The sequence below is a fragment of the Phyllobates terribilis genome, unplaced genomic scaffold (genome assembly GCF_046119375.1).
Source record: "Phyllobates terribilis strain yellow unplaced genomic scaffold, ASM4611937v1 Scaffold_11__3_contigs__length_659146591, whole genome shotgun sequence".
NCBI lineage: Eukaryota > Metazoa > Chordata > Amphibia > Anura > Dendrobatidae > Phyllobates > Phyllobates terribilis.
This window is the reverse complement of record NW_027362771.1, coordinates 337371754-337515932: the sequence shown is the minus strand read 5'-3', so window position 1 is coordinate 337515932 and position 144179 is coordinate 337371754. Positions and strand designations below refer to the sequence as shown.

At 44.5% G+C, this 144179-nt stretch overlaps 1 protein-coding gene and 1 long non-coding RNA gene across 2 annotated transcripts; one reads left to right on the top strand and one right to left on the bottom strand.

Moving 5' to 3' along the window:
* The first annotated feature begins 34077 nt into the window (after positions 1-34077).
* LOC141165142 (uncharacterized) lies at positions 34078-67494 on the top strand. The gene is made up of 3 exons (XR_012251065.1): positions 34078-34236; positions 66235-66405; positions 66769-67494. It is a non-coding gene; the product is annotated as an uncharacterized lncRNA (long non-coding RNA).
* A 23041-nt stretch (positions 67495-90535) lies between these two features.
* Positions 90536-108008, bottom strand: LOXL1 (lysyl oxidase like 1). The gene is made up of 7 exons (XM_073652765.1): positions 106422-108008; positions 105776-105884; positions 95640-95777; positions 95147-95303; positions 94904-94999; positions 94714-94829; positions 90536-90739 (listed from the first exon to the last, which is right to left on the bottom strand). The coding sequence occupies exons 1-7, from the start codon at positions 107377-107379 to the stop codon at positions 90733-90735; spliced, it is 1581 nt and encodes a 526-aa protein (XP_073508866.1). The 5' UTR covers positions 107380-108008; the 3' UTR covers positions 90536-90732.
* Positions 108009-144179: the final 36171 nt, after the last annotated feature.

The following is a 144179-nucleotide window of genomic DNA, read 5'->3' as shown; positions in this document are numbered from 1 at the left end:
GTGGATCTTAGTGTGTGGAAAATGACATAAAAATCCAGCTCCCAAGATCCAAATAAAATAATTGATGGCTTTAATGAATTATCCACAAAAAATCTGAACCAGACACCGAGTATAGATATGCAACGCATTTCAGATCAATTATGATCCTTCTTCATGCCGTGTCTTGTTCATATTTTTTGTGGATTATCCAATAAACCCATCCATTATTATATTTGGATCATGGGAGCTGGATTTTTCTTAGTTTTCCTAATATTATACACAGACCTGTGATCCATGCACCAGGTGGTGAGTTAGCTGGACTTTTCTTTTTCTGGGTGTTAGTGTGCGCACCATCATACATTAAACCTTTTACCAAACCTTCTTATTCCATATCAACCAGTTAGACACAAATTCAATAGCTCTAGTGCATTCATAATGGGCAATGTAATAGTCGTTATTGCCAAATGAACAATGAGAATAAGTGGCAAGCATTGCATTGCACAGTTCCCAACAATGATGATGCCATTTGATAACGCCAGTGAATGCTCCAATACATTGCAAATATGGTGCTCAGATAGCAACAGATATGATACATATCATATCATACACTATGAAAGCCATATAATCCATATTAACAATACAGAGCTTCCACCACACAGCTTATGTTTAACAGCATATGTTTCTACAATAACTTGTGCTCTGATACTGCAAAGTAAAGCATAAAAAGGCAATGCAATACGAACCAGATCTAAGAACAATGAGTAGTGTTGAGCGAGCATGCTCGACACTGCTCGGTACTCGCCCGAGCATCACGGGATGTTCGGCGAGCACCAAGCATTTCCGGGTTACTCGGACGGGAGCTCGGGTCTCCGCCCTGCATGTTTGGCGCTCTTTACAGAGCCAATGAACATGCAGGGATTGCCAGCCAGTCACTGTAATGCCGCAGTCATGTTGTTTGTGGGCATTACAGTGATTGGCTGGCCGCACAGCGTCACCTCGAGTATTTAAAACCGGGCGCCGCCATCTTGGACACAGACACTCCGGATCAGACAGTGTAGGGACAGCGCTGCTGAGCTAGGGAGAGATTTTTCCTGCGAAATAGTGTAGGGTCTGTAAAGGCTGTCAGAACAAACAAACAGTCCTTCTCAGGACTAATATCCATCCCAGATATCAGGCAGGCAGGCAGGTTGTATAGGAGACGCAGTGGTTATACCAGCAAACGCTGCATTACAGTCCTGTGTGCTCCTGTTTCTGAAATTGCTGGACTTAGCTGCAGGTCTCGGGGGCCAGCAAAAATCCTTTTTTTTTATCTAAATCCTCTTTTTTTTTTCCTCCTACACACTGTACAAATACCCGTCTTATTAACCTATTGGTGTCCGTCCCCCCCCCCCCCAAAAAAAAGTGTGTCTCTGATTTTTCAGACACAAATATATCTGTTGAAAAGAGTCTGGTATAGGCCACAGAAACAGAAGTGTGGTTTTGCAGATCCACGGGTAAAGTCTCTGTATTATCCAGTTTTGGGCCTTGGGTATCTAAAAAAAAACAGTTTGAGTGTGTCGCTCACTGTTCAGCCGCAAATCTATATATTTTAAAAAGTGTGATATACACCAGTAAATTAAAACTGTGGTTTTGCTGTGCCACGGTAAAAAAATCTCTATTATCCTGCTTTTCGCATTTTTTGCAGTAAAAAAAAACAATAGTGTCTCCTGAGTGTTCTGACACAAAAATATATCTGTTGAAAATAGTCTGGTGTACGCCTGACAAATTCCAGCGTGGTTTTGCAGTTCTACGGGTAAAATCTCTGTAGTATCCAGTTTTGGGCCTTTGGTATCTAAAAAAACAGTTTGAGTGTGTCGCTCACTGTTCAGCCGCAAATCTGTATATTTTAAAAAGTGTGGTATACACCAGTAAATTAAAACTGTGGTTTTGCTGTTCCACGGTAAAAAATCTCTATTATCCTGCTTTTCGCATTTTTTGCAGTAATAAAAACCAGCAGTGTCTCCGGAGTGTCCTCACACAAAAATATATCTGTTGAAAATAGTTTGGGGTACGCCTGACAAATCCCAGTGTGGTTTTGCAGTTCTAAGGGTAAAATCTCCATAGTATCCAGTTTTGGGTCTTTGGTATCTAAAAAAAAAACAGTTTGAGTGTGTCGCTTACTGTTCAACCGCAAATCTATATATTTTAAAAAGTGTGGTATACACCAGTAAATTAAAACTGTGGTTTTGCTGTTCGACGGTAAAAAATCTCTCTTATCCTGTTTTTTGCTTTTTTTGCCTTAAAAAAACAGTAGTGTCTCCGGAGTGTTCTGACACAAAAATATATCTGTTGAAAATAGTCTGGTGTACGCCTGTCAAATCCCAGTGTGGTTTTGCAGTTATACGGGTAAAATCTCTGTAGTATCCAGTTTTGGGCCTTTGGTATCTAAATAAAAAACAGTTTGAGTGTGTCGCTCACTGTTCAGCCGCAAATCTATATATTTTAAAAAGTGTGGTATACACCAGTAAACAATAACTGTGGTTTTGCCATTCCATGGTAAAAAATCTCTATTATCCTGCTTTTTGCATTTTTTGCAGTAAAAAAAACAGTAGTGTCTCCTGAGTGTTCTGACACAAAAATATATCTGTTGAAAATGGTCTGGTGTATGCCTGACAAATCCCAGTGTGGTTTTGCAGTTCTACGGGTAAAATCTCTGTAGTATCCAGTTTTGGGCCTTTGGTATCTAAAAAAAAAAAACAGTTTGAGTGTGTCGCTCACTGTTTAGCCGCAAATCTATATATTTTAAAAAGTGTGGTATACACCAGTAAATTAAAACTGTGGTTTTGCTGTTCCACTGTAAAAAATCTCTATTATCCTGCTTTTTGCATTTTTTGCAGTAAAAAAAAACAGTAGTGTCTCCGGAGTGTTCTGACACAAAAATATATCTGTTGAAAATAGTCGAGTGTACGCCTCACAAATCCCAGTGTGGTTTTGCAGTTCTACGGGTAAAATCTCTGTAGTATCCAGTTTTGAGCCTTTGGTATCTTAAAAAAAAACAGTTTGAGTGTGTCGCTCACTGTTCAGCCGCAAATCTATATAATTTAAAAAGTGTGGTATACACCAGTAAATTAAAACTGTGGTTTTGCTGTTCCACGGTAAAAAATCTCTCTTATCCTGTTTTTCGCTTTTTTTGCCTTAAAAAAAAACAGTAGTGTCTCCGGAGTGTTCTGACACCAAAATATATCTGTTGAAAATAGTCTGGTGTACGCCTGTCAAATCCCAGTGTGGTTTTGCAGTTCTACGGGTAAAATCTCTGTAGTATCCAGTTTTGGGCCTTTGGTATCTAAAAAAAAAAACAATTTGAGTGTGTCGCTCACTGTTTAGCCGCAAATCTATATATTTTAAAAAGTGTGGTATACACCAGTAAATTAAAACTGTGGTTTTGCTGTTCCACTGTAAAAAATCTCTATTATCCTGCTTTTTGCATTTTTTGCAGTAAAAAAAACCAGTAGTGTCTCCGGAGTGTTCTGACACAAAAATATATCTGTTGAAAATAGTCGAGTGTACGCCTGACAAATCCCAGTGTGGTTTTGCAGTTCTACGGGTAAAATCTCTGTAGTATCCAGTTTTGGGCCTTTGGTATCTAAAAAAAAAACAGTTTGAGTGTGTCGCTCACTGTTCAGCCACAAATCTATATATTTTAAAAAGTGTGGTATACACCAGTAAACAATAACTGTGGTTTTGCCATTCCATGGTAAAAAATCTCTATAATCCTGCTTTTCGCATTTTTTGCAGTAAAAAAAAACAGTAGTGTCTCCGGAGTGTTCTGACGCAAAAATATATCTGTTGAAAATAGTCTGGTGTACGCCTGACAAATCCCTGTGTGGTTTTGCAGTTCTACGGGTAAAATCTCCGTAGTATCCAGTTTTGAGCCTTTTGTATCTAAAAAAAAAAACAGTTTGAGTGTGTCGCTCACTGTTCAGCCGCAAATCTATATATTTTAAAAAGTGTGGTATACACCAGTAAATTAAAACTGTGGTTTTGCTGTTCCACTGTAAAAAATCTCTATTATCCTGCTTTTCGCATTTTTTGCAGTAAAAAAAAACAGTAGTGTATCCGGAGTGTTCTGACACAAAAATATATCTGTTGAAAATAGTCTGGTGTACGCCTGACAAATCCCAGTGTGGTTTTGCAGTTATACGGGTAAAATCTCTGTAGTATCCAGTGTTGGGCCTTTGGTATCTAAAAAAAAACCAGTTTGAGTCGTTCACTGTTCAGCCGCAAATCTATATATTTTAAAAAGTGTGGTATACACCAGTAAACAATAACCGTGGTTTTGCCATTCCACGGTAAAAAATCTCTATTATTCAGGTTTTGGTATTTTTTCCGTAAGGAAAAACAGTAATAGTTTCTCCCTGATTGTTCAGATTGTTTAAAAGAGTCGGGTGTATGCCAGAGAAATAGAACTGTGGTTTTCCTCTTCCACAGTTCTTATCTACTTTTTATTACCCTTTTTCCATTGATAGTGCGAGTGTAAGCTATTTTACTTCCTTTACAATGGGCAAGGCACGTGGCAAGGGACGTGGAACTGGACGTTCTGGTGATGGTGCGTGCAGAGGACGGGGCCATGGCCAAGGTGAAAATGTGCCACAACAAACAGCCACATCTTCTCGCTCCCACTTCTTGACTGAGTTACTAGGGAAGCACAGAACAACACCAGTATTGCGAACTGATCAATGTGAACAGGTTATTAATTGGATAGCAGATAATACTTCCAGTTACCTGGGCACCACCACCTCCGGTCTGTCTTCCATACGGTCAAATCTTAGTAGCCGTGAGTCTCCACCGCATACTCCTCCTCACCCTGATGCTCCTTCCTCCCACCATGCCGAGTGTCGTCAGACAGCAACTGATCCCACACTTGGACACTCTGAAGAGCTGTTCACTTGTCCATTTCCAGATTTGTGCCCCTCGCCTGCTCCGCTTGAAGTGGTGGAAGAGGAGATCCCATGTAGCGATGCCCAAATATTTGAACAGCCACGGCCACAGGAAGTCGACGCTGGCAATTTTTCACAAGAGGTGGACGATGACGAGATACAATTGCCAGGAAGTGAGGAGGAGGATCGTGGTGCGCAAGTGAAAGAGGAGGAGGTGGTGGATGATCTAGTAACTAACCCAATGTGGTAGGAGGACATGCAGAGCGAGGCCAGCAGCACACAGGGTGAGGGAGGCAGAGTACCCCAACAGGCAGGAAGAAGCAGTGTGGTGGCCGCACACAGAAGGCGGGCAACAGTTCCCCGTAACACCAACACGAGGGATGTTGCCAGTACAACCTGTAGGTCTTCCAGAGTCTGAAATTTTTTTAAAGACTCTGCTGATAACCCCAAAAAGGCCATTTGTACCACCTGCTATGCCAGCATCAGCAGGGGTGACAAAACTACCAGCCTGACCACCACCAGCATGATCAGGCACATGGCAGCAAAGCACCCAACTTTGTGGGGCGAACCCCAGGGTCCACGACCAGTGTCAGCGGGTGTCACCACTGCTTCTTCCGTTGCTGTGCGTGCAATAGAACCCCCTGTTGTGTGTGCAAGGCAATCCCCTGTCCATACTGCATGCAAAGATGCCCCCTCCTCTCAGTCTTCACTTGTTATGGCAGTTTCTCAAGAAACAGCATCAACGTCCACGTCCACGTCCCACCGCAGCGTTCAATTGTCCATATCCCTGACCTTTGAATGAAAGCGGAAATTCGCAGCTAACGCCCCACAGGCCACAGTCCTAAATTCGTACATTTCACAACTGCTTGCGTTGGAAATGTTGCCTTTTAGGCTGGTGGAGACGGAATCCTTCCGCAACCTTATGGCGGTGGCCGTCCCTCGGTACTCGGTCCCCACCCGACACTATTTTGCCCAGTGTGCCATCCCCGCACTACACAAGCACGTGTCCCAAAACATCTGCCATGCCCTCAACAACGCAGTTACTGGACAAGTGCTTGTGGCCAGGGATGGTACACCTCCCTGACGGCACACTGGGTAAACATAGTGGAAGCCGGGACCCAGTCGGACCTTGGGACGGAACACATCCTCCCCACACCGAGGATTGCAGGCCCTATGTCAATCAGAGTTGCCCCCACAGTGTACAGCTCCTGCGCATCATCCTCCTCCTCATGTTCAGCCTCCATCTCAGATATCACCACATCAGTTACAAGCTGGAAGCACTGCAGTACTGCCTCCGCCAAGCGGCAACAGGCTGTACTGAAACTCATAAGCTTAGGTGAGAAACCTCACACTGCTTGTGAGTTGTGGACAGCTGTGAAAGAGCAGGCAGACCTGTGGCTGAGACTGCTGAACCTACATCCAGGCATGGTCGTGTGTGACAATGGCCGTAACCTGGTGGCGGCTCTGAGGCGAGGCGAGATCACACACGTACCATGCCTGGCTCATGTGCTTAACCTCGTGGTTCAGCGGTTTCTTAAATCGTACCCGAGTTCCCAGATCTGCTCGTCAAAATACGCCACCTGTCAGCTCATTTTCGCAAGTCGGCTACAGCTTCCGCCGCCCTTGCTGTGTTGCAGCAGCGTTTGCAACTTCCGTCACACCAACTGGTGTGTGATGTCCCACACGTTGGAATTCTACCCTCCACATGTTGCAAAGGATTTGTGAGCAGAAGAGAGCAGTTGTGGAGTACCAGCTGCTACAAGGCCGTCGATATTCAGGTCAGACTCCACACATAAGACCTCAGGAGTGGACCTGGATGTCTGACATATGTACCATCTTGACAAACTTTGAGGAGTCCACCAAGATGGTGAGTGGCGATGACGCCATCATTAGCGTCAGCATTCCACTTGTCTGTCTTTTGCAACGCTCTCTGCAGAGAATTAAAGAGGAGCCATTGCAGCCAGAGTATGATGAGATGGATCAAGAAGCCGTAGCGGTCGATTACACACAGCCCAGCCTCATCTCATCCCAACGTGCATTGGGGGACAATGAGGGAGAGGAGGAGGAGGAGGAGGAGGAGGAACAGGAGCTTGAATCATGAGCTGTAGACGGTAGTACCTGTACAACTGTCATACCATCGGTTCAGCGTGGGTGGCCTGAGGACAGGGGGGAGGAGGAGGAGGAGAGCATGGTCAGTCGTCATCTTGGTGAGGACACGAAAGTCTTGCCCGTTACCAGTCTGGCACGCATGGCTGACTTTATGTTACGCTGCCTTAACCGTGACCCTCGCATTGTCAAAATGTTGGGTGACAGTCATTACTGGTTGGTGACACTTTTAGACCCCCGCTGCAAGGAGAACTTTCACTCTCTTATTCCTGAGGTGGAGAGGTCTACAAAAATGGGGCAGTACCAGAAGGCCCTTGCTGCAGAACTGTTAAAAAAACTTCCATCTGAACACGCTAGCGGCAGAGGTCACAGTTCGTTGACCAACCAAGGCGTACAAGCGAGAGAGAGGTAACTCCAATCCAGCAGAGGCAGGGGAACACTGTCAACGTTCTGGGACAGTTTTCAGAGACCCGCCCAGCTTACAGGCCCTGAGGCGCGGGGTACTCTCACAAGGAGTGGAATGTTTCAAAAGATGGTGAGGGAGTACCTTGCTGACCGTACCAGCATCCTCCGTGATTCCTCTGTGCCTTTTAATTATTGGGTATCCAAGCTGGACACTTGGAATGAACTTGCTTTGTACGCCTTGGAGGTCCTGGCCTGCCCTGCCGCAAGCATGTTATCGGAGCGTGTTTTTAGTGCCGCTGGGGGAATTATAACTGATAAGCGAACTTGCCTGTCAACTGACAATGCTGACAAGCTGACCCTTATCAAAATGAACAAGGGCTGGATTGGGCCAGACTTCTCATCACCACCAAATGACAGCAGAGTAACATAAAGTCAAATCCACTGTGTTATTTCGGGAGGTGTATTCACATGCACCGCTTCACACCCACACATGGGTACACGCTTCCTCATTTCGGCTGTTTTATGTTCTTCTCCTTATCCTCTGCCTCCACCACCACTATACCATCAGGGTGACCGTGGTCGGTGTTGCCATTATTGAAAGTTCCTCCGTCCTTATTTTTGTCAGCTTTTGCTTGGAAGGCATAAGCAAAGACTGTGGGAGGCCCACTCCCCAATAATGGGAATAATATTTTTAAGATGCTGTACTGTATGGCTCTTGTAAGGGGCATTAAAACCGTCTTGTTAAGCTACTGCGACCTCCACCACTTTTCCGAGGGGCATTAAAAGCGTCTTGTTAAGCTACTGTGATCTCCACCACTTTTCCGAGGGGCATTAAAAGCGTCTTATTAAGCTACTGGGACCTCTACCACTTTTCTGAGGGGCATTAAAACTGTCTTGTTAAGCTACTGGGACCTCCACGTCTCTTCTGAGGGGCATTAAAAGCGTCTTGTTAAGCTACTGTGACCTCCACCACTTTTCCAAGGGGCATTAAAAGCGTCTTTTTAAGCTACTGGGACCTCCACCACTTTTCCGAGGGGCATTAAAAGCGTCTTGTTAAGCTACTGTGACCTCCATCACTTTTCCGAGGGGCATTAAAAGCATCTTGTTAAGCTATTAGGACCTCCACCACTTTTCCGAGGGGCATTAAAACCGTCTTGTTAAGCTACTGGGACCTCCACCACTTTTCCAAGGGGCATTAAAACCGTCTTGTTAAGCTAATGCGACCTCCACGTCTCTTCTGAGGGGCATTAAAAGCGTCTTGTTAAGCTACTGTGACCTCGACCACTTTTCCGAGGGGCATTAAAAGCGTCTTGTTAAACCACTCTGAACTCCACAGCTCTTCCAAGGGGCATTGAAATGTTGTTTTTATTTAACTCTAACCTCCACGACTCTTCGAACGGGCATTGCATTTCCTCCTAATTTTTGGCAGCTTTTGCTTGGAAGGCATAAGCGAAGACTATGGGAGACACACTCCCCAATTATGGGAATAAGGTTTGTAATATGCTGTACTGCATGGCTCTTGTAAGGGGCATTGCAAGTTCCTCCGTCCTAATTTTTGGCAGCTTTTGCTTGGAAGGCATAAGCAAAGACTATGGGAGACACACTCCCCAATAATGGGAATAATGTTTGTAATATGCTGTACTGCATGGCTCTTGTAAGGGGCATTGCAAGTTCCTCCGTCCTAATTTTTGGCAGCTTTTGCTTGGACGGCATAAGCAAATACTATGGGAGACCCACTCCCCAATAATGGGAATGATGTTTATAATATGCTGTATTGCATGGCTCTTGTAAGGGGCATTGCAAGTTCCTCCGTCCTAATTTTTGGCAGCTTTTGCTTGGAAGGCATAAGCAAAGACTATGGGAGACACACTCCCCAATAATGGGAATAATGTTTGCAATATGCTGTACTGCATGGCTCTTGTAAGGGGCATTGCAAGTTCCTCCGTCCTAATTTTTGGCAGCTTTTGCTTGAAAGGCATAAGCAAAGACTATGGGAGACACACTCCCCAATAATGGGAATAATGTTTGTAATATGCTGTACTGCATGGCTCTTGTAAGGGGCATTGCAAGTTCCTCCGTCCTAATTTTTGGCAGCTTTTGCTTGGAAGGCATAAGCAAAGACTAGGGGAGACACACTCCCCAATAATGGGAATAATGTTTGTAATATGCTGTACTGCATGGCTCTTGTAAGGGGCATTACAAGTTCCTCTGTCCTAATTTTTGGCAGCTTTTGCTTGGAAGGCATAAGCAAAGACGATGGGAGACACACTCCCCAATAATGGGAATAATGTTTGTAATATGCTGTACTGCATGGCTCTTGTAAGGGGCATTGCAAGTTCCTCCGTCCTAATTTTTGGCAGCTTTTGTTTGGAAGGTATAAGCAAATTTTATGGGAAACCCACTCCCCAATAATGGGAATAATGTTTGCAATATGCTGTACTGCATAGCTCTTGTAAGGGGCATTGCAAGTTCCTCTGTCCTAATTTTTGGCAGCTTTTGCTTGGAAGGCATAAGCAAATACTATGGGAGACCCACTCCCCAATAATGGGAATGATGTTTATAATATGCTGTATTGCATGGCTCTTGTAAGGGGCATTGCAAGTTCCTCCGTCCTAATTTTTGGCAGCTTTTGCTTGGAAGGCATAAGCAAAGACTATGGGAGACACACTCCCCAATAATGGGAATAATGTTTGCAATATGCTGTACTGCATGGCTCTTGTAAGGGGCATTGCAAGTTCCTCCGTCCTAATTTTTGGCAGCTTTTGCTTGAAAGGCATAAGCAAAGACTATGGGAGACACACTCCCCAATAATGGGAATAATGTTTGTAATAGGCTGTACTGCATGGCTCTTGTAAGGGGCATTGCAAGTTCCTCCGTCCTAATTTTTGGCAGCTTTTGCTTGGAAGGCATAAGCAAAGACTAGGGGAGACACACTCCCCAATAATGGGAATAATGTTTGTAATATGCTGTACTGCATGGCTCTTGTAAGGGGCATTACAAGTTCCTCCGTCCTAATTTTTGGCAGCTTTTGCTTGGAAGGCATAAGCAAAGACGATGGGAGACACACTCCCCAATAATGGGAATAATGTTTGTAATATGCTGTACTGCATGGCTCTTGTAAGGGGCATTGCAAGTTCCTCCGTCCTAATTTTTGGCAGCTTTTGTTTGGAAGGTATAAGCAAATTTTATGGGAAACCCACTCCCCAATAATGGGAATAATGTTTGCAATATGCTGTACTGCATAGCTCTTGTAAGGGGCATTGCAAGTTCCTCCGTCCTAATTTTTGGCAGCTTTTGCTTGGAAGGCATAAGCAAATACTATGGGAGACCCACTCCCCAATAATGGGAATGATGTTTATAATATGCTGTACTGCATGGCTCTTGTAAGGGGCATTGCAAGTTCCTCCGTCCTAATTTTTGGCAGCTTTTGCTTGGAAGGCATAAGCAAGGACTATGGGAGACACACTCCCCAATAATGGGAATAATGTTTGCAATATGCTGTACTGCATGGCTCTTGTAAGGGGCATTGCAAGTTCCTCCGTCCTAATTTTTGGCGGCTTTTGCTTGAAAGGCATAAGCAAAGACTATGGGAGACACACTCCCCAATAATGGGAATAATGTTTGTAATATGCTGTACTGCATGGCTCTTGTAAGGGGCATTGCAAGTTCCTCCGCCCTAATTTTTGGCAGCTTTTGCTTGGAAGGCATAAGCAAAGACTATGGGAGACACACTCCCCAATAATGGGAATAATGTTTGCAATATGCTGTACTGCATGGCTCTTGTAAGGGGCATTGCAAGTTCCTCCGTCCTAATTTTTGGCAGCTTTTGCTTGAAAGGCATAAGCAAAGACTATGGGAGACACACTCCCCAATAATGGGAATAATGTTTGTAATATGCTGTACTGCATGGCTCTTGTAAGGGGCATTGCAAGTTCCTCCGTCCTAATTTTTGGCAGCTTTTGCTTGGAAGGCATAAGCAAAGATTATGGGAGACACACTCCCCAATAATGGGAATAATGTTTGTAATATGCTGTACTGCATGGCTCTTGTAAGGGGCATTACAAGTAGAGATGAGCGTTGTTCTACTCGAACTGTTCGCCAATCTCAAGTTCGAGCTGTTTTGGGCGGTGTTCGAGCCGGTCGGCGAACACGAACAATTTGAGAAAAATTCGGCTGTTCGAGGTTATGTTCGATAACTGTTCGAGCACCAAAATCATAACTGGATTTTTTCTCAGTAATGATGAAAATTAATGTTAATACGCAGTTTGAGTGTACAGCGGGGCGGGGGGAGGGGCAGGGGATGGATCTCTGCAGGAACAATGAAGATCTCCATTTTTTTTTCTCTTTCCCGCATTTGCAGTGGGGAGGTGCAATCTGTCAGCCTATCAGCAGCGCACACACGGAGCGAAGTGCTTTTTTTCACACAAGCAAGGGCATGTGTGATTGGCAGTGTATGTCACATGTCCTTGCCCTATAAGACCAAGCCATTTTCCCCGTCGCCACCATTTTCTCACTGCTGCAGCTGCGTGTTAGACGGCACCGCTGTTGCTGTGTGCGCTATACCTTGTTAATTTCAAGCCAATTTTCGCACAAATATACAGATAGCTTGGGAGTAGGGAATAGTTGTGATTGCAGTCCTTTTAAGGACTAGGTTACAGCATTTCCTACGACTTTTATCAGGCAGGTCTGTGCTCTTAAATAGATAGATTGTGGGAGTAAAGACTAATTGTAATTGGAGTCCTTTTCAGGACTAGGTTACATCAGTTCCTATCAGTTTTTGCCAGGCAGGTCTGTGCCAGTGCTGTGCAAGTTTTTTTCACAGCATTTGGCTGAATCTAGCAAAGCTAATCCTTTTTGGCCTATTGCAGAGTGTGTTAGTCAGTGGAGTAGCCTATCTGTGTTGCAAGATATACCACCTGTGTATAGAATACCAATTTTTTTACTGCACCTAGTGAAGTAAAATCTTTTGGGCATAGCATCATTCTATTAGTCCATCTATACTGACCTCCATCAGGTTGCAAACTGAATATAATTTTTTTCTGCATCTAGCTCTGAAAAAATATTTGGGCTTCTAGCGGTGTGTGGGACTTGGTCTATTAGTCCATCTATACTGACCTCCATCAGGTTGCAAATTAAAAATAATTTTTTTCTGCATCTAGCTCTGAAAAAATATTTGGGCTTCTAGCAGTGTGTGGGACTTGGTCTATTAGTCCATCTATACTGACCTCCATCAGGTTGCAAATTAAAAATAATTTTTTTCTTCATTTATCTCTGAAAAAATATTTGGGCTTCTAGCAGCGTGTGGGACTTGGTCTATTAGTCCATCTATACTGACCTCCATCAGGTTGCAAATTAAAAATATTTTTTTCTGCATCTAGCTCTGAAAAAATATTTGGGCTTCTAGCAGTGTGTGGGACTTGGTCTATTAGTCCATCTATACTGACCTCCATCAGGTTGCAAATTGAATAAAAAAATTTTCTGCATCTAGCTCTGAAAAAATATTTGGGCTTCTAGCGGTGTGTGGGACTTGGTCTATTAGTCCATCTATACTGACCTCCATCAGGTTGCAAATTAAAAATAATTTTTTTCTGCATCTAGCTCTGAAAAAATATTTGGGCTTCTAGCAGTGTGTGGGACTTGGTCTATTAGTCCATCTATACTGACCTCCATCAGGTTGCAAATTGAATAAAAAAATTTTCTTCTTCATTTAGCTCTGAAAAAATATTTGGGCTTCTAGCAGTGTGTGGGACTTGTTCTATTAGTCCTTCTATACTGACGTCCAGCAGGTTGCAAATTGAATATAATTTTTTTCTGCATCTAGCTCTGAAAAAATATTTGGGCTTCTAGCGGTGTGTGGGACTTGGTCTATTAGTCCATCTATACTGACCTCCATCAGGTTGCAAATTAAAAATAATTTTTTTCTGCATCTAGCTCTGAAAAAATATTTGGGCTTCTAGCAGTGTGTGGGACTTGGTCTATTAGTCCATCTATACTGACCTCCATCAGGTTGTAAATTAAAAATAATTTTTTTCTGCATCTAGCTCTGAAAAAATATTTGGGCTTCTAGCAGTGTGTGGGACTTGGTCTATTAGTCCATCTATACTGACCTCCATCAGGTTGCAAATTGAATAAAAAAAATTTCTGCATCTAGCTCTGAAAAAATATTTGGGCTTCTAGCGGTGTGTGGGACTTGGTCTATTAGTCCATCTATACTGACCTCCATCAGGTTGCAAATTAAAAATAATTTTTTTCTGCATCTAGCTCTGAAAAAATATTTGGGCTTCTAGCAGTGTGTGGGACTTGGTCTATTAGTCCATCTATACTGACCTCCATCAGGTTGCAAATTGAATAAAAAAAATTTCTGCATCTAGCTCTGAAAAAATATTTGGGCTTCTAGCGGTGTGTGGGACTTGGTCTTTTAGTCCATCTATACTGACCTCCATCAGGTTGCAAATTAAAAATAATTTTTTTCTGCATCTAACCCAGCCAATAGTTTTGGCCTAATACCACAGTTTGGCCACTCAGCTCTGCTCGGTTACCATCCATTGTTTTTTTGTGCAAACAACTCCAGAGTTGTGAATTAGTTAACCACCAAAATGAGTGGAAAAAGGCCTGCTGCTGGTGGAAAGGGGAATAGGCGTGTTGGGAAGGGGAAAAAAGGTTGTGTCCGTGGGGTAGGTGCAGAAGAAAGACCATCTTCCAGCCAAACTAAAATGTCTACTTCTTTTAGCGGACAATGTGATAAGATCCCTTTCTTACGGCCACGCCAATCGCTACAAATTCCAGATGAGGCACAAAAACAGCAGGTGCTTCAACGGATATCAAGTGCTCCTTTAAGTGGGCTCTCCTCCACATCAACTTCAACATCACAAATACTCCAGTCCTCAAAGGTGTCACCCAAATCGCACTTGCTTCCTCACAGCTCCCAAATCTCCAGCTGCCCGTCTGAGTATGAGGTAGAACAGATGGTTGAGTCTGCAGAGCTGTTTACTTATACTATAGCCTGGGAATCAGAGGTCGACTCCAGCGCTTCTGTGAATCCAGACGAGGAAATGATCTGCACTGATGCCCAGAATCTTTATGAGTCGGATCCAGGACCAGACGCAGAAGGTTCTGACCATAATGTAGACCCTCATTCCCAAACTGTAACTCCTGTTGGTGGAGACAATGAGGAAGACGATGATAAGACTCAAATACCTGATTGGAGCGACAACTTTAGTTTTTTGTCAGGGCAGGAACAGGTTGGCTCTGAGGACGACGGGTGTGATAACGCACAGGGTGATGATGATGAGGTCGGAGATCCCACTTACTGTCAACCCACAGTCAGCCAAGAGATGAGGTCAGCAGAGGAGGTGGAGGAAGATGCTAGTGACGACGAGGTCAGGTTGCGCCTTCCTGGACAGAGACGTAGTACTGGAAGCACGTCAACAACTGCATCCTCAAACACAACTCTGCCTCTCACCACAAGTCGTGGTGGCTCTTCAGGTCGCATGGGTGCTAAGCCTTGCATAGCCTGGGCATTTTTTCAGATCGATAAAGATGACCCAACTCGTGTTATCTGTAACATTTGTCAGCAAAAGCTAAGTAGAGGCCAAAAAATACATAGTTTGAGTACTTCATGCATGAACCGGCACATGGACATGAAGCATAAGTTGCAGTGGGAAGCTCAGTGTGCTACAATGCGGTCTAGCCGGCCGGGCCAACCACCGTCTGCCATATCTTGTGCATCCGCGGCCTCTTCATCCTCTGTGACTGGGGGGACAGCAGTCACACCTGTTTTGGGGCGCAGACCTGCCACCTCTTTACCCGCAACAGCCAGCGTGATTGGCAGGTCATCATTTTCTTTGGAGGTGGTAACACCAGCTGGTCTTGAGCGCTGTCCGACATCGATAGCACCACCTTTGGATCAAGGCAACCTAACATGTCCGCCTGCATCTTCCTCACAGACCGGCAGTTTGCCGGGGACACCCTTATCAACCCCGTCTAAGCACAATAGCCAGCCCTCGGTCCCTCAGATGTGGACAAGTAAAAGACCATTTCCTCCTAGCCATGAGAAAGCTAAGAGGTTGAATTTCACCATCTGCAAGCTCTTGGCTACAGAAATGCTGCCTTTCCGCCAGGTGGACACAGAGGATTTTCGAGACCTTATGTCCGTCGCAGTGCCCCAGTACCAGATGCCCAGTCGGCACTACTTCTCAAAGAAAGGTGTGATTGCGCTCCACCAGCATGTCGCACACAACATCACCGCTTCTTTGAGAAACTCTGTGTGTGACAGGGTGCATTTCACCACAGACACTTGGACGAGTAGGCATGGACAGGGGCGTTACATGTCGCTGACTGTGCACTGGGTAACTATGGTGACAGCAGGACAAGGGGCTGCTGTCCAAGTCTTGCCGTCCCCACGAGTTGTGCGTCAATCCTCTTTATGTCATTTTTCCTCCACTGCTTCTGCCTCCTCAACCTCCTCTCGGTCTTCCACCTGCACCCAAAGCCTGTCTGGTCATGCCACAAGCTTTCTAACTGCGCAGAAGGGATCCTGCACACCTCCTTACTATGCTGGCAGTAGGGCTCAACGTCATCAGGCGGTTTTTACATTGAAATGTCTGGGAAATGTGAGTCACACAGCTGAGGAGTTGTGGTCAGCTCTGGAGAACCAATTTCATGAATGGTTGTCTCCACTGGACCTGAAACCAGGGAAGGCCGTGTGCGACAATGCTGCAAACCTGGGTGCGGCCCTTCGCCGGGGCAATGTCACACACGTGCCTTGTATGGCTCACGTGTTGAACCTGGTTGTCCAGCAATTTTTAGCCCACTATCCCAGACTAGATGGCCTTCTGCAGAGGGCACGGTCGCTGTGTGCTCACTTCCGCCGTTCGCATCCCGCAGCTCAGCGACTTACATCTCTACAGAAGTCGTTGGGCCTGCCACTTCACCGGCTAAAATGCGATGTGCCTACCCGGTGGAATTCAACTCTGCACATGTTGCAGCGACTGTGGCAGCACCGACAAGCCCTGGTGCAATACGTTCTGACGTATAGCCTGGGCCAACGAGATTCAGAGGTGGGGCAAATCACGCTGGAGGAGTGGTCTCAGATCAGGGACCTATGCACCCTTCTGCACAGTTTTGAAATGGCGACGAAGATGTTTAGTGCTGACGATGCCATTATCAGCATGACTATTCCGGTGATTTACATGCTGGAGCACATGTTAAACAGAATTCGGAGTCAGGTGGTGGCACAAGAGGAGGTGGAGGAAGTAGAGGAGGAGGAGTTGTATGCGGAAGGGCTAACATCTGCAAGGTCCAGACGGTCGGCAGCACCAAGGCGGCAGGCATGTGAGGGTGGGGGAGATGGTTTAACCAGGGCGCATGGTAGCAGCCAAACTAGTGAGGAAGGTGCAGGAGCCCAGGAAGAAGTGGAGGACGAACTGATGGAAGACTCATCAGATGAGGGAGACCTTGATCACATTTCTGTTGTGCGAGGTTGGGGGGAGAGGACAGAGGAAGGAAGCATGATTGTTACCTCGCCACCAACACAACAGGGACTTGGTGCTCCTGGATGCGCAACACACATGAGTGCCTTCTTGCTGCACTACCTGCAACATGACCCTCGAATTGTGAGAATTAGAAATAATCCTGACTACTGGGTTGCCACACTGTTAGATCCCCGGTACAAAAGTAAATTTGCAGAAATTATTCCTGCCATAGAAAGGGATGCACGCATGCAGGAGTATCAGCAGAGACTGTTGCAGAATCTTACATGTGCTTTTCCACAAAATACCAGTGGTGCACGTAGTGAATCTCACAGTTCCAACTTGCCAACCGTGGGACCGTCAAGTGTTCAGCACTCAAACCGTAACAGAACCACAGTATCTGCTGGTAACATCAATTTTGCGGAATCATTTCACCACTTTTTTAGCCCATCCTTTGCAAGGCCACAGGAGACAAGAAGTCTGACACATAGTCAACGCCTAGAGACGATGGTACAGGAGTATCTCCAAGTAAACATTGAAGCCACGACTGTGTCACTGGACCCTTGCTCTTTTTGGGCTTCCAATCTGGATAAATGGCCGGAGCTAGCCACTTACGCCTTGGAGATCTTGTCATGCCCCGCAGCCAGCGTTCTGTCTGAACGTGTGTTCAGCGCTGCTGGTGGTGTGCTGACAGATAAGCGCACGCGGCTCTCCACTGATAATGTAGACAGACTCACGTTCATAAAGATGAACAAATCATGGATCCGAAACGACTTTTCTACCCCTGTGTCATCCTGGGGAGAGTAAAAGCTTGATGATTGGTTAAAATCACCCTACCAACCGTTTTAAGCTTTCAAATTACTAATCATGTTTATCTGTATCTTGACTGGAAAATAATTTGGGCTTTGTAGCAGTGTGCAGCACTGATCCTATTAGGCCATCTATAATAAGCTTCACCAGATTTAAAATTAAAAATAATTTTTAGCTGCATCTAGCCCGGAAAATAATTTTGGGGCTCCGAGATGCGCAAGACACATAAGTGCCTTCTTGCTGCACTACCTGCAGCATGACCCTCATATTGTCAGAATTCGAAGTAATCATGACTACTGGGTTGCCACACTCTTAGATCCCCCAAACTTTTCGATCAACCTTTTCATTTTAATAAAGACCAAAAAAATGGTCATTTTTGAAATTATAAGCATTAGCAGGTTGTTAGAAACTGAAATCAAACAGTTTTCAACTCAAAACTTTATTCTAGGTGATGTTACATTTTCACATAGGACCCCTTGTTCGAAAGGAGCTTCTGAACTCTCTCGTCCATTGAATTTGTCAGGTTTTGGATGGTTTCTGCTTCAATTGTTTTGCATGAGGACAGAATACCCTCCCAGAGCTGTTGCTTAGATGTGAACTGCCTCCCGCCATCATAGACACTCCTTTTAATGATGCTCCAAAGGTTCTGAATGGGGTAGAGGTCAGGGGAGCATGGGGGTCACACCATAAGTTTGTCCCCTTTTATGCCCATATCAGCCAGAGATGCAGATGTTTTATGTGCAGCATGAGATGGTGCATTATCATGCAGAAAAATGATCTTGCTGTGAAATACACGGTTCTTCTTCTTGAACCATGGCAGGAAGTGCTGTTTGAGAAAATCCACATACATTATGGAGTTCATCTTTAGCGCCTTCAGGGATCCTAAAGGGGCCGACAATCTCTCTCCCCATGATTCCAGCCCAAAACATTACTCCACCTCCTCCTTGTTGGCGCTGTAGCCGTGTTTGCGTGGGGTGTCCATCAACCAGCCATCCTCCACTCCATTCATCTGGACCATCGAGCGCTGCACGGCACTCATCCGTGAACAAAACAGTTTTGAAATCAGTCTTCATGTAATGTTTGGCCCACTGGAGCCGTTTCTGCTTGTGTGAAGTGGATAGAGGAGGTCGACAGGATGGCGTATGCACAGCTGCAAACCTCTGAAGGACCCTGCATCTTGTTGTTCGGGGGACGTTGGAGGCACAAGCAGCTTCAAAAACTTGTCTGCTGCTATGACAAGGCTTTTTTGCCGCTGCTCTTTCAACCTGACGTAATTGCCTGTAGGAAAGAGTCCTCAATTTGCCCTTATCAGCACGCACACGTGTGTACTGTGAATCAGCTACATACTTCTTGATTGCCAAGACACTTCATCCTGATCATCGCACAATGTTGATTGTAGTCATGCCTTGACCTAAACACACCACAATTTGTTGCTTCTCAGCAGCCGACACATCCTTTTTCTTTCCCATTTTGGCAGAAAATGTAGGCTGCTTAATAATGTGAGAGAGCCTTCTTAAGTAGTCTTGCCTTTCATTGGACACACCTGCCAAACTAATTAGCACAGGTGTCTGCAATTGCTTACAGTGATATAAAGAGCCCTGACACACATCACCATCAATGAGTTTAACTGACAAACAAACAAATTCTTCCCTTATCACTCCTAAACACTTTTTGCATAATAATTTGGAACGCAGTGTACATGTGCTTTTCCACAAAACACCAGTGGTTCACGTAGTGAATCTTACAGTTCTAACTTGCCAACCGTGGTCTGTATGGAATTGTTCAATAAAGGGCCCAAAATTAAGATAACATAGATGGGAGAGGTCTCTATGAATAGGAATTCCTAAGTATTTGATACCCTGTGAGGGCCAGGCAAAGGGAAAGTTGGACTGGATGGAATCCTATATGGATTTAGGGAGGGAGACATCGAGGGCCTCAGACTTCGCTGCATTGATTTTAAAATTTTACCATGTAACAAAGTGATGTATTTCAGCCATAACAGCAGGGATGGATATATGTGATTGAGTGATATATACTAGGACATCATCAGCAAATAGAGAGCACTTGTACTCGGTGCCTCCCACCTCAATCCACCTAATATTGGGGTTATGGCGAATTGATGAGAGCAGGTGCTCCGTCACTAGGATGTATAAGAGAGGGGACAGAGGACATCCCTGCCTTGTCCCATTGGTGATTGTGAAAGGTGATGAAAATGTTCTGACGCACCCCCTGGGCCTTGGGACACCCGGAGCCGGACCCTTTTTGGTGGATGCTGGTGGTTGTAGTCTTCGTGGCGGCGATCCGGTTCCGTGGCTCAGGGCGGTCAAACCAGTGGCGGAACTATTTATGTGGTTTTGATGTTTAAATGTCCGACTACGCCACCCGTGGATTGCGGTCAGAGTGAACCGCCGCTACAGGGCAGACCGCTAAGGCTGGTGTTGTGGGTGCAGCAGAGCGTAGCATAACTCCCCACGGGAGGAGTATAGCCTCAGGGCAGTGTATGCGGAGGATGGGGGTGATGGTGCAGGGCAGCAGCAGTAACGACACGGAGTCAGTGATGCAGTTCAGGGCCTTTACTCACAGTTCTTATTATCCAGACCACGTCTGCAGGTAACGGCTGCCCACGTCGTACTGTGCTCACCAGGTGAGGGGCTCAGACAACTCCCAGATAACTTTGGAGCGCTTCACAGGACCCCCTTTGTGTGTCCTTTGTCTGGCCTTTCTTACCAACACTTCTGTCCGGCTGCCTCGGGCCTCCTCTTGGTAAACTTGGCGCCAGTTTCCCTGACCCTATGTGGTGCCTTCCTAGCGGGTGGAGCAAGGGGCTGCGCCACATAAAATGTCAGAGCCTCCGGTTTCTAGCTGAGGGTCGTTTCCTGCCTCCACTAGTTCGGGGACCGGTCTCCCCCTTTGGCCTGACCCCTCCACGCAGGTGGATTCGGGCGTGCGGTGGCGAGTCGCCCGTCCGCACCCCTGGGATCCCTTCATTCCTCGTTCCTGGAGCCTTCTCCGCTCCTCTTCCTTCCTTCTCCCTCTTGCAGGCCTGGGCCTCTGTTACTAGGCCCGCCTCCGGAGCAGAGCTCATGCAGAGCCCCTGCTCCCTGCCACTTCTGCTCAGACTTCTCTGCACTGAACTAAGATGGTGCCCACCTTTTATACTCCCTTCTCAATGCACCCAGGAACTGCTTCCTCCCTGCTCCTGCACTGCAGGGTTCCCCTTCCTCAGTGTTCCCTCCCCCCACTCCAGCCAGGGACAGGGACTGTCGTGCCCATCTCAGGGGCATATTGGTCGCCCTGCCCCACGGCAATGTGGTGTAATGCATGCAGGTGTCGGGTCCTGATCCACACTCCATCCTTATCTGAGAGTGAGATATCACACCTCTGGGTGAGGTGCAATACGTCTGTAGCAACCGAGCCCTCGGTGCTACAGTTCCATTTATCTTCAGCCTAGGTGACGTATTGTGATACAGGGCCGTGATTTTGGCTATAAAAGGGTCCCCTAGACCCCTACCCCAAGCTTTTTAAGAGAATCATATATGGCGTGCCAGGAGACTCTATGGAATGCTTTCTCAGCATCCAACGAGAGTATCTACTTACAAATTTTTAACTGCATCTAGCCCAGGAAATACTTTGTGCCTAGTAGCAGTGTCTGCTAGTCAGCGGATTATCCCGGCTGTTAAGCAAGCTACACCACCTGTAGTTTGGACACTTAATTTTTTCAAAGGAAATGCTTCGGGACCACGGGATACTTAGTGAAGAGCATCAGGAGGCACCCCAAGGCATAGGGGCTGGGACTGGCACTAGGATGCCTTGCGGTGGACAGCCAAGCTCGATCCTTATAAAAGCTTTTTAACTGCAGCAGCTTTAGTGGACGCTACTGGAGCTGGAATTACGCGGCTGCTGGCATGAGACTTGCCCTCCAATAGATCCTTGTAAATGGATTTAAAGTGTATTCATTCAAATTAGAGGGACAATTTAAATTAAAAAGCTTAGAGCAGCCTCCACCACAGGGGGGCTCTCTCGACCCACCAGCGGACAGGCACCAGTATTGGGAGAGGGGGGCTGGCCGTCAGGGTTCACCGCGGCTCTGGCACAAACCCGGCGACACGGAGGTGGCACGGGCAGGAGCGGACTGGCCGTCTCGGCTTCTCACTTTTTGGATTTTAGAAGGGCATGACATGCCTATATCTGTGTCTCCCCCTCCTTTTACTCCTCCACCTCTTTTCTTTTCGCATGACTATATGTACTTGTCACTTTTCCATGTGTTAGTTGTGTCTTCTGAGCAGTTTGTCAGCTTTTGGACACCTTTGAAGGTGTTTTCTATGTGTTTCTATGTGTTTTTGTTTGCCTGCCATTGGTTTTAACGGTGTTCGAAGGTGTTCGACGAACAGTTCGACGAACAGTTCGGCGAACACACGGGTGTTCGACGAACTGAACCGAACTCGAACACTACGGGGGTGGCTCAACACTAATTACAAGTTCCTCCGTCCTAATTTTTGGCAGCTTTTGCTTGGAAGGCATAAGCAAAGACGATGGGAGACACACTCCCAAATAATGGGAATAATGTTTGTAATATGCTGTACTGCATGGCTCTTGTAAGGGGCATTGCAAGTTCCTCCGTCCTAATTTTTGGCAGCTTTTGTTTGGAAGGCATAAGCAAATTTTATGGGAAACCCACTCCCCAATAATGGGAATAATGTTTGCAATATGCTGTACTGCATAGCTCTTGTAAGGGGCATTGCAAGTTCCTCCGTCCTAATTTTTGGCAGCTTTTGCTTGGAAGGCATAAGCAAATACTATGGGAGACCCACTCCCCAATAATGGGAATGATGTTTATAATATGCTGTACGGCATGGCTCTTGTGAGGGGCATTGCAAGTTCCTCCGTCCTAATTTTTGGCAGCTTTTGCTTGGAAGGCATAAGCAAAGACTATGGGAGACACACTCCCCAATAATGGGAATAATGTTTGCAATATGCTGTACTGCATGGCTCTTGTAAGGGGCATTGCAAATTCCTCCGTCCTAATTTTTGGCAGCTTTTGCTTGAAAGGCATAAGCAAAGACTATGGGAGACACACTCCCCAATAATGGGAATAATGTTTGTAATATGCTGTACTGCATGGCTCTTGTAAGGGGCATTGCAAGTTCCTCCGTCCTAATTTTTGGCAGCTTTTGCTTGAAAGGCATAAGCAAAGACTATGGGAGACACACTCCCAAATAATGGGAATAATGTTTTTAAGATGCTGTACTGTATGGCTCTTGTAAGGGGCATTAAAACCGTCTTGTTAAGCTACTGCGACCTCCACCACTTTTCCGAGGGGCATTAAAAGCGTCTTGTTAAGCTACTGTGACCTCCACGTCTCTTCAAAGGAGCATTAAAAGCGTCTTCTTAAGCCACTCTGAACTCCACAGCTCTTCCAAGGGGCATTGAAATGTTGTTTTTAATTACCTCTAACCTCCACGACTCTTCCAACGGGCATTGCATTTCCTCCTAATTTTAGTCAGCTTTTGCTTTTCAATGCAAAGGCGAAAACTAAGGGAGACCCACTCCCCAATAATGTGTAGAAGGTTTTTAGTGCGCTGTAATCCACATCTGTTTCAAAGGGCTTTGCAGTTCCTCATACTTTTTGGAAAGCCTTCCATTCACTGCTTAGGCCAACAGTGTACAGGAGACCCAGTTGCTATAAATGGAAAAAACGGTTTAGTTAAGGCCCTCTGACCTCCATGTCATTTCCAAGGGGCATTGGAGTGCCTCAAAATTTTAGGTAGGCATTGCACTCACTGTATGCCCTATAACTGTGTAGCTAAACCGCTCCTTTTGTTACAGAAACATATCCTACAAGACATATGTGGTTGACTGGCCTGATATTGATGTGAATGGTCCCTGTTCCTCCTGCTCTTTCTCCTTTGCCACTGCCTCATCCATCATTTATCACCTGAAGCTTTGTTTTAACGGGAGTCATAGAACTGGGATAGTAGCAGGAAAACATCCAGCAATCCTCGGAGGAGGTAGGATATGCGCCAAAACGCTGACCACCTCAGGCCTAGCCGCTACTACATACATGCGCTTGCATTCCAAGAAAACAAAGCAGATGCTAACTTGTATCATCATCATCATGGTCCTCACCTTGGCACTCTCAACTCCCCTGATGGAGAAGCCAGGGCCCACCGACGGAGTCTGGTTCTCTGGTGGGCTCGTCCAATGCAGCCCTAAAGCAGGACGGGCTAAGAAAAGTGTGTGGGGGGATGTTCCAAGGAGAAATAGGGGCGGCTGGGGACCGTTTATGGATACCCGGCTGTCCCCAGGCGGCTGGGGACTGTGTGTGGACACCTGGCCGCGGGGCGGCTGGGGACTGAGTATGGATTCCAGGCCGCCAACGCAGCCATGACGTGGTGGCCAGATTCCGCCTCCACATGCCTAAAAGGCCCAATTTCAAGTGCAAGCAAGCAGTATGGTATTGCAGCCTGGGGGTGGGTGAGTGGTTGGCTGCATATTTGCGCTTGCATTGCAAGGAATGGGGGAGGTACAATTGAACACTGCCCTGGGACAAGAACTTGCACGGGGATAGTTGCAAGTCTGCATCTTCTGATGCGGCAAGGATGACTTCTGATGGGCACACTTTTTGGCAGTGACCTGGGTGTCAGAGATGCTTCCAGGGATCTTCCCCATGCTGATCCCATGTCTTTTCAGCACTGTATGCATGTGTCACAAAGCACATGGCCAGATAAGGTTGTAAAATGTTAAAATGACATTTCCCGGTGAATTCATTTGTCACAGTTGAAAGCAATACAAAAGTACAAAAACGCATAAAAAATGCTACTTGTGTGGGTGTGGAGGTGGAGGTGTGGAGGAGTATTTTTTTGGGGTTATTTATTTTACCTTATACACAAGTCTTTACCCTGGAAAGGAACTTCCTTAACGTATTTCACAGGAAAGCAGTTTCAGCTTCGTTTTTGAACGTTTTATTGTGAGCCCTTAATAGTGGCTTAATACCTCTGACCACATTGTTGACAGCAGTGACCTGGGTGTCAGAAATGCTTCCTGGGGCGATCCCCATGCTGTCCCCATGTCATTTGAGCACTGTCACTATCGTTTTGGGCACTTGTTAGGCTTTTAAAAGACTGCCGGGGGTGCCGCCGCATAATTGCTCGGGTCTCCCATAGACTAACATTGGGCTTTTTGCTTGGGTCGAGTACCCGAGAATCACGGCGAGCTCGGCCCGAGCTTCGAGCACCCGAGCATTTTAGTGCTCGCTCAACACTAATAATGATCCTAAAGACACATCAAAATCCACAATAGACAACCTCAAAAGGCGCAAGCTGAAGGTTTTACAATTGCATTTACAGTCCCCAGATCTGAACATGATTGAAAATCTGTGGCTAGACCTCAAAATAGCAGTGCATGCAAGACAACCCAGGAATCTCACAGAACTGGAAGAATTTTCAAAAGAAGAATGGATGAAAATCCTGGCTATAAAAAACGTTTACAAACTGTGATACTACAAAAGGGGGTGCTAGGCACTAATCATACAGGGTGCCCAAATGTTTGCATTGGACCATTTTTGAAATTTTTAAAATTTAAAAAATTACTATATTTATTTTTTTGTTCTTGTAGTTGCCTAAAATACAAAGGAAATGTGTCATCTTTAACTTTAGCCCTCTTAAAGATCATTTCATCTTCAACTTGCTTAACTGTTTACAATAACACTAATTTTGACCAGGGGTGCCTACTAGTGATGAGCGAACGTGCACGCCACTGCTCGGTACTCGCCCGAGCATCACGGTGCTCAACAAGCTCGGCGCGTATTTCCGGGTTGCTCGGGAGGGAATTAGGGGCACAGCCCTGCATGTTTGGCGCTTTTTAGAGAGCCAATAAACATGCAGGGATTGCTTGCCACGCACTGTATTGCTGTAGCCATGTTGGTTGTGGGCAGTACAGTGATTGGCTGGCCGCACAGCGTCATCAGATCTATATAAGACCTGGCGCCGCTATGCTCATCACAGTCTACCCCGGAAACAGGCAGAGTAGGGAGAGATTTGCTTGTTTATAGTTAGTATAGGTATTCACAACATATATATATATATATATATATATATTCATCTGAACTAACAGTCCTTCTGAGGACTAATCCAGCTGCATATATTCAGTGGTGATAGCAGGAGTTAGGCCAGCAGGCAGTGTATGTGGCAGACTGCAGTGCATATAGTGCAAGAGGGTCCATAGCACGTTCCTGCTGCTGCTGTTCTTACATATATTTGTAGGCATAGCCCCATATACAGGGGCCAGAGCAAATTTTTTTTTTATCTTAATCCTGGTTATTTGCTTAAAAAGCAATACAGAGTACACCATTTTTCTGCTCCATTTGCTTGTTAGCACTGCAGAATACAGCCAGATCTCTTCCATATTTCAGCGATAAAAATCCAGAAATTTGAACTGAACCTGCAAAATATTGGCCTTCTTTTCCATTCAGTTGCATTGTGTCAGTCAAGCTATTCACACTAGGTCTCTGTGTAGAATAATATTAGTAAATTACCGAACTGCTATTTAAAACCGTGGTTCTCTGTCAGACATATCACATATAACAGCGTTCCAAAATCAACCATTTCTCGTGAACGTGGAAAATATTGCTCTCCATTTAAAATGGGCAAGGTGCATGGCCAGGGACGGGAAGTGGACATGATGGTGATGGTGCATTGAGAGGCCGAGGACGTGGCCGTGGGCAAGCTGAAATTGTGCCACAACAAACACCCACATCTTGTCGCTCGACCTTCCTGTCCCAATTACTAGGGGACCACAGTACACCACTATTGAGCCTAAAGCAGTGTCAAAAGGTTGTTGATTGGATAGTAGATAATGCTTCCAGTCACTTTCCCACCACCACCACCCTGTCTTCCACATGATCAAGTCTCAGTAGCCGTGAGTCTTGACCACATATCCTCACCCTGATCCTCATTCCTCCCACCATGCCGAGTGCCCGGAGACAACTGATCCCACACTTGGACACTTAGAAGAGCTGTTCACTTTTCCATTTGTAGATTCGGGCCTCTCGCCCGGCCAGCTTCAAGCAAGTCAAGAGGAGAACGCGTCTAGCAATGGTGGAAAAGTGCAATTACTGTCGCAAGAGGTGGATGATGATTATGAGACACAATTGCTGATAGTAACTGACCCAACCTGGCAGGGGCACATACAGAGCAAGGACAGCAGCACACAGGATGAGGGAGGCGTAGCACCACAACAGGCAGGAAGAAGCAGTGTGGTGGCCACAGACACAAGGCGGGAAAGCGTTCCTCGTAACGCCAACATGACGGAAGTTGCCAGTACAACTGTTAGGTCTTTCCGAGTCTGGTTGTTTTTAAAGCCTCTGCAGATAACCCCCAAAAGGCCATCTGCACCACCTGCCAGGCCAGCATCAGAACGAGTAGCAAAACTAGCAGCCTGACCACCACCAGCATGATCAGGCACATGGCAGCAAAGCACCCGACTAAGGGGGCCGAACACCAGGGTCCAGAAACACTGTCTGCGGGTTACACCACTGCTTCTTCCGCTGTTGTGCGTGCTCGCCAATCCCCTGTCCATGGCGCTTGCCAAGATGCCTCCTGCCCTGCACATGTCGTTGCACACTCTCAACTAGCACCATCAGCAAGCACGTCCACGTTCTTGTAACACCACAGTGTTCCGTTGTCCCTACCCCAGTCCTTGGAACGCAAGCGCAAATACGCAGCCAATGCCCCCCACAGTACCCACTACTAAATTCACACATTTCGCGAATTCTTGCACTCGAAATATTGATTTTTAGGCTCGTGGAGATGGAAGCTTTCCGCAACCTGATGGCAGCAGCCGTCCCTCGGTCCCCATCTGCCACTATTTCTTCCGGTGTGCCGTCCTTGCATTACACGAGCACGTGTCCCACAGCATTAGCCGTGCCCTCAACAATGCAGTTACTGCGAAAAGTCCACCTAACCACGGACACGTGGACAAGTGTTTGTGGGCAGGGACGGTACATCTCGACACACTGGGTTAATATAGTGGAAGCCGGGACCCAGTTGGACCTTGGGACAGAACACTTCCTCCCGACGCTGAGGATTGTGGGCCCTGGGTCAATCAGGGTTGCCCCCACATTCTACAGCTCCTGCACCTCCTCCTCTTCAGTCTCCATCTCCGAAATGACCACAACAGTCACAAGCTGCAAGTACTGCAGTACTACCTCGGCCAAGCGGCAACAGCCTGTGCTGAAGCTAATATGCTTAGGTGATAAACTGCACAATGCTGAAGAGTTGTGGACAGCTCTGAAAGAGCAGGCAGATCTGTGGCTGACACCGCTGACACTACAGCTAGGCATGGCTGTGTGTGACAATGGCCAGAACCTGGTTGCGGTTCTGAGGCGAGGTGAGCTCACTCACGTACCATGCCTTGCCCATGTGCTTAACCTCATGGTTCAGCGGTTTGTCAAAACCTACCCAGATCTGCTTGTCAAAGTACGCCTCCTGTGTGCCCATTTTAGAAAGTCAGCTAAAGCTTCTGCCGCCTTTGCCGTGCTTCAGCAGCGTTTGCAGCTTCCAGCTCACCGACTGGTGTGTGATGTCCCCACGCATTGGAACTCTACATTGCAGATGTGGGGAAGGATTTGTGAGCAGAAGAGGGCAGTTATTGACCTGAGGCCGTCGGTATTCAGGTCACACTCCACACATAAAACCTCAGGAGTGGACATGGATGTCAGACATCTGTACCACCCTACAAAATTTTGAGGACTCCACCAAGATGGTGAGCGGCGATGACGCCATAATTAGCGTCACCATCCCGCTTCTCTGTCTTCTGAAACACTCTCTGCTCACAATTAAAGAGGAGGCATTGCAGGCAGAGAACGATGAGATGGAGCAAGGAACCATACAGGATGATTACACACAGCCCAGCCTCATCTCATCCCAATGTGGATTGGGTGACAATGAGGAAGAGGAAGAACAGGAGCTAGTTTCCTGCACTATAGATGGTACTACCTGCACAACTGTTATACCGTCTGTTCAGCGTGGATGGGCTGAGGACAGGGAGGAGGAGAAGGAGGATGAGGAGGAGAGCATGGCCAATCGTCCTCTTGGTGAGGACATGGAAGTCTTGCCTGTTAGCAGTCTGGCACACATGGCTGAGTTTATGTTATGCTGCCTTTCCTGTGACCCTCGCATGTTGTTCAAATTTTGGGTGACAGTCATTACTGGTTGGTGACACTTCTAGACCCACGCTACAAGGAGAACTTTCTGTCTCTTATTCCCTTGCAGGACAGGCCTAATAAAATGGTCCAGTATGAGAAGGCCCTTGTTGCGGAATTATTTAAAAAATTCCCATCTGAAAACGCTGGCGACAGAGGTCACAGTTCGTTTGACAACCAAGGAGTACAGGCGAGAGAGACACAAATCCAATCCAGCAGAGGCAGGGGAACACTGTCAAAGTTCTGGGACAGTTTTATTCGACCCTCCCTTCGTACAGGTCCTGATGCGCGGGGTACTCTCACAAGGAGGGACAAGTTTCGGAAGATGCTGAAGGAGTACCTTGTCGACCGTACCAACATCCTCCGTGATTCCTCTACCTTATAATTATTGGATATCCAAGCTGGACACGTGACATGACCTGGCTCTCTATGCCTTAGAGGTCCTGGCCTGCCCTGCCCTAGCATTTTGTCAGAGTGGGTTTTTAGTACCACTGGTGGAATGATAACCGATAGGCACATCCGCCTGTCAACTGAAAATGCTGACAGGCTGACTCTTATAAAAATGAACAAGGGCTGGATTCGGCCAGACTTCTCAACACCACTGATTGATAGCAGCCTAACAAACTCAAATACAGTGTCTTTTTTTTGGAAGGTCTAACTCTATTCCCATGGACCTCTGTCTTCACACCTAGACATGGTTATACGCTTCCTGAATTTGTCTATTTGCTTTTGTCCTCCTCCTTCTCCTCATCCTCATCTTCCACCACCATATCTACCATATCACCATATCTACGTCTCTTGCAAGAGCAATTGGAGTTCCTCCAAATTTTTGGCAGCTGTTGCATTCACTGCATACCCTATAACTGTATAGCAGACCCTCTCCTTTCTAATGGGAACATGTCATTACTGTGGCCCAGCTCTATGTGTCTTTAAATTGTTATTGGGGATTTTACCAAATTTTTGTCAGCCGTTGGACTCACTGCATACCCTATAACTGTATAGCAGACCCTCTCCTTTTTAATGGGAACATGTCGCACTCGTTACTGTGGCCCAGCTCTATGTGCCTTTAAATTGCTATTGGGGTTTTTCCCAAATTTTGGCAGCCCTTGCAATCACTGAATGGGCATTACCACTATAGGAGACCCAGTCCTTTATAATGGTAACATTTATTTTACTGAGACCCTACTCTATGTCTCTTCAAAGGGGTATTGGGGTGCATCCAAATTTTTGGCAGCCCTTGCAGTCACTGAATACGCAATAACAGTATAGGAGACCCACTCTTTAACCCCTTAAGCCCCGAGGGTGGTTTGCACGTTAATGACCAGGCCAATTTTTACAATTCTGACCACTGTCACTTTATGAGGTAATTACTCTGGAATGCTTCAACGGATCCCCCTGATTCTGAGATTGTTTTTTCGTGACATATTGTACTTCATGATTATGGTAAAATTTCTTCGATATCACTTGCGTATATTTGTGAAAAAAATGGAAATTTGGCGAAAATTTTGAAAATTTTGCAATTTTCAAAATTTGAATTTTTATGCCTTTAAATCAGAGAGATATGTCACACAAAAGAGTTAATAAATAACATTTCCCACATGTCTACTTTACATCAGCACAATTTTGGAACCAAAATTTTTTTTTGTTAGGGAGCTATAAGGGTTAAAAGTTGACCAGCGATTTCTCATTTTTCCAACAAAATTTACAAAACTATTTTTTTAGGGACCACATCACATTTGAAGTCACTTTGAGAGGTCTTTATGACAGAAAATACCCAAAAGTGACACCATTCTAAAAACTGCACCCCTCAAAGTGCTCAAAACCACATTCAAGAACTTTATTAACCCTTCAGGTGCTTCACAGGAATTTTTTGAATGTGGAAGAAAAAAATGAACATTTAACTTTTTTCACAAAAATGTTAATTTAGACCCAATTTTTTTTATTTTCACAGGGGTAACAAGAAAAAATGGACCCCAAAATTTGTTGTGCAATTTCCCCTGGGCACGCAGATACCCAATTATTGGGGAAAAAACACTGTTTGGGCGCACGGCAGGGCTCGGAAGGGAAGGAGCGCCATTTGACTTTTTGATTGTAAAATTTGCTTGAATAATTAGCGGACGCCATGTTGTGTTTGGAGAGCTCCTGTGTGCCCAAACATTGGAGCTCCCCCACAAGTGACCCAATTTTGGAAACTAGACCCCCCAAGGCACCTATATAGATGCATAGTGAGCACTTGGAACCCCCAGGTGCTTCACAAATTGATTTGTAAAAATGAAAAAGTGTTTTTTTTTTCACTTTTTCATTTTTACGAATCAATTTGTGAAGTACCTAGGGGTTCCAAGTGCTCACTATGCATCTAGATAGGTGCCTTGGGGGTTCTAGTTTCCAAAATGGAGTCACTTGTGGGGGAGCTCCCATGTTTGGGCACACAGGGACTCTCCAAATGCAACATGGTATCAGCTAACAAATTGATTGGAAAATCGGCTCAAATTGTTAGTGGACACCATGTTGCGTTTGGAGAGCCCCTGTGTGCCCAAACATTGGAGCTCCCCCACAAGTGACCCCATTTTGGAAACTAGACCCCCCAAGGCACCTATCTAGATGCATAGCGAGCACTTGGAACCCCCAGGTGCTTCACAAATTGATTCGTAAAAATGAAAAAGTGAAAAAAAAAACAATTTTTCATTTTTATGAATCAATTTGTGAAGCACCTAGGGGTTCCAAGTGCTCACTATGCATCTAGATAGGTGCCTTGGGGGTTCTAGTTTCCAAAATGGAGTCACTTGTGGGGGAGCTCCCATGTTTGGGCACACAGGGACTCTCCAAATGCAACATGGTACATCATATTTTTATTTTTGGTGGATTATTTTTTTTTATTTTTTTTCACTTTCTGGGTGTTTTTACACTTTTTTACTCTGTCCCACTCTGGGACTTTCACTTTTTTTTCTCTGATCGCCTGCATGGCACAGGAATGCAGCACCATCCCTGTGTCATGCAGACTGTCAGCGCCGGACAGGGAGAAGATTGTTTGGAGATGCACTGTGTATGTCCAAACAATCTTCCTGCTGCCTGGTGACCTGGATGTTGTCATAATGACATCGAGTCGTCATGGCAACACCCGGGAAGCCTTTGCAGACAGCGCTGGAAGCCGGAAGAGGAGGTAAGTATCTGCAATCACCTCCCCTTGTCCCCGCAATGCTGCGATCGACTTCGATCGACTTTGATCGCAGCATCGCGGGGATCAATATGCTGGGAGCGGTGCAGGGCCGCTCCCTGCACATACTATCGGGTGTCAGCTGTGACAATCAGCTGACACCCGGCGGCGATCGCGCCCGCACAGCCTGTGTGCGCGCGCGATCGCCATGACGTGCTAATACGGGTCTGGCTCTTAAGTCCCCGGGCACAGACGCGTATTAGTACGTCAGATGTTGTTAAGGGGTTAATAATGGGAACAACAAAACATAGCCGACTGCTGGCCCTTTAAGACGCAACCTCCGATCCTCACAAGATCTCCTGCTCTACTCCCCTCTTATCTCCTCCTCCCACACTCGTATACAAGATTTCTCCCGTGCTTCCCCCCTACTCTGGAACTCTCTACCCCAACATATCAGACTCTCGCCGACCGTGGAAACCTTCAAAAGGAACCTGAAGACCCACCTCTTCCGACAAGCCTACAACCTGCAGTAAACACCACTGCACGACCAGCTCTACCCTCACCTACTGTATCCTCACCCATCCCTCGTAGACTGTGAGCCCTCGCAGGCAGGGTCCTCGCTCCTCCTGTACCAGTCGCTGACTCGTTTTGTTAAGATTATGTAAATGCTTTTGTTATGTATATCCCTATCACATGTAAAGCGCCATGGAATAAATGGCGCTATAATAATAAATAATAATAATAATAATAAAATAGTAAGGGTTGCCCGATGGCCCTATAAAAATAGTCTTTGTGACTTTCAGAGTCCTTCCTTCATAAATGAAACAGGATGTGTCTGATGATGTGTCACACACCACATGCCAGATAAGGTTGTAAAATGTTAAAATGAAATTTCCCAGTGAATGCATTTTTCACCATTGAAAGCAATGCAAAAGTGCAAAAATGCATCAAAAACGCTACGTGTGAGCACAGCAAAAGGTGTGGATTAGCAATTATTCGTTTTTGCATATTTATTTTGCCTTATATGCAAGTCATTATCCTGGAAAGGATGTTCCTTAAAATATTTCCGAGGAAAATCTATATTGGTTTTGTTTCTGTATGTTTTATTGTGAGTCCATAAAAGTGGAGTAATACCTATGACAACGTTGTTGACAGCAGTGACCTGGGAGTCAGAAATGCTTCCAGGGGTCTTCCCCAATGCTCTTCCCATATCATTTGAGCACTGTTACCATCGATTTGGGCAATTTTTAGGCCCTCTGCAGACCGCCGGGGGGGCCGCCGGAAAAATGCTTGAGTTTCCCATAGACTTACATTGGGCTCGTTACTCGGACCGAGCACTCGAGCATTCCAATTTGCTCGACCCGAGCAACGAGTACCAGAGCATTTTAGTGCTCGCTCATCACTATTGTCTATACTTTTACATGCCACTGTAGATGGCTATCTGTCAACTCTGTCATTACCACTGTACAGTAAACTATAACAAGCTGTTTTACCTTAACACAACAGATTTTTCAATATGTTATACATATATGGGATTGAAACAAAAATGTCAAGTCTTAGAACTGGAAAAAAATGCTAATGATATATTTCCATCTAAATTACATTACTTTACTTATTGCAGACCACCTGTTGTTATTTTTCAAAAATAGAAACAAATTCATACAAGAACATGGCATTACCCATAATCAGGAGATACCTTTACGATAATTCTCTGGCCAACCCAATGATGACCAGAACACATCTCCCTAATGAGGAAAAGTGCATACTGTTTTTCAAGAGAAGAGACTGTGCTAATATGCAAAGGTTATCGATGGTATGAACAGCTCATCGAGGACTGAAAAAAAATGTAGATAGCAGAGAAAATGACCCAATAATGAAAGCAAAGGAAAACAAATACAATACTACAAAAAGCTGCTCCCTGAAATAAGGAAACAGCAACAGAAGGTATCAGAGCAGGGCTATAAAGACCGTGCAGTAGGGGTGCCCGCCATAGCCAGCAAATATTTAAGGTGGATTTGTGTCTGAGGACACACATTCAGCAGAAATGCATTGCAGCGCAGCGACCTGCCGGGTCCCTGAACTGCAAAACACATTGCTAGCCAACCAGAGTGATGTCATAGCAGGCACGCCAATGTGATCTGCCAGCCTCTGAGCCTGCTACAGACAAGGACACAGCGCAACTTGGAGTGGGGGAAGGTAAGTAGAATGTTTGGGTTTATAATTCATTAGAGAACCGCAACAGAAGGGGGACATATACACCAGGAATGAACCCAAGTTGGGGGACATATATACCAGGATATACAAATACACCAAAAAAGAGCCCAGGTTGGGGCACATTATATATACACTGCTCAAAAAAATAAAGGGAACACTCAAATAACACATCCTAGATCTGAATGAATGAAATATTCTCATTGAATACTTAGTTCTGTACAAAGTTGAATGTGCTGACAACAAAATCACACAAAAATCATCAATGGAAATCAAATTTATTAACCAATGGAGGCCTGGATTTGGAGTCACCGCCAAAATTAAAGTGGATAAACACACTACAGGCTGATCCAACTTTGATGTAATGTCCTTAAAACAAGTAAAAATGAGGCTCAGTATTGTGTGGCCTCCACGTGCCTGTATGACTTCCCTACAACGCCTGGGCATGCTCCTGATGAGGTTGCGGATGGTCTCCTGTGGGATCTCCTCCCAGTCCTGGACTAAAGCATCCGCCAACTCCTGGACAGTCTGTGGTGCAACGTGACGTTGGTGGATGTTCCAGATGTGCTCAATCGGATTCAGGTCTGGGGAACAGGCAGGTCAGTCCATAGCTTCCATGCCTTCATCTTGCAGGAACTGCTGACACACTCCAGCCACATGAGGTCTGGCATTGTCCTGCATTAGGAGGAACCCATGGCCAACCGCACCAGCATATGGTCTCACAAGGGGTCTGAGCATCTCATCTCGGTACCTAATGGCAGCCAGGCTACCTCTGGCGAGCACATGGAGCACTGTGCGGCCCTCCAAAGAAATGCCACCCCACACCATTACTGACCCACTGCAAACCGGTCATGCTGAAGGATGTTGCAGGCGTCTCCAGACTCTGTCACGTCTGTCACATGTGCTCAGTGTGAACCTGCTTTCATCTGTGAAGAGCACAGGGCGCCAGTGGCGACTTAGCCAATCCTAGTGTTCTGTGGCAGATGCCAAGCATCCTGCACGGTGTTGGGCTGTGAGCACAACCCCCATCTGTGGACGTCGGGCCCTCATACCACCCTCATGGAGTCGGTTTCTAACCATTTGTACAGACACATGCACATTTGTGGCCTGCTGGTGGTCATTTTGCAGGGCTCTGGCAGTGCTCCTACTGTTCCTCCTTGCACAAAGGCAGAGGTAACAGTCCTGCTGCTGGGTTGTTGCCCTCCTACGGCCCCCTCCACGTCTCTTGGTGTACTGGCCTGTCTCCTGGTAGCGCCTCCAGCCTCTGGACACTACGCTGACAGACACAGCAAACCTTCTTTTTGTTAAGTGGTTCAGCTAGGTGAGTTTGATTGGCACTGATGCATTCAAGTGCCTGTATCTGCCTGAGTTTGGCACCAAACTAACTGTGTGTGTGTGTCTCAGCTCAGGACTTACCGACCTGTGTCTGATCGCTGTGTCATTGCAGAGATGAGGCCACCTGGACGACGGCAGTTTGAACAAGGGATACCGAGTCTCTAACTGGTGTGTGGTACCACAGCTAACTTGCTGGAGAGCCCTCTGGGTATGTCACTGATGCGGGTTCCTTGGGATTTCAGCTCCGCTACTTCCTGTGGCCATCGTCACTCCAAACTTCACCCCTGCCGGTGAAACGGAAACAGGACAGTATCATCTGCTACCCGGTGCAGTCTTTGTCCCCCTTTAACATCTGGAAATGCGGATGGCGCTCGACGGAGATGTCACACATCCTCCCCTTTCAGCTCTCCTCACTCTCCCAAGATGGCCACCGCACCGACCTCTTCCTGTCACACACTTTCTCCCAATTGCCTGCACTGCCCCCTGCCTTGGGGCTCCATCTGGTTCTGTCCAAATTTCAGTTCAAACCAGCAGAACAGAGTCCATTTAACAAAACACAAGTCTCTACCAACAGAATAGCTGTCACTACAATGACACTCTCAAAAGCACCCTGAACCAAGTAGCGCCCCTCACCCTCAGAACCTCCAAACACAGAGTAAAACAGCTATGGCTCATATCGCAAACTCGATTTCTCCAGCGATGCTCTAGGAGTGCCGAATGCCTATGGAAGAAAACTTGCACACCAGAAAACTTTATCCACTATAAATTTATGTTAAGAATCTATAACTCTGCCCTTCCCCTCGCGAAACAGTCCTACTACACCACCATCATCTCCTCACTATCAAACAACCCAAAAAAACTCTTCGACACATTTCACTCCCTCTTCAGTCCTAAAGCGCAAGCCCCTATCACAGACATTTGTGCTGATGATCTGGCCTCCTACTTTACAGAGAAAATAAAAAATGTTCGTCTGGAAATCAGCTCCCAGTCACCAAGTGCCGTAACACCCATCCCTCCCCACATCTCCTCTGGCTCACTCTCCACATTTGACCCAGTCACAGAAGAATAAGTCTCCAGGCTCCGCTCTTCTTCTCATCCTACTACATGCACTACTGAACCCATTCCCTCACACCTACTCCAGACTCCGTCTCCAGTCGTCATTACTCACCTAACTAAAATATTCAATCTCTTCCTCTTTTCTGGTATCTTCTCCTCCTCCTTCAAACACTCTATCATTACTCCATTATTAAAAAAAACTCTCTTCACCCATCCTGCACAAATAACTACAGATACCACCACATAGTGACCGAATAATACAATACTGATCATTAATAAAAAAAACACAATACTTATATTACCATAAGTGTCATTATACACAGGAGCTCTGTACATAGTATACAGTGTATAGTGTCAGTGTACAGGTAGTACAGTGATCACCAGGGATATTATACACAGGAGCTCTGTATATAGTATATAGTGTACAGGTAATACATGGATCACCGGTGACATTATACACAGGAGCTCTGCATATAGTGTCAGTGCACAGGTAATACAGTGATCACCGGTGACATTATACACAGGAGCTCTGTATATAGTGCCAGTGTAATAATAATACAATAATAATCTTTATTTATATAACGGCAACATATTCCACAGCACTTTTGAATTCAGAGGTTCATATACAACAGTCATAAGTAACAGCGTTCAAGATAATCCATTAATTAAAGCAAATCCATCTTGATGGAATGGGGTATAGATAAACGCTGCATGAGCTAGTCACCAGCTAATATTTGTAGTGGTTTTGGGTGCTGTGGAGTTTGATGGAGAATTATGTTAAGATAAGTAGTGAATGGGCTGTATATAAAAAGGACTTCGAAAGGCTGCCCTAAACAGATGTGTTTTTAGGGAGCGACTAAAACTGTGTAAGTTGTGGTTCATCCTAATTTCTTGGGGTAGAGCGTTCCAAACAATAGGCGCAACTCGGGAGAAGTCTTGGAGCCGGGAGTGGGAAGTACGGATTAGTGCGAATGTTAGTCGAAAGTCACTGGTGGAACCTAGACAAGGGGTAGGCCAATAAACAGAAATGAGAGGGGAGATGTAGGGGGTGCCGCACTGTGGAAAGCTTTGTGGGTGAGCACAAGCAATTTAAATTGGATCCTATAATGTATGGGCAGCCAGTGCAATGACTGGCACAGAGCGGAAGCGTCTGAGTAACGATTAGCCAGATAGATTACCCTGGCTGCTGCATTAAGGATGGACTGGAGAAGGGAAAGTCGAGTGAGGGGGAGACCAATTAATAGAGAATTACAGTAGTCAAAGCGGGAGTGGATCAGGGCAACAGTGAGGGTTTTGCTTGTTCCATGCTGAGATAGGGGCGGATTGTAGAGATGTTCTTTAGGTGCAAGCAATAAGAGAGGGCAAGAGATTGTATGTGGGAGGTGAAGGAAAGATTGGTGTGAAAAACAACTCCCAGATAGCGTGCCTACGGGCTCGTCATTATTGTGGTGCCACACACTGAGAGGGATATGTCAGATTTAGGGATGTAAGTAGACGGTGAGAGCAGAAGAAGTTCAGTTTTAGAAAGGCTGAGCTTCAGATAGAGAGCGGACATGATGTTACAACGGGAGTAAGATCAGGGGATGAAGTGTATAGTGTGTCATCAGCATAAAGATGGTACTGAAAGCCAAATTTGCTGATGGTCTGTCCAATTGGGGCCATGTAGAGAGAGAAGAGAAAAGGGCCAAGGATTGACCCCTGAGAGACCCCAATAGCAAGAATTAGAATGGAAGAAGTTGAACCAGCGAACGAAACGCTAAAGAAGCGGTCAGAAAGAAATGAGGAGAACCAGGAGAGAGCAGTGTCCTTTATGCCGTTTGAGTGGAGCATAGAGACTAGCAGATGGTGGTCAACAGTGTCGAAAGCTGCAGAGAGGTCAAGAAGAATGAGCAGAGATTAGTCACCGTTACGTTTTGCTGTCAAAAGGTCATTGGTCATTTTGATGAGTGCAGTTTCTGTACAGTGATATTATACACAAGAGCTCTATACATAGTATACAGTGTGTAGTGTCAGCGTACAGGTAGCACATTGACTTACCAGTGACTTCTCTAATTGAAGTCCTTCATCTTCGCTTTTTTTTTCATCCAGCGCAGAGCACTATCACTTCTTTCAGCCAGGACTCGTCTCTGCAGAAAATCATACACAGTTATCTAGAGCGCTGCTTCCATCGCACATTCCCCAATTTTTCCCCAATTTCTACACTGTCAGAAGAAGAAAAAAGCGACATAGTGCCGCCCTGCACAGTAACAGGACGTCTACCCTCAATTCATCATTTGCTCTCCCCCACCCTCAAGTCATCATCATTTGCAGTTTCTCCCCCCCAGTGTCAATTCATAATCATTTGCTGTCCCCCACCTCCAGTCTCAATTCATAATCATTTGCTGCACACCATCCCCCAGTCTCAATTCATAATCATTTGCTGTACATCACCCATAATCTCAATTCATAATCATTTTCTGTCCTCCACTCCCAGTCTCAATTCATAATCATTTGCTGCACACCATCCCCCAGTCTCAATTCTTAATAATTTGCTGTACCCCATCCCCCAGTCTCAATTCATCATTACTTGCTGTACCCTGTCCCCCAGTCCCAATTCATCTTTATTTGTTGTACACAATCACCCAATCACAATTCATCATTTGCTGTACACCGTCCCCCTGTCTCAATTCATCATTATTTGTTGTACCCCACCTCCTAGTCTCAATTCATAATCATTTGCTGTACCCCATCCCCCAGTCTCAATGTATAATTATTTGCTGTACCCCACCCACCAGTCTCAATTTATAATCATTAATTGCTGTACCCCATCCCCCAGTCTCAAGTCATCATCATTTGCTGTATCCTGTCCCCCAGTTCCAATTCATCTTTATTTGTTGTACACAATCACCCAATCACAGTTCATCATTATTTACTTTAACCCAACCCCCAGTCTCAATTCATCATTATTTGCTGTACCGCATCCCCCAGTCTCAGTTCATAATCATTTGTTGTACCCCATCCCCCATCCTCAATTCATCATTATTTGCTGTACCCCACCCCCCAGTCTCAATTCATAATCATTTGTTGTACCCCATCCCCCAGCCTCAATTCATCATTATTTGCTGTACCCCACCCCCCAGTCTCAATTTACATTCATTTACTGTACCCCATCCCCAATCTCAATTCATCATTATTTGCTGTACCCTGTCCCCCAGTTCCAATTCATCTTTATTTATTGTACACAATCACCCAATCACAATTCATCATTATTTGCTTTAACCCAACCCCCAGTCTCAATTCATCATTATTTGCTGTACCGCATCCCCCAGTCTCAGTTCATAACCATTTGCTGTACCCCATCCCCCATCCTCAATTCATCATTATTTGCTGTACCCCACCCCCCAGTCTCAATTCATAATCATTTGTTGTACCCCATCCCCCAGCCTCAATTCATCATTATTTGCTGTACCCCACCCCCCAGTCTCAATTTAAATTCATTTACTGTACCCCATCCCCAATCTCAATTCATCATTATTTTCCCACCACCCAGTCTCAATTCATAATCATTTGCTGTACCCCGTACCCCAGTCTCAATTCATCATCATTTACTCCCCCACACCTATTCAATTTATTTTATAAAAAGAAAAAAGAAAAATCCATACTTACCTCTCATACGATCCCCTGCAGCTCGGCTTCCGGTGTCCAGTACGCGCATGTGTTGGCGCCGGTCCGATGATATCATCACAAAAGGCATAGTCACAGAAGGGGCGGAGGGAGCTCTGAGCTGCGTGCGCTGCCGTTGAGCTCCAGGAAAGCTCCCTTCATCAACAAGATGTGTGCAGCAACCCACTCCTGCACTGAGCCCGCTGAGCAGAAGCAAAAGAGGGGACTGGACTGGATCCGGACCCCCCTCTTTGCTTTTGCTCACTGGGCCCCATAGACTAGTAAGGGTAGTAATGGCCTGATGGTGGCCATTCAGACATGTACCATCAAGACCAGTGGTTTCCAACCTTTCCTACATTAAGAGTCACATTCAGCTCTGAAAAATGGTCATAAACTACATTCTATGTCATGCATGCCAAACTCTGGCCCGCAGGCCAGATCTGGCCTACAGGGTGAGTTTATTTGGCCCACGACGCCGGATGGGTCCCCCAAGTATATTTGTCTGGTCCCCCTCCCGGCATCGCACTTTCACTTGACACATTATACTGTATGGAGTGCTGTATGAAGCACTATGTGGGGCCATTATACTGTATGAAGCACTATGTGATTCAATTATACTGTATGGAGCACTGTGTAAGCTCATTATACTGTATGGAGCTCGATATGGGGCCTATTATATTGTATATTGCACCATGTGGGGCCACTGTACTGTATGGAGCACTTTTATGGCCATTCTACTGTATGGAGCACTTTTTGTGGTCATTATACTGTATGGAGCACTATTTGGGGCTTTTATACTGTATAAAGCACTATGTGGGGCCATTATACTGTATCGAAGTCAATTCCGAGCCCGGTATGGAGGACTATGTGGGGCCCATTATACTGTATGGAGCACTTTTTGTGGCCATTATACTGTATGGAGGGCTGTGTGGGGATTACATTTAGAGAATCATACTGTGATGTTCCTAGACACAAGCTGGTACAAGGCAGGGACACCACACCAGGAGAAATAGTGGCAACTTGGGACCAATTACCAGGAGAAGGCTGCTGCCATGAGTTGGTGGAAATCCTTCTCATCCACAAGCCTAAATGGCAACATTTCAATGACAAGCAGCCTGGAAATGTGCCCGTTTAGCTTTTGTTCCTGTGGGTGGCTGGCTGGGAACTTTCATTTTCATTCCAAGGCCTGGGGTAGAGACAGCTGAATACTGTGCTGGAACAAGGATTTGGAAGTGTCTAAGTGTCTGATGATGGTGCCTCAGAATGTGCAAGGACATGTGCAGGGCGGGAGGCATTTGTGCCAGTGTCATGGACAGGAGATTAGCAAGTGCCTACCACAAGGGAAGAGGTAGTGGTGTCACCCGCTGCACCAATTGTGGACCCAGGCGTTCGGCCCACTGAGTTGGGTGCGTAGACGACATGTGTCTGATCATGCTGGTGGTGGTTAGGCTCCAAGTAGTCAGGCCCCTGATGATTTTGGAATGACACAGGTTGCAAATTACCACTTTTTGTCTCAAAATTCTCTTTAAAAAACTCCCAGATTGGGAAACATCTAACTCTTTGACGGAGAAATTCATGCGTGTCGTGTCGGTACTCTGCGGAACAGTTGCCCATCTTCTCCCCATGGTCTCCACACCGCCTCTTTCTGCCTGTTTCGGTGCTGCCTACCTCTAACCCTCAGCGCTGCTGTCCTCGCTCTGCATGAGAGTTTCCCAGGTTGGGTCAGTGACTTCGTCATCCACACCTCGTCTTCCACCCTGGTCCTCCTGACTTGGTAACTTGACAACAACATGACTTATCGGCTACTGTGTCTCATCATTATCATCTACCTCATTAGGCAAAATTTGCCTCATCTTCTTGTGACCATGGCTGTTCTAAGTTTTATGCATCACTAAACAGCATGTCTTCCTGTCCCTCTTGGAGCATGCAGGGTGAGAGGCCGCAATCAAGAAATGATGATGTAAAGAGCTCCTAGGAGTGTCCTAGTGTGGGATCACTGGTCTCCTGGGATTCGACATGGTGAGAGGAAGGAGGATCAGGGTGAGGATTAAGCAATCCAGACTCTTGGCTGCTCAGACTGGACCGTGTGGAAGACTGGGTGGTGCTGGCAGGCATGCTGGAAGCATTATCTGCTATCCAACTGACCACCTGTTCGCATTAATTGATTAATTGAAAATACATTTTTTCAATAAAAAAAATTTTTGGTCACTTGCGATCACTTTTTTTAGTTTAAAACCACCATAATTTAACACAAAGCACGTTTAACTGTATGGATGACAAATTCAATACAGTAAAATTTTTGAAGGGTTTTTTGAGTTTAACCCCTTGGATGTATGGATACGTTCAGGTAATTTTGCGCGCACAGTGCATGGTGTTCAGCAATTCTGACAGCTGAGACCTGGCAGTCACTGCCAGGAGCATTGCAGGCACCGCTCCCAGCAGTTTAATCCGCTAAATCCTGTGATTGATATTGATCACAGCATTTAGAAGGCAGGCAGAGGAAGGGGGACCCTCTGCTCTCCGATCGGCACCCCCGCGACGGCACCGCAGGGACACGATCATTGCCATAGTGACCCGTTGTCATGACGACATCCGGGTCACCAGTCTCTACCAAGTAAGTTAGATCATGCATGATCTAACTAACTTGTTTCAGTGCAGCACTGACAGTTACAAAGCACAGCAATGTTCCTGCATTGCTATGGTTTATGACTGCGATCAGACTGCAAAAAGTGAAAGTCCCATAGTGGGACTAAGTAAAAAAGTAAAAAAAGTTGTAAAAATATATTTTTTTAAATTCACAAAATAATAAAAAAAATTAAAATATATTGTACCCAAAAATAAATATTTTTATGAAAAAAAATGAACAAAAAAATGAAACATATTTGGTTTCATCATGTCCAAAATAACAAGCCCTATAAAAATGTCACACTAGTTAACCTCTTCAATGAACACCGTAAAAAAAAAAAAATAACGAGACAAAAAACAATGCTTTATCATCATATCGCCGAACAAAACGTGGAATAAAACACGATCAAAAAGACAAATATAAAAAAAATGGTATAGCTGAAAACTTCATGTTGTCCCACAAAAAGCAAGCCACCATACAGCTCCATTAGCGGAAAAATCAAAAAGTTGCAGCTCTCAGAATAAAGCGATGGAAAAATAATATTTTTTTCTATAAAATAGTTGTTATTGTGTAAAAACACCAAAACATAAAAAAAGATATAAATGTAATATCGCTGTAATCATACTGACCTGAAGAATAAAGCTGCCTTATCAATTTAAGCACATGCGGAACTGCATAAACTCCCCCTAAAAAAAACAATTCCTGAATTGAATCATGGTTTTTATTCATTCTGCCTCCCAAAAATAGGTATAGAAAGCGATCAAAAAATGTCATGAGCCCAAAAATGGTACCAATAAAAACATCAACTCGTTCCGCAAAAAACAAGCCCTCACATGACTGTGGCGGCAGAAATATAGAAAAATTATAGCTCTCAAATATGGCGATGCAAAAACTAGTTTTTGAAAAATAAAAGTCTTTTAGTGTGTGACAGCAGCCAAAAATGAAAATCCAATATAAATCTGGTATCGCTGTAATCGCACCAACCTGAAGAGTAAAGTTGTCTAATCACTTATACCGCACCATAAATGGCGTAAAAAATAAATAAAACTAATTCTTCACCTGCTGTTGATTTGTTCATTCCAGCTCCCAAAGATCACAGTAAGGCTCGGTGCACATTTATCCTGCGCTTCACGTTGAGTGCTTACACCAGGGTTTCCATGTTAATCTCTAAAATACGTGATTCAGACGGAAGACCCAGCCGAAGATTCCCTGTAGTGAGTCAGATGGAGGCACTGTGGACGCCGTCTGACCTGTGATTCGGTGGTGTCCATCATTTTAGGCATGCATAAAAGTGCCATCTGCTACAGTTTTGTGCACCTCTGAAAAAAACGACGCTGAACAGACGCCAGATGGAGTTCAGAGTAGCTCTGCTGCCTTATTATAGTGAATCGATCTTTCAGGGGTTTCCTCTTAATCATGTCACTCAAAGATTTAATGGAAACCCCGATATAAGTGTTCAGCGCAGAGCACGGGATAGATGTGATCCAAAATATTATCTAAAATGTTTCAAATCAATCCACAACAATAAGCAAGTCCCCACTCAGGTCCGTCATCTGTCACTGAAAATATAGGGGCTTCCATGTTACTGGTAGTACAAAGGCTCTGGAAAAGTGCTATGGCTCCTCGCTCCCAAATCCAAATGCCCCCTTCCTTTCTGAGCGCCATAGTGTGAGTAAATCACATTTAGCGTCCACATGTTTGGCATTTCTGTAGCGATGAGATCCCGTCTAATTTATGGGTGCGTGTCTCCACAAGCATGAGCTGGGTACTACAACATGCTGGTCACTACAACATACTGGGAACTACAATGGCAGTTTGCAATTTTCACTCAGTAACATCCACTGCTGCTTGTTTCTGGAAAACATTCATGGAGTCAAAATTGGCTCTACACCTGTAGATAAATTCCCAAAGGAGTATAACTTTCAAAATCGGGTTACTTGAGGGGGGGATTCTGCTCTTATAGCACTTACAGGTGTGCTCAAAAGTTTACATACCCCGGCAGAATTTTTCCCTTCTTGGCCTTGTTTCAGAGAATATGAATGATAAGACTCATGTTTATTGGTTGGGTGAAGCCATTTATTGTCAAACTACAGTGTTTTCTCTTTTTAAATCTTAATGACAACCAAAAACATCCAAATGACCCTGATCAAAAGTTCACATACCCGGGTGATTTTGGCATGATAACATACACAGAATTTGACACCAATGGGTTTGAATGGCTACTAAAGGTAACATCCTCACCTGTGACCTGTTTGCTTGTAATCAGTGTGTGCGCATAAAAGCTGAGTGAGTTTCTGGGATCCAGACAGACTCTTGCACCTTTCATCCAGCCACTGACGTTTCTGGATTGTGAGTCATGGGGAAAGCATCAGCTGAAATTCAGGACTCTCTGAAAACTGGCGGTGTGGCTGTTTCAAGATGCACAATAAGGAGACACTTGAAGAAAAATGGGCTGCATGGTCGAGTCGCCAGAAGAAAGCCATTACTGTGCAAATGCCCCAAAGTATCTCACCTACAATATGCCAAACAGCACAGAGAAAAGCCTCAAAACTTCTGGAACAAGGTAATTTTGAGTGATGAGACCAAAATTGGACTTTTTGGCCACAACCATAAACGTTACATTTGGAGAGAGGTCAACAAGGCCTATGATGAAAAGAACACCATTCCTACAGTAAAGCATGGAGGTGGATCGCTGATGTTTTGGGGATGTGTGAGCTACAAAGGCACAGGAAACTTGGTAAAAGTTGAAGGAAAGATAAATGTAGCACATTATCAGCAAATACTGGAGGCAAATTTGCACTCATCAGCCCGGAAGCTACGCATGGGACGTACTTGGACGTTCCAACATGACAATGATCCAAAACACAAGGCCATGTCAACCTGTCATTGACTACAGCAGAACAAAGTGAAGGTTCTGGGGTGGCCATCTCAGTCTCCTGACCTCAATATCATTGAGCCACCCTGGGGAGATCTCAAGCGCGCAGTTCATGCTAGACAGCCCAGGAATTTACAGGAACTGGAGGCTTTTCACCAAAAAGAATGGGCAGCTTTACCATCTGTGAAAATAAAGAACGTCATCCACAACTACCACAAAATACTTCAAGCTGTCATGGATGTTAGAGGGGGCAATACACGGTATTAAGAACTGGGGCATGTGAACTTTTGATCAGGGTCATTTGGATGTTTTTGGTAATTATTTTTTCTTCACTGCCTAATGGTATACAATTCTGTGACACACCTGTGGTGTCAATGTGATCACTGCACCCCTAGATGAATTTATTGAGAGGTGTAGTTTCTAAAATGGGGGCACTTTCTGCTGTTCTGGCACCTCAGGGGCTCTCCCAGTGAGTTATGGCACCCGCAAACCATAACAGTAAAATCTGCATTATAATATGACTGTACCTGAAAAGTATTTCCCGAAAACATATAGGGTATTTGCACATTCAGGAGAATTTTTTACAAGAAACTGAGGTCCACTTTTTCATATTAGCCCTTAGAAAATTTAACATTTGGCGCTAAAACAACATTTTAGTGGTAGAAATGTAATTTATTCTTTCTTCACCACCCAATGGTATAAAATTATGTGAGGCACATGTGGTGTCAATATGATCACTGCAGCCCTAGATGAATTCATTGGGGGTTTAGTTTGTAAAATGAGGTCACATATGGGTGGTTTCTGCTGTTCTGGTACCTCAAGGGCTCTGCCAATGTGACATGGCACCCTCAAACCATTTCAGCAAAATATGAGCTAGTTTTCTAGTTTTCTGAAGCAGTTTTCGACCACGTATGGGGTGTCGGTGTGCTCAGGAGAAATTGCACAACAAATTTTGGGATCCATTTTTTCCTGCTTTCCGTGTGAAAATTAAACAATTTGAGGCTAAAACAACATTTTGTGGGGGTTTCCACTGTTTAAGCACATCAGGGGCTCTCCAAATGCAACATGACACCCACAGACAATTCTATCAAAGTCTGCGATCCAAAACGTCGCTCCTTCCATTCTGAGCCCTGCTGTGCGCCCAAACAGTAGTTTTCACCCACATATGGGGTTTCTTTGTATGGTGTAATTTCTCCTGTTAACCTTGTGAAAAAAAAATTGGGGCTAAAATAATATTTTTGGGGGAAAAATGTGATTTTTTATTTTCACAGTTCAACGTTATTAACTTCTGTTAAGCACCTTGGGATTCAATGTTCTCACCACACATCTAGATACATTCCTTAAGGGGTCTATTTTCCAAAATGGCATCACTTCCCTTCTAAGCCCTGCTGTGCACCCAAACAGTAGTTTTACCCCACATATCGGGTATCTGCATGCTCAGGAGAAGTTGCTCAAAAAATTTTGCGGTCTATTTTCTCCTGTTTCTCTTGTGAAAATAAAAAAAAATTAGTCTAAAGTTACATTTTTGTGAAGAAAAGTTAAATGTAAATTTTTTCTTTCCACATTGCTCCAGTTCTTGTAAAGCACGTGAAGGGTTAATAAACTTCTTGAATGTGGTTTTGAGTATCTTGAGGCATGCAGTTTTTAGAATGGTATCAATTTTGGGTATTTTCTGTCATGTAGGCCCCTCAAAGTCATTTCAAATGTGATGTGGTCCCTAAAAAAATGATTTTGTAAATTTTGCGGGAAAAATTATAAATCGCTGCTCAACTTTTAACCCTTATAACTTCCTAACAAAAAAAACAATTATGTTTCCAAAATTGGGCTGATGTAATGTAGACATGTGGGAAATGTTATTTATTAACTATTTTGTGTGAAATGTAGTTTAAGGGCATAAAAATGAAAACTTTGAAAATTGCAAAATTTTCGACATTTTTGCCAAATTTCCAATTTTTTTCACATATAAACGCAAGTCTTATGGAACAAATTTTACCACTTTCATGAAGTACCATATGTCTCGGGAAAACAGTCTCAGAATCAGTGGGATTCGTTGAAGCATTCCAGAGTTATTACCATATAAAATGACACTAGTCAGAATTGTAAAATTTGGCCTGGTCATGAAGATGAAAACAGGCTTGGGAGATAAAGGATTAATACCACCGTAATTTAACACAAAGAACGTTAAACTGTATGGAAGACAAATTCAATTCAGTACATTTTTTGAAAGTTTTTATTTAGTTTAATACCACCGTAATTTAACACAAAGCACGTTAAACTATATGGAAGACATTCAATACAGTAAACTTTTCTGAAGGACTTTTTGAGTTTAATACCAGCATAATTTAACACAAAGCATGTTAAACTATGTGGAAGACAATCTCAACACAGTACATTTTTTAGAAAGGTTTTTTTGAGTTTAAAAGCACCGTAATTTAACACAAAGAACGTTAAAACTGTATGGATGACAAATTCAATACAGTAAAAAATTGTGAAGGTTTTTTTAGTTTAAAACCCCCATACTTTAACACAAAGCAGGTTAAACTATATGGATGAGAATACAGTCAATTTATTCATTCCAAAAAAATAATGTCACCTGCAGCAGCTATATATTTAGCAGCGGACTGCAAAGCCCCAAGCCCTGCTTAGAGGCTGCATTCAGCCACTCTTCCTGCTCTAGCAGCTGAGCTGTCCCTAGGCTAAATGCAGAATGTATCACATAGAAACAGCAAAGCACAAGGTTAGCCCTTACAAGAACTTTTCTATGGGTTCAGCAACAGTATCACCACTAGAGAACTCTGATTCCTGAAACTGTGCACATAGGCATGGACAACTACTCTCTCCCTCCAATCAGAACTGTCCCTGAGCTGTACAATGGCATCAGTGTGCTGAATGTGGTGGTGCTGGTCCTTTTATAGCTTCTGATGAGGTAATGCGACCAGCCAGTCATAGTAATGCCACTACCTAGATGGCTATGGCATTACAGTGACTGGCAGGCAATCCCCGCATGTTTATTGGCTGTGTAAACATGCGGGACGGGGATTCAAGCTTTAAATCCAAGCACCAGCCAATGTTCGACAAGTGCCGAGCACATCTGAGCATCCAGATACTCGAATGGTATTGATCATCACCGAGCACGTTCGCTCATCATTATTTACAATACATACTGTTACCTTATAGGTGACATGTTCTCTGATTGGATTCTCACATGAACCTATAACTCCCAGGATGTCCTTAATAATGGTAAGGTGGTACAGGGAGTTGTTGTTAAAGGCCATCAGACTGTAAACCATACAGGAACTATAGTACTGATGAGATGCAGGCAGTATCATAAATAAAAAATGTACATTCAGGTACCTTATAGACGATGTTGTCTCTGATTGGAGTCTTTCTCATTTTTAACTTCTCCATCTTGTTCAGACGCTATGATGACTTTTCACATCCAAAGCTCATCTTTGCAGACTTCCGTCTTCTCCGGTCTCCTGGAGCACATCACAACATGGTGCCCTTAACCAGGGCCGGCGTCAGCACCCGGCGCACCCGGGCAAATACCGGGGCCCTGAGCAGGCAGAGGGGCCCACTGGCGGTCGCGCACCCCGCTGGGCTATGGGCGGAGGAGAGCGGTGTCAGCGCCCGCCCTTCTCCGCCGCTTGCTCAGGGCCTCGGCAGCCGGATACTTACCTCTCCCCGTGCCTCCGCAGATCAGCTGTCCTCCTGCTATGCGCTCCCTGTGACGTCTCAGGTCAGAGGGCGCGGTGACGTCTTTACACCGCGCCCTCCCCTGAGCCGTCACAGGGAGCGCTGAGCGGGAAGACGCCGACAACGCTGGAGTTCGGACCCGAGCAGCTGCAGCAGGTAGCAGGTGAGGAGAAGGGAGGTGAGTATTTGATTTTTTTTTTAATGTATGGAGGCATGGGGCAGTATAAAGAGAAGGGGGGGGTGGCATCCTCCATGGAGCATTATAAAGAGAGGGGGGGGCATCCTGTATGGGGCATTATAAAGAGAGGGGGGGACATCCTGCATGGGGCATTATAAAGAGGGGGGGTGACATCCTGCATGGGGCATTATAAGGTGGGGAACAGCCTGCATGGGGCATTATAAAGGGGGGGGCAGCCTGCATAGTGCATTATGTGGGGGGAACAGCCTGCATGGAGCATTATAGGAGGGGGGCAGCCTGTATGGGGCATTATAAAGAGAGGGGCGGACATCCTGCATGGGGCATTATAAAGAGAGGGGGGGACATCCTGCATGGGGCATTATAAAGAGGGGGGGTGACATCCTGCATGGGGCATTATAAGGTGGGGAACAGCCTGCATGGGGCATTATAAAGGGGGGGCAGCCTGCATAGTGCATTATGTGGGGGGGAACAGCCTGCATGGAGCATTATAAGGGGGGGGGCAGCCTGTATGGGGCATTATGTGGGGGGTAACAGCCTGCATGGAGCATTAAAAGGGGGGAGGGCCTGTATGGGGCATTATGTGGGGGGTAACAGCCTGCATGGAGCATTATAAGGGGGGACAGCCTGTATGGGGCATTATGTGGGGGGTAACAGCCTGCATGCAGCATTATATGGGAACCAGTATCCTGTATGGAGCGTTATAAGGGGACCGGTATCCTGTATGGAGCGTTATATGGGGGCCAGTATCCTGTATGGAGTTTTATAAGGGGACCAGTATCCTGTATGGAGCGTTATATGGGGGTCAGTATCCTGTATGGAGCTTTATAAGGGGACCAGTATCCTGTATGGAGCGTTATATGGGGGCCAGTATTCTGTATGGAGCCTTATATGGGGGCCAGTATTCCGTATGGAGCCTTATATGGGGGCCAGTATTCCGTATGGAGCCTTATATGGGGGCCAGTATTCCGTATGGGGCCTTATATGGGGGCCAGTATTCCGTATGGAGCCTTATATGGGGGCCAGTATTCTGTGTGGAGCGATTCACCGGTTTCTGAGCTATTGTGGAATTTACAATAGATATCACTCATGTAATGTAAGAAGTGAAATCTTTGCATTGTACTATATATATATATATATATATATATATATATATATATATATATATATATATATATTTATATTTCTCCGCCGTATCTCTGCATCATGAATCGTGGTATGTGTTAAAGGGGCCCACTGAGACTCTTTCGCCCGGGGCCCAGAAAAACCTGGAGCCGGCCCTGCCCTTAACCCTCCGTCACATACAATATCGGTTCTAACGAGTTCACATACAATGTGACTGTCAGGCGCAGGCTAGAAAAATACCTATAATATCTAATGTTTGCAATTTCAGTGCTCTAAAAGTGATCAGTGACCTTCATATGGATGTAATAAAAGAGACTACACATAATCAGGTGCAAAAAAAAACCATTTACTTAACATAAAACTAATAACTGTGAAATACAAACATTTCAAAACTCCCGCCAAATTGTCCCCAGTTCGACTCTGTCCAAAAACTCTACAAAGAAAATTTATGGAAACAAACTTAATTTTAAGGTACCTTAAGTACTATTAAACACATATTCAATCAGAATTAGATCCTGAAGTTTCCCCAGAAAAATTACACTTGCAGAGCAAAGAGCAAGAATTACACATCATTTTTGCATGTGTCAGGCAGATTGCATTATGACATTTGTGACATTCATAATTAGAAAGCCTTCTGATTCCGCTTTCCATGGTGCAGGTGGTGCATCTCCTTCTTTTGGGAGGTGGTGCAGGTGGTGAATTTTCACTATCATCTTCTGGGCGGAATCTTTTGAGCTGAACTTGAAGGCGAGAGGGGATACCGATTGTTTTCATACTTCTCCTGCGTAGCTCTCCAATCACTAGTTCATGGGCCAATTTTTTCAGATAGATTCGTCTACGGAGTGGTTCAAGCTTGTTTTCAAGGTAAATGACTTGTGAATTTATACCACCCAAATTCAACATAGCAAAAAATATGACCATTGGCCAGCGTTTGGTGTTTCTGCTGACGTTGAAAGTTGAGCACATCTGATCAGCTGTATCAACACCCCCTTTGGTTGCATTATAAAATGTAATTATCTCCGGGTTTTTTTGTGCCTCAGTCCCAGGATCGATGGCATCATCATCATGAAGTGTTGATAGAAGAAGTACAATTTTTTTTGCTTGTGGTACATAGGAAACCAAAACCTTTCCATTATGGAATGCAAACATACTGCTGTACTGTTGTCTCCCTTTCACACTTACAAACTGTGTAGGCAATTCTTTTTTATTTTTTCTTACAGTTCCGACATATGAAAGCTTCTGCATTTTCAGATAATCAATCAGATCACAATTTGAAAACCAATTGTCAGCTGTTATATTGCTGACACAGTAAGGACCTTCTGGTTGTTTTCCTACATAAACTTCCAGGTTGTAAGTGTAGGTCTTACTGGCATCAACAAGGGCATACATTTTTATTCCATATTTGTTAGGCTTTGATATTGACGAAAGGCACATCTACCACGAAAACCAGGGAGCATTTCGTCAATAGTGAGATTCTCCCCAGGGCAATAGCTTTTTTTACAGTTTTCAACAAATTTTTGGAATATATCACGAATTGGAGCAAGTCGGTCATGTGTTTTACGCTCGGTTCGGGTAGTTCTGTCGTCAAAATGAAGGCAACGAATTAGAAGCTTGAATCTGTTTATGGACATAACAAGGCCAAATTTTTCAACTCCATCCCCATCTTTACTCCAAAGTTCCTCCAAACTTTGTCTATTTGCCCTATAAGCTCCTGCAAGGTATAATAATCCAAAAAAAGCACGCAGTTCTATTTCATCTGTGGCCTTGATGGTTCTGTTGCAGATGAACTTGTCCTTTATAATGTCTATATATTGGTTGGTATATGTGACAATAGAGTCCAGAATGTCATCTGTGAATAAACTATTCCAGCATTCAACTGCAGTTTTTGCATTACTTGCAGTTCCTATAACTGCAGGAAGGTGAGTAATAATGTTTTGAGGTTCCTACGTTTTTTCTGGAGTGGCTTCTTGTTCCATTGTTTTTTTTTATCTTTTCCCATATAATAAGATTCTACATCTTCATCCTCATCACTGTCACCATCTTGCTCTGTTTCAGAATCCACTTCACATACTTCCACCTCATCATGAGAATCAATCTCACTTTCCTCTCCTAAATCCTCATTCAGTGTGGGGTCTGCATCATCTAACAGCATGTTTGTTACTTCCTCAACATCAAGGTTTTTTGATAAATTGTACATTTTCCTCTCCATTTCAGCAGATAATCTGAAGCAAGAGAAGGAATATGTGTTAGGGAACTACTGTATATGCCTGAGCAGCACACTTTCTTTTTTAATCTGCCTTATTTCTATGAAATATTCTCACACTTTGTGCTATACATTCATAAAACAAGCTAAATAAACAATTGTGATGAATAAAAACATAAAATACCAACCTTATTGAGTATGACGTGTTCACATACAATGAGCCTGAGAGATTAGCGCAGTTATATCTGTCCTCCTGAAGCTCTGCAATCCAACTGTGGTATGAGGTTTCACAGAGCTGCTAGAGACAGGAGACTACCTGGAGGGAGGGGATTTCCTCACAATCTGGTGAGGAAGGAGAAATGAAAGTAAAAGAGATGTGCCTGTCAGGCCTATTGTATGTGACGGAGGGTTAAAAATGAAAACATGATTACACGTAATGATCCTGAATAAAAGTATCAGCCCTATGCTGTGCCTCTGAATAATGATTGCCTCTACCTTTTCTCTATATTGTGACCCTATCACTTTTCTTCCCCCACACTACACACTCACATTTTCTCCCCATACTATCCCCTCTTGCTCCCCCTAATGATCTCTCAAACATTCCCCCCACCCTTGCCATACTTTCTCCACACACATTCCCCCCTCCACTCTCATACTGAGTGGTGGAACCTCTGAGCAACTATACAAAGGGGTAGTCCTTGTAAGGAAGCGGGTGGCTCCCAGGGAAGGCGGGCAGGTAGTCACGGCAAGTGACAGGGACAGTCTCTGGGTAGAAAAGCAGGAAGTCACGGCAAGTGACGGGGACAGTCTCTTAACAGGCGGATGGTCACGGCAAGTGACAGCAGGGTAAGAGTCTCTAGACGGGCAGGTGGTCACGGCAAGTGACAGCAGGGAAAGAGTCTCTAGACGGGCAGATGGTCACGGCAAGTGACAGCAGGGAAGAGTCTCTAGATAGGCTAGCAGGCAGGTAGCAGGTGAGCACTCCCAGGTGAGAGGGCAAGAGTCTCTGGACAGGCAGGTGGTCACGGCAAGTGACGGCAGAGCCTCCAGGTAGGCTAGCAGGCAGGTAGCAGGTGAGCGCTCCCAGGTGAGCGGGCAAGAGTCTCTGGACAGGCAGGTGGTCACAGCAAGTGACGGCTAAGCCTCCAGGTAGGCTAGCAGGTAGGTAGCAGGTAGGCGCTCCAAGGTGAGCGAGTAAGAGTCTCTGGACAGGCAGGTGGTCACAGCAAGTGACGGCTAAGCCTCCAGGTAGGCTAGGAGGCAGGTAGCAGGTGAGCGCTCCCAGGTGAGCGAGTAAGAGTCTCTGGACAGGCAGGCAGGTATCAGGCAGGTATCTGGCAGGTACTTCCTGGTCTGCAGGCGGACTGATCCATAGACAGACTGGCAGGTGCTGGTAGGCAGACTGTCGGACCACAGGATAGGAAGCAGGTAAGCAGATATCAGGCAGGTATCAAGCAGGAATCTGGCAGGTGACTGGCAGGTAACTGGTAACGGGACCTGAGGGCTGAAGCAGAGTTGAAAGGCTTTGCAACAACATTGCTCGGGCACCTCCATTTTGGAGGAGGTGCCTTATATATGGTGAGGTCCTCCGGCCATTGGCCGTGGACTCCTTAGGACGGCGCGCGCGGCCCCTTTAAGAGAGGGGTAGCGCGCGCGCGCCCTAAGCACAGAGGCCGGGAAGCAGCGCGCGCTGCCAGCAGAGCGGGAGGAAGATGCCGGGCACGGAGCGGAGAGGTGAGGGGAACGCCGTCCCTGCCTACCAGGAGGCAGGGACGCCGACGCTACACTGAGTCCTCACACATTTCTCCCACCTACGCTCCCCATACTGTCCCTCAAACACCCCCCCTCTCCATACTGTTTCTTCACACATCCCCTCGCTCTCCAAACTTTCTCACCACATATTTCAATCTCTCCATGCTGCCTCCTTAAAATACCCCCCATACAGTCTCCTCACAAGATTCCCTAATTAATTGCCTGAAAGAAATGAGTACAAGTGAACATAGGGAGCCAATTGTTGCACCTTTACTGAGGAGGCACACCATGTTACCCAAAGAAAGTACTAGAGTCGATAGGACACACAGACACAGTGTCGCTGGCACAAGAATGGATGGCCATCATCAAATCCAGGACCCTGCTTGCATCATTCATGAAATGCATAGGTTTGGCATAGACCCCAGACCTAGTCAGGTAAATTCTGAATTTGTCCTCATGCAGGAAATTTCAATCAGTCATTTTCATAGACATACAGGTAACGACAGAATGGTGTGCCTGATCATAAAAGAAGGATCATTTTTTACAGTTTTTAACATTTTAAAAATAAGGAAAAATCTGTCTGTGCTGTGTTATTAAATAGGCTGTTGGTTACCATTGGTCCCCAACCGTTTGATCATAGCGAGATATGAGGTCATAATACCATTACTAAGGCTGTGATTGTGTTAAAGAGTTCAAAAGGGTTAGTTCATACAGTTCTTGGAGACCTCAGAGTGTTGCAAATATATATTTCTAGGCTGTTTTAGGCTTTGGGGTATTGAGATTTGCAGCGAATTGATTAGCTGCTAATCAAATTTTGGGGGAAAAATTTGTTGAACCCGGCAAACTCAATTTTCATCTCTATGCATAGTTTTCATTTTACCATGTTGGTCACCCCTTTCATTACAAGCTGTAGCTTCAGTCTATTAATGTCATAATGTAATCTAGAGGTAATATATTTCAGTGTAATTGAGTCATTCCCCGATTAAGGCATATTTTCATGTCTAAAATATTTATCTTGGAAGTATTTCTGTTTGAGTTTTTCCCACATATGCTGAACTAAGTATCTGTTCCTATTTTGTGAAATGTTTTAGCATATAAAATACCATTGTACTGTGATCATATCCAGTGATTATGTCATGGTACAGGGGTGTGGAGCTCCACATTTGGTACTGTTAACCATTGTAACATACATTAAGCAAATATCTCTGAAATTGTATCCAGATGTAGACTGCAGAAATGAGCTGGGCTTATTATAATTCTGTAATGTGTATCTTTTACAAACTGTAACAACCCAGTGTAAATATTTTATGAAATGGTGCAGAGAAATATATATTTTTAAATAATAGTCCAATCCATTGAACCACCCTTCTTTGGTTAGCATTGAAACCCAGGAACATTAAAGGTGTTGTCCTGCCTTAGGGTACAAATCTGCAGTCATTCTATGGGACTGCAGACTTGTGAATCCTCGCATTGAGCATTGTGAGGATTCTCCAGTGTCGGTACATGATCTCAAGTATGCAATTTGTATACATGCGGTCCTGTGCAGAACAATTGAGCGAGGCTGGCACATCTATTCAGAATATGTCTGGAAGGGACACATGTGCAATATCTTTCTAAGTGCAATCTTTTCAAAGTGCATTGTAGTTTAACGTGGCAGTTCAACAGGGCAGGAGACAGGTAAGCTATGCCTGATACTGAAACAAACATGCTTTTTGTTCAGTGGTAATACATTATTTATTTTCTATATCTCTTTGCTTCATCTATGTTCTAGCTGCTACTTTCTTGCACATTCTGTGCGCTCTCTCAACATCAGTTCTTCTCTTCAACCCTCTCCTATGTACAACACTCACGCTCTAGTGACATTTCTTAATCACTCCAAACCATCCACTACCACCATACAGTGCACAAAACACTCCTATAAATCATTGAACCACCTGCTCTTTCTCTTTGCTCTCCTTCTCCCCGTCGCTGGTGACATATCCCCTAATCCCAGACTTCCTTCCACCAGTATTTATAACTCTCTTCCTGCAACACATAGAAACCCTGCTAAATCTTATTAACATTCAGTTCATGCTTTCCCCTGTCTCTTTCAACGGTGCCCTCTGAACCTCACAGTCACTGTGTAATAAACTCCCCTACATCCATGACTTCTTTCTTTCTAATTCCCTTACCCTACTCGCTCTCACTGAAACCTGGATCCATCAGTCGGACACCACCGCCGCTGTTCTCTCATATGGTGAGCTACAATTGTCACATACCCTCAGACCTAAGAGCTGACAGGGTGGAAGTCTTGGTCTACTTCTTTTATCACAATGTACTTTATAGGTTATCCCACTCAGTACCCTAACTCATGTCACCTTCCTTTGAAGTCGACACCGTTAGACTCTTCAAACCTTTCTCCCTGCGAGTTACGGTTGTGTATCACCCTCCAAGCAAAACCAACCAGTTCCTTGATCACTTTCCAACCTGGCTTCCACACTTTCTATCCCGTGACATTCCCGCTCTCATCATAGGGGACTTTAATATCCCCATTGATGTACCACTCTCCCCATCTGCCACTTACCTTCTTTCTCTAACCTCCTACTTCAGCCTTTTACAGTTTACTAACTCTTATACACAAAAGATGTGAATACTCTGGATCTGGTCTTCTGCAGGCTCTGCTCAGTGTATGACTTTACTAACTCCCCTCTCCCACTCTCTGACCACAACCTTCTTTACTTCTCTGTCAGTAGCTGTCGCCCCATTAAGGACAACCCCACTTACCGCGCATACAGAAATCAGGTGTGTAACAATCGCGGTCGCAGAGGTCGTGACTGGGCCCGTGGGGGTGGAGGGCCTGCCAATGCAAGAGCAAACTTCAACTGGATGTGTGTCCTCGGATCCACATTCAGCTGAATTCTATTGCAGTGCAGATATCCGCTGGGTCCGTGTGCTACTATACAAGCTGCGGGCCAATCCGAGGCCGGCAGCTGATGTCGGCTTGCACGTGACTGGGGGTGCATGGCAGTGAGATCATGCGATCCCATTAATTGCACACTGAAGTCAGCTGCCAGCTTCAGAAGAGGAGGCTGCATGGCAGGGAAGGTGAGTATCATCTTTTTTTTTCTATGCATTAAAGAATAGTGGCAGAATGGGGAACATATACCAGGATGGGGAACATATACAGTGGTGGCCAAAAGTATTGGCACCCCTGCAATTCTGTCAGATAATACTCAGTTTCTTCCTGAAAATGATTGCAATCACAAATTCTTTGGTATTATTATCTTCATTTAATTTGTCTTCAATGAAAAAACACAAAAAGAATTGTCCTAAAGCCAAATTGGATATAATTCCACACCAAACCTAAAAAAGGGGATAGACAAAAGTATTGGCACTGTTTGAAAAATCATGTGATGCTTCTCTAATTCGTGTAATTAACAGCACCTGTAACTTACCTGTGGCACCTAACAGGTGTTGGCAATAACTAAATCACACTTGCAGCCAGTTAACATGGATTAAAGTTGACTCAACCTCTGTCCTGTGTCCTTGCGTGTACCACATTGAGCATGGAGAAAAGAAAGAAGACCAAAGAACTATCTGAGGACTTGAGAAACCAAATTGTGAGGAAGCATGAGCAATCTCAAGGCTACAAGTCCATCTCCAAAGACCTGGATGTTCCTGTGTCTTCCGTGCAGTGTCATCAAGAAGTTTAAAGCCCATGGCACTGTGGCTAACCTCCCTAGATGTGGACGGAAAAGAAAAATTGCCGAGAGATTTCAATGCAAGATTGTGCGGATGGTGGATAAAGAACCTCGACTAACATCCAAACAAGATCAAGCTGCCCTGCAGTCCGAGGGTACAACAGTGTCAACCCATACTATCCGTCGGCGTCTGAATGAAAAGGGACTGTATGGTAGGATACTCAGGAAGACCCCACTTCTTACCCCGAGACATAAAAAAGCCAGGCTGGAGTTTGCCAAAACTTACCTGAGAAAGCCTAAACCGTTTTGGAAGAATGTTCTCTGGTCAGATGAGACAAAAGTAGAGCTTTTTGGGAAAAAGCATCAACATAGAGTGTACAGGAAAAAAAAGAGGCATTCAAAGAAAAGAACACGGTCCCTACAGTCAAACATGGCGGAGGTTCCCTGATGTTTTGGGGTTGCTTTGCTGCCTCTGGCACTGGACTGCTTGACCGTGTGCATGGCATTATAAAGTCTGAAGACTACCAACAAATTTTGCAGCATAATGTAGGGCCCAGTGTGAGAAAGCTGGGTCTCCCTCAGAGGTCATGGGTCTTCCAGCAGGACAATGACCCAAAACACACTTCCAAAAAGCACTATAAAATGGTTTGAGAGAAAGCACTGGAGACTTTTAAGGCGGCCAGCAATGAGTCCAGACCTGAATCCCATAGAACACCTGTGGAGAGATCTCAAAATGACAGTTTGGAGAAGGCACCCTTCAAATATCAGGGACCTGGAGCAGTTTGCCAAAGAAGAATGGTCTACAATTCCAGCAGAGCATTGTAAGAAACTCATTGATGGTTACCGGAAGCGGTAGTTCGCAGTTATTTTGGCTAAAGGTTGTGCAACCAAGTATTAAGCTGAGGGTGCCAATACTTTTGTCTGGCCCATTTTTGGAGTTTTGTGTGAAATGATCAATGATTTGATTTTTGCTTCATTCTCTTTTGTGTGTTTTCCTTGCAAGCAAATTAAGTGAAGATAATAAGACCAAAGAATTTGTGATTGCAATCATTTTCAGGAAGAAACTGAGTATTATCTGACAGAATTGCAGGGGTGCCAATACTTTTGGCCACCACTGTATACCAGGTTAGGGGATATATATACCAGGATGACGCCCAGGATAAGAGACATATACACCAGGATGGGGCACATATATACCAGGATGGGGACCATGATAAGGGACATATACAGTGGGGAAAATAAGTATGTGATACACAGCTGATTTTGCAAGTTTTCCCACTACAAAGAATGGAGAGGTCTGTAATTTTTATCATAGGTAGACTTCAACTGTGAGAGACGTAAAAAAAATCCAGAAAATCACATTGTATGATTTTTACATAATTAATTTTGGATTTTATTGTATAAAAAGTGGAGTTGATACTAAAAAGTTATATTTTGGTCTCTAACAATATGACCTTCTCCCATGCCTATTCTGGATCATCCAGATGGTTATTGCCGAACTTCAAAAGGGGTTGGACATGTGCTGGCGTGAGCAGGGGGACCTTGCGTGCCCTGCAGGATTGTAATCTATGATAGCGTAGTGTGTTACTAATGGTAATATTTGAGACTGTGATCCTAGCTCTCTTCAGGTCATTGACAAGGTCCTTCCCTGTAGTTCTGGGCTGATTCCTGACCTTTCTCAGAATCATCCTTACCCCACAAGGCGAGATCCTGCATGGAGCCCCAGACCGAGGAAGATTGACAGTCCTCTTCTGTTTCTTCCATTTTCTAATAACTGTGCCAATAGTTGTTGTCGTCTCACCAAGCTGCTTGTCTATTGTTCTGTAGACCATTCCAGCCTTGTGCAGGTCTACAATTTTGTCCCTGGTGTCCACCATGGCTAAGAGAGACAGCTCTTTGGTCTTAGCCATGGTGGAGAGGTTGGAATGTGATTGATTGAGTGTGGACAGGTGTTTTTATACAGGTAATGAGTTCAAACAGGTGCAATTAACACAGATAATGAGTGCAGAGTAGGAAGGCTTCTTAAACAAAAATGAACAGGTTTGTGAGAGCCAGAATTCTTGCTGGTTGGTAGGTGATCAAATACTTATTCCATGCAATAAAATTCAATAAAAATCATACAATGTGATTTTCAGGATTTTTTGTTTTAAGATTCTGACTCTCACAGGTGAAGTGTACCTACAAGAAAAATTACAGACCTCTCCATTCTTTGTAGGTGGGAAAACTTGCAAAATAGACAGTATATCAAATACTTATTTTCCCCACTGTACAGTATATTTGTCAGAAATACACATTTCTGAACAACAATCATAAACACGATTTATAGAGCTTTATATTCCACTAAGAATTTCACATTACAGTTACTTTTAATGTGGGTTCTTTGCAGACTACATGGGTAGTTAATATTCTAACACGCTAATGTATTCTAACCCGTGGGAAGCCATTTAAAAATACTTAAATATCTTCACATATACATGAAAATTGAAGCTATTTCACATGTAATGGCCAATATATCTTCCCCTTTTACCTCAGCCCTGAAACTGACTGTTACCCTGCTTCGCTCCCCCTCTTGGCTCTGTGACTTCAATTAAACACATTATTGAAATTCCTCTCTGTGTATGACCTCCTACAGCACATTTCTCTTTTCTAATCATCCCCTAAACTCTTTCTAACATAAAACTATGAGAAACAAGGTCAGTGTCTACATGTGTGAAGGGAGACCAGATAAGAAAAAATGCTGAATGAGAATTCATAAAGAGCCAGCACAGTGACGAGTACCATAAAACATGAAAAGAACACCTCCTTTTTTCAACTATTATTCAACTTACAGAAAATTCTTAGAACATGTTTATTGTGTCCAGAATACACTTACACACCATGCACACTTACACACCATGCCTCTTAACTTTACGTTTGAAGCTTTTGCAATCAATGTTACATTATCTTCTTAAGGCCCCTACACAAATTAGACTTAAGTTGGAAGAACAAACCACTATCAGCAGAATCGGCCAACTGTCTAATGTATGCAGGCCTCACTACTTTTCTCAGCAGATAATGGCGAGGGGACATTAAGATCTGGACTAAAGCTAGTGGTTCAGCTCGGGGGATGATGAAACATCTGAGTGAGCCCATAACCAAGTAACCATGTGTACAACTACGGTGGCGCAAACTTATATTGGGCATAGAGGAACCTCAGCAAATGACTAGAATGTTAATGAAAATCTCTATACAAAGATTAACACTGATATTACCGCCATATAATGACCATAAAGCGATACATACCAGTGCTGCAGAACACAGAAGGGATTACAGTAGGGATACAGATAGTGACTTACAGCTGATATTCTTTCTGATGGAGTTGTTCTCTTTTTCTGTCTGTTCCATCTGGTCCAGGCCAATATCATGACATCTCCAAGCAACAACTCGTCTGCAGACATTACGACAAAGACATGTTTGACTTGTTACATTTTCTGCACGGTTGCCATCTATTCTCAACCTGCAGAAACACCTCATCTCACCCCAATGCTGAGCAACTGCTGCCGTATGTTTTCCTATTACTGCTCTTCTTAGTACCCCACATAATAATGCCAACCACTGTGCTTCTTACAAAGTAAAATGCCTCCTTTCTGCCATTTAGATGGTAAAAATGCATCCTAGAAAATATTAATGACATGCGCAAATGCCCTAGAAAACAGTGATCATATTTTGCCCCTAGAAAGTAATAATGCCCCCATTGTGCCCAGTTGACAGTCACAACACCCCTAGTGCCCCTATAACAATTTTTCTTTTTAAGTGCCCACTTAACATTTTGTAATGTCCCAAGTCCCCTCATATACAGAATAGTTTCCCTCTTCACAGCATGATGCCCCCCACAGCTTCCACATATACAGCAAGTTAAGCCCACAGCTCCCTATACACAGCATGATGGGTCCCATAGTAGCCGCCTCCTACTGTATGACAGCCCAATAGCTCCCCATTGTATGATGGCCATCAGTAGCCCTCACACTGTATGATTGCCCCCAATAGTCCAGTATTCCTCCAACACTGTATGAATGTCTCCCCAGTAGGCCCCCCTTACTGTGAGGATAGTTCCCAGTAGTCCAGTAGTCACCCCACACTGCATAAATTGCCCCCAGTAGTCCAGTAGCCCCCCCATAATGTATAGATAGTCCCCAGTAATCCAGAGTCACTCCACACTGTTTGAATGACCCCAAGTAGTCCGGTAGTTCCCCCACACACACTGTATGGATGGGCCCCAATAGTTCCTCCACACTTTATGGATGGCCCCCAGTAGTCCCTCCACATTGTATGGATGACCCCTAATAGTCCTCCACACTGTATGGATGGCCCCCAGTAGTCCTCCCACACTGTTTGGAAGACCCTCAGTAGTCCCCCACACTGTATGAATGGCCCGCACTAGTCCCTCTACACATTTATAGATGCCCCCAGTAGTCTCCCCACACTGTATGGATGGCCCTTAGTTGTCCAGTAGTCCCCCTACACTGTATGGATGACCCCTAGTATTCCACCCACACTGTAAGGATGGACCCTAGTATTCCCCCCAACCTGTATGGATGGCCCCCAGTAGTATAGTAGTCACCCTACACTGTATGGATTTTTTTTTAAATGTGGTGCCCAGAACTGGACACAGTATTCGAGATGAGGTCTGACCAAGGAAGAGTAGAGGGGGATAATTACTTCATATGATCTAGACTCTATGCTTCTCTTACTACATCCCAGAACTGTGTGTTGCCTTTTTTGCTGCTACATCATACAGTTGACTCATGTGCAGTCTGTGATATATTAGTATACTCAATTCTTTTTCACACGTGCTGTTTCTTAGTTCTGTTCCTCCAATTCTGTAGATGTAATTTTCAATTTTCTTGCCCAGATGTAGAATCTTGCATTTCTCCCTGTTAAATACCATTCTATTAATCACTGCCCATTGTTCAAGTTAATCTAGTTCCTTCTGAGTCCTTTCTGCATCTTCTCTAGTGTTATCTATCCCTCCTCGCTTTGCATCATCTGCAAATTTGATTAGTATACTTTCAGTTCCCTTATCTAGATCATTTATAAAAATGTTGAACAACACTGGGGCCAGGACAGAGCCTTGTAGTACCCTCCTTGAAACACTCTTTCAATTAGATGTGCAACCATTTATTACCACACTTTGAGAAAGATTACTGAGACATTTATGAATACACCTAACCGTAGCCTTGTCAATCCCATTCTTGGTAATTTTTTCAATTAGGATAGTATGAGATGCTTTATTAAATGCTTTGCTGAAATTGAGATACACTATATCTACTGCATTTCCCTGATCTACTCAGTCAGTGATTCCATCATAGAAGGAAAATACATTAATTTGGCATGACTTGTTTGCTACAAACCCATGCTGGCTCTGGTTAATTACTATATTATTTTCCAAGAACTTGCATACAAGCTGTTTAATAATTTGTTCAAAGATCTTTCCTGGTATAGAAGTAAGGCTCACTGGCCTATCATTTCCTGGCTCCATCTTGTTTCTTTTTGTAAGGATAGGGACAACATTTGCACTTCTGCAATCTTGTGGGACTTCTCCAGTTCTCCAGGATTTTTCAAAGATTCTGGCTAGTGGTTTTGCAATTTCCTCTGCTATCTCTTTCAGTACCCCAGGATATAATTCATCTGGACCAGGAGATTTAAATTCATTTAAATTAGCTAAGTGTTCCCTCACCATCTTTCTGTTCATAGATAGTGTGGATTCTTTTATTCCTTCGATAGCACAGTGAAGATCAGTTGATGTTACATTTGCTTTCTTAGAGAACACAGATGCAAAATAGGAATTTCAAAGTTTGGCCTTCTCAACATCATTTTTGACCACTTCATCCTTTTTATCTGTAAAAATCTTATAGCATCTTTGACTTTTATTTCGCTTTTGATTTACCTCCAAAATCCTTTTTTATTGCTCTTGATCTTCCTTGCAAGCTTCACTTCATTACTGGCTTTAGCTTTTCTAACACTTGCCCTGCATTCCCTGCAGACAGCATTATAGTCTTCTTTAGAAGCCCCTCCCACACTGCATGGATGGCCCCCAGTAGTCCAGTGATCCTCCCACACTGCATAGATGGCCCCCAAAAGAGTCCTCACAATGTATGGATAGGCCCCAGTAGTCCAGAGTTACTACACACTGTTTGGTTGGCCCCAAGTAGTCCGGTAGCCCCCCTCAAACTGTATGGATGGCCCCCAATAGTCCCCCCCACACTCCCCCAATATGGAGATGCCTGTGCAAGGTTGTTGCTCTGTTATACTTACTTTGCTTCAGCCCTCAGGTCCTCTGCAAGTCAGTCCTGTCCGCCAGCCTGTTCTACAGTCCAGTCCGCCAGTCTGACTACTATCCAGCCCGACAGTCTGCCTGCAGTCCAGTCTGCCAGTCTGTCTATAGGCTCTGCCCACTCGCTTACCTGGAAGCACCTGCCTGTTACCTGCCATGCCCGCCAGCCTGCTTTACCAGGAAGCACCTGCCTGTTACCTGTCTGTTGCCTGCCGTGTCTGCCAGTCTGCTTTACCTGGAAGCACATGCCTGTTACCTGCCTGTTACCTGCCATGCCCACCAGCCTGCTTTACCTGGAAACACCTGCCTGTTACCTGCCTGTAGCCTGCCGTGTCCGTCAGCCTGCGTTACCTGGAAGCACCTGCCTGTTACCTGCCAGCTACCTGTTGTGCCCGCCAGCTTGCCTACCCGGAGCACTCGCCTGACTATCAGTCTAATCAGCCTGCTTGTCTACCCGGACCACCCGTCAGCCTGCCTGCCGAGCTCATCCGCTGTACCGGTCAGTTCCTGCCTTCTAACCCGTGGGAGTCACATGCTCTCATACAAGGTCGGTCCCAGAGAGGCACCAGGTCCCTCTGCTCGGTTCCTCCCTGGTTCACTGAGTCGACTGAGCCGCCGTGCGACCTTGGTCGGGCCTAGTAGATACTTAGTCACGCCCCTCTGGCCCCTCCTTGCACTGCAGCACAGAGGTTCCACCACCCAGATCCGTAACATAAATATTTGGGTTAGGACGAGGCGGGATGGCTTTCGCATTATTTTGATCAAAATTATGTTAACTAATTATGTTACCCTCTATTATTTTCATGCACTATTGTGATTTACTGTATTTATTTACTGGAGGGTATTTGTGTATTGTATTTCTGTCTTTGTTTTTTTTCTGTTTAGTGGCCATGTGTGAACATGCTCTTACATGCTGCATGCACACCAATTTACATTCCAGTTCAGATCTCTTGGTTTTTTCAGTCTAATGTGTACCAGCACATATAAGGGTCTGGCCGACCTTTCTTTGAGCTGGAAAGCTTATTCATCTTGCTCCCCTTGTCTCTGTGTCCACTGTTTTGGTTCAGTCCCTTTGCCCTTATCCACATGTACGTCACTTGACAAATTACATATTACAGTTAGGACTGTCCCATAAGGGTCGCCGTGACGATGCGGGATGACTTTCGCATTATTTTGATCAAAATTATGTTAACTAAGAACCCTTTATTATTTTCATGCACTATTGTAATTTATTTATTTACTGCAGGGTATTTGTGTATTGTATTTCTGTCTTTGGTTTCTTTCTGTATATACAATGTCTATAGACAGTAAGCTGCTTATAACAGAAGGGGGGGAGTCAGACTTTGGCCTCAGGTGCTGCTGTGTCCTAGCAATGATAAGCTCCTGGTGTTAAAACAATGATTGCAAGTAAACAAAACAAGGAGCTTGGTAAGAGAGACATTGGTGACATCTGCGTTTTAACCCCTACCTCATGTTGTCCTCAGATTACATATCAAATCCTGCTGACAGATTCCCTTTAAGGATCATACCAACTTGGCTAAAAAGACTAAATTTACATTTGGGAAAGAGAGGGCCATATCTGAGGAATGGAGAAGTGCAGGAACGAAAGAAAACAAGGCATGCCAGAATCAGGAGAATAGCAGCATATACACCAGGTAAAAATATGCATATAATGTGGCAAGTGATAGGTCCTCATTAAAGTTGCGACCACAACATAAGTCCTCAGTATAATAAAACTTGATAATTGTTTGAATTGTTTATATTATAAAAACAAAGTATGAACTTGAATTTTGTGAATCATCTTCTAAATTCCATTAGAAAATTACGTAGCTTACAGTAATACTCATGATTACAATATAAAAACAAAGCAAAAGAAAAAAAAATCAATACAGTCATCTCATGTATAAAGCTATAAAGCTCAATCTGCCATTTATAATATAATAATCAGTGGTTCATTTAAAAATTTATGTTGCATCCAATCAATTTTAATGTGATTGTATTTTGCCATTTTTTCACAGAAATTGATTTATCTCTTGCTCTACTTATTTATGCTGACTATGGACTTCACCATTTCTAATTATTTTTGATACAAATTGTTGCTAAACATGACTAGAAAATAAAAAGTCTGAAACATTATTCATTATATACAGTACAACAGGTCTCAGAGTCACCACAGATCTCCGTCATAGACTTCCCTGGACAATTTTTAAATGACTAAATAATATATGTAATGGTTTCATATATGTAAAAGTCTGTAAAGTATGTATACCGTAGAGATTTACATTCTGTATATGTATATACAGCTACAGTATGTATATTCTAAGAACTTAAAAGGGCTCTGTCAGTGTAGAGGGGAACACACGGGGCCGCTACCATCACGCTGTGTGCTGGGACTATCTTTTCTTCGCCCAATGCCCCCTCTACTATTAAGGACTGAGACCGGAGTGTGTGCTACATTGGAGGATTTGCTGTACTCATTGTTACACCATTCATGGAACCAACACCGACTTCAGGAGATCGTACATCTGGGTTAACAGACTCACTTTTACTGTGCAATTCTTCCATACACGGCTGCAGTATACAGATCAAGACAAGTTCTTTGGTTATTGAAGGACCTTTGGTAATGTGCCTTTCCAGTGTTTACTCTCGTCCCTTCCTGAGACCCAACATCATCCACTTCTTCTGCTACCCAGCTGAGAATCTCCCCTCTAGGGATATAGAGGCCTCGCCTTGAGCACCTCTAACAGGCCATGATCCTAGGACTGTGCCAGGGTCCAGTTTCCATCTCAAATGTGTCCTCATTCTGTTCTGATAATGTGCACTAGTAAAACACTTCTTCACTGCTGCTACTGCTGATGGAGTCTGTTTTCCTGTCTGCTCAGTCTTCCTCCACACTTCATCTCTCTCTCTGTACATGGGACAGAACCTACACCGATCCTGTGCAATCGGGTCTTGAACCCTGGAATGAGGTGGCCTGACACAGGCCTCCCCTGACGGCAGGCGTACACTGCCTAATGCTCCTCACTACTCATTCTCCCCCAACTGTCTGCAACCCGGAAATCATTTTCTATAAAACTGCTCTAATGCTCTAACTGCTTCCAACTGGGAATTTCCCTTATGCTGTGGGTATAATGCTTAACTACTTCTGTACTGAATTTAACTAACTTCCTGAACTACTGTGCCCTTTCCCATTACTAACCTAAACTATGAAGCCTATACTATACCTATGTCCTACACTTAACCCTATATGTTTTGCATAAAGAACATTATAAATTCACTATATTACAATACATCAACTGAACACACTAATGTTCATAGAACTCTATACATTTCTTATATGATAACAGTCACAAATCAGCATGAACACTGTTTAGAGAGGGAGAGGCATGTGACACCCCTTGTCACATCCTTACATCAGCACAGAATGATTGTTCAAAGCAACTATAGGCATAATGGTGTGGCCAATCAAACAGGTACCGCGGCGTAACCAAACATTTAAGTGCACCTTCCCACTTGCTTGTTTTTCATGTATCTCTCTCCTTCTCTGGGCTTGTGAAGCCAGAGCTTTCAAACAAAGAGGGGGAGAGCTGCTGAAATGGCGACCGAGGTTGAGTATAGGTGTTATAATTTTACAAGGGAGGAAGCATAGGGATTTAGAAGCAATATCCTATGAGTTCACATGATCAAATTCTTCCAATGAGATACCTACAGTCATGGCTGAAAGTGTTGGCAACCTGGAAATTGTTCCAGAAAATTAAGTATTTCTCACAGAAAATTATTGCAATTACACATGTTTTGTTATACACATGTTTATTTCATTGTGTGCATTGGAACAACACAAAAAAACATAGAAAAAAAACAAATTGGAAATAATTTTACACAAAACCCCACAAATGGGCCAGACAAAATTGTTGGCACCTTTCCAAAACTGTGGGTAAACAAACTCACCTGTGGCAAGTAATGGGTTTGGGCAATATGAAAATGACACCTGAAACCAGATAAAAAGTATGGAGAACAGAAAGAGGAGAAAAAAACTGTCTGAGGACTTGTGAACCAAAATTGTTGAACAATATCAACAATCTTAAGGTTACAAGTCCATCTCCAGAGATCTGGATGTTCCTATGTCCACAGTGCGCAACATAATCAAGAAGTTTACAACCCATGGCACTGTAGGTAATTTTCCTGGACGTGGATGGCAGATAAAAATTGATGAAAGGTTACAACGCAGGATAGTCCAGATGGTGGATAAACAGCCCCAATTAAGTTCCAAAGAAATTCAAGCTGTCCTGCAGGCTCAGGGTGCATCAGTGTCAGTGGAAACTATCTGTTGACATTTGAATGAAATGAAACACTATGGCAGGAGACTCAGGAGGACCCCACTGCTGACACAGAGACATAAAAAAGCTACACTGCAGTTTGACAAAATGTACGTGAGTAAGCCAAAATCCTTATGGAAAAGTGTCTTGTAGACAGATAAGACCAAGATAGAGCTGTTAAGTAAAGCACATACCGTAATTCTACTGTTAACCAAAAACGGAATGAGACCTACAAAGAAAAGAACACAGTACCTACAGTTAAATATGGTGGAGGTTCAAAGATGTTTTGTGGTTGTTTTACTGCCTCTGGCACTGGGTGCCTTGACTGTGTGCAGTCAAATCTGAAGATTACCAAAGGATTTTGGGTCGCAATGTAGCGAGGAAGTGAAGATGGATCTAGCTCAACACACCGGGCAATTAATTAAAATTCAACAATCTTTATTGGCAAATTCTTTTAAAAACTAGTAGAAAAGACAAAAAATAGACATCTCAGACGACAAAAAGCATATATTATGGGGTGGTGTGTATAAAATATACCATACGTGTTTCGAGTGAAAAACTCTTGAACACTGGCTAAACAAAGCGTTTTAATCATCCTATCCACTTGGTAAATATATATGAAATTCCTCCAATTCCTTCTGTGTGCCCGTCCAAAGGAGGAAGACGTCGTCCATGAACCGCCATGACATGTCTGAAGTGGTGGAATACATAGACGAGGTCCTCCTCCAATGCAGCCATAACCAGATTTGCATAAGCGGGGGCCATATTGGCCCCCATTGCAGATCCTCTCTTTTGGAGAAAAAATTCATCCCCAAATAAATAATAGTTATGATGTAATACAAAATCAAATAATTTGATAATGAATTCTTGGCTATTACTTGTATGGTCAGTAAGTAACAGCCTCCATTTAATCGCATCCATTCCCTTAATGTTGTCAATTGAGGTATAAAGAGAGACCACGTCGAATGAGGCCAAAATAACCTCATCCTCCAATTCTATCTCCTGTAATTTCAATAAAAAATCAGTAGTGTCACGTACAAATGATTTTGTATTTTTAGCCAAGGGATTCAATATTTTATCTAGATAAGTTCCAATTTTATTAGTCAGTGAGTCTATTCCGGAGATTATGTGCCGCACCGGAGGATTATTTAAATTCTTATGAATTTTAGGGAGCATATATAGTACGGGGGTAGTAGGATAGTCCACATATAGAAAGTCATATAGATCTTTATCAATTATGTTCTTTTTCAAAGCTTCACCTAAAATGATTTTTAAAAGATTCAGGAATTCAAATTTTGAATCTCTATCTAGTTTGGCATAGACCTCACTTTCACTCAATTACGCATGGATTACGCATCACTGCATATGTAGATGCGCATTCCACGCGTTTCAATGTGCGGATGGTACCCGGGTCTAGAGGACAGGAGAGTCTCCTCCGGACCCGGGTACCATAGAACCTGTGAAAAAAAGAATTAAACAAAAAATAAATATTATATTTACCTTCTGATGGCCCCCGCTGCGCTCGTCCTCCCTTGCTGCAGATCGCGGTGGACTGAAGGACCTGCGCTGACGTCATAGTAATGTGACGGCAGGTCCTTCAGTGTAGTGTACCGCGAGTTGCCGAAAAGGGTGAACGGAGCGAAGAGATGGAAGGATCATGATTTAAATAGACATTTATATGTATAGATAAATCTTTCTCTAGATCCAAATGGTAAACTGAATTCTCCTAATTTGACTACAGCTGAGCTACAGGCTTTGCATGACCTTGCCTATGACGACGACATAATAATAAAGCCAGCAGACAAAGGTGGGGCGGTCGTCGTCATGGACAGGGTCATGTATGTTGAAGAAATAAGGAGACAATTGAGTGAAAGTGAGGTCTATGCCAAACTAGATAGAGATCCAAAATTTGAATTCCTGAATCTTTTAAAAATCATTTTAGGTGAAGCTTTGAAAAAGAACATAATTGATAAAGATCTATATGACTTTCTATATGTGGACTATCCTAAAACCCCCGTACTATATATGCTCCCTAAAATTCATAAGAATTTAAATAATCCTCTGGGGCGGCCCATAGTCTCCGGAATAGACTCACTGACTAATAAAATTGGAACTTATCTAGATAAAATATTGAATCCCTTGGCTAAAAATACAAAATCATTTGTACGTGACACTACTGATTTTTTATTGAAATTACAGGAGATAGAATTGGAGGATGAGGTTATTTTGGCCTCATTCGACGTGGTCTCTCTTTATACCTCAATTGACAACATTAGGGGAATGGATGCGATTAAATGGAGGTTGTTACTTACTGACCTTACAAGTAATAGCCAAGAATTCATTATCAAATTATTCGATTTTGTATTACATCATAACTATTTTTTATTTGGGGATGAAATTTTTCTCCTGAAGAGAGGAACTGCAATGGGTGCCAATATGGCCCCCGCTTATGCAAATCTGGTTAGACATGTCATGGTGTGGTGGCAGTACATAGACGACGGTGTTAAGAAACAGGCATTCCTCACATGTATTAAAGCTGTCAAACAGTCGCAAATCATGAGCACGGAGTGAGTCAAACATAACACCGAAGCACGCTGAAGATACTCGGAAAACACCCGAACATGCTCGTAAATCTTGAGTAACGAGCATGCTTGCTCATCACTAATGAGTACTAAAATGCTGGCGTTCTTGTTACTCGGGTCAAGTAAATCGTAATGCTCGGGTGCTCGACCCGAGTAACGAGCCCAATGTAAGTCTATGGGAAACCCGAGCAGTTTTCCGACGGCCCCCCCGGGGGTCTGGAGGGTGTCTAAAAATGTATCAAATCGATAGAAACAGTGCTCAAATGACATGGGAACAGCATTGGGATGACCCCTGGAAGCATCTCTGAATCCCAGGTCACTGCTGTGAACAATGTTATCAGAGTATTACGTCACTTTTACGGACTGACAATAAAACATACAAAAACGAAGCCAAGATGAATTTTCCTGGAAAAAATGTTAAGGAACATTCTTTCCAGGGTAATGACTTGTATATAAGGCAAAATAAATAATCAAAAACATAAATGCTCCTCCACACCTTGGACTATGTTCACACGGTGCGTTTTTAATGCGTTTTTGCACTTCTGAATTGCTTTCAAGATTGAAAAAAACATTCACCAGTGCATGTCATTGTAACATATTACTACCTTATCTGGCCATGTGGTGTGTGAGACATGATCAGACACATCCACAATGAACACTAATTTCCAGCTGATAATACAATCTAGCACCTGTCTCTATTTAAAAAGCAGCTAACAGCGTTATCAATAGGGAATTTTTTTTTTCAGCATGGAGTATAATACAATAATCCCTGACAAGATGCCTTTAAGACGCTATCCCAACTGTTATATGTCACCCGTACACGAATCTCAGATAAGAGAGGTAATATAGCACAATAGTTAATAGAATTTAACAGCTCCAAAGAAGTTTTTTGTTACGTTGCACCAACAAACTGTGAAGGAACGCAAGCAACCCTGTCTGCATTCATCACTTTCTAATTATAGATCACCGTTAAAAATTATTAATCAGTCAACGAGTGCATGGAAAAAAGCTATCAAGTTATGGATTGTTGTACGGATGTATGCGACCAGAATGAACACTCAATTGCAGGTGATAATACCATTAATCCTACATTATCAATAGGGAATTTTTTTTTTTTCAGCATGGAGTATAATACAATAATCCCTGACTAGATACCTTTAAGACGCTATCCCAACTGTTATAGGTTTTTTTGTTATGTTGCACCACCAAATTGTGAATGAACGCAAGCAACCTTGTCTGCTTACATCAATTTCTAATTACAGATCACCGTTAAAAATTATTAATCGGTCAACGAGTGCATGGAAAGTATCAAGTAATGCACTGTGGAAGAAATGTATTAGACGACAATGAACAACTCTCATCTCCAGCTGATGATACTTTGCATCTGTCCCTATTGTAAATGCAGCTAACAGCAGTATCATTAAGGAATATAATAGATTTTTTTTTTTGCAGCAGTACGCAGTATAAAGCAATAATACCTGGCTGGATAGGTGTAATACGCTAACCATATTCCGACAGCTCAACTGTAAACGAATTTCAGATAAGAAAGTTAATATTGTAGAATATAGAATCGATTTGAATTGGCCTTCCCATTATTAAGGAGTGGGTCTCCTATACTGTTATTGCGTATATATTCTAATACCCCCGTTGGCACTAAAAACCATGTCTGACAAAACGCTAGAGGCCAGGACCTTCAGGACGTAGAGAGACAGTTCATGCCGCGTGTCCAGCTTGGATGCTTAATAGTTCTAAGGCACAGAGGAATCACGGAGGACGCTGGTACAGTCACCAAGGTAGTCCTTCAGCATCTTCCAAAACTTTTCCCTCCTTGTCAGAGTACCCTGCGCATCAGGGCATGGGCACTGAGAGGGTCTGAGAAAACTGTCCTAGACTTTTGAGTGTTCCCCTGCCTCTGCTTCATCTGGTTTGTTTCTCCCTCACCAGTACTCCTTGGTTGCCCAAGATACTGTGACCTCTCCCGCCATTGTTGTCAGATGGGATTTTTTTTAATAATTCTTCAACAAGGGCCATCTGGTACAGCAACATACAACAAGGGAGTGGGTCTCCTATACTGGTATTGCATATACAGTAAGTGCAAGGGCTGCCAAAAATTAGGAATCACTCCAATGTCACTTTAAATAGATGTAGTGAAGGGCCAAAGTACTTTTTTTTTTCCTTCTTAAGGAATGGGTCTCCTATACTGTTATTGCATATGCAGCAAGTTCAAGGATTGCCAAAAATTAGGACGCACTCCAATACCCCTTTGAAGAGACGTTGAGGAGGGCCTCATTAAAAAATGTTTCCATTATAAAGGAGTGGGTCTCCTATACTGTTATTGCGTATGCGGCAAGTTCAAGGGCTGCCAAAAATTAGGACGCACCCCAATACCCCTTTGAAGAGACGCCGAGGAGGGCCTCATTAAAAAAAATGTTACCATTATAAAGGAGTGGGTCTCTCCTATACTGTTATTGCTCATGCAGTGACTGCAAGGGCAGCCAAGTCTGTCCCAATCCAGCCCTTGTTCATTTTGATGAGTCAGCCTGTCAGCATTTTCAGTTGACAGGCAAATGTGCCTATCTGTTATAATACCCACGGTGGCACTAAAAACTCGCTCTGACAAAACGATAGCGGCAACGCAGGCCAGGACCTACAAGGTGTAGAAAGCCAGTTCATGCCACGTGTCCAGCTTGGATACCCAATAGTTATAAGGCACAGAGGAATCATGGAGGATGCTGGTATGGTCGCCAAGGTACTCCTTCAGCATCTTCCAAAACTTTTCCCTCCTTGTCAGAGTACCCCGCGCATCATGGCCTGGGTGCGGGGAGGGGCTGAGAATACTGTCCCAGACCTTTGACAGTGTTCCCCTGCCTCTGCTGCATCTAGTTTGTGTCTCCCTCGCCTGTACTCCTTGGTTGTCCAAGGAACTGTGACCTCTGCCGCCAGCGTTGTCAGCTGTGATTTTTTTTTAATAATTCTTCAACAAGGGCCTTCTGGTACTGCAACATTTTATTAGTCATCTCCGCCACGGTTCTTGCATTCAAAGGACTGGACAAGGAACAATTGAACACTGCGCTGGGAAAAGGACATGGTTGCTGACCTTGATGGTTGCAAGTGTGCAACGACAAGTGTAGGGTGGGAGGCATCTTTGCCTGCATCACGGACAAAGGTTTGGCGTGCACATACCACAGGGGAAGAGGCAGTGGTGTCACCCGCAGACACCGTTTTTTGACTCTGGTGTTCGGTCCAACTAGTCGGGTGCTTTGCTGTCATTTGCCTGAGAATGCTGGTGGTGGTCAGGCTGGTAGTTTTGCTGCCCCTGCTGATGCTGGCATGGCAGATGTTGCAAATGGCCTTTTTTTGGGCTAACTGGACAGTTTTTAAAAAATAGCCAGACTCAGGAAGGCCTAGCAGTTGAACTGGCAACTTCCCTCGTATTGGTGATTTGGGGAACAGTTGTCAGCCTTGTGTCTGTGGCCACCCCACTGCTTCTTCCTGCCTGTTGTAGGGCTACACCTCCCTCCCACTCTGTGCTGCTGTCCTCACTCTGCATGTCACCTTGCCAGGTTGAGTCAGTGACTTCATCGTCCACCACCTCGTCTTCCACGTACACACCCTGGGCCTCCTCCTGACTTGCTGGCAATTGTGTCTCATCATCATCATCCACCTCTTGCGACAGTAATTGCACTTTCCCACAGTTGCTTTCGTGTGGTTGTGGCTGCTCAAATATTTGGGCTTCGCTACATGCGATCTCCTCTTGCCCGCTTGACGCGGACCAAGCGAGAGGCCAGAATCTATAAATGGAAATGTGAACTGCTCTTCAGAGTGTCCAAGTGTGGGATCACTTGTCTCTGGGCGCTCGGCATAGTGGGAGGAAGGAAGATCAGGGTGAGGAATATGTGGTCCAGACTCACGGCTACTGAGACTGGACCGTGTGGAAGACAGGGTGGTGGTGATGGTGGCAAACTGACTGGAAGCATTATCTGCTATCCAACCAACAACCTTTTCACACTGCTATGGCTTCAAAAGTGGTGTTCCCTAGAAATTGGGACAGGAAGGTAGGTCGACATGATGTGGGTGTTTGTTGTGCTCCCTCAGCAGGCACAGTTCCATCTTGCCCATGGCCTCGGCCTCTGCGTGCACCATCAACATCACGTCCACTTCCCCGTCCCTTGCCACGCACCTTGCCCATTTTAAATGGAGTATAATCTTTTGCAGCTTGCAAAAAAAAATCAGGATTAATACAACAGTATTTGATTACGTCTGATGACCAATTATTTTGCCCAGTGAAGGTATAGCGATGATATTGTTCAGCGAACAAGTGTAAACCTATTTTTGACACACAAATACCAGACTTTAAAGGCAGTATAATATTTTGCAGCTTGCAAAAACAACCAGGATTAATACTGCAGTAATATTTGACCACCTGAGAAGATGGACAAGTTTCTCTGCTTCCACAATACAGCAATGCTAATCAAATCAACCAAATCTGACTGTATGCTGCTAACAAGCAAATGAAGCAGTAAAAATTGTGTATTATATTGCTTTTCACCAAAATTATCAGCATTAAGAGCAAAAAGAATATTATCAGCCCTGATATCTAAGGCTATTGATAGGAGTTCCATCAGCAGAAAGAACATGCAATGGACCCTATTCTGTACTATACTAGCTCTTCACAAACTATGCCTAACTTGTGCTATCAGCAGGATTAATATTTTCTTCAGAATTAGTCCTTAGAAGGACTGTTATAGTAGATTTCTGATAGTGGCGTGGAATCTGTGTTTGAAATAACCGCCAATTCTCTCCCTTGCTCAGCTGTAGCTCTCCCTACTCTGTGTTTTTGACCAGTAGACTGTGACAAGTGACTCGCCCCCTGGGCCGTGGGGCACCCGGAACTGGGCTTCAGTGCGATGCTGGGGGTAGTAGTGGCAACCCGATCCCGTGGCTCAGGGTGGTCAGACCAAATGCTGTGGCAGTCTATTTATCAGTGTTTTGAATGTCCGACTACGCCACCCGTGGATTGCGGTCAGGGATGACCGCCGCTGCAAGGCAGACCGCTGAGGCTGATGTTGGTGTGCAGCACAGGGATAGGATAACTCCCCACAAGAAGAGTGTAGCCTCAGGGCAATGTAGGTGGATGCTGGGGTTGATGGTGCAGGCGCAGCATAAATCACACAGAGTCCAATGGTGTAGTTCAGGCCTTTTACTCACAGTTGATATCCAAGTCTCTTCCGTCGGCAAGGACTGCCTGAGCCGTGCTGCGTCCACCAGGTGAGGGGCTCGGTCAACCCCCAGGTAATTCAGGAGTATGGCACAGGACCCCCTTCTATCCTTTATCTGGCCTCTCGTTCCCCACCAGTGACCACGCTTCTGTCCAGCTGCCTCGGGCCTTCTCTGGTAAAACTTGGCGCCAGTTTCCCTGACCCTATATGGTGCCTTCCTAGCGGGTGTAGCAAGGGGTCACACTAATAAATGATCACGACCTCCGGTTCTGGGCTGAGGGATGATTTACCTCCACCAACTTGGGAATCCGGTACCCTTCTGCGGCCTGACCCTTCACCCGATATAACGAGGGCTTGCAACGGTTGCTGTCCGTTCTGCTCTCTTAGGGTCCCTTCTGCCTTCTTGTTTCTGGAGCCTTTCTACTCCTCTGTCGGTCCTCTTTCCTTCCTTCTCCTTCTTCTCTCTTCCCTCAGGCTCCGGCCTCTGTGCTAGGCCTGCCCAGGGAGCAGAGCCCATGCAGCAGCTCTGCTCCCTGCCTTCTCCTCTCACAGAACTCCCTCCTAAGATGGCCACCACCTTTTTATCTGCTTCTCTGTGTCTGAGCTCAGGTGACCTGCACCCAATGAGCTCCTACCTATGCTCCAGAAACCATCCCCTTCTGCTCCTACATCACTGGGTTCTCTCCCCCCTCCCCACTCCAGCCAAGGACATGGTCAGTTGTGCCTGCAATTATATGGGAGCACCGTCGAGCTGTCCCCCGGAAATGGGGAGTGTGTATGTGTGTGTATGCAGCTGAGCCCTGATCCACACTCCATCCTTACCTGAGAGTGGAATATCACACCTCTGGTTGAGGTGCAATACCCCTGTAGCAACCGAACCCTCGGGGCGCTACACAAGCATAGGGTCCCGGATCTTATATAGACCCGATGATGCTATGCGGTCAGCCAATCACTGTAATGCCACAACCAACAAGGCTATGGCATTACAGTGACAGTCACTCAATCCCTGCATAGTAATTGGCTGCCTAAAATGTGCCCAACATGAGGGGGGGGACTCGAGCTCCTGCCCGAGCATTTCAAAATTACTCGCCGAGCATCGAGTACCTCGAGCACTGTGATGTTTGGGCGAGTAACAAATAAGAACTAATAAAAACAAAACCCAAAAAACAATGGCAGAATTGTATTTTTTTCACCGTTTCATCTAAATTTTTTCCCATTTCCTATTATATTGTATTGTAAATGGATTGGTGTCAACTCGTCTTACAGAAAACAAGCCGTCAAATGACTATGTTTATGGAAAAATAAAAAAGTTATTACTCTGGGAAGCAGGGGAAGAAAAACACAAAAGCAAAAATGAAAAACTGCATGTAAGTGAAAGAGTTAATAGCGTATACGGTTTGTACTGTGAAATCCGATGACAAATCCACTTTAGGAATACACAACAGTTAACAATTTAGATAAACCATTCATGATAACTATATTCTATTAGTTTCCATGAGCTAATTGTATGCGTGCACCCTGCCTTCCGTTTAGTACTTGATGCGAAGATCTTAACCACTTTTGTTACCATTCTCATACTGAGTTGCACTCATATTATTCAGTATTTGAACATGTTCCCATATTAATGCAATATTGCCAAAAGCTGGGAGAAATATGTGACCTGAAGCATGCTCGGCTTACTGAGGCTTTTGGAGTCTAGAGAAACAACTCCTACTGGTTATGCTAAGTACTGTGAATTTGTTCTGGGTTAAAATAATACAAATGACTAAGTCTTTATTGATGCATGCTAAGATTGCCCTGGCATGAAATATGTATTCTGTCCCTAAATGCTTTTTTTTTTGCATATGAGCTGTATTAATAAATATATCATGCCCTTATTAATATCCTCAGCAGATGATACATTTTGTCTTTTGGCTACTTTACAAGCAATAGTAAAATAGCTGCAAAAATAACAGGGAATATTTATCTCCAGCTAATGATCTACAAGTTTTACATGCTCCACCAATCTAATCATCAACTTATACCCAGCCAAATCAGATCTCATACTCTGTACTGATGAGGGGCAATACACAGAAACACTGTGTCTACAAATTGAGATTCTGATTTGGCGATGTCGATAATGACTTGTAGGACTGCTGCTTCCAATAGGTGGCACTAGAGTTTAATCCCTCTTCCTCTCTGAAGAGACAATTTGCATATTTAATTTCCCAGAGGAGTATGCAAGGCGTTTAAGTCTCCTCATACCGGCGTACCAGACCTGGCATGTCACTCTCCACAAGGAGAAACCTTACCCCTTAGGCCATGGCCCCACTATCAGTATTTGGTCAGTATTTTTTCTCAGGAGTGGGTGCCAAAACCAGGTGAGGAAGAATCGGAGAAAAGGTATAATAGAAACAAGTCACGAATTCTGCATTAATCACCCATTCCTGCTTTTGGCTCCCACTCCTAAGAAAAAATACTGACCGAATACTGACCAAATACTGATAGTGGGGCCATGGCCTTAGATCCCAACTTGTACCCATGAATTCTCTTCTGTATCCCCTCTTCATTGGAGTTTGTTTCCTAATGCCGTGTCACTGCAAACCTCTGTATTTACCCATTTACCCAGAAAAACAGACCTTTTCTCACAAGGATATTGCAACAATTGGTTGAATTCGGCTATGTTCCCACGATGAGCTTTTGTTGAGTTTTTGTTGTTGCAGAATTTCTGCACCATTTCTGCACTTATTATTTAAATTAGGCTACTTACATTTTTTTATCGCGTTTTTGTGTGCGTTTTTTTACCATTCGTTTTTATTGTATTTTTAACGCTGCAGTTTTTGTCTCTTGTTGTAGTGCCACGCATTAGATAAAACTGTTTTGTTTTTGATACTTCCTTGTATTCGAATGTAACAAAACTTTATTGACATAGTTAGGTGCGGATTACATGCATTTTGATGCGCTCCCACTGCGGAAACGCAGTAAAAACTCATGTGTTTTTTTTACCTGTGGAATTTCAGCACCTAATGCCAGTCTATGGGGAAATTCCACATAGGAAAATCAGTGTACCCACAAGAGAAATTGACATGCTGTTGAATTGAAGCATATACCACAGTTCAGTTTACGCTGCGTTAAAAAGAAGCACAGTGGGCAGGAGATTTCTATAAATCTCATCCACTTTGCTGGAACTGTAAGAAGCTGCATTTTTAACACAGCAAAATTATGCAGAGTCAAAAACGCACCAAAAGCTCATTGTGGGAACGTAGCCTTAGTGGTTAATTTAGTATTGAGGGCAAGATTTCTTATGCAAGTGACTTAAAAAAACTTTTAGCGACTCCTGCAGCATATAAGTTTTATTCGAATCACTGAAGGTACTATTTAGCCCAACGCCATAACTGGTCCACCAGTTTCTCAATGGCATTCAGGATAAACATTTGAGTATATGGCTAGGATCACACAGCGACACGTCGCGCGACACTGAAGTTGCAGTGTTACATTTCAACATCACATCTAATGATTTCCTATGGTGTCACACAGAGTCCTGCCATCTCCTGCGACTGCGAAACAGAGTTGCAAATCTTTCCAAATGTGTTGGATTGTCTGTCTCTGGTCACTAGTCACATATGACACATTTACCTTAGACTTCAATGCAAGTCACATGCAACTGTGAGTGAATTCTGAGCAAATTGCCATTTCTTTATATTTAAATCCCAGCTTTAAAATAGTCACATGGCAGAAAGTCACAGACAAATTTCACAAGTGATTTTTTGTCCCAGAACTTTTGTGAGAGTTGAGGTCGTACAACACACGTCACTGTGTAGCCCTAGCCTAATTGTGTGGAATTGAGACTTGTATGTGACTTATCAGCGTTTTGGCCACTTGTTTGTTTTTACAGCAAAATTGCAGTAGTAAAATAACTGTGCGACATGAAATCACAGACAAGTTGCACAAATGTCTTTGGTCGTGCGACTTGACCGAGAATTGTTGTCACGCGGCACATGTTGTAACCTAACTGTTACAGGTCCTTTTTTTTTTACACCCCTATGGATTGGATTAAATGGCCCAAAAATTAAAGATTTGGTTTCCCAGCAACAGTCATCACATAGTAGAATTTCAAATCTGCAAATAATTTCAAAGATCTGTCAGCTCCTTCTAACTGGATATGATGCAAGTTGTTAGAACATATAGACCACTTAAAGGTAGCGTTAGCAGTGAAAACCATTTGTAGCTTTTGAGATGTATGGGATACACATGCAAATGAATTCAACAGCCTTATTAAAGTGAACCTGTCAGCAGTATTTTGCTAAGTAAACTGCACGCATTGTCATGTTGAGGCTGCTGCACTGATTAATAGGATACCTGAGGTGAAGAAATCCATCTTGTGGTTCTTGTGTAATCAGTGCTTGCAGTTTTGAGTTAATGATATGCCCATGCTCCGGGGCGGGCCTGTAGGCAGGGTCTTTCCTTGGTGCTCAAGGCCAGATCTGCAAAATAAGACCTGCCCACAGGCCGCCCCAAAGCACAAGTATGTTCTTCATCATAGAGACAGACACAGAGAGACATATAGGGGCTGACCTGTGGGCAGGTCTTATCTTGATGATCTGGCCTAGAGCACAGGGCTGTGGAATCTGAGTCGTGGAGTCGGAGTTTGAGCACATTTTTGTGAAGTCGGAGTCGGAGACCTTTAGCTAGACTTTTAGCTGAGGTGAATCTGTGCTACAGTAAATGTATCACTTAAACATGAGCCATGTATGAGGGATGCGGAATCATGGAGTCAGAGTCGGTGTCATGGAAATTGAGTTGTTGAAGTTGGAGGTTTGGCTTACCGACTCCACAGCCCTGCTAGAGCACCAAGCAAAGACCCTGCCTACAGTCCCACCCCGGAGCACGAGCATATCATTAACTCAAAACTGCAGATAAAGATTACACAAGAACTACAAGACAGATTTCTTCTCCTCAGGTATCATATTAATCAGTGCAGCAACCCCAATATCACACTGCTTGTAGTTTACTTAGCAAAATCCCACTGATAGGTTCGCTTTAAGTGTTACCTATAAATCATCTGACTCTTGTTCAATAGTGGAGAACTGACTCTAATATGCAGAATTTTAACAAAAAACCTTATCTGAGACTTACAGATAAACATGAAAGACTTAAAGGGGTTATCCAGCCTTAGGCTACAAGTATGCAGTCACTTTATGTGACTGCAGACTGTGAATCACACATTGCGCACACTGTGTGCTGTGAGGATTCTCAGGTCCAGGGAGCGGTCGTCATGTGACAGCAAGTATGCGATTTGTATACTCCAACCATATTCTGGCTAGACTTGTCTGGCCTTACTCAATACATTTGCAGTGAGTTTGGCCACCACCATCTAGTCGGCATGTGACGGTGAGCATGCAAATCACATACTTGTGGTCACGCACCTGCTGCTCCTGGCACCGGAGAATCCTCATTGCATGCATAGAGTGATACACAAATCTGAATTTGAGGTGTTTTGATCACAGAGTAGAACAGTTTTCAGATGAAGAACAATAAAAAGGTGTATGAGGATTCCAACACAATGTCTTACAATAAGGTCATCTTAAATTTAAATCTACAACAAGGCATGACCACACTGCTCCAAATTATGCAAGATCTACTTAGCAGTGAACTGATATTCTGTCAATAAGAGGCAGTCCAGCACAGCCACACAATCCCAACCCTATTAAAGGGTACCTGACAGAAGTTTCATGCTGCCCCAACCACTGGTAGAATGATTCAGACTCTGGCTGTATTATTGCCACCATGTAATGTATGTTTTGCTCTGAAAGACTGCGGCATTTCAGAGAAAACATACTTTGAAAAGGTTATCAGGAACTATGCGTCTCAGATGTGTAGGGAGATCCTTGGTGGCTTCTCCTTGCCCTGCTCCTTTATACTGACAGGGCTCCCCATACACAGTACAGACCAAAAGTTTGGACACACCTTCTCATTTAAATATTTTTCTGTATTTTCATGACTATGAAAATTGTACATTCACAATGCCAAGAGAATGCCAAGAGTGTGCAAAGCAGTCATCAAAGCAAAAGGTGGCTACTTTGAAGAACCTAGAATATAAGACATATTTTCAGTTGTTTCACACTTTTTTGTTAAGTATATAATTCCACATGTGTTAATTCATAGTTTTGATACCTTCAGTGTGAATGTACAATTTTCAAAGTCATGAAAATACAGAAAAAGCTTTAAATGAGAAGGTGTGTCCAAACTTTTGGTCTGTACTGTACATATATATAAAGTGAGACATGTCAGTCATGGAGACGAGGTCAGGGAAAGCCACTAGGAATCTATCTTGGACTAGCATCTGAGAAGCATTTTTTCCAACCTGCTTTTCAAGTACATTTTCTCTGAAATGCCGCAACATTTTAGAGTAAAACATAAACGGTTTGGGCAGCAAGAATATCATGTGATGTTTGCTTTAAGCAGCATGAGGATATGGTATGGAAAAATTGACCAACAAGCCAATCTATCTTGCGGGATTTAGTTCTGAAAAAATGGGGTGAGATTTTTCCAGATGCTCCCAAAAAAATGGAATCTAGAATTCAGAGGTCTAAAAGACATTAATTGCTGCAGATGGAGGATTATTTTATTAATGCAAAGATTGAAGCACTAACTGTTATTAAAAGCAAAATAATTTTTAATCATATGTTTTTTGATAAATAAAATTGTGAACATTTTTTAAGTTATTACAAATTTTAAAACTGTAACTTATATGAAGGCTAGTTCTATAAAACCAAATTGGAATTCTAACTGTTAAATAAAACTTTTTCAATCTCAAAACTCTCATTTCCAAACCCCCAATTCTCCTCCCTCAAACCTAAAATAAATGCTAAATTTATTTCTATAAAAGACAACGGGGTTGACTTTGCTACACATGCAGTATAAATACAAACTCATAAAACATTGTTTTTATTGCAATTTGCCTTGTTAAGACATTGTGCCCTATGAGGAAATTGCAGTAACTGTACACAGTTGTGCAGCTAAATTTTGAGGGTAATGGAAACAGATAATATCTGCAACAATCTTTGAGAGGGTAAAATACAAATACAGCATAAAATGTTTTCATTTGCAGAGAAGCTTCAGGTGTCCTGGTAACAGAGATCAGATTAATAATCTATGCTGCTAATAGAGGTAACAAAGTGTTATTGCTTATAGCTGCAAGTGCAAATACTGCACAACTGTTATTTCAAGTTGTAGTTGTGATTTTATAAATGCCATTCAGTCAAGTATAATAGAGCCATCGTAGAAACAAGTATGTTACAGCCATGTTACATTTCATTTTATAAATATATATACAGTATCTCACAAAAGTGAGTACACTCCTCACAGTTTTGTAAATATTTGATCATGTCTTCATGGGACAACACTGAAGATATGACACTTTGATACAATGTAAATTAGTCAGTGTACAGCTTGTATACAGTGGGTACTGAAAGTATTCAGACCTTTTTAAAATTTTCACTCTTTCTTTCATTGCAGCCATTTGGTAAATTCTAAAAAGTTCATTTTTTTCTCATTAAAGTATACTCTGCACTCCATCTTGATTGAAAAAAACAGAAATGTAGAAATTTTGCAAATTTATTAAAAAAGAAAAACTGAAATATCACATGGTCATAAGTATTTAGACCCTTTGCTCAGTATTGAGTAGAAGCACCCTCTTGAGCTAGTACAGCCATGAGTCGTCTTGGGAATGATGCAACAAGTTTTTCACACCTGGATTTGGGGATCCTCTGCCATTATTCCTTGCAGATCCTCTCCAGTTCTGTCAGGTTGGATGGTGAACGTTGGTGGACAGCCATTTTCAGGTCTTTCCAGAGATGCCCTATTGGGTTTAGGTCAGGGCTCTGGCTGGGCCAGTCAAGAATGGTCACAGAGTTCTTCTGAACCCACTCCTTTGTTATTTTAGCTGTGGGTCATTGTCTTGTTGGAAGGTGAACCTTCGACCAAGTCTGAGGTCCAGAGCACTCTGGAAGAGGTTTTCATCCAGGATATCTCTGTACTTGTCCGCATTCATGTTTCCATCAATTGCAACCAGTCCTCCTGTTCCTGCAGCTGAAAAACACCCTCATAACATAATGCTGCCATCGCCATGTTTCACTGTTGGGATTGTATTGGGCAGGTGATGAGCAGTGCCTGGTTTTCTCCACACATACCGCTTAGAATTATCACCAAAAAGTTCTATCTTCGTCTCATCAGACCAGAGAATCTTATTTCTCAAAGTCTGGGAGTCCTTCATGTGTTTTTGAGCCAACTCTATGCGGGCTTTCATACAGTGCCTACAAGTAGTATTCAACCCCCTGCAGATTTAGCTGGTTTGATAAGATGCAAATAAGTTAGAGCCTTCAAACTGCAAACGAGAGTAGGTTTTATGAACAGAAGCATAAATCTTACAAACCAAAAAGTTATGTTGCTCAGTTGAATTTTATTACATTTTAAACATAAAAGTGTGGGTCAATTATTATACAACCCCTATGTTTAATATTTTGTGGAATAACCCTTGTTTGCAATTACAGCTAATAATCGTCTTTTATAAGACCTGATCAGGCCGGCACAGGTCTGTGGAGTTATCTTGGCCCACTCCTCCATGCAGATCTTCTCCAAGTTATCTAGGTTCTTTGGGTGTCTCATGTGGACTTTATTCTTGAGCTCCTTCCACAAGTTTTCAATAGGGTTAAGGTCAGGAGACTGACTAGGCCACTCCAACACCTTGACTTTTTCCCTCTTGAACCAGGCCTTGGTTTTCTTGGCTGTGTGCTTTGGGTCGTTGTCTTGTTGGAAGATGAAATTACGACCAATCTTAAGATCCTTGATGGAGGAGCGGAGGTTCTTGGCCAAAATCTCCAGGTAGACCGTGCTTTCCATCTTCCCATGGATGCGGACCAGATGGCCAGGCCCCTTGGCTGAGAAACAGCCCCACAGCATGATGCTGCCACCACCATGCTTGACTGTAGGGATGGTATTCTTGGGGTCGTATGCAGTGCCATCCAGTCTCCAAACGTCACGTGTGTGGTTGGCACCAAAGATCTCGATCTTGGTCTCATCAGACCATAGAATCTTGAACCAGTCTGTCTGAGTCCTCCAAGTGATCATGAGCAAACTGTAGACGAGCCTTGACATGACGCTTTGAAAGTAAAGGTACCTTACGGGCTCGTCTGGAATGGAGACCATTGCGGTGGAGTACGTTACTTATGGTATTGACTGAAACCAATGTCCCCACTGCCATGAGATCTTCCCGGAGCTCCTTCCTTGTTGTCCTTGGGTTAGCCTTGACTCTTCGGACAAGCCTTGCCTCGGCACGGGAGGACACTTTCAAAGGCTGTCCAGGCCGTGGAAGGCTAACAGTAGTTCCATAAGCCTTCCACTTACGGATGATGCTCCCAACAGTGGAGACAGGTAGGCCCAACTCCTTGGAAAGGGTTTTGTACCCCTTGCCAGCCTTGTGACCCTCCACGATCTTGTCTCTGATGGCCTTGAAATGCTCCTTTGTCTTTCCCATGTTGACCATGTCTGAGTGCTGTTCACAAGTTTGGGGAGGGTCTTAAATAGTCAGAAAAGGCTGGCAAAAGAGATCTTTAATCCACACATGTGAAGCTCATTATTCTTGGTGCCTGAACTACTTCTTAATACTTTAGGGGGACCAAACAGAATTCTTGTGGTTTGAGGGGTTGAATAATAAATGACACTCTGAATTAACTTTTAACGTTTAAAAAAAAAAATAAATAAATAAAAAAATTTGCTGCAGTGCATTTCCCACTTCCAGGCTGATCTACAGTACAAATGTCACAATGCCAAGTTAATTCCGCATGTGTCAACCAGCTAAATCTGCAGGGGGTTGAATACTACTTGTAGGCACTGTATGTCTTGCACTGAGGAGAGGCTTCCGTTGGGCCACTCTGCCATGAAGGCCCGACTGGTGGAGGGCTGCAGTGATAGTTGACTTTGTGGAACTTTCTCCCATCTCCCTACTGCATCTCTGGAGCTCAGCCACAGTGATCTTGGGGTTCTTCTTTATCTCTCTCATCAAGGCTCTTCTCCCACGATTGCTCAGTTTGGCTGGATGGCTAGGTCTAGGAAGACTTCTGGTGGTCCCAAACTTCTTCCATTTAAGGATTATGGAGGCCACTGTGCTCTTAGGAACCTTGAGTAATGCAGAAATTCTTTTATAACCTTGGCCAGATCTGTGCCTTGCCACAATTCTGTCTCTGAGCTCCCTGGGCAGTTCCTTTGAGCTCATGTTTCTCATTTTGTCTGACATGCACTGTGAGCTGTGAGGTCTTATATAGACAGGTGTGTGCCTTTCCAAATCGAGTCCTATCAGTTTAATTAAACACAGCTGGACACCAATGAAGGAGTAGAACAATCTCAAGGAGGATTACAAGGAAATGGACAGCATGTGACTTAAATATGAGTGTCTGAGCAAGGGGTCTGAATACTTATGACCATGTGATATTTCAGTTTTTCTTTTTTAATAAATTTGCAAAAATGTCTACATTTCTCTTTTTTTCAGTCAAGATGGGGTGCAGAGTGTACTTTAATGAGAAAAAAAAATGAACTTTTTAGAATTTACCAAATGGCTGCAATGAAACAAAGAGTGAAAAATTGAAAGGGGTCTGAATACTTTCCGTACCCACTGTAACAGTGTAAATTTGGTGTGTCCTCTAAATAACTCAACACACAGCCATTAATGTTTAAACTGCTGACAACAAAAGTGAGTACACCCCTAAGTGAAAATGGTCAAATTGTGCCCAATTAGCCATTTTTCCTCCCCGATGTCATGTGACTCATTAGTGTTACAAGGTCTCAGGTGTGAATGGGGAGCTGGTGTGGTAAATTTGGTGTTATCGCTCTCACACCCTCATACTGGTCACTGGAAGTTCAACATGGCACCTCATGACAAAGAACTGACAGAGGATTTGAAAAAAAGAATTGTTGCTCTACATAAAGAAGGCCTAGGCTATAAGAAGATTGCCAACATTCTGAAACTGAGCTACAGCACGGTGGCCAAGACCATAGAGTGGTTTAACAAGACAGGTTCCACTCAGAACAGGCCTCGCCATGGTCGACCAAAGAAGTTGAGTGTACGTGCTCAGTGTCATATCCAGTGGTTGTTTTTCAAAATAGATGCATGAGAGCTGCCAGCATTGCTGCAGAGGTTAATGGTGGGGAGTGGGGGGAAATTGTCAGCCTGTCAGTGCTCAGCACATACCCTGCACACTGCATCAAATTGGTCAACATGGCTGTTGTTCCAGAAGGAAGCCTCTTCTAGAGATGATGCACAACAAAGCCTGCAAACAGTTTTCTGAAGACAAGCAGACTAAGTGCATGGATTACTGTAACCATGTCCTGTGGTCTGATGAGATCCAAGATAAACTTATTTGGTTCAGATGGTGTCAAGCATGCGTGGCAGCAACCAGGTGAGGATGACAATGTCAAGAGCATCTGTGTGTCTTGCCTACAGTCAAGCATGGTGGTGGGAGTGTCATAGTTTGGGGCTGCATGAGTTCTGCTGGCTGTGGGGAGCTACAGATCATTGAGGGAACAATGAAATCCAACATGTACTGTGACATAGTGAAGAAGAGCATGACCCCTCCCTCCAGAAAGTGGAGGAGCGCAAAGTCTCTAACATCCACCAGCTCTGTAATGTCGTCATGCAGGGTGGACGAGGATTCCAGTGGCAATCTGTGAAGCTCTAGTGACCTCCATGCCCAAGAGAGTTAAGGCAGTGCTTGAAAATAATGGTGGGCACACAAAATATTGACAGTTTGGGCACAATTTGGCCATTTTTACTTAGGGTGTACTCACTTTTGTTGCCAGCGGTTTTTACACATTAATGGCTGTGTGTTGAGTTATTTAGAGGGGACCCTAAATTTACACTGTTATATAAGCTGTACACTGACTACTTTACATTGCATCAAAGTGTCATATCTTCAGTGTTGTCCCATGAAAAGATATAATAAAATATTTACAAAAATGTGGGGAGTGTACTTAATTTTGTGATATACTGTAAGTATATTAAGGTATGGTAAAGGGAACCCGTGTCCTGATTTATGCTGCCCCAAAGCACAGGTAGCATGAATCAATGCCTAGAAGCTGAATTGCAGCCATGTATATCTTTCTTTGATATGCTCCGGCTACATCTAGCTGGAGAACTCGCTGGACTAATCTCGTGTCCCCTATGGTCCTCAGCCGGATCTTGAAAAGCCGGAGTGCTTCAGACAGAAATATACCTGTCTGCAGTTGTGCAGAAAGGCTCTGATTCATGCTGCCCATGACATGGGCAGCATGAATCGAGTGAGATGTTCCCTCTAATATACTTTTTTAAGAGAGCATTCCCTTTATGTAATAATATGGTATATTGCTAGGAAGTCTCTGAACTTTTTCATCACATTGGATACAACATCAATCCTTAGAACAAAGAAATTCAGGTTTCCTTGGCCTTCTTTCTGCACAGGGTGCTCCATTCCAGGCGCTGTGCAAGAAATGCAACAGAAATACGTTTAATTAAATGGTTATATATTGCACTTCAGTGAAGCTTCTGTCCATCTGCAGGACAGAGAACTGCAGCTCAAACACTTTCACTTGAATACAGCTGTCAAACAGTGCCTTGTAGAATTCAACCAGTGATGCAGTTCCATTATTCTGAGGATCATTTTGATCTCCATCAGTTGAGCCTCCACCAGCAGCAAGCAACTGAGTATCCTATATTATACACTTATAATATTAAGAACCCTCTCTAATCGATCCTCATAGCTGTCACAAGTGAATCCTCTTTCACATATTGCTCAGTCTTCCACCTATTTAAAGAAGTACTGCCATCAAAATTGTTATCCTCTTAATATATTGTAATCATCATATTATATGGCACTGTGCACTTACAATTGCTCATTTTGCCTTTCTACCCAGTTAATTCTTCTCTTTTCCATTAGGTCTACCATATCATATGATTAAAAACCGACTAGGTGAATCCTTCTAAGCACTATGTAAAAAGAGGAAGTCTCTTTTCTATGCATGAGTCATCATTAGAACTACAATTCTACTCACTGGAAATTCCTTGGAAGGGGGTGGAGCGGAGCAGCCAGGTCAGGGTTTGATGACTCATACAGGGAAAATTAACCTACTGTTTCTATATAGAGCTTAGAGGGATTCAGCTAGTCAGTTTTTATTCGCGTGATGTCATAGACTTAATTGAAATGAGAAGAATTAACTGGGTAGAAGGGCAAAATGACCAATTGTAAGTACACAGTGCTATATAATATGATGACTGTAATATATTAAGAGGATAAAAACTTTGATGGGAGTGTTTCTTTAAACATTGACCCCAAAGATCAGGCTTTATATTGCTCTTCTTTACGGCTGGCAACAAAGCGCATAATTACGCAATAGATTTATATCAATTTATAGAAAATGTTAAAGCAAAACATACTGTACACCCCTATATGGTTTCAAGGAGTGTACAACCCTATACTTGACACAACACCATTGAGCTTCATATAATCAAATAATGACACAATGAACTAATCTGCTACAAAACCCCAATCCATCCAAAAAAACATTTGCAAGTTATGCCTTACTGTTGGCTATGTTGGCAATAAAATAAAAACACTAAGAGGCAAATGCGTCGTAATATGTAACAAATGAAACCAACACACATTTCTACTAGATGTAATATGTAGAGGACAATAATATAATTTATTCAATAGGTATAAAAAGTGAAGGGTTTTCACACAATTATTAATAAGAATTCGTTTCAAAAAAGGTAATGTTGGGTGGGTGGGTTGCTGACTTGGTCAGAATGGTGTAGAACTCTCTGAAATCCCCATTAGTAATAATTTCCTTGAGAATCTTGCTCAAAACCTTTAAAAAGAAAAACAATTATAATGAGAAAAGTGAACAGAGTGATGTAGAAAAAAGGAAGAAACAATAGAAACAAGCTTAAACGGGAATTCCCAACTTTGAAAGTTATTCCCTATCCAACTTTCCGATTGCTGGGAACCTGACCACTGTTTCTCCCAGTGATCTTGAGTACTGTAGTTCTGAAGAACCCCCTGTTAATGCAGCAGACGTCAATTGTGCACACTGCCGCTCCATTTAGTCATTCTATTGGGAGTGTCAAAGACCTGCCAAGTCCAGTACTCAGCAATGTCCAGCACTCCCATTAGGAGTGAATAGCGTGGCAGTGTACATCATCGACCCCCGCTCAATTCACATAAAGCTCTTCATAGCCACGGTTCTTAGGACTGCTGGTGACAGTAGTGGTCAGCCAACCAGCGATTGGAAAGTTAGACTATACTCAATGGATAGGGAATAACTTTCAAATTTAAGAATCCCCTTTTAAGCCCCTCATACACTTTAAATAGATGACCGATCGTTCACCCTATAGCTATCTTCCCTGACTTTTCCATACATGGGAGCGATTACGTGGTTGAGCTTTTCTGTGTTCTCTATGAGAGAGTCGCTGCCCAACTCCTCTATTGGGCGGCCTATGTGTGTTGTGTTTTCCTCATGAGTGTGTGTGTAAATATATATATATATATATATATATATATATACACATACATACACAGTGTAGAAAATAAGTATTTGACTGCTTTAATACATGTGAGGAATGTCTGTTTCTTAGGCATTTCTAACATGTATTAAAGCTGTCAAACAGTCGCAAATCATGCACACAGAGAGACTGAAACATAACACCCGAGCACGCTGAAGATACTCGAGCACACTGAAGATACTCGGTGTTCGCCCGTGCATGCTCGCCAAAAGGGTTAACAGAACATACTCGCTCATCACTAGTCTGCAATTTTTATCGTAGGTACACTTCAACTGTTAGAGACAGAATCTAAAAATAAAAATCCAGAAAATCACATTGTATAATTTTTAAATAATTAAACTGCATTTTATCGCATTAAATAAGTATTTGATCACCTACCAGCAAGAATTCTTGCACTCACAGACCTGATAGTTTTTATTTAAGAAGCCCTCCTACTCTGCACTCATTACCTGTATTAATTGCACCTGTTTGAACTCATTACCTAACTAAAAGACACCTGTCCGCACACTCAATCAATCACACGCCAACCTCTTCACCATGGCCAAGACCAAAGAGCAGTCTAAGGACACCAGGGACAAAATTGAAACCTGCACAATACTGGGATGGACTACAGGACAATAGGAAAGCAGCTTGGTGAGAAGGCAACAACTGTTGGCACAATTATTAGAAAATAGAATAAACACAAAATAACTGTCAATCTTCCTCGGTCTGGGTCTCCATGCAGGTTTTCGCCTTGTGTGGTAAGGATGATTCTGAGAAAGGTCAGGAATCAGCCCAGAACAACATGGGATGACCTGGTCAATGACCAGAGCCGGGACCACAGTGTCAAACATTACCTTTAGTAACACACTACGCTGCCATGTCCAGGAAATTCGCCAATGACCATCTGGATGATCAAGAGGAAGCATGGGAGAAGGTCATGTGGTGAGATGAAACCAAAATAGAACTTTTTTTTATCAACTCCACTTGTGCTGTTTGGAGGAAGGTGAAGCATGAGTACAACCCTAAGAACACTGTCCCAACCGCAAAGCAAGGTGGAGGAAACTTTATACTTTGGGGGTGCTTTTCTGCAAAGGGGACAGGACGACTGCACCGTATTGAAGGGAGGATGGATTGGGTCATGTATTGCCAGATTTTTGCCAACAACCTCCTTCCCTCAGTAAGACCATTGTAGATGAGTTGTGGTTGGGTCTTCCAGCATGACAATTACCCAAAACAGCCAGGGAAACTAGGGAGGGGCTCTGTAAGACGCATTTCAAGGTCCTGAAGTGGCCAAGCCAGTCTCCAGACCTGAACCCAATAGAAAATCTTTGAAGGGAGCTGAAACTCAATGTTGTCCAGCGACAGCCCCGAAACTTGAAAGATCTTGAGAAGATCTGTATGGAAGAGTGGGCCAAAATCCCTGCAGCAGTGTGTGAAAACTTGGTAAAGAAGTCTGACCTCTGTAACTGCAAACAAACATTTCTGTACCAAATATTAGGTTCTGATTTTCTACTGTATCAAATACTTATTTCATGCAATAAAATGCATGTTGTTCACAGGTGAAGTGTACCTACGATAAAAATTCCAACCTCTTCATTCTTTGTAGGTGGGAAAACTTGCAAAATCATCAGTGTATCAAATACTTATTTTTCCCACTGTATTATATTTTACTATTATTTGTAGGACATATAGTTGATTTGTACACAAATATTTATTTATATTGTGAATCGGTTCACATTTTAGATCAGAGGAAAGTTGGGAGGGCATCTGTACGCACTAGATACACACTGGCCTGTCCTGCTGCATCAGCAGACATTCATCTAGTGTGCATGGGTACCTTTGTACTGTCCAATCATTTTGTAACACATATTTCTCAATGACAAACACTGTTATCATGTCTAGACTTTGAACATGTTAGCAACCTAAATGTAGCTATTCTCAACTTGAAGGATGTTGCAATGGCTTGTTTGACATGAATACAATACTTTCTATTATATGAAGGTTATTTCTTTCTCTGACAAGATTCATTGTTATAATATTAGTCAAAGTCTTGTGCAGAGAGGAAATATTCAAAGTAAACACATATAAGCAAAAACAGATGAAACAATGCGGAGATACAAAAAGGAATTATGAGAATGAATGATGCACATAAGGGCGCTGAAATACAGGAATGAAATGAATTTGACAATAAAAGAATGACAATAAAAACAAAGGATATATAATGTAGAAACTTGGCACTCATAAATATGCTTAATCAATTTTTTTTAATAGTATTTGCAGTCACAAGAGTAGAGTAAGTAGCAGACATTTCGGTCACAAAAGGACCCTCATCAGTGTACTCCATCTGCACAGGTGAGAAGGGGAATATATAGAGGGACTCAGTGTCCAATAGAGCAATACTCCCAGTCCTAGAGAAAAAAAGGTATAGTGGCTTATGTGTCCACCATTTGTTCCTGTCCCTCTGTATCTTTCCCCTTCTCACCTGTGCAGTTGGAGTACACTGATGAGGTGTCACGGGTGAGTCAGATGTGACAGACAGTTGCTCTGCAGTTGGCTGTAGAAGATCTCTTCGTTTGGCACTGCAGACACCTTCTTAAATCTGTCTTACTTTAGGACCCAACGGCTACCTCCCTCCTGCTCTGATTGACACCCTGGCCTGGGTTTTTAAATACTTTCAGTTTGTCACAGGGAAGCGCCGGTGATATTCACATGTTCCCTTGTGAAGGCTTGGAGCCATTGCAGTCTGCTTACTTCCTCTCTGGAGCTTGCAGGACGTTTGGTGTTATCTCTCTGAAGTCGGCTCAAGCTAAGTTGCTTCCCCCTGTGTTTGTGTCCCTTGTTGTCTTTAGTTGTTAGTGGGGACTGACCAGTGCTCATCCCCTGCTTCCCTATCCAGGACCCAGCTCTAAGGAGATACAGGGCTTAGGTTTCCTGTTTGGCGATTGGTGAGGAACCAATATAGGGACGGTAGGGGAGACAGGGTGATGTTAGATTAGCCTAATAGGTCTCCACTCCCCCTTTCTCAAGTGTCTGGGCTCCCTTCCCCTCATCCCTTCGTGTTGCACTTTGTCTTTCCTACACTATGCATGATATGAGGGTCCTTTTGTGACCGAAACGTCTGCTATCTACTCTACTCTTGTGACTGCAAATACAATTAAAAAAAATGATTAAGCATATTTATGAGGGCCAAGTTTCTACATTATATATTGTTGGTATTGGCCCCTACTTGTGCACCTATTCCAGGAGTGCCGTGATCCATATTTTACTTAATAAAATACAAAGAACATGGCTTCCTTACTGTGTGATTCTGCAGTTCGTGGCTGACACGTATCTTCCAGTATAGTGGATATTACACCGCACCACATTATTGGTGAAATCAGACTCCAAAACAGAGTACTTGGGATTGACTACTACCTACAAGACAAGTGATATTGATTAATGAGAGACACTATGATAACCTACAAGAAGATACCTTTCAGCTAACTTACCTTGAGTATATAGTTTCCTGGTTTTACTTCTGTTATGTCAATCCATTGACAGTCGATGTCAGCATTATAAGTATCATAACATCCAGGACTTAGACCCTAAATGACACACATACATTGTGAACTCTATTATTGTCAATGTTTCGAAAGGAGTTATAGAAAAACAAAATAGCATTTTAGCAAATACATTAGAAATAGTATAACTATTCACTAAAGAACCTTATAGGCCAGGACATAGTCGCTTACCTGAGTGTGAGATGTACATGCATATCTCTTAAGGTTCCCAAAGTCACATGTGGTATCCTCCAAACAGAAGCTAGCCTTATGTCCCTCAGCCACTTTCCGTCCTGTTGTGGCATCCAACAGATCATAATGACTGAATTCATCCATACTGTGATAGTGTCTGGAATGAAAAACTCCAAAGTCAATTGTCTCCTGTTAACCTAGTTTAAACATTTCCTCCCCCATTGTCAATTCTCCCCCAATGTGCATTTTCTCATGATATATGATGTAATATTATAATCATAACATTGAATCAGTAATGACCAAATAAATTAGATCAAGATCTAAACGGTTGAAACAAATGTTCATGGTTTGGAACAAATCATTGTTATTGTCTTTGACAGTTAACTTTTATTATTCACCTAAGGCTAGTGTTAGTGGCCATAAAGAGCTGCTATAATAACAAGAAAAGGTGGATAATTTAGAAGTAGTATACCGATAACCTTCTGGTACTCACTGATGGCAGCTGTGCCATTCCCATGCCTGGCGGGGTCGAGTAGGCAAGAAATCTCCAGTTCCCTGATTCTTCACTCTTTGTGGGAAGCGAAGCAGAACTCTAACATCATAATCTGAAGAATCTGCTGCATATGCAGAACTGAGAAGAGAATATAAAGAAAACAAGAACAGTGACACTCTGTCAAATACCTTGTATAGTCAAGATACCTTAACCCCTTAGTGACAGAGCCAATTATGTCCTTAATGGCCAGGCCGAATTTTACAATTCTGACCAGTGTCACTTTTTGAGGTAATAACTCTGGAACGCTTCAATAGATCCCACTGATTCTGAGATTGATTTTTGTGACACATTGTACTTCTGAGAGTGGTAACATTTCTTTGATATGACTTGCGTTTATTTGTGAAAAAAATGGAAATTTGGCGAAAATTTTGAAAATTTTTCGATTTTCAAACTTTGAATTCTTATGCCCTTAAATCAGAGAGTTATGTCACACAAAATAGTTAATAAATAACATTTTCCACATGTCTACTTTACATCAGCACAATTTTTGAAACAAAATTTTTTTTTTGTTAGGAAGTTATAAGGATGAAAAGTTGACCAGCAATTTCTCATTTTTGAAGCAAAAATTACAAAACCATTTTTTTAGGGAACGCATCACATTTGAAGTGACTTTGAGGGGCCTATATGGCAGAAAATACCTAAAAGTGACACCATTGTAAAAACTTCACACCACAAGGTGCTCAAAATCACACTTAAGAAGTTTATTAACCTTTCACGTGTTTCACAGGAACTGAAGCAACATGGAAGGAAAAAGTGAACAATTCATTTTTTTCCACAAAACTTTTAATTCAGACCCAATTTTTTTTATTTTCACAAGGGTAATAAGAAAAAATGGACCACAAAATTTGTTGTGCAATTTCTCTTGAGCATGCTGATACACCATATGGGGGGGAAACCACTGTTTGGGCGCACGTCAGGGTTCGGAAGGGAAGGAGCACCATTTGACTTTTTGAACACAAAATTGGCTGGAATCCAGAGCAGACGCCATGTTGGGTTTGAAGAAACTCTGATGTGCCTAAACAGTAGAAACCCCCCATAAGTGACTCCATTTTGGAAACTACACCCCTCAAGGATTTTATCCAGGGGTATAGTGAGCATTTTAAACCCACAGGTACAACACAGAATTTGATAACAATAGGCCATCATATTGAAAAAGTACATTTTTTTCATAAATCCTGCTTTAGCCCCAAATTTCTCACTTTTGCCAGAGGTAACACCGAAACGTGGATCTCACAATTTGTTACCCATGTTCTTACAAGCGTGGCAATAACCCACATGTAGTCTAAAAGTTCTGTTTGGGCAAACAGCAGAGCTCGGAGTGGAAGGAGCAAGGCAGGGTGTACACCTGCACCGTGCTATATGTTCTCCCGGCCATTAGTATTTTCTATATGCCTGCCTAACCCTAATCTAACACTACTACACCTAAACCTAATCTAACACTAGTATTTTTTTTATACTTTTTTTTTTTACTTTTCAAAAATCTATAAGCCTAACTGTAACAAGCCTAACCCTAACAAGCCTAGGCCTAATAGAAATAACCCTACTAAACCTAACCCTAGTGACCCTAACCCTGACCCTAACCCTTGTAACCCTATAACTGCAAAGAATGAAAAAAAAAAATTATAAAAAAAAAAAAATGTAATTTGATCAGGGGGGTGACTCAGAAAGGTTTATAAGGGTTTATTAGGGTCAATAAGGTTTAGGAGTTTTACTGAAACTATTATTGGGGGCTTTTGATCACTGTGATAGGGTTTATCACAGTAATCAAAAGCCATCAGCCAATGAGAAAAATCCCTGCTGTTGCCGGGTGTAGGGAGGCAGATCTTGGCAGGTGCCCAGCGCATGCACCCGCCCTTTTCTTTCGGCAGAAGAAGGAAGAGGGCTGGGCTATCACAGATCCGGTAAATAATGTGTCGTGGTGGGTTCGGGGATTCTCCTCTCTGATATGTTAGATCATATCAGAGGAGAGAGAAATTAATTTTAAATCAGGCTTTTTTTTCTGTAATCACTGATATTCAGTGAATAATGGTGATCATGTGACAGGGGACAGTAAAAACCAGCCTTGATCATGTTCTCAAGGGTCTTAGCTGAGACTCTGGAGATTTTCCAAAGCTGGGGGGCACTACACTGTTATTCCTCAGCGCCGCTGTTTAAGTACCCTTAACTGCTGCCGTGAAAAGGCATATCGGGGGTCGTTAAGGGGTTAAAATACATTGGTTTCCTCAATGTAAATGAGCAAAAATTGGTACAAAACACTGTCACTTCCATTATATAGTAAGCTGATAAGATTCACAGTCTGAGATTTCAATAACTTGGACTTAGCAGGATTGCTATGTTACGGCTCGTCAAAACATCAGATCGCACACAGACCTGTTATTCTATGGGGCAATGAACATGATCGATTTTTTCCTCGGGGCAAGTGGAAAAAAATTGCAGCATGTATGATTTGCCTCAAATAGTTGTATTGCACTCGACCATTCAAGTCTATGGGTGCGTGAAAAAAATCAACCAGCAATCGGATGACATCTGAGTGCGGTCCTATTTTCATGGACATCAAGAATGGAAAAACTTTTTTTAATTTTCCATGGCCAAGAAAAACGGATCCCACTCACATCATACTCTGCTCAAACTCTGATCAAAGTCTGATTAGCATAATCGGAAACGTATTTCTCTGATGGAGAACAAACGATCGTGAGACCCTTGCCTTATTTTTTACATCCAGCTCAATATATCCTAGATATAGCCTGCTAGTAGCTCAATGCATGAATCATATATATATATATATATATATATATACAGTACAGACCAAAAGTTTGGACACACCTTCTCATTTAAAGATCATTCTGTATTTTCATGATTTTGAAAATTGTACATTCACACTCAAGGCATCAAAACTATGAATTAACACATGTGGAGTTATATACTTAACAAAAAAGTGTGAAACAACTGAAAATATGTCTTATATTCTAGGTTCTTCAAAGTAGCCACCTTTTGCTTTGATGATTGCTTTGCACACTCTTGGCATTCTCTTGATGAGCTTCAAGAGGTAGTCACCGGAAATGGTTTTCACTTCACAGGTGTGCCCTGTCAGGTTTAATAAGTGGGATTTCTTGCCTTATAAATGGGCTTGGGACCATCAGTTATGTTGTGCAGAAGTCAGGTGGATACACAGATGATAGTCCTACTGAATAGACTGTTAGAATTTGTATTATGGCAAGAAAAAAGCAGCTAAGTAAAGAAAGACGAGTAGCCATCATTACTTTAAGAACTGAAGGTCAGTCAGTCCGAAAAATTGGGCAAACTTTGAAAGTGTCCCCAAGTGCAGTTGCAAAAACCATCAAGCGCTACAAAGAAACTGGCTCACATGAGGACTGCCCCAGGAAAGGAAGACCAAGAGTCACCTCTGCTTCTGAGGATAAGTTTATCTGAGTCACCAGCCTCAGAAATCGCAGGTTAACAGCAGCTCAGATTAGAGACCAGGTCAATGCCACACAGAGTTCTAGCAGCAGACACATCTCTGCAACAACTGTTAAGAGGAGACTTCGTGCAGCAGGCCTTCATGGTAAAATAGCTGCTAGGAAACCACTGCTAAGGACATGCAACAAGCTGAAGAGACTTGTTTGGGCTAAAGAACACAAGGAATGGACATTAGACCAGTGGAAATCTGTGCTTTGGTCTAATGAGTCCAAATTTGAGATCTTTGGTTCCACCCACCATGTCTTTGTACAACGCAGAAAAGGTGAACGGATGGACTCTACATGCCTGGTTCCCACCTTGAAGCATGGAAGAGGAGGTGCGATGGTGTGGGGGTGCTTTGCTGGTGACACTGTTGAGGATTTATTCAAAATTGAAGGCATACTGAACCAGAATGGCTACCACAGCATCTTGCAGCGGCATGCTATTCCATCCGGTTTGCGTTTAGTTGGACCATCATTTATTTTTCAACAGGACATTGACCCCAAACACACCTCCAGGCTGTGTAAGGGCTATTTGACCAAGAAGGAGAGTGATGGGGTGCTACGCCAGATGACCTGGCCTCCACAGTCACCAGACCTGAACCCAATCGAGATGGTTTGGGGTGAGCTGGACTGCAGAGTGAAGGCAAAAGGGCCAACAAGTGCTAAGCATCTCTGGGAACTCCTTCAAGATTGTTGGAAGACCATTTCCGGTGACTACCTCTTGAAGCTCATCAAGAGAATGCCAAGAGTGTGCAAAGCAGTCATCAAAGCAAAAGGTGGCTACTTTGAAGAACCTAGAATATAAGACATATTTTTAGTTGTTTCACACTTTTTTGTTAAGTATATAATTCCACATGTGTTAATTCATAGTTTTGATGCCTTCAGTGTGAATGTACAATTTTCATAATCATGAAAATACAGAAAAATCTTTAAATGAAAAGGTGTGTCCAAACTTTTGGTCTGCACTGTATATATTTTTAGAAGCAGATTTTCTTAATATGTGAGTAACTGTTCTGTAAATGTAACAAGACAATCAGTGTGCTGTAGCAGCTTTTTTCTGCCTTGAATATTGTTAGCAGCCTGGTTCTTATGAGCTGCCTCAACCATGTAGTTTGAAATGGCACTTAATGATTCTCATAGGAATTTCATAATTTCTCCAAGCAGTTTATCGTACAATTCCTTTGCCTAAAAAGGAAAAACATAACTGAGCATGCAGACGTGTTTACCGCAGCTAAATGCTAAACATTTAGGGGAACACAATGACACATCTCCTGTGACAAACTGCAAAGGACAAATCTAAAAGATTATTTTAGGGTGTTATTCTTGAGTAAAAGAATCAAGTTATTCTTATCAATGATATTGTGTCAGGTTTGTTTAGAGTCAAAAAGTCACACATTTTCTAAGTTATACTATTTTATACTGCTATCTTTACTTTTAATAAGTGGGTGGGAAAGTGGGATTGCAAGCAAGGTTTTATATTTATCAATTGAGACTGATTTGAAAAGAGTTGCAATTTTCACTCTGGTAGGGGTTGGCATAATAAGTGGAAAAACAGCTCTAGACAGAGTGTTATATGTGAAGATGAATCAAATTTCTCAAACAATCATTCAGTGCTTTGATAAATGTGGTGCAAATAACTGCAATGCAGCCACAAGCAAAACTGACTTTCAAAATTCCTCTCGTGAAAACTAGAATTAGGGTTCATTCAGACATCCGATTTTTGTGATTTTTCCATGCACCTGTTATCCGTGATTTTGAGCACTCATACCTGTGATAGAATATTGGGCCAATCACGTCTGTGATTTTTTGCAGACTGAGAGGTCTGTGGAAAACCGCAGAGACATGTCTGAAGGTCGGATGAAAATCGGCAATGCAAATCAATGGGTAGGTCAAAAAAAATCGGACTACACTTGAATAACATCACAGACTGTCAGAATGGAGAAGAAGAAGAGAAGAATTTTTTAAAAAATTTTTTTTACCACGTTTGAGAAAATCGAATGACACTAACACAACATTGATCAAACTATGGTCAGAGGCTGATCAGAATAATCGGTCTGTTTTGCTCATACGTGGAAAAATCGGACGTGTGAATAAGGCCTATAAAGAAGACTAGAAATTAGAAGCATTAAGTACACACCTATGCAATACTAAATGAAACACCATTTGAACACTATTTTACAGTTCACATGAACATGTTTTCTGCATGAAGGAAGCAGTCCCATTAACTTTTTTTCCCCTAAACCTGTGTAAATGTTAGTGTAGTGTGGGTGTATTAAAAACTCACCGAACGCCATATTTTCACTATCCAGCGCTGTTCTGGTCCTGTTTTGAGACATTTGATGACGATTCAGACTCCTCTGGGTTACACTGCGCTCTGTGTGACTCCATAGAGTTACACGGCAAAAGAGACTTCCAGCTCGCACACAGAGCACAGTGTTATCCGAAGAGTCGTCACGTGGACCAGAACGGCGCTGGATACCAGAGAAGATGGTGATCAGTTAGTTATTGCCACATTGACATTATACTACTAGCATTTACACAGGCTTAGGTGAAGAAAAAAGTTAATGGGAGACCTTCTTTAAACTTGACACACTGTAAGTAATGATATTACTTATCTTATGGAGACCCTGAATTACAGCCAATATTATAGCTTTTATCTACATTCAAAATTTTGCAGCCTTTGGAGCTAACAACATGGGTGGTCTGTATTCCATGAACTCAAATCTTTACATTAGCCCTCCTTCACATGTTTCCAGTTCCTGTGGTATCCGTTTTTTTCATGGATACCACACGTACACATTATAATTTATAATTCTATGCACAAGTCCATGTTTTTAACACAAGGAGACATGTCCATTTTTTTCTGGCAGCACAGATGACAAGGGCCAATACAAACCTATGGGTCTAAAAGTATAGGAGAAGCTTTGTCATTTCTGTCTTTCTTTATCCATGCTAGAAAAACACTGATGACACTGATGGTAAAAAAGGACACACGGATGACACAATGATGGAAAACACTGATGACACAGGTACCAGTTTTACACGTAAGTGTTTTATACAGACATGAAGGAGGTCTAAGATGTAGTACAATAATCTAAAATAGGTAAAACTGAGGCTATGTGCCCACGATGCAGAAATGCTGCATACTTTTTCCACTTCTCCCTGGCAGGAAAAATGCATGCGGTTTTTACATGCGTTTTTCCCGCCAGGTAGAATTGACTGTCAAGCGTTTTTGCATGCATTTCCGCATGCAGGTTATCAAGCACTTTCCAAGCGATTTTAGCATCACTTGGAAAGTGCTTGACAACTTGGTCACACTATATAAATCCATGCAAACGGCATGGATTTATAGCAGTGTGACCAAGTTAGTTAAAAAATAAAGAATAAGAATGGTAAAAAAAAAAAAATAAAGATTATACTTACCTTCCGATGTCCTCCCGGTGTTCTCTCCGCTGAGTCCGGTGTCTTGGGCAGCTCGCGGTGGTCTGAGTCATGTGTCAGGTCACATGACTCAATGACGTCATGGCAGGTCCTTCACAACACCGCGAGCCATACAGCAGACCAGACGAAGGGGAGAAAACACCGGGAGGACATTGGAAGGTAAGTATAATCTTTATTTTTTATTTTAAATTCTTTTTTTCACAGTTTCTATGCTACCCTGGTCTTGATCAGAGTCTCCTCTTCTCCAAACCTGGGTACCATCCGCACATTGAACCGTGTGATATCCGCATGTGCAGATGCAGTGATGTGGATGTCACGCGGTCCAATGCAAGTCAATGGCGGCGATTACGCTGCGTGTCCGCAAAATTAATGGACATGCTGCGTATTTTTCCGCAATGATATTCCGCAGCGGAAATTTCCGCAGTATGTGCACAGCACATGCGGATTATCATTGGGGACCATGGGGCACATATTACCAAGCATTTTTTAAGCGTTTTCGCTGCGGAAATTCCGCGGCAAAAACGCTTGAAAAACGCATAGTGGGCACGCAGCCTAAGGATTTTTCCAAACACCCCCTGACGAAGGCCCGCCGAAACGCGCGTAGGGGTGACACCACCCCCCCCTCCTTTTCCCAGGGTCACTATTGGTGCCAGCTACCTAGGTAATTATATATGTGATACATATCCCTTTTGCTGACTACTCCTGCTTTGCTGCCCCTTGATTCTTTTTTTGTAGGCTCTGCATAATTTTATTAGTGGCATAGGGGTTTCCTATATGTAACTTATCAGTTATGTTTCATCTCTTTTGATATGTGATTTGGCATTCGGGAATTGTTCCCTTTGACACAAATGAATTTCTATATGTGGCCCTGGCGTTCCTATATTGGACCCTTCATTATAAGTAAATTTTCCTTGGGGGTTTGTGGTGTCTTTGCTTTTTACCAGCACATGTGGCACTTGGAGCCCGTAAGCTCTATGTAATTTATATACTTGTCTTGTATATGTATATTTAATAAAATTTGTCATTTCATATTTGGGGCTTTGATGTCGCTTAATTTTTCCTCCAAATCTTTCATATAAGAGGATGATGGTTCACTGCTGTACAGGGGCCCACCGGAGGATTCTCCTGTTCTCATGTGGGCCAGTCCAAGCCATGATAACATTTAAGGTCAGAACATTTATTTTAAATTGTAAAACATTCAGAGATGAGCTTTAGGGCTCATGCATTTTCAGTCTGAATGCAATCCAACAAAACATCGGATCCCACTCAGACCAATATTAATCTATGGGGACGTGTACATGTCCGATTTTTTCCTTGGACTGATTCGGTCCAAGGAAAAAAATCACAGCATGCCTGAGTTGGATCTCATTATCGGATTGCACTCTTTCATGCAAATCAATGAGTCCATAGAAAACATCAGACTGCACTTGAATGACATCTGAGTGCAGTTCGATTTTTATGGACTGACAGAATGGAGAAGATGGAGACATTTTTTATCCATCTCCCCCTCATCCAAGAAAATCGGGGGACACTGTGCTAATCACTAATGCTAATCACACTCTGATCGGCGCGATTCTCTCGGATAGGAGAAAATACTGTCGTGTGACCCTAGCCTAAAAAAGAGAATGTATTTGTACTATCAGTCAATCAATGGAATAAACATTGCATCAATAAAATGAAAAACAATTTAGATTTTTTTTTTAGATAAATTTTTTTGCAAATTTGTTGTTCCAATAGTGTGTATCCCGACATTAAAGAAGTTGTCCACTTACTTTTACATTGATGCCCTATCCTTAGGATATGGCATTAATGTATGATTGGCCAGGGTCCCGCAAGCGGCACCCCCACCGATCAGCTGTTATCGGTGTCGGCGGCGGACTCTGGACGGAAGTGCTCACCTGCGGGGCTCCGTCGTCAAGTGGTAGTGGCCGCCGCGGTGTACTGCACGTCCGCCTCCTATTCAATTGAATGGGAGGCAGATCTGCAGTACACCGTGGCGGCCACTACCACTTGACGGTGGAGCCTCACAGGTGAGCACTTCCGGCAGGCGACCGCCGCTGCCGGCACCGATAACAGCTGATCGGTGTGGGTGCCGCATGCGGGACCCCGTCTGATCATACACTGATGCCCTATCCTACGGATAGGGCATCAATGTAAAAGTAGTGGACAACCCCTTTAAAAGTTTTGCCTATTATACAAATCATGTACTGTTCTTTAAACACAAACATGCACTGTAGAAAAGATTGGGAATAAGGCAGCAGGCACTAGATGAGAGCGCAATGGGGCAAAGTTACTATTTGCTTATAATGTAACAGCTTAAAGTACATATTGTTCAACAACTACTGGCTCCTGGATATGAGAACAGAAAACCCTTCAGCAGTCAAAGGGTATGCAATTTATTTTATCTGTATTTCCTGCAGCATTTGCTCTACTTTTCCAGATCCTCCTAAAGTTCAAGGTAATCGCTGTAATAGACCAAACTTTTTGTATTGCTAGATGAAATATTGTTCTGATTGGTTGCTAGAAGTAACTCCTCCACTTTCTCAACTCCTAAATGAGTAAGAAATGAGGATTACTTTTGATGTATATGGACTCAGGAAGAACCCAAAGGCCATTTATGTTTGAGTTGAATGCCAAGGCCAACAGTGTTAGACAATTATTTAATGCTTTAAATTAAGACAAGTGGCACCAGAATAACTAGCAGGCACTTTCTCCTCCTTAATATGCATGTTGTTTGGAAGTGCAGAGAGTAGAAGTCTAGTTGGCCTAATACTACACTTGCATTACGATCTAATCAATAGGCTCAATTATTATGTGAAGGAACATTTGAATTAAAGACAAATTGATATTATATTAATTTGTCTCTGAAATAGTCCCTGCAGGTGCAAAACTAAGAATCACCCTACTAAGCAGCTGCCTAGTAACAGGTCTTCTAGTAATGGTGATTATTACACATTCTTCTAAAGAGCAGCACAATCCTTTTTATACTATCTGGAGGTTTCATCCTCTATTTTTCAAAAGCAGTTTTAAAAATGAAAATTCTAATTTTGATTGTTATGGGTGATACTGTCATTTTTATCAGAACAATTTTATAGTACTAGGCTTTTCTGCCAAAGGTTTCTAGTAAAAGCTCGTCTAAGATCCTGAAACCACAGAACATATTTTGAGGGTGCAAACCTAGAAAGGCAACGCTCTTCTGCTGCGCAGCGTAAGGAATATAGATGAGCTCGCTGTACATAAGTTGCAGCCTGGACATAGCTTGGATCTGGAACCAAATCAGGAAGCCCTAAAACAGAAAACAAGATTAACTAGTGTCATTAGCTGAAGAAAATAAAAACTTAGACAATTTCTTTTAGTTAAATGGGTCCTCAAAGTACCTCATAGACCATCCAAAACTTAAACCAACCATTGATCAGTTTTAATCTTTGGAGAAACCCCAAACAAATGTTTAATACCCCTACAGTACTGGAATAGGGAAAATAAGTATTATATGCCTATATAGAAACTGTCTGTGCAACTTGCTGCTGTGCTGGAACCTCATGAGGGAGACATACTCAATGTAAATTTCTGATAATAGACGCAGATCCAAAAATCCCTGTTCTATTATTTCAGAATTTCAGAGGAGAATTTTTGAAAAAATGACTTTCAGTGACAAATCACAACAACTTGGCAGAGATATATCTATTTTTTCATGGTAAAAGATTCTGTTCAACAACAGCACTCAATCATCCCACTCCCCCCTCCACCCAGGTGCAATATACAACCCTCAGCATGCTTCAACTCTACAACTAGTAATTTTTCATGATACTTGCAGTAAACTCACCTCTTCCACTCTGACCATTACGGAAAACACTCCCAACACTGGCTCTTCCTTGTTGCCCAGTCTGTGATTCACCTCCATTGGCTGGAGTATTAGCCGCCTGACTTTGTGGTTGATAATATTCTGGCCTTTGTGCTCCATAGTAGCCATCTCCCTGACTTACTCCCCCATATGGGGGAAATCCTGCATCACCACCTCCGCCTGCCACAGGGGGGCGTACTGGATCACTTTCTACAGGGATATCACCTCCTCTGAAAAGGCTATGGGCAAATCGTCTGTCAAGTCCATCCTGGGGCACGGCAGGATTGACTGGAGCTGGCTGCCGAGGGGGCAAAACTGGTGGAGCAAAATATGGTGGTTGAGCAAAAGGTGGAGAATGTTCTTCATAGAAATCTTCATAACCTCCCCCCCAAGGAGGTGGTGCAGCATAGCCACCCCCTCCTCTTGTATAGCCATAACTTTCATCATATGTCTGAGGATAAAATTCAGGCTGGGGTACAAAGGGTGGCATTTGTCTTGGGAGAAAAGACTGACCTACAGAATTTTGGGATGATGACTGACGTATTCTAGTACTTCCGCCTCTTCCACCACCTGCACCCCCAGCCCCTGCAGAGGGAACAAAACGACTTGTGCTAGCTGTTTCACCTGCCCCTTGCCAATTATCGGGCACTTGGCCAAAACCAAATGGATGACGAGTATTGCCCCTGACTGTCTGAGTTCCAGTGCGTGGTAAGGTGGGTGCTTGACGGCGGAGATCCACACCACTTCTCACTCCATCTAATACAACTCTAGTCCCTCCTGTGCCTTCTCCTGCAGCCTGGTATTCTGACCCTGAATTCAGCAGCCGGTACCGTCTTCCACTTTCTTCCCACTGTATCATTTGTCCCCAGCCTTCTCCATCCTGACTCAGGCACAGGGAAAGTCCTGACAGAAATAGGCATAGCTGCGCTAACAGAGCCATGGTGGTGTCCTCCCTTCAGTGACAGACTGAGGAATGTGGTAGTGAGGTGCCAAGCTAACCTGGTGAATTGAGTGAAGCTTGTGTTCAATGTTCACAAGAACAAACACATGTTGATGAGAACAGATATGGGTCAACAGAGTTTCCTTGATGTCACTCGGTGATGAGAAAAAAAGTTGTGAGTAAATTTGAGGTCTGGTAAGAAGAATCAATACAGCAGTAAAGCAGAAGAGATCAGCTACAGGATCCTTTCATGTAGACCAGTGTCAATTCAGCAATCCTCTACAGGTCAGAGAAAAGGATGGTGCAGTTAGGAGAGACTCTACAGGTCCCTGCCAGATACTTCTCAATTTCTCCAGCACATGAGGGGTTATCAGTCACATTCTTTGTTCTCCAGGTCCTGTATTCTGTTCATGTCGGTCAATAACTTGCTGAACCTTGCAGTGTTGTCAGGTCCCTTGTACGCCCTCTCCTCCTTCTTATCTGTCTCCTCCGTCACTCCATCCTTTCTCTGTATCCATTTCTCCTATAACTTCCTGTTTATCCCCCTCTCCCTCACTTTTCCCTCTCTCCGCCTTCCTTTCCTTCCTCACTGCCCCTTCCCAAACTTTCCCTCATCAGAACTGTGCAGTACAGCTCTCCCCCTTATTCTCCACACTTTTCTGTACTGCATAGTTACACAACATGTAAGAATGATAATGTAACCTATTCTCCACTGAGAAGGCAAGAATGGAGTGTTTTAGAGATGACGTCATGGTATGAATAAACAGGATAACCAATTTCTCAGTACTTTCATAAAGCTAAAACTATTTGAAGTGAATATACATGAGTCCATGACACATTTCTATACTTTACAGTTACCTGGCAACAAAGTAAGTGGTGTAACTTGAAGCTCATGCAAAATCTCCCACAAGGCCCTAAACTATAATGGGTCTTTTATAGTATTAATGTTCTTATATGAACTAAAGGCACCTTTTGGGGCCCCCAGAGTTCCAGGGCCCATGGGTGACGGCTACCCCTGCACACAGTATAGTAACACCTCTGGAACAATGTACTGGGTGGAATGAGGAAAGCAGCATGCAGGCAGCAACTTTCATTTCACTCCACTCTATTTGACACAGTGAATTGACTACAATGTAAAGGGCTGAAGGAGGAAACTGTGCTGACTGTCCCCTTAAAAAGACTTCAGTCTATCTGACTTTACAATGAATTAGCTACAAGTGCGCTAGAAAAGATGAGTGTGCAAGCAGCTTCCTTTAACTCATTCCACTCTACTTGACTTTACTGGCAACAATGTAATGAATTCAGTGTGCATACATGGTGTCTCCTTTAACCCACTCTATTCTTTCTGACTATATAGTGAGCTGGCTGCAACGCATTAGACGGAAAGAGACAAGTGTACAAGCTGCCTTGAACTGGCTATAATGTCCAGGATAAAAGAGGCTTAATCCACTTAATTCTTTCAGACCTTACAGTGATCTGGCTACAGCGGAGGGGGAAGGGGATTGTAATAGGTCACATGACGGACACACAAGTGCTGTGGTACACATTTGTCAGACGGTAGGTGACAGAGAAAGTGTGCCAAATTTTTTCCCTCATGAACAGCACTATACATAACAAGAAAGTAATAATGGACAATTCTATACATAATACGAGAGGATGATATGTAATAAAGAGACGGCACTATACATAATAAGAAAGGATATTGTGTAATAAGCGACAGCGCTATACCTATTATTGGAGAGCGCTCTGTAGCAAAGGAAGGTGTTATACATAATTAGAGAGGACACTGTGTAATATGGGACAGAGCTATTTATAATAAGAGAGGACACTATGTAATACAGAAAGGCCCGTATTTGCCATTAGGCACCAGGGGTCCGGTGCCCGGGCGGCGGGTTATAGGGGGGCGGCACAAAAAGAGTGAATGAAATTATTTTTTTTTTAATTATTTTTTATTATTATTGCCCTGTCCTCCATTAGACAATGTGATAATTCTGCTGTCTTTTCAGAGGAGGAGGAGCACACAACTCCATTCATTTGTATTTGCGTCTTTAAGAACCTATTCACAGTTGGTCGTTGAAAAATAGCATATCTGTGAACAATGTTGTCAGAGTATTAAGCCACTTTTACGGACTGACAATAAAACATACAAAAACCAAGCTAAAATGAATTTTCTGGAAAAAATGTTAAGAAACATTCTTTTCAGGGTAATGACTTATATTTAAGGCCAAAGAAATAATTAAAAAAAAGAGTTATGGACTGTGGAAGAGATTTATGCAACCAGAATGAACACTTATTTCGAGCTGATGATACCACCTAGCAGCACCTGTTCCTATTGTAAATGCATGTAACAGCGTTATCGATAGGGAATAGAATAGTTTTGGGGTTTTTTGGGCAGCACCAGCCGCACGCAATATAAGGCAATAATACCTGGCTGGATCGGTGTAATGCGCTATCCATACTGTGATACCTCACCCGTAAACGAATTTCAGATAAGACAGGTAATATTCTAGAATACAGAATCTATTTGAATTGTCCTTCTCATTATTAAAAAGTGGGTCTCCTATACTGTTATTCCGTATATGCAGCAATTTCAAAGGCTGGCAAAAATTAGGATGCACTCCAATACACATTTGAAGAGACGTGAAAAACAAAAAAAAATAAAATATAAAAACACAGCAGGATCTTTAGTATAAAAACCAGACTTGCTAATGTAACCTCAATGTAATCACATTGTACAGCTCCTGCACCTCCTCCTCCTCCTCTTCGGCCTCCATCTCTGAAATTACCACATCAGTCGCAAGCTGGAAGCACTGCAGCACTGCCTCAGCCAAGCGGCAACAGGCTGTGCTGAAGATAGTATGCAAATTGTCTATTCAGGGTGGAAGAGGACTAGAACTCTCCAACTAGTGCCACCTATTGGAAGTAGCAATCCTAAAAGCCAATATTGACCCTTTAATGAACCTTGTCACATGACTTAGGATAAAAGCCAAGACCAGAAACTCAGTTTGCAGACACTGTGTTTCAGGGTACTGCCCCTTGTCAGTGCAAAGTGTGAGTTCTGGTTTGGCTGGGTGAGAGGCGTCAGACCGGTATCTAAGAAGTAACGTTTCTCCTTGTGGAGAGCGACATGCTTATGCTTAGGTGACAAACTGCACACCGCTGCAGAGTTGTTGAAAGCTGTAACAGAGCAGCCAGATCTGTGGCTCTCACCGCTGAACAAACAGCCAGGCATGGTCGTGTGTGACAATGGCCAGAGCCTGGTGGTGGAGAAATGACAGCCGGAGTAGATACAGTTTCCCTCTATGCTAGTCCTTCCACCGACCTAAAGAATTTGGCTGTGGTGAAATACAACTCTCACTGAGAAGCAGACCTGGCTAAGAAAAGTCTGTGTGAAGGTTCCCAGACAATGTATGGCGGCTTTTTTTACAGTGGACTGGCTCCTGCAATCTATAAGATTGCAATCTATAAGATCCCTTTGCTGGCTCCCAATTGCCCAGCGTATGCAGTTCAAACTACTAACACTGACCTACAAAGCCATTCATAACCTTTCTCGTCCGTACATCTCTGAACTAATCTCCACAGAGATTAGCCACCACATTGGGATCCTTCAGACGGAACCTGAAAACCCATCTCTTCAAGACAGCTTACAGCCTGCCTTTACCTTGCTGCCACCTCAACACCACCGGAGCTACTGCAACCCCCCAACCTACTGTCTCCTTCCTCACCATCCTGTAGAATGTAAGCCTGCAAGGGCAGCGTCTATAAGACTTAAGATGCAATCTGGCACCTTGTCAAAGCACAATTCTGTTCTCCCTCTGATATCTAACAATAACAAACAGGTAATGCTGAAAAAACTTGCACCTACTGCCACTCAGTGTCTTCAGCTCCTTTGTGAGAAACTAATGTTTGGGCAGCCACTCAGTCTACCAAATAAAATTCTTGAGAAGGAAATTGTGGATGGCTTCGCTTCTGGTACTGGGTGCACTGCAAATACCATGGCGTGAGATAATTCACTGGAAATATTCCTGGCTGGATGGAGCCAAGCTCATTCCCACAGAAAAGTACCAGAAAGCTAAGGAGATGGTGGCCTCTATCATCATGAATAATTTGCTCGTTGTCTAGGAGACTGACCACTGATGCTGTCTACCTTGTGAACATTGTGTTGAAGCTTCATTGGCCCAGGGCCCGCAATCCTATGCATCAGGAAGACGTGTTCCGTCCCAGGGACCGGACTGGGTTCCGGTTTTCGCAATATTAACCCAGTGCGTTGTCAGTGAGATGTAACGTCCCTGGTCACAAGCATTTGTCCACATGTCTGCGGTTAGGCGGCCCTTCCCAATAACTGAGTTGGTGAGGGCACGGGAAATGTTCTGGGACATGTGCTTGTGTAAGGTGAGGATGCCACACTGGGAGAAATAGTGTCGGCTGGGCACCGAGGGCCAGCCGCCACCATGAGGTTGTGGAAAGCTTCCATCTCCACGAGCCTAAAAAGCTGAATTTTTGGTGCAAGCATTCGAGAAATGTGGCAGTTTAGTATTGTGGCCTGTGGGTGGGTGGGTGGCTGACTGCATATTTGTGCTTGCATTCAAGGACTGGGGTAGGGACAACTGAATGCCGCGCTGGGACAAGGATGTGGACATGGTTGCTGACGGTGATGGTTGCAAGTGTACAATGACAGGTGAAGGGTGGGAGGCATCTTCGCCTGCACCATAGACAGGGGATTGGCGTGCACGCACAACAGCGGAACAGGCAGTGGTGTCACCCACAGGCACTGTTTCTGGACCCTGGCGTTTGGCCAAACTAGTCCTATGCGTTGGGAAGACATGTTCCGTCCCAGGGTCCGACTGGGTTCCAGCTTCCACAATATTAACCCAGTGTGTTGTCAGTGAGATGTACCATCTCTGGTCACAAGCACTTGTCCACGTGTCTGTGGTTAGGCGGTCCTTTCCAGTAACTGCGCTGGTGAGGGTACGAGTAATGTACTGGGACCCGTGCTTGTATAAGGCGGGACGACACTGGGAGATATAGTTGCGGCTAGGGACTGAGTACCGAAAGCCAGCCACCGCCATGAGGTTGCGGAAAGCTTCCGCCTCCACGAGCCTAAAAGGCAACATTTCTAATGCAAGCAGTCGAGAAATGTGGCAGTTTAGTATTGTGGCCTGTGGGTGGTTGGTTGTGTATTTGTGCCTGCGTTCAAAGAACGGGGGTAGGGACAACTGAACGCTGCGCTGGGACAAGGACGTGGACATGATTGCTGATGGTAATGGTTGCAAGTGTGCAACGACAGGTGCAGGGTGGGAGGCATTTTTGCCTGCATCATGAATGGAGACTTGGCGTACACGTACAACAGGGGAAGAGGCAGTGGTGTCACCCGCCGACACTGTTTCTAGACCCTGGCGTTCGGCCCATTGACTTCATCGTCCACCACCTCATCTTACACTTCCGCACCCTGGTCCTCCTCCTGACTTTCTGTCCATTGTGTCGCATCATCATCCACCTCTTGCGACAGTAATTGCTCTTTCCCACCGTCACCTTGGGTGACCATGGCTGTGCAAAAATTTGGGCATCGCTACATGCGATCTTCTGTTGCCCTGCTTGAAGCGTGCCGGGTGAGAGGCCCGAATCTATAAATGGAAAAGTGAACAGCTCTTCGTTATGTCCAAGTGTGGGATGAGCTGTTTCCGGGTACTCGACATGGTGGGAGGAAGGAGGATCAGGTACTAACCAAAATCCCACAATGTCTGTCTGCTATTAATTCTTCTTCTCTGGTAGATTTCTAAAACTTAACAAGGATAAAACAGAATTCATCATCTTTCCACCATCTCATTCAACCCTCCCATCTGACCTATCTATCAACGTCAATGGCTGTCCACTCTCCCTAGTCCCGCAAGCTTACTGCATTGGGATAACCCTGGACTCTATTCTCTCCTTCAAACCACATATCCAAGCTCTTTCCACTTCCTGCCGACTCCAACTCAAAAATATCTCCCGGATCTGCACATTCCTCAACCACGAATCTGCAAAAGTACTAGTGCACGCCCTTATCACCTTCCGCCTCGACTACTGTAACCTCCTGCTCTGTGGCCTCCCTTCTAACACTCTCGCACCCCTCCAATCTATCATAAACTCTGCTGCCCAACTAATCCACCTGTCCCCCTGCTATTCCCAGGTCTCTCCTCTCTGTCAATCCCTTCACTGGCTTCCCATTGCTCAGAGACTCCAGTTCAAAACCCTAACCAAGGCATACAAAGCCATCAACAACCTGTCTCCTCCATATATCTGTGACCTAGTCTCCTGGTACATACCTGCACGCAACCTCCGATCCTTACAAGATCTCCTTCTCTACTCCCTATTATCTTCTCTTCCCACAATCGCATACAAGATTTCTCCCGTACATACTCTGGATCTCTGTACCCCAACATATCAGACTCTCGCTTACTGTTGAAACCTTCAAAAGGAAACTGAAGACCCAACTCTTCCGACAAGCGTACAACCTGCAGCAACACTCGCTCCACAATACCGCTGCATGACCAGCTCTACCCTGACCTACTGTATCCTCACCCAACCCTTATAGACTGTTTGTGCACCCTCACGGGCACCCTCTCTTCTTGTACCAGTCAGTGACCTTTTTCACATGTAAAGGGCCATGGAATAAATGGCACTATAATAAAAAATAATAATTATACTACTTGTACTCTGGGTCAATTGATGGCACTTTCCTGGTATCTGTCCCTAATTTGATGTGTTTTGTCAGCTTTTGGGCCCATTTGACGGTATTGTGTATGCGTTTGGTTTTGCCCTCCATTGAATCCAATGGCGTTCGGCAATGTTCTGTGAATATTCGACAAATACATCGGCGAATATTGCAAAACCGGTGATCGTAAACTATTATTGAAATATTGGCTCGTCTCTAATCATAAACACCCTTAAAAAAATTATGTGGGCATGGCGGTCACCCTGGTGATATGGTGGTGGAGGATGAGAAGAAGGAAGAGGGCGACATAAAATAGAAGAATTCCTGAAGCATATACCCATGTCTGGGTGTGAAGGGTTGCATAAGAATAGATCCCCCCCGCCCCCCAAAAAAAAAAAAAACCCACTGGATTTAAGTTTATGCTCTGATTCTATCATCTGGTGGTGTTGGGAAGTCTGACCCAATCCAGCTCTTGTTCATTTTGATAACAGTCAGCCTGTCAGCATTGTCAGTTGACAGGTGGATGTGCCTATCAGTTATATCAGTTATAATGCCCCCGGAGCACTAAAAACCATCTCTGACAAAACACTAGCGGTCAGGACCTCCAAGGCTTACAGAGACAGTTCATGCCACGTGTCCAGCTTGGATACCCAACAGTTGTAAGGCACAGAGAGGAATCATGGAGGATGCTGGTACGGTCACCAAGGTAGTCCTTCAGCATCTTGCAAAACATTTCCCTCCTTGTCAGAGTACCCCGTGTATCAGAGCCTGGGCGCTGGGAGGGTCTGAGAAAACTGTCCCAGACCTTTGACAGCGTTCCCCTGCCTCTGCCGCATCTGGTTTGTGTCTCCCTTGCCTGTACTCGTTTGTTGTCCAATGAACTGTCTGTGACATCTGTCACCAGCGTTGTCAGATGAGAATTTTTTTTTTATAATTTTTCAACAAGGGACTGAACTGAATATCTCCAAAAATGAACTCCTGAATTTTACTAACCTACCTATATCTGACTGTTACTAACCTACCTTTACCTGACTTTTACTAACCTACCTATATCTGACTTTTACTAATCTACCTATACCTGACTTTGCAATTTCCTTTAGGTGGTGCCACCATAACTCACACGCCTGCTGTCTTGGAATCATATTTGACACACAACTTTCCTTTATTCCCCAAGGAAAATCACTCAATCGCTCATGTCACCTGCACCTTAAAAACATCTCCAAAATCCGACCTTTTCTCACCTTTGATACTGCAAAAACTCTTACTGTCGCTCTTGTTCAGTACTGCAACTCTCTTCTAATTGGTCTCCCTCTAAACAAACTGCCTCCTCTCCAATCCATTCTGAATGCAGCAGCCAGGGTCATATTTCTATCAAGCCGCTTCACCAATGCCTCTACCCTGTGCCAGTCATTGCACTGGTTACCCATTCACTACAGAAAACAATACAAACGCATCTCTCTCACCCACCAAGCTCTCAACAGTTCTGCACCGCCCTATATCTCATCCCTCATTTCTGTCTATCACCCTTCCCGTGCCCTCCATTCTGCAACTGATCTAAGACTAACATGCTCCTTAATCAGAGCCTCACACTTCCGTCTCCAAGACTTCTCTCCTGCCATGCCAGTTTTCTGTAATGCCCAAAATGCGTACAACGCGAGGGTCACGGTAAAAGCAGTGGAACATAAAGTCAGCCATGTGTGCGAGACTGCCAACAGCCAAGACTTCCCTGTCCTCACCAGGAGGATGACTGTCCATGTTCTTCCTCCTCATTATCACCCAATCCGGGTTGAGATGAGATGAGGCTGGGCTGAGTAGCATCACCCTGTATAATTCTTTGCTTTGCCTGCAATGCCTCCTCTTTAATTGTGAGCAGCGAGCGTTTCAGTAGACAGAGAAGTGAGACGGTGACACTAATTATGGCGTCAGCGCCGCTCACCATCTTGGTGGAGTCCTCAAAGTTTTGGAGGATGGCACAGATGTCAGACATCCATGCCCACTCATCAGCTCTTATGTGCGGAGGCTGACCTGAATTCTGATGGGCGTGTTGAAGCTGGTACTCAACAAGTGCCCTCTGCTGCTCAAAATTATTCCAAACATCTGCAACGTTGATTTAATTCCAATGCGTGTTCACATCACACACCAGTCGTTTAGCTAGAAGCTGCAAATGCTGCTGAAGCACTGCCAGGGTGGCGGAAGCTGTAGGTGACTTTCTGAAATGGGCACACATGCAGCGTACTTTTACAAGCAGCTCTGGCAGTTGAGCACATGGGCCAGGCATGGTACCTGTGCGAGCTTGCCTAGCTTCATAGCCACCATCAGGTTCCGGCCATTGTCACACACGAGCATGCCTGGCTGTAGGTTCAACAGTGACAGCCACAGATCTGCCTTCTCTGTCACAGCTTTCAACAACTCTGCAGCGGTGTGCGGTTTGTCAAATAAGCATACAGTCTTGCTCATTGTTATTGGCACCCATGAAGTTTAAGTACATAATCTGGAATATCTCCTGAAAAAATGAATCAAGTGATGGAGATGGAGGCTGAAGAGGAGGAGGTGGTGCAGGAGCTGTAGAATGTGGGCGCAACCCTAATTAACCCGAGGACGTGTTCCATCCCAGGGTCCGACTGGGTCACGGTTTCTACAATATTAACCCAGTGTGCCATCAGTGAGATGTACCATCCCTGGCCACAAGCACTTGTCCACGTGTTTGTGGTTAGGCGGTCCTTCCCATTAACTGCGTTGGTGAGGGACGGGAAATGTTCTGGGACACGTGCTTGTGTAAGGTGGGGATGCCACACCAGGAGAAATAGTGGCGGCTGGGGACAAATGGCCAGCCACCATGAGGTTGCGGAAAGCTTCAACCTCCACCAGCCTAAAAGGCTAAATTTCTAGTGCCAGCAGTCAAGAAATGTGGCAGTTTAGTATTGTGGCCTGTGGGTGGGTGGGTGGCTGGCTGCATATTTGTGCTTGCATTCCAAGGACTGGGGTAGGGACAAGGACGTGGACATGGTTGCTGACGGTGATGGTTGCAAGTGTGCAATGACAGGTTAAGGGTGGGAGGCATTTTCGCCTGAGACATGGATATGGGATTTGCATGCACGCACAACAGCGGAACAGTGGTGTCACTCGCAGCCACTGTTTCTGGAGCCTGGCGTTCGGCCAAACTAGTCGGATGCTTTGCTGTCTTGTGCCTGAGCATGCTGGTGATGGTCAGGCTGGTAGCTTTGCTGCCCCTGCTGATGCTGGCATGGCAGATGTTGCAAATGGCCTTTTTGGGGTTAACTGGACAGTCAGAGCCAGGCTCTGGAAGACCTAACAGTTGGACTGGCAACTTCTGTTGTTTTGGTGTTTTGGGGAACAGTTGCCCGCCTTGTGTCTGTGGCCACCCTACTGCTTGTTCCTGCCTGTTGTGGTGCTACACCTCCCTCCCCCTCTGCGCTGCTGTCCTCGCTATGCATGTCATCTTGCCAGGTTGGGTCACTGACTTCATCATCCATCACCTTGTCTTACACTTCCACACCCTGGTCCTCCTCCTGACTTTCTGTCCATTGTGTCTCAATATCATCCACCTTTTGCGACATTAATTGCACTTTCCCACCTTCACCTTCGTGTGACCATGGTTGCTGAAATATTTGGGCATCTCTACATGCGATCTTTTGTTGCGAGAAATAGAAAATGGAAATGGAAAGATGAACAAAAGAGCTCTTCGGAGTGTCCAAGTGTGGAATCAGTTGTCTCAGGGCACTCGAAATTGTGGGAGGAAGGAGAATCAGGGTGAGGAATATGCCGACTCCAAGTAAAAAAAATCTCTCCTCAAACAAGAATCTGCAAAAACAATTGTGCATGCCCTCATCATCTCCCGCCTTGATTACTGCAACCTCATGCTCTGTGGCCTCCTTTCTAACAGTCTCGCACCCCTCTAATCTATCCTAAACTCTCTTGCCCGACTAATCCACCTGTCCCCCCCGCTATTCCCTGGCCTCTCCCCTCTGTCAATCCCATCACTGGCTCCCCATTGCCCAGAGACTGTCAAAACCCTAATCTTGGCATGCCAAGCCATCCCCAACCTGTCTCCTACATACATCTGTGACCTAGTCTCCAGGTACTTAACTGCATGCAACCTCCGATTGTCACGGGTGTGTCAGAGGTAACAGACAGTCACCCTGCAGTAGGTTGCAGGAGATCTCTACGTTTGGCAATGCAGACAGCTTCTTAGTTAAGAGGCTGTCTTTAGGACCGAGCGGTTATCTCTCTCTTTCTAATTAGCTCTCTTCCTGGGTGTATATATACCTGGTGTGTCTGAGAGGTAGTCGCCGGCTATATCCATTTCTACTTGTGAAGCTTAACAGGAGCAGTACTTTGTCCACTCTGGAGCTTGAGGCCATGTGCTTATTTGGAGTTCATCTAAAGCTAAGCCATTTCCCCTGCGTTGTCCACCCTTGTTGTCTATAGAGTTTTAGTGGAGGTTGACTTGCGCTCATCTCCTTCCATCCCTAGCTGTAGCCATACACCAGGGAGAGTAGAGCGATGCACGCGTGCGGGGATTGCTGAGGAGGCAATATCGGGACATTAGGGGAGACAGGGTGACGCTAGACCAGACTAGGAGGTCTCCACTTCCCCCTTTCCATGGTGTCTGGGCTCCCTTTCCCTTTTCCCTCTGTGTTGAACTAAGTCTTTCCCACACCTGGCGTGACAACAATCCTCACAAGATCTCCTTCTCTACTCCACTCTTATCTCCTCTTCCCACAATCGCATAGAAGATTTGTCCTGTGCATCCCCCTACTCTGGAACTCTCTACCCCAACATATCAGCCTCTCTCCTACTGTGGAAACCTTCTTCCCCATGCCATGCTGATCCCGTGTCATTTCAGCACTGTTCCCATCGATTAGGGCAATTTTTAGGCCTCCCTGCAGACCTCCGAAAAAATGCTTGAGTTTCCCATAGACTTACTGTACATTTGGCTCGTTGCTCAGGTCGAACACCCGAGCATACCAATTTGCTCGACCCGAGCAATGAGCTCCCAAGCATTTTAGTGCTCGCTCATCACTAGAAAAGACCTTTTAGAAAAGTGCATGCAGAGAGGATGCAGTAGAAAGTAATTATCCTGTCTCCTAAACTGTGCACTTCTAAAAGGTCTTTTGAGAAATCAGTAGGAATCTCGGAACCCAGCCCCACGCCAATATGCTCAAAATTAATGGAGCTAAAACATGATATCTCCCAAAAGTTAAAAAAATACCTTAATTGTTTAATAGTGCTATTGTCTACACCTTATCAGTACTGTAGTTCCTGCATTGTCCGCACTCTGATGATAGCTGGTAAAAATAACTCCTAGTATCTCCTTACCATTGTTAAAGACATACTGGGAGCTGAAATTTCATGCGATACAATTGTAAGTTGGGCTGACCTGACATTGCAATTGTTCACTGTACTAAACTTAGTGATGTACCGACGATGGTTTTGGTGATGTAGTCGTGTACCAACGGTGGTTCTGGTGATGTAGTCGTGTACTGACGGTGGTTCTGCTGATGTAGTCGTGTACCGATGGTAGTTCTGCTGATGTAGTCATGTACCGAAGGTGGTTCTGGTGATGTACTCATGAACCGATGTTGGTTCTGGTGATGTAGTTGTGTACCGACAGTGGTTCTGGTAATGTAGTCATCTAGATGTAGCAATATTTAATTTATTAGACTTGATAGTAAATCATTATAAGGTCAGTGTGCCAGACTAAAAGTATAGCCTTCTGAATGAGGCCATATATGTCAGCTAAACAAGTACTTAACTAAAGCCCCCATACGCTATAGACAGTTGTCCCATCATTCGGCTGAAAGCTATCTTACCCGACTCTTCAGTACACAGGAGCACTCACTTTGTGGAGCTCTCTTGTGTTCTCTATAAGAGAACTGCTGCTAAAAATCTTTGGTGGTGTGCTTATTAGTGACGAGCGAGCGTGCTTGTCACTGCTCGGTACTCGCCAGAGCATCTCACTGCTCAAGATGCTTGGCGCTCCTCTAGTAATTCCGGGATGCTCAGGTGGGAGCTCGGGTCCCCTACCCACATGTTTGGCGTTCTTTAGAGAGCCAATTAACAATCAGAGTTTACCTGCCAATCACTGTAATGCCGTAGCCATGTTGGTTGTGGCATTACAGTGATTGGCTGGCCGCATTGCATCATCAGGTCTGTAAAAAACCTGGTGACCCTATGCTCGTCACAGTGTATCCCGGAAACAGGCAGAATAATCCTGATTATTTGGTTAAAAAGAAATACAGTACTCCATTTCACTTCTCCATTTGCAGAGAAACTTTTCGATCACATCACACGTGATTGCATTTTACTGCAGTAATAATCGTGACATTTTTTTCCACTCCATTTAAAGTTAGCCATCTGTGTTTTATTGAACCTATTCACACACACACAATACTATACTACAAGACCACAGCCTAAAACCATGGTCATCACACATGATCGCATATGACTGCGGTAATAATTCAGACATTTTTTGGAGAGTGCCAAATATTCCACTCCATTTAAAGTCAGCTATATGTGTTTTGTTGAACCTATTCACAGTTGGTCGCTGACCAATACTATGCTACAAGGCTACAGCCTAAAACCATGATCGTCACATGTGATCGCAAATTACTGCGGTAATAATTCAGACATTTTGTGGAGCGTGCCAAATATTGCACTTCATTTAAAGTTAGCCATCTGTGTTTTATTGAACCTATTCATACTTGGTCGCTGACCAATACTATACTACAAGTCCAAAGCCTAAAACAGTGGTCGTCACACGTGAACGCATATTACTGGGGTAATAATTCAGACATTATGTGGAGCGTGCCATATATTACACTCCATTTTACTGTCGCAAGAGGTGGATGATGATGAGACACAATTGCCAGAAAGTCAGGAGGAGGACCAGGGTGCAGAAGTGGAAGACAAGGTGGTAGATGATGAAGTCACTGACCAAACCTGGCAAGGTGACATGCAGAGCGAGGACAGCAGCACACAGGGGGAGGGAGGCATAGCACCAAAACAGGCAGGAACAAACAGTGGGGTGACCATAGACACAAGGCGGGCAACTGTTCCCCGGAACACCAACACGACGGAAGGTGCCAGTCCAACTGTTAGGTCTTCCCGAGTCTGGTTCTTTTTTAAAGACTGTCCAGATAACCCCAAAAAGTCCATTTGCAACATCTTCCAGGCCAGCATCAGCAGGGGCAGCAAAACTACCAGCATGCTCAGGCACATGACAGCAAAGCACCCGACTAGATGGGCCGAACACCAGGGTCCAGAAACAGTGTCTGCAGGTGACACCACTGCTTGTTCTGCTGTTGTGCGTGCACATCAAACCCCTGTGCATGGCGCAGGCGAAGATGCCTCCCGCCCTGCACCTGTCGTTGTACACTTGCAACCATCACCGTTCACGTTCTTGTCCCAGCGCAGCGTTCAGTTGTCCCTACCCCAGTTCTTGGAACGCAAGCGCAAATATACAGCCAATGCCCCACAGGCCACACTACTAAACTCACACATTTCTAAAATGCTTGCGCTTGAAATGTTGCCTTTTAGGCTTGTGGAAACTGAATCTTTCCGCAACCTGATGGCGGCGGCCGTCCCTCGGTACTCGGTCCCCAGCTGCCACTATTTCTCCCGGTGTGCCATCCCCGCATTACACAAGCACGTGTCCCAGAATATAAGCCGTGCCTTCAACAATGCAGTTACTGGGAAGGTCCACCTAACCACAGACACATGGACAAGTGCTTGTGACCAGGAATGGTACATCTCGCTGACGGTACACTGGGTTAATATAGTAGAAGTCGGGACCCAGTCGGACCTTGGGACGGAACACGTCCTCCTGACGCCGAGGACTGTTGGCCCTGTGTCAATCAGGGTTGCCCCCACATTCTAGGGCTCCTGCACCTCCTCCTCCTCCTCAGCCGCCATCTCCGAAATTACCACATCAGTCGCAAGCTGAAAGCACTGCAGCAATGCCTTGGCCAAGCGGCAACAGGCACTGCTGAAGCTAATATGCTTAGGGGACAAACCGAACACTTCTGAAGAGTTGTTGACAGCTGTAACAGAGCAAGCAGATCTGTGGCTGTCACCAGTGAACCTACAGCCAGGCATGGTTGTGTGTGACAATGGCCAGAACCTGGTGGCGGCTCTGATGCTAGGCAAGCTCGCACACGTACCATGCCTGGCCCATATGCTTAACTTAGTGGTTCAGCGGTTTCTCAAAACCTACCCGGATCAGCTTGATCTGCTTGTGAAAGTACGCCGCATTTATGCACATTTCAGAAAGTCACCTACAGCTTCCGCCGCCCTCACCATGCTTCAGCAGCATTTGCAGCTTCCAGCTCACCAACTGGTGTGCAATGTCACCACGCGTTGAAACAACCTTGCAGATGTTGGGAAGGATTTATTAGCAGAAGAGGGCAGTTCTTGAGTGCCAGCTTCAACACGCCCGTCGGCATTCAGGTCAGCCTCCGCACATGAGAACTAAGGAGTGGGCATGGATGTCAGACATCTGTGCCATCCTCCAAAACTTTGAGGACTCCACCGAGATGGTGAGCGGCGATGACACCATAATTAGCGTCACCATCCCACTTCGCTGTCTTCTGAAACGCTCGCTGCTCACAAATAAAGAGGAATTGTAGGCACAGCACGATGAGATGGAGCAAGGAACCATGCAGGGTGATTCCACACAGCCCAGCCTCACCTCATCCCAACATGGATTGGGTGCTAATGGGGAGGAGAAAGAGGATGAGGAGGAACAGGAGTTGGTTTCTTGCGCTACCGACGTTACTACTAGTGATGAGCGAACGTGCTTGCCACTGCTCGGTACTCGCCCGAGCATCACTGTGCTTGATGAGTATATCCGGATTGCTCGGGTGGGAACTCGGGTCCCCTCCCTGCATGTTTGGCACTCTTTATGCAGGGATTGCCTGCCATGCACTGTAATGCCGTAGCCATGTTGGTTGTGGGCATTACAGTGATTGGCTGGCTGCACAGCATCATCAGGTGTATATAAGATCGGGCGCCGCCATGCTCGTCACAGTCTACCCTGGAATCAGGCAGAGTAGGGAGAGGTGCTGCTGCGTCAGGGAGTGATTTGCTTGTTTATAGTTAGTATACGTATTCCACAACATATATTTATACCCCTCTGAACTAACAGTCCTTCTGAGGACTAATCCAGCTGCATATAATCCATGCTAGGCAGGCAGACAGTGTATGTTGCAGACTGCAGTGCATGATACAGCACAAGAGGGTCCCTTGAACGTCCTGTCTGCTGCTGCTGTAATAATTACAGATATTTCTAGACATAGAAAGGCAATTTTTGTTATCTTAATCCTGTTTATTTGCTTAAAAAGCAATCCAGAGTGCACCATTTTTCTGCTCACTGCAGAATCAAGACAGATCTGATCCATATTTCAGCGATAAAAATCCAGAAATTTGAACTGAACTTGGAAAATATTGGCCTCCTTTTCCATTCTGTTGCAGCATGTCTGTGAAGCTATTCACACTAGGTCTCCGTGTAGAATAATATTAATAAATTACAGGTCTACAATTTAAAGCCGTGGTTCTCTGTCAGACATATCACCGAAAAGACTTCAAAAATCATATATTTCTTCCATTTTCATTCCGTTGCAGTGTGTCAGTGAAGCTATTCACACTACTTCTCCGTGTAGAATAATATTAGTAAATTACAGGCCTACAATTTAAAGACGTGGTTCTCTGTCAAACATATCACTGAAAAGACTTCAAAAATCATACATTTCTTCCATTTTCATTCCGTTGCAGTGTGTCGGTGAAGCTATTCACACTAAGTCTCTGTGTAGAATAATATTAATAAATTACAGGCCTACAATTTAAAGCCGTGGTTCTCTGTCAGACATATCACCTAAAAGACAGTTAAAAAATCATACATTTCTTCCATTTTCATTCCGTTGCAGTGTGTCGGTGAAGCTATTCAAACTAGGCCTCTGTGTAGAATAACATTAGTAAATTACAGGCCTACAATTTAAAGCCGTGGTTCTCTGTCAGACATATCACCGAAAAGACTTCAAAAATCATACATAGCTTCCATTTTCATTCCGTTGCAGTGTGTCGGTGAAGCTATTCACCCTACTTCTCCGTGTAGAATAATATTAGTAAATTACAGGCCTGCTATTTAAAATCGTGGTTCTCTGGCAGATGTATCACATATAACTGGATTCCAAAATCAGCCATTTCTCGTGAATGTGGAAAATATTGTCCTCCATTTAAAATAGGCAAGGTGCGTGGCAAAGGACGGGGAAGTGGACGTGATGGTGATGGTGCATGCAGAGGCCGAGGACGTGGCTGTGGGCAAGGTGAAATTGTGCCACAACAAACACCCATCTTGTCACTCAACCTTCCTGTCCCAATTACTAGGGGACTGTAGAGCACCACTATCGAACACAGAGCAGTGTGATAAGGTTATTGGTTGGATAGCAGATAATGCTTCCAGATACTTGGCCACCACCACCACCACCCTGTCCTCCACACGGTCAAGTCTCAGTAGCCGTGAGTCTGGACTGCATATTCCTCACCCTTATCCTCCTTCCTCCCACCATGCCGAGTGCCCGGAGACAACTGATCTCACACTTGGACACTCAGAAGAGATGTTCACTTTTCCATTTGTAGATTCAGGCCTGTCGCCCGGCCAGCTTCAAGCGAGTCAAGAGGAGAACGCGTGTAGCGATGCCCAAATATTGGAGCAGCCACGGTCACACGAAGGCGACAGTGGTAAAGTGCAATTACTGTTGCAAGAGGTGGATGATGACGATGATGATGAGACACAATTGCCAGAAAGTCAGGAGGAGGACCAGGGTGCGGAAGTGGATGACGAGGTGGTGAATGAGATAGTAACTGATCCAAACTGGCAGGGGGACACACAGAGCGAGGACAGCAGCACACAGGGGTAGGGAGGCGTAGCCCCACAACAGGCAGGAATAAGCAGTGTGGTGGCTGCAGACACAAGGTGGGAAAGCGTTCCTCCTAATGCCAACACGACGGAAGTTGCCAGTACAACTGTTAGGTCTTTCTGAGTCTGGTTGTTTTTTTGAAAACTCTACAGAAAACCCCAAAAAGGCCATTTGCACCACCTACCATGCCAGCATCAGCAGGGGTAGCAAAACTAGCAGCCTGACCACCACCAGTATGATCAAGCACCGGATGAAGTGGGCCGAACCCCAGGGTCCAGCAACAGTGTCTGCAGGTGACACCATTGATTCTTCCCCTGTTGTGCATGCACGCCAATCCCCTGTCCATGGCGCATGCCAAGATGCCTTCCGCCCTGCACCTGTCGTTGCACACTCTCAAGTAGCACCATCAGCAAGCACGTCCACGTTCTTGTTCCAGCGCAGCGTTCAGTTGTCCCTACCCCAGTCCTTGGAACGCAAGCGCAAATACGCCCCACAGGCCACACTACTAAATTCACACATTTCGTGAATGCTTGCGCTTGAAATGTTGCTTTTAGGCTTGTGGAGACAGAAGCTTTCCACAACCTGATGGCGGTGGCAGTCCCTCGGTACTCAGCCCCCAGCTGCCACTATTTCTCCCAGTGTGCCGTCCCCGCATTACACGAGCACGTGTCCCACAATATTAGACGTGCCCTCAACCACACAGTTACTGGGAAAGTCCACCTAACCACAGACATGTGGACAAGTGCTTGTGTGCAGGGATGGTACATCTCGTTGACGGCACACTGGGTTAATATAGTGGAATCTGGGACCCAGTTGGACCTTGGGACGGAACACGTCCTCCCGACGACGAGGATTGCGAGCCCTGGGTCAATCAAGGTTGCCCCCACATTCTACAGCTCCTGCATCTCCTCCTCCTCTTCAACATCCATCTCCGAAATGACCACATCAGTAGCAAGCTGGAAGAACTGCAGCACTGCCTCGTCCAAGCAGAAATAGGCTGTGCTGAAACTAATATGCTTAGGTGACAAACCACACAACGCTGAAGAGTTGTGGACAGCTCTGAAAGAGCAGGCAGATCTGTGGCTGACACCGCTGACCCTACAGCCAGACAAGCTCGCACACGTACCATGCCTGGCCCATGTGCTTAGCCTCGTGGTTCAGCGATTTCTCAAAACCTACCGGATCTGTCAGATCAGCTTGTCAAAGTACGCCGCCTGTGTGCCCCTTTTAGAAAGTTAGCTACAGCTTCCGCCGCCCTTGCCATGCTTCAGCAGCATTTGCAGCTTTCAGCTCACCTACTGATCTGCAATGTCTCCACGCATTGGAACTCTATATTGCAGATGTTGGGAAGGATTTGTGAGAAGAGGGCAGTTGTTGACTACCAGCATCAACAAGGCCGTTGGTATTCAGGTCAGACTCCACACATAAAACCTCAGGAGTGGACATGGATGTCAGACATCTCTACCATCCTCCAAAACTTTGAGGACTTCACCAAGATGGTGAGCGGCGATGACGCCATAATTAGTGTCACCATCCCGCTTCTCTGTCTTCTGAAACGCTCTCTGCTCGCAATTAAAGAGGATGCATTGCAGGCAGAGCATGATGAGATGGAGCAAGGAACCATACAGGCTGATTACACAAAGCCCAGCCTCATCTCATCCCAACGTGGATTGGGTGACAATGAGGAAGAGGAGGAGGAGGAAGAACAGGAACTAGTTTCCTGCGCTATAGACGGTACTACCTGCACAACTGTCATACCGTCTGTTCAGCGTGGATGGCCTGAGGACAGGGAAGAGGAGGAGGATGATGAGGAGGAGAGCATGTTCAGTCATCCTCTTGGTGAGGGCACGGAAGTCTTGTCTCTTTGCAGTCTGGCACACATGGCTGAGTTTATGCTACGCTGCCTTTCCCATGACCCTCGTGTTGTCCAAATTTTGGGTGACAGTCATTACTGGTTGGTGATGCTTCTAGACCCACGCTTCAGGGAGAACTTTCTGTCTCTTATTCCTTTGCAGGACAGGCCTAATAAAATGGTGCAGTACGAGAAGGCCCTTGTTGCGGAATTATTAAAAAAATTCCCATCTGAAAACACTGGCAGCAGAGGTCACAGTTCGTTGGACAACCAAGGAGTACAAGCGAGAGAGCCACAAATGCAATTCAGCAGAGGCAGGATAACACTGTCAAAGTTCTAGGACAGTTTTTTCAGACCCTCCCATTGCACAGGCTCTGAGGCGCGGGGTACTTTCCCAAGGAGTGCAAAGTTTCGGAAGATGGTGAGGGAGTACATTGCCGACCATACCAACATCCTCCGTGATTACTCTGTGCCTTATAATTATTGGGCATCCAAGCTGGACACGTGGCATGAGCTGGCTCTCTACGCCTTGAAGGTCCTGGCCTGCCCTGCCGCTAGCGTTTTGTCAAAGCAGGTTTTTAGTGCCGCCGGTGGAATTATAACCGATAGGAGCATTCGCCTGTCAACTGAAAATGCTGACAGGCTGACCCTTATAAAAATGAACAAGGGCTGGATTGGGCCAGACTTTTCAACACCACCGAATGATAGCAGCGTAACGTAAACTCAAATCCAGTGTCTTTTTTTGGGAGGTCTAACTCTATTCCCATGCACCTCTGTCTTCACACCCAGACAAGGGTATACGCTTCCTGATTTTGTCTATTTGCTCTTGTCCTCCTTCTTCTTCGCATCCTCCACTACCATATCACCACCATATCAACATATCTACGTCTCTTGCAAGGGGCATTGGAGTTCCTCCAAATTTTTGCTTCACTGCATAGACAAACAGTATGGGAGACACACTTACTAATAATGGGAGCATTTTTTGCAGGAGGCCCTCCGACTTCTACGTCTCTTGCAAGGGGCATTGGAGTTCCTCCAAATTTTTGGCAACCGTTCCATTCACTACATACCCTTTAGCAGACCCTCTCCTTTCTAATGGGAACATGTCGTTACTGTGGCCCAGCTCTATGTGTCTTTAAATTGTTAGTGGGGTTTTTCCCAAATTTTGGCAGCCCTTGAAGTCCCAGCATGGGCATTACCACTATAGGAGACCAACTCCTTTAAAATGGGAAAAAAATTTTTACTGAGACCCTCCTCTATGTCTCTTCAAAGGGATATTGGGTTGCGTCCAAATTTTTGGTAGCCCTTGCAGTCACTGCATATGCAATAACTGTATAGGAGACCCACTCGTTAATAATGGGAACAACAAAGCATAGCCGGCTGATGGCTCGCTAACAATAGCGAGGGCCGACTGCTGGCTCTTTAAGAATAGGAAGGGCCGCCTGATGACCCTATAAAAATAGGCTTTGTGAATTTCAGAGTCCCTCCATCATAAATGAAACAGGATGTGTCTGATGATGTGTCACACACCACATGGCCAGATAAGGTTGTAAAATGTTAAAATGACATTTCCAGGTGAATGCATTTGTCTTAAAAAATAACGTAAAAAAATAAAATAAAAAAAAATAAAAAACACAGTAGGCTCTTTGTTTAGTATAAAAACCAGACTCGCCAATGTAACCTCAATGTAATCACATTGTTCAGCTCCTGCACCTCCTCCTCCAGTTTGGCCTCCATCTCCGAAATAACCACATCAGTCACAAGCTGAAAGCACTGCAGCACTGCCTTGGCCAAGCGGCAACAGGCTGTGCTTAAGATAACATGCTTAATGCTTAGGTGACAAACCGCCCACCGCTGCAGAGTTGTTGAAAGCTGCAACACAGCAGCCTGATCTGTGGCTCTCACTGATGAACATACAGCCAGGCATGGTCGTGTGTGACAATGGGCGGAACCTGGTGACGGAGAAATGACAGCCGGAATAGATATGATTTCCCTCTATGCCAGTCCTTTCACTGAGCTAAAGAATATGGCTGTGGTGAAATACAACTCCAACTGAGAAGCAGTTTCAAACTGAAAAACATTGGGCCCACCAGAGGATTTGATTCTGAGGGCTCACCTCCCCCCCCCCCCTCAAGAGCCCCATAGCTGCTGCAAAGTTTGCACTATCATGAACTCTCCTGATGGAGAAGCCAGGGCCCACCTGAGTATTCTCTGGTGGGACCGTTCAACCCTGCCGAGAAGCAGTCCTGGCTAAGAAAAGTGTGTGGGAAGGTTCCCGGACACTCTATGGCGGCTTTTTTACTGAGGTGGAAACCCGCGCAAACATGGGGAGAACATACAAAATCCTTGCAGATGTTGTCCTTGCTGGGATTTGAACCCAGGATCCCAGCGCTGCAAGGCTTCAGTGCTAACCACTGAGCCAATGTGCTGCCATTCACCCTCTGATATCTAACAGGCTGGAGAAACTTGCACCTATTGCCACTCCATCTTCAGCTCCTTTGTGAGAAACTAATGTATTTGGGCAGCCACTCAGTCTACCAAATAAAATTCCTGAGAAGGAAATTGGGGATGGCTTCGCTACTGGTACTGGGGACAAAAAACCAAGCAATGTGAACTGAGGTCTAAGATGGTAGACATGCAAGAAATAGGAGCATGTTCACACTAGCAAAAAGAAGCAAAACCTACAAAAGACAAAAATATATCTCATACCCTACCATCATTATATATAAATGTAAAGCAAAGTTGCATAATAAATATAGGGTACTTAGTGAACTATTTTTGATCAAAAAAAGTATACAAGCCGTCCCACCAGCGGCAAGGTGACCCTAAATTGGGACGGTACCTATACTGCCTATATTAAAAACCTTACTGTATATCAAAGTTGAAGTAATGCATATAAAAGGGTAGACAAATAGGACCGGGTCCCAACTCCAGACCACCTAGGCCCGTGGTAAGCTACATATATACTAATCAGCTCAACAAAGGGGATGCCACACCCTTAAATTGCACAGAATGCAAACAAGACAAAAAACCAAGCAATGTGAACTGAGGTCTAAGATGGTAGACATGCAAGAAATAGGAGCATGTTCACACTAGCAAAAAGAAGCAAAACCTACAAAAGACAAAAATATATCTCATACCCTACCATCATTATATATAAATGTAAAGCAAAGTTGCATAATAAATATAGGGTACTTAGTGAACTATTTTTGATCAAAAAAAGTATACAAGCCGTCCCACCAGCGGCAAGGTGACCCTAAATTGGGACGGTACCTATACTGCCTATATTAAAAACCTTACTGTATATCAAAGTTGAAGTAATGCATATAAAAGGGTAGACAAATAGGACCGGGTCCCAACTCCAGACCACCTAGGCCCGTGGTAAGCTACATATATACTAATCAGCTCAACAAAGGGGATGCCACACCCTTAAATTGCACAGAATGCAAACAAGACAAAAAACCAAGCAATGTGAACTGAGGTCTAAGATGGTAGACATGCAAGAAATAGGAGCATGTTCACACTAGCAAAAAGAAGCAAAACCTACAAAAGACAAAAATATATCTCATACCCTACCATCATTATATATAAATGTAAAGCAAAGTTGCATAATAAATATAGGGTACTTAGTGAACTATTTTTGATCAAAAAAAGTATACAAGCCGTCCCACCAGCGGCAAGGTGACCCTAAATTGGGACGGTACCTATACTGCCTATATTAAAAACCTTACTGTATATCAAAGTTGAAGTAATGCATATAAAAGGGTAGACAAATAGGACCGGGTCCCAACTCCAGACCACCTAGGCCCGTGGTAAGCTACATATATACTAATCAGCTCAACAAAGGGGATGCCACACCCTTAAATTGCACAGAATGCAAACAAGACAAAAAACCAAGCAATGTGAACTGAGGTCTAAGATGGTAGACATGCAAGAAATAGGAGCATGTTCACACTAGCAAAAAGAAGCAAAACCTACAAAAGACAAAAATATATCTCATACCCTACCATCATTATATATAAATGTAAAGCAAAGTTGCATAATAAATATAGGGTACTTAGTGAACTTTTTTTGATCAAAAAAAGTATACAAGCCGTCCCACCAGCGGCAAGGTGACCCTAAATTGGGACGGTACCTATACTGCCTATATTAAAAACCTTACTGTATATCAAAGTTGAAGTAATGCATATAAAAGGGTAGACAAATAGGACCGGGTCCCAACTCCAGACCACCTAGGCCCCTGGTAAGCTACATATATACTAATCAGCTCAACAAAGGGGATGCCACACCCTTAAATTGCACAGAATGCAAACAAGACAAAAAACCAAGCAATGTGAACTGAGGTCTAAGATGGTAGACATGCAAGAAATAGGAGCATGTTCACACTAGCAAAAAGAAGCAAAACCTACAAAAGACAAAAATATATCTCATACCCTACCATCATTATATATAAATGTAAAGCAAAGTTGCATAATAAATATAGGGTACTTAGTGAACTATTTTTGATCAAAAAAAGTATACAAGCCGTCCCACCAGCGGCAAGGTGACCCTAAATTGGGACGGTACCTATACTGCCTATATTAAAAACCTTACTGTATATCAAAGTTGAAGTAATGCATATAAAAGGGTAGACAAATAGGACCGGGTCCCAACTCCAGACCACCTAGGCCCGTGGTAAGCTACATATATACTAATCAGCTCAACAAAGGGGATGCCACACCCTTAAATTGCACAGAATGCAAACAAGACAAAAAACCAAGCAATGTACTGGGGACAGTGCTAATACCATGGCGTCGTACCATAGTTCACCGGAAATATCCCAGGCTGGTAGGAGGCAAGCAGATTCCTACAGAAAAGTACCAGCATTAATGTTCAGGGACCCTTGCTTGTGGAAGGCGGAGATGATACCGGGAGAAATAGTGGCGGCTGGGAACCAAGTATGGACACCTTGCCGCCACCATGAGGTTGTGGACAGCTTCCGCCTCCACGAACCTAAAAGGCCACATTTCAAGTGCAAGCAGCTGCCCAGAAATCTTGCAGTTTACTATGGCCTGTGGGTGGTGGGTGGTTGGCTGCATATTTGCACTTGCATTCCAAGTAACAGAAAACTAAGCAGATGGTGGCCTTTACCATCATCATGGCCTCACCTCGGCACTATAAACTCTCCCAATGGAGGAGCCAGGGCCCACCGGAGGAGTCTCCGGTTCTCTGGTGGGTCCGTCCAACTCTGCCGAGAAGCAGCCCTGGCTAAGAAAAGTGTGTGGGAAGGTTCCCGGACACTCTATGGCTGCTTTTTTTTAATGTGGATTGGACGTGTTTATGCATGTTATTTCTGAAACCGCATTGCAGATCAGGCCATTGCCCAACTCTGTAGTCACGAAATTAAAGGGCAAAGAAAGATGTTTGTGTGTCAAAGCACCACCAACAAGTGTGATCTGATGTTGGACGGGCTGCCATTGCTTATGCGACAAGCGGCATTAGAGGACACCCGGAGTAGATACGGTTCCCCTCAATGCCAGTCCTTTCACAGAGCTAAAGAATATGGCTGTGGTGAAATACAACTGTCACTGAGAAGCAGTGTCAGACTGAAAAACATTGGGCTCACCAGAGGATTTGATTCTGAGGGACCACCTTTGTCCCCCGCTCAAGAGCCTCATAGCAGCTGTAAAGTTTGCACCTATCATGAACTCTCCTGATGGAGAAACCAGGGCCCACCCGAGGATTCTCTGGTGGGCCAGTCCAACGCTGCCGAGAAGCAGCCCTAGCTAAGAAAAGTGTGTGGGAAAGTTCCCGGACACTCTATGGCTGCTTTTTTACTGTGGACTTGGCTCTGTACCGTCCCTGGCCACATTCACCTGTCCACGTGTTTGTGGTTAGGCGGTCCTTCTCACTTAGGTCCACTGGGGATGGCATGGGTAATGTTGTGGGACCCGTGCTTGTGGAAGGCAGAGACGACACTGGGAGAAATAGTGGCGGCTGGGGACCGAGTATGGACACCCGGCTGCCGCCACCATTAAGTTGTGGACAACTTCCGCCTCCACGAGCCTAAAAGGCCACATTTCAAGTGCAAGCAGCTGTCAAAAATTTGGCAGTATAGTATTGCAGCCTGTGGGTGGCTGGCTGCATACTTGTGCTTGAATTCCAAGGAATGGGGTAAGGACAACTGAATGCTGCGCTGGGACAAGGACGTGGATTGTGATTGTTGCAAGTCTGCAACGACAGGTGCATGGCGGGAGGCATCTTCGCATGTGCCAAGGATCACTTATTATGGGCACACTTTTAGGCAGTGACCTGGGAGTCAGAGATGCTTCCAGGGGTCTTCCCCATGCCAGGTCAAGCACCAGAACATTACGACTTGCTCGACCCAAACATCGAGAACCCGAGCATTTTAGAGCTCGCTCATCACTACTGTATAACATAGAAGATATGCTCCAAAAATTTTCAAACTGAGATCTCCCCTACTGTATCACTTTAGTAACAGCAGAAAGTATTTTTTTTTACTGTGGATGAGGCCTGTATACAATAGAAATTTCAAACTCCGATCTAGCCTGCTGTATCACGTTAGTCACAGAAAAAAATAGATTTTTTTTACTCTGCATGAGCTCTGCATAAAGCTGAATTTCACCCCCACAAAATGACAAGGTGGGCTATGATGTGCTGCATCACATTAGTCACAGAAAAAAATTGATTTTTTTTACTTTTGATAGCAACTGAAAAAAAATAGGTTTTTTTTTACTCTGCACACAGCTGAATTTCACCACCACAAAATGACAAGGTGACATATGGCGTACTGTATCACGTTTGTCATAGAAAAAAAATATTTTTTACTCTTGTTAGCAATAGTGTTGAACGAACACTAAAATGCTTGGGTGCTCGAAGCTCGGGTAGAGCTCACCGTGATACTAGGGTGCTCTACCCGAGCAACGAGTCCAATGTTAGTCTATGGGAGACCCGAGCATTGTGCGGCGGCACCCCCGGCAGTCTGTAGAAAGCCTAAAAAGTGCCCAAAACGATAGTGACAGTGCTCAAATGACATGGAGACAGCATGGGGATTGCCCCAGGAAGCATTTCTGACCCCCAGGTCACTGCTGTCAACAACGTGGTCAGAGGTATAAAGACACTTTTACGGACTCACAATAAAATGTTCAAAAACGAAACTGTTTTCCTGTGAAATATGTTAAGGAACATCCTTTCCAGGGTAAAGACTTGTGTATAAGGTAAAATAAATAACCAAAAACAAAAATACTCCTCCACACCTTGGGCTATGTTCACAAGTAGCATTTTTTATGCGTTTTTGCACTTTTGTATTGCTTTCAACCGTGACAAATGCATTCACCGGGAAATGTCATTTTAACATTTTACAACCTTATCTGGCCATGTGCTGTGTGACACATGCATACAGTGCTGAAAAGACATGGGAACAGCATGGGGAAGACCCCTGGAAGCATCTCTGACACCCAGGTCACTGCCTAGAAGTGTGCCCATCAGAAGTGATCCTTGCCGCATCAGAAGATGCAGACTTGCAACTATCCCCGTGCAAGTCCTTGTCCCAGGGCAGTGTTCAATTGTACCTCCCCCATTCCTTGCAATGCAAGCGCAAATATGCAGCCAACCACCCACCCACCCGCAGGCTGCAATACTATACTGCTAGCTTGCTCTTGAAATGGGGCCTTTTAGTTTGGAGGAGGCCGAAGCTGGCGACTACCTCATGGCTGCGTCGGCGGCGAGGTCTCCATGCTCAGTACCCAGCCGCCACTATTTGTCCCGGGAACCTTCCCCACACTTTTCTTAGCCTGGCCTGCTTTAGGGCAGCATTGGACGAGCCCACCAGACAACCAGAGACTCCTCCTGTGGGCCCTGGCTTCTCCATTAGGGGAGTTGAGAGTGCAAAGGTGAGGAGCATGATGATGATGATACAAATTAGCATCTGCTTTGTTTTCTTGAAATGCAAGCGTAAGTGTGCAGCCTGCCACCCACCCACCCCCAGGCTGCAATACCATACTGCTAGCTTGCACTTGAAATGGAACCTTTTAGTTTGGAGGAGGCCGAAGCTGGCCACTACCTCATGGCTGCTTCGGCAGCGAGGTCTCCATACTCAGTCCCCAGCCGCCACTATTTGTCCTGGTAACCTTCCCCACACTTTTCTTAGCCTGGCCTGCTTTAGGGCAGCATTGGACGAGCCCACCAGACAACCAGACTCCTCCGGTGGGCCCTGGCTTCTCCATCAGGGGAGTTGAGAGTGCCAAGGTGAGGAGCATGATGATGATGATAGAAGTTAGCATCTGCTTTGTTTTCTTGGAATGCAAGCGTAAGTGTGCAGCCTGACACCCACCCACCCCCAGGCTGCAATACCATACTGCTATCTTGCTTGCACTTGAAATGAGGCCTTTTAGGCTTGTGGAGGCAGACGCCGGCCACCAAGTCATGGCTGTGTCGGCGGCCTGGTATTCATACTCAGTCCCCAGCCGCCCGGCGGCCGGGTGTCCACACTCGGTCCCCAGCCGCCACGGGGCGGCCGGGTGTCCATACTCAGTCCTCAGCCGCCCCTATTTGTCCCGGTGTGCCTTATACACAAGCGCGCATACCAAAACATTACCTGTGCCCTCCCCAGTGCATTTAGTGGGAAAGGCAGCCTCTTCCGCTGTAGTGTGTGCACGCCAACCCCCTGTTCATGGCACATGTGAAGATGCCTCCCGCCCTGCACCTGTCGTTGCAGACTTGCAACTATACCCGTTCAAGTCCTTGTCCCAGGGCAGTGTTCAATTGTTCCTCCCCCATTCCTTGCAATGCAAGCGCAAGTATGCAGCCTGCCACCCACCCACCCCCAGGCTGCAATACCATACTGCTTGCTTGCTTGCACTTGAAATTGGGCCTTTTAGGCATGTGGAGGCAGAATCTGGCCACCACGTCATGGCTGCGTCGGCGGCCTGGTATCCATACTCAGTCCCCAGCCGCCCGGCGGCCGGGTGTCCACGCTTGGTCCCCAGCCGCCAGGGGGCCGCCGGGTGTCCATACTCGGTCCCCAGCCGCCCCGCGGCCGGTTGCCCACACACAGTCCCCAGCCGCTTGGGGGCGGCCGGGTGTCCATAAACTGTCCCCAGCCGCCCCACTTTGTCCCGGTGCACCTTATACACAAGCGCGCATACCAAAACATTACCTGTGCCCTCCCGAGTGCATTTAGTGGGAAGGACAGCCTAACCACAAACACGTGGACAAGTGAATGTGACCAGGGATGGTCCATCTCACTGACGCCTTAACAATGGATTAATATTGTGGAAGCCGGGGCACAGTTGGACACAGGGATGCAACACGTCCTCCAGACATAGAGGATTGCGGGTCCTGGGTCAATCAGGCTTCAACACAAAGTTCAGAATGTAGACAGCAGCAGAGGTTGGCCTCCTACACAACAAGTAAATTATTCATGATCATGAGGCCATCCATCTCCTTAGCTTTCTGTTCCTTGGAATGCAAGCGCATGTATGTAGTAGCGGCTAGGCCTGAGGTGGTCAGCGTTTTGGCGCATATCCTACCTCCTCCGAGGATTGCTGGATGTTTTCCTGCTACTATCCCAGTTCTATGACTCCCGTTAAAACAAAGCTTCAGGTGATGAATGATGGATGAGGTGGTGGCAAAGGAGAAAGAGCAGGAGGAACAGGGACCATTCACATCAATATCAGGCCAGTCAACCACACATGTCTTGTAGGATATGTTTCTGTACCAAAAGGAGCGGTTCGGCTACACAGTTGTAGGGCATACAGTGAGTGCAATGCCTACCAAAAATTTCGAGGCACTCCAATGCCCCTTGGAAGTGACATGGAGGTCAGAGGGCCTTAACTAAGCCGTTTTTTCCATTTATAGCAACTGGGTCTCCTGTACACTGTTGGCCTAAGCAGTGAATGGAAGGCTTTCAAAAATTATGAGGAACTGCAATGCCCCTTGAAACAGACGTGGATTACAGCGTACTAAAAACCTTCTACCCATTATTGGGGAGTGGGTCTCCCTTAGTGTTCGCCTATGCATTGAAAAGCAAAAGTTGACTAAAATTAGGAGGAAATGCAATGCCCATTGGAAGAGTCGTGGAGGTTAGAGGTAATTAAAAACAACATTTCAATGCCCCTTGGAAGAGCTGTGGAGTTCAGAGTGGTTTAACAAGACGGTTTTAATGCCCCTTGGAAGAGACGTGGAGGTCACAGTAGCTTAACAAGATGGTTTTAATGCCCCTTGGAAGAGTGGTGGAGGTTACAGTGGAATAAAAAGACAATATCGATGCCCCTTGGAAGAGTGGTGGAGGTCGCAGTGGAATAAAAATACAATATCAATGCCCCTTGGAAGTGTGGTGGAGGTCGCAGTGGAATAAAAAGACAATATCAATGCCCCTTGGAAGAGTGGTGGAGGTTACAGTGGAATAAAAAGACAATATCAATGCCCCTTGGAAGAGTGGTGGAGGTCGCAGTGGAATAAAAATACAATATCAATGCCCCTTGGAAGAGTGGTGGAGGTCGCAGTGGAATAAAAAGACAATATCAATGACCCTTGAAAGAGACGTGGAGGTCACAGTAGCTTAACAAGACGATTTTAATGCCCCTTACAAGAGCCATGCAGTACAGCATATTACAAACATTATTCCCATTATAGGGGAGTGGGTCTCCCATAGTCTTTGCCTATGCCTTCCAAGCAAAAGCTGCCAAAAATTAGGACGGAGGAACTTGCAATGCCCCTTACAAGAGCCATGCAGTACAGCATATTAAAAACATTATTCCCATTATTGGGGAGTGGTTCTCCCATAGTCTTTGCCTATGCCTTCCAAGCAAAAGCTGCCAAAAATTAGGATGGAGGAACTTGCAATGCCCCTTAAAAGAGCCATGCAGTACAGCATATTAAAACATTATTCCCATTATTGGGGAGTGGGTCTCCCATAGTCTTTGCCTATGCCTTCCAAGCAAAAGCTGCCAAACATTAGGATGGAGGAACTTGCAATGCCCCTTACAAGAGCCATGCAGTACAGCTTATTAAAAATAATATTCCCAATATTGGGGAGTGGGTCTCCCATAGTCTTTGCCTATGCCTTCCAAGCAAAAGATGCCAAAAATTAGGACGGAGGAACTTGCAATGCCCCTTACAAGAGCCATGCAGTACAGCATATTAAAAACATTATTCCCATTATTGGGGAGTGGGCCTCCCATAGTCTTTGCCTATGCCTTCCAAGCAAAAGCTGCCAAAAATTAGGATGGAAGAACTTGCAATGCCCCTTACAAGAGCCATGCAGTACAGCATATTAAAAACATTATTCCCATTATTGGGGAGTGGGTCTCCCATAGTCTTTGCCTATGCCTTCCAAGCAAAAGCTGTCAAAAATTAGGATGGAGGAACTTGCAATGCCCCTTACAAGAGCCATGCAGTACAGCATATTAAAAACATTATTCCCATTATTGGGGAGTGGGTCTCCCATAGTCTTTGCCTATGCCTTCCAAGCAAAAGCTGCCAAAAATTAGGACGGAGGAACTTGCAATGCTGGCAACACGGACCACGGTCACCCTGGTGGTATAGTGGTGGTGGAGGCTGAGGATAAGGAGAAGAGCAAAAAACAGCCGAAATGAGGAAGCGTATACCCATGTGTGGATGTGAAGCGGTGCATGGGAATACACCTCCCGAAATAACACAGTGGATTTGACTTTATGTTACTCTGCTGTCATTTGGTGGTGAAGAGAAGTATGGCCCAATCCAGCCCTTGTTCATTTTGATAAGGGTCAGCTTGTCAGCATTGTCAGTTGACAGGCGAGTGCGCTTATCAGTTATAATTCCCCCAGCGGCACTAAAAACACGCTCCGATAACACGCTTGCGGCATGGCAGGCCAGGACCTCCAAGGCGTACAGAGCGAGTTCATTTTAAGTGTCCAGCTTGGATACCCAATAATTAAAAGGCACAGAGGAATCACGGAGGACGCTGGTACGGTCGGCATGGTACTCCCTCACCATTTTTTGAAACTTTCCACTCCTTGTGAGAGTACCCCGCGCCTCAGGGCCTGTAAGCTGGGCGAGTCTCAGAAAACTGTCCCAGAACATTGACAGTGATCCCCTGCCTCTGCTGGATTGGAGTTGCGTCTCTCTCGCCTCTACGCCTTGGTTGGGCAATGAACTGTGACCTCTGCCGCTAGCGTGTTCAGATGGGAATTTTTTTAACAGTTCTGCAGCAAGGGCCTTCTGGTACTACCCCATTTTTGTAGACCTCTCCACCTCAGGAATAAGAGAGTGAAAGTTCTCCTTGTAGTGGGGGTCTAAAAGTGTCACCAACCAGTACTGACTGTCACCCAACATTTTGACAACGCGAGGGTCACGGTTAAGGCAGCGTAACATAAAGTCAGCCATGCGTGCCAGACTGGTAACGGGCAAGACTTCCGTGTCCTCACCAAGATGACGACTGACTTATGCTCTCCTCCTCCTCCTCCCCCCTGTCCTCAGGCCACCCACGCTGAACCGACGGTATGACAGTTGTACAGGTACTACCGTCTACAGCACATGATACCAGCTCCTGTTCTTCCTCCTCCTCCCCCTCTCCCTCATTGTCCCCGAATGCACGTTGGGATGAGATGAGGCTGGGCTGTGTGTAATCACCTGCTATGGCTTCTTGATCCATCTCATCATACTCTGGCTGCAATGCCTCCTCTTTAATTCTCTGCAGAGAGCGTTGCCAAAGACAGACAAGTGGGATGCTGATGCTAATGATGGCGTCATCGCCACTCACCATCTTGGTGGACTCCTCAAAGTTTGTCAGGATGGTACATATGTCAGACATCCAGGTCCACTCCTGAGGTCTTATGTGTGGAGTCTGACCTGAATATCGACGGCCTTGTTGCAGCTGATACTCCACAACTGCTCTCTTCTGCTCACAAATCCTTTGCAACATGTGGAGGGTAGAGTTCCAACGTGTGGGGACATCACACACCAGTCGGTGTGCCGGAAGCTGCAAACGCTGCTGCAACACAGTAAGGGGGGCGGAAGCTGTAGCCGACTTCCGAAAATGAGCTGACAGGCGGCGTACTTTGACAAGCAGATCTGGTAACTCAGGGTACGATTTAAGAAACCGCTGAGCCACGAGGTTAAGCACATGAACCAGGCATGGTACGTGTGTGATCTCGCCTCGCCTCAGAGCCGCCACCAGGTTACGGCCATTGTCACACACGACCATGCCTTGATGTAGGTTCAGCGGTCTCAGCCACAGATCTGCCTGCTCTTTCACAGCTGTCCACAACTCACAAGCAGTGTGAGGTTTATCACCTAAGCTTATGAGTTTCAGCACAGCCTGTTGCCGCTTGGCTGAGGCAGTACTGCAATGCTTCCAGCTTGTAACTGATGTGGTGATATCTGAGATGGAGGCTGAACATGAGGAGGAGGAGGAGGATGATGCTCAGGAGCTGTACACTGTGGGGGCAACTCTGACTGATATAGGGCCCGCAATCCTCGGTGTGGGGAGGATGTGTTCCGTCCCAAGGTCTGACTGGGTCCCGGCTTCCACTATGTTTACCCAGTGTGCCGTCAGGGAGATGTACCGTCCCTGGCCACAAGCACTTGTCCACGTATCCGTTGTCAGGTGGACTCTCCCATTAACTACGTTGTTGAGGGCACGGCAGATGTTTTGGGACACATGCTTGTGTAGTGCGGGGATGGCACACCGGGCAAAATAGTGTCGGCTGGGGACCGAGTACTGAGGGACGACCACCGCCATAAGGTTGCGGAAGGATTCCGCCTCCACCAGTCTAAAAGGCAGCATTTCCAACGCAAGCAGTCATGAAATGTGCGAATTTAGGACTGTGGCCTGTGGGGCGTTGGCTGCGAATTTGCGCTTTCGTTCAAAGGTCTGAGATATGGACAATTGAACACTGCGGTGGGACGTGGACGTTGATGCTGTTTCTTGAGAAACTGCCATAACAAGTGAAGACTGAGAGGAGGGGGCATCTTTGCATGCAGTATGGACAGGGGATTGCCTTGCACGCACAACAGGGGGTTCTCTTACACGCACAACAGCGGAAGAAGCAGTGGTGACACCCGCTGACACTGGTCATGGACCCTGGGGTTCGCCCCACAAAGTAGGGTGCTTTGCTGACATGTGCCTGATGATGCTAGTGGTGGTCAGGCTGGTAGTTTTGTCACCCCTGCTGATGCTGGCCTGGAAGGTGGTACAAATGGCCTTTTTGGGGTTATCAGCAGAGTCTTTAAAAAAATTCCAGACTCTGGAAGACCTACCGGTTGTACTGGCAACGTCCCTCGTGTTGGTGTTACGGGGAACGGTTGCCCACTTTCTTTCTGCGGCCACCACACTGCTTCTTCCTGCCTGTTGGGGTACTCCGCCTCCCTCCCCCTGTGTGCTGCTGGCCTCGCACTGCGTGTCCTCCTGGCACGTTGGGTCAGTTACTATATCATCCACCACCTCCTCCTCTTCCACTTCCGCACCACGGTCCTCCTCCTCACTTCGTGGCAATTGTGTCTCGTCATCGTCCACCTCTTGTGACAAATTACCAGCGTCGCCTTCCTGTGGCCGTGGCTGTTCAAATATTTGGCCATCGCTACATGGGATCTCCTCTTCCACCACTTCAAGCGGAGCAGGCGAGGGGCCCAAATATGGAAATGGACCAGTGAACAGCTCTTCAGACTGTCCAACTGTGGGATCAGTTGCTGTCTGACGACACTCGGTATGGTGGGAGGAAGTAGCATTAGGGTGAGGAGGAGTATGCGGTCGAGACTCACGGCTACTAAGACTTGACCGTGTGGAAGACAGACTGGAGGTGTTGGTGCCCAGGTGACTGAAAGTATTATCTGCTATCAAGAACTGGGAGCGAGAAGATGTGGCTGTTGGTTGTGGCACATTTTCACCTTGGCCACGGCCCCGTCCTCTGCACGCACCATCACCAGAACGTCCAGTTCCACGTCCCTTGCCACGCGCCTTGCCCATTGTAAATGAAGTAAAATAGCTTACACTCGCACTATCAATGGCAAAAGGGTAATGAAAAGGAGATTTGAACCGTGGAAGAGGAAAACCACAGTTCTAGTTCTCTGGACTACACCAGAAACTTTTAAACAGATATATTTGTGTCTGAACAGTCAGCGAGACACTCAAACTGTTTTTTTTTATGTAAAAAAAGCAAAAAGGTGGATTACACCCAGATTTGAACCGTGGAAGAGGAAAACCACAGTTCTATTTCTATGGCCTACACCAGAATCTTTTAAATAGATATATTTGTGTCTGAACAGTCAGCGGGATACTCAAACTGTTTTTTTTTATGGAAAAAAGGCAAAAAAGTGGATAATACAGAGCTTTGAACCGTGGAACTGCTAAACCACAGTTCTAGTTATCTGGCCAAAACCAGACTCTTTTAAACAGATATATTTGTGTCTGAACACTCACAGACACACTCAATTATTTTTTTTTTGGGGGGGGGGGATACCAAAAGGTTAATAAGACGGGTATTTGTACAGTCTGACTGAGGAAAAAAAAAAAAGAGGATTTAGATGGAAAAAAAAGGATTTTTCTTGGCCCCTGAGACCTGGGCTAAGTCTAGCAATTTGAGCAGCAGCAGCACACAGGACTGTAACGCAGTGTTTGTTGGTATAACCACTTCGTCTCCTATACAGCCTGCCTGCCTGATATCTGGGATGGATATTAGTCCTCAGAAGGACTGTTTGTTTGATTTTGCAGGCTTTAGAGACCCTATACTACCTATTTCGCAGTATAAATCTCTCCCTAGCTCAGCAGCACTCTCCTTACACTGTCTGATCCGGAGCGACTGTGTCCAAGATGGCGGTGCCCGGTTTTAAATACTCGAGGTGACGCTGTGCGGCCAGCCAATCACTGTAATGCCCACAACCAACATGGCTGCAGCATTACAGTGACTGGCTGGCAATCCCTGCATGTTCATTGGCTCTGTAAAGAGCGCCAAACATGCAGGGCGGAGACCCGAGCTCCCGCCCGAGTAACCCGAAAATGCTCGGTGCTCGCCGAACATCCCGAGTAGCATGCTCGCTCAACGCTAGTTAGCAACTGAAAAAAATAGCTGTTTTTTACTCTGCACACAGCTGAATTTCACCGCCACAAAATTACAAGTTGACATGTGTTGTACTGTATCACGTTTGTCACAGAAAGAAATATATTTTTTTACTCTTGTTAGCAACTGAAAAAAATAGCTTTTTTTACTCCGCCACAAAATGACAAGGTGACATATGGCTTGCTGTATCACATTAGCAACTGAAGAAAATATTTTAAAAGCTGTACTCGTGCATGGAGCACAATAGAAGCAGTGCACAACAGACTTCTATGAAATGTTCCCTGCTGTGTTTGGACCTCACTAATGGCACAAGAAAAAAAAATCTGCTGGAAGGTCAATTTCACAGCCAAACAGGACATTAGCTACCTAAACTATCTGACTTGGAAGCAACTGCCTAGCTAACTAGCCAATATCTTTCAATATCCAGGAGCAGCGTCAGGGGAATCCTCTCTGTGCTGTACTCACAAAATGGAGCTAAAACAACATGTCCGCTCTTTATATAGATAGGGACATGTGATTTTAGCAGCCAGTGGCACAAGCCCTTGTGTCTGGACAGTGTGGATGGTTCCTGTGTCCTAATTGTCTAGCTGCAAGGTGCACACATAAAGTTAGGGGGGAAAAAATTACAAGCACGCCGCTGCTCTGAACTCTTCTGAGCTCTCCACAACCCCTCCCCTCATCAAACACGTCCCCCCACTCATCATACTGCACCACTATTCTACCCAAAGTGATAAAAATACTTTAGTTGCAACACAATAATGTCCCTCACTTTTACCGATTTTTACCTATTTTAAGAAAAAATGCTTGTGTTTCCAATCACCAATCCGAATGTATCATATTCGTGCTGAATTTGAAATTTGCAATCGTTTTTCAAACATATTCACTCATCACTATGTACCACAACTCCAGAGTCTGCTAAATCTTTCTGAAGGTCTTTTGCAGTCAAGCGAGGGGTTCCGATTTGCCTCTCTAGTAATCCAACTAGCAGCTCTCACTGAAATTTTGCTTGGTCTTCCAGACCTTATCTTGACCTCCACTGTTTCTGTTAATTGCCATTTCTTAATTACATTTCAAACTGAAGAAATGACAACTTGAAAATGCTGCTATCTTCTTATAGCCTACTCCTGCTTTGTGGGCCTCCTCCATTTTCATTTTCAGAGTGCTAGGCAGCTGCTTAGAAGAACCCATGGCTTCTGTTTTTTGGCACAAGGTTAGAGGAGGCTAGGGTTTTATAAAGCTGGGAAATTTGCATCACCTGGCCTTTCCTAACGATGATAGTG

Excerpts from the sequence above, each read along its gene's own strand:
- LOXL1 (XM_073652765.1), bottom strand. The coding sequence starts at position 107,379 with ATGGCTCTGTTAGCGCAGCTATGCCTATTTCTGTCAGGACTTTCCCTG. Across the intron at positions 95,778-105,775 it reads GAAGAGCGTTGCCTTTCTAG|TTCTGCATATGCAGCAGATT; the intron begins GTTTGCACCCTC and ends TTCTCTTCTCAG. Across the intron at positions 94,830-94,903 it reads CAGGAAACTATATACTCAAG|GTAGTAGTCAATCCCAAGTA; the intron begins GTAAGTTAGCTG and ends CTTGTCTTGTAG.